Source organism: Serinus canaria, chromosome 1 (assembly GCF_022539315.1).
Source record: "Serinus canaria isolate serCan28SL12 chromosome 1, serCan2020, whole genome shotgun sequence".
Taxonomy (NCBI): domain Eukaryota; kingdom Metazoa; phylum Chordata; class Aves; order Passeriformes; family Fringillidae; genus Serinus; species Serinus canaria.
In genome coordinates, this window is record NC_066313.1 from 86435144 (window position 1) to 86579322 (window position 144179).

Sequence of the window (144179 nt, forward strand, 5' to 3'; positions counted from 1 at the left end):
GACAAAAATAATTTTTGACAGACAGTAAATCTACTCTTCCTTTTTTCCTGTACTTGGGGAGGAACTCAAAACACTTTATATATAGGTCCCATTCATGCAGCCTTTTTGTCCACATACTTAACTGGGCAAATATTTTAAAGTTATGATTCTCTTCCCCTTTTTTTCCCCAGCTTCAAGGGAAGTCGGTGCCTCAGGGCCACATGCAAGCCCTGCCTCTGGTATGATGATTGTGCCATCCAGTGACCTGGTGAATGGCAGCTGCCAGTGCCAGGAATGAGATGATGCAGCCTGTTGGGGAAGCCCTGGGGGTGTCACAGGCAATGCCCTGCTTTGGGCAGGGCTTTTCCCTTGCTTGCCCAGGAGCTACGTGCAGCTCCTTTATTTCAGTTCTCCTTTGTGCTTGCACAGGATCAGTAGCACTGAGGAGGGAGAATAGCCTCATGAAGAGGATTATTCTCCTTTCTGGATCACCTTTTCCCCTGCTAGACTGGCTGCTGTGTACTTTTCCCCAGTACAGCAGAGTTTTACTGGGCTGGAGTGCCATTCACAGCACACTTCCCATCCTGGAGATTGTAGTCAGCACAGATGGCTCTTTGTTGCTGAGTATATGTGAGAGCTAAATTGAATGTGAGCTCTTGTCTAATATTTAACAAAGCACATATTGAGTTAATGACTAATGTGTCATTATTGCAGGAAGCTTTTAGTTCCAAAAGGTTAAGTGGTTCATTTGAATATTGCCCAAGTATCTTTGCCCTGTCAGGGTGTTTTTCCCCCTAAAGTTAATTTGCTATTGTTGTGATCATGTCTGACAAGTGGTGGGTAAAAGCAAAGGCAGGTTATGGGGGTCTGTTACCACGACATTATTGTACTGGCTGGATTTATTTAGCTGAGCATCTCATTTGCATGGGCCCTTATTCAGGGATTAAAAGCTGGTTTTGTTCACAGGGCATCTTCCACTGGGAATTATTTGCATCAGAGGCAAAGGACCTGGGCAGAAGTGATAGGAAAGTGGGCAAATTTAATGGATCCAGACGAGGTTACCAGAGCTACAAGAAGAGACTTGCTGTGTTTTCACTGGTAGAGAAGTAGGCTTAGGAATTATTGTTAAATATAAAATGGTAGTAGTTGAGTATGAGTAAAGCACCATAGAAACAAGTTTCTGCTACACTGATATTAATCATACAATCTGTTTATGACATGTGATCTTGCAAATGGAAAAAAATATTTCTCCATGTAATTTTGCTTGTGTTGAACTTTCTGTTATTTGAATGAATTTTTCAGTGAAGAGCCAGTTCCTCTTAAATTGGTTCAGCACATATTTTTCTATTAATTTGGTGAGAAGGGGAACACACATGCACATCAAATGCACACTGTGCTGCTTCCAGCCCAGGAGCAGTGTGTGAAGCTGTCATCTGAAGCTTGCAGGGAAGCCACAGCTGTTGCAGTTTATCAGCCCTTTTTTGCCATGGTCACTGTAGCAACTTTACCACCCTGCAGCAGAGTGGGACACCAAAGGTTCTCCTTTGGCTTTGTAACACTGGCATTTTTAGCACAGCTGCTTCACAGGTCTGCATGATCCAGCTGCATTTTGAATAAACTATGGATTTTTTTAAATTCTGAATCTTCAATTTAAAATATTTTTTAAATTATTAATTAATCATAACCTCCAATGGTTCCACCTTTCTGGAAAGGAGAACCAGCTTAGGACAGCAATGCTAATACAAAAAACAATCTTACTTTCAAGGTAGTGGGCTTGATTTTATTATTTTTTTTTTTAGTTCATTTGTTAGAGTTTCTACATCAACTCCTTGAATTAGGCAAGCTTCTTTGATCTAAATCGTCTGAACTATTTTTTTTCTAAATCATTTCTCTAATGTCATCTGAATTAAGATGGCTGTTTAATTAAGACTTGCTTGCAACTGAAGGTGAAATGTAGATAAATTGGGGTACCTCCTGGTTACATACTGTTTTTTAATTTGTAAGATAAAACTGAAGATTTTTTTCAGTTTTCAATTCAATAATAAGATTTGCCTTAAGCATTGGTAGGGAGAATATCCAGGAGATAGACTGAGAACAAAGAGGTCCGTGTGCTAGTAGAGGGATCTAAATTAGCAGTCATCAATTAATCTGATACACTTGCAGGCTTCTTAGTCCAAAAAGCTTTGACTTTAAAGCATTTTTTAAAAGCTTCTTTAAAAAAAATTTAAAGATATTTCTGTGGGCCTTTGAGTAGCCTGGTATGTGTTCTTGCAGTGGAGCCTGGAGCTCGTCTGCGCAGTTACAATTACAGGACAACTACTAAATTCTTTCTTCCTCAAGAAACAAACCCATTTCCTCTTTGTTTATTTTATAGTCTAAGCTCAAAATGTTCCTTCAAATGGTTCTCAATGGCTCCCTGTGCACATTTTCAGCCCAATAACTTGCATGAAACTCAGCTTCACATTTTTAATGTTTCAAGAGTCCAGAGAATTTTGATGAAAAACTATTTTATTCTGCATTGCTTGGAGTACTCAAAGGAGCTATTTTCTGCAGGAAAAAAACCCACTTGCCAAAGTGTGCTCTTGTGCCAAAGACCTTTGCTTCCCAAGTCCAGATCTCTACCTTTCTCTGAGAAAAATCTCCATGATGGTTATCAAAGCACTGTAAAATCATATTGCTTTTCCATGTAAGTAAGCTTTGCTAAACCTCTGAGGGTCCTCTGTGCACCTCAGCACTGCAAATCTATGAAAATACCAGCCTTCTTACTGTGAATTTGGACCACAGATGGGCACAAGAAAGCATTTTTTGTAAGTGTGCTCTAATTCATCCAAAGGCATTATTCACCAAGACCTAGCGAGCAAGATCTTGCAGGAATTATCTGATTTCACTCCTTGCTCAATATCAACCTTTTTGGTAACATTTTTTCCTGCCCTACTACATCAGTAGGTCCCTGCTTGTGGTGGTAACTCATCCCTTCTGCCATCCAAAAGTGAAACAAGTGATCTGCAAACCTCCCCAGGGCAGGGTGTGTCACACTTGGTTGGGCTGCCAGGGAAAGCACCCGAGCGCAAAGCAAAATGAGCAGCACAGCAATTCTGTACCTTGGGCCAAGACATGGAATTATTCAAGTGACCAGGGAACAAATGTTCCTTCACAACCTCAGGACTGCTTCAGGAGAGACACCAGGGAAGGGTGACCAAAAGAGACACCCACATTAGAACACCGCCTGCTTCAGAGCAGAATAAGATGAAGTAGCTCTCATTTCAACAGACATCTCACATGTCAATAGAGTGCCTCAAACAGACACATAAGCCCGGAGGTCACCGCTCAGGGATGCAGTAATGTGGGTGCTGGGGCAGCAGCTGTTCCCAGATGTGGGAAGTGAGCCTCATTTTTGTGCCCATCTCTGCCTGTGCTGTGCTCAGGCACGAAGCAGCTTGGAGTCTGTTTTCCTTCAGGGATCTGAAAAGGTTTGTCCACTGTTCTGCGCAAGGTGTCAGGGGTTATTAATGGGTTTTACAGACCTAAACCCCCAATGTGTCTAAAGGAAATGCAGCAAGCTGCCAACCTCAGTGAAAAGACAACACCCTTCTTTTTCCTGCATGTCAGAGACCCGAAATTGTTTCTGCAGGAAGGAGGCTGAAGGAGGTGAGTGGCAGAGTGAAGCTGCCATGTCCATGGTTAAAGGCTGGCTAACGCTCCTTTGCCTACAGCCTTCTCCATTGCGTCACTCGTGATTTTCCACAGGCATCTGCCCATCCGCAGCCTGCTGAGTTTTGCCTCTTACCATATGCTTCTTCCCTGTAAGCACAGCAATTCCCACAGGAGCCGTTCCTGGTGCCTGCTTCTAATGAATGTTTCTCTCCCGCTAGCAGGCGGTGCTCCCGGCTGCCGCAAGGCAGGCACCTCCCGGCGCTGCCGGAGCCGGGCTGGATGCTCTGGGGGAGATGGGGGCGCTGGGGGCGCTGGATGCGCTGGGGGCTCTGGGGGCGCTGGATACACTGGGGGCGCTGGATGCGCTGGATGCTCTGGATGGGCTGGGTGCTCTGGATGCGCTGGGGGCGCTGGATGCGCTGGATGCTCTGGATGGGCTGGGGCCGCTGGGTGCGCTGGGGGCGCTGGATGCGCTGGGTGCGCTGGGTGCTGCCGGGCACCGCCCGCGCTGCTCCTCAGCCCGAGCATCCCGCTCCGCGCTCCTGAATCCTGCTCGCTCAGTCGCTTCGGCAGATGTGCATGATTAATGGATTATTTACCTTTTGCTGCCTAATTATTATTTTTCTGCCTTCTAACCTTTTCACTTTTACAAATACATTTTGACTTTGAAATTCTGGGGATTCTACTTATAACCTTTATGTTTATTGGTGAAGTAGCTATTATTAGACTGTTTTTCCTGTTCTTTCTAATTCTGGAGTTTAATTATATTTTTACTTCTGCCTTTTCATACAGGTGCAGTAATTAAATGGCATTAAATCTGTTTCATGATCATTAAGTAGGCTCGTTATTGTCCTTTTTGTATATATTTTAAAGTTGTAAATAAGTCACCTTACTAGTGAATCTGCTTGGTATAATAACTTTGTCATCTCACTGAGACAGTGATGCTGTGGTTGTGCACAAAAACATCATGAGTCAGGTACAGTCCCTGTCCCTGTCCCTTCCCAGCCCAGCACAGAGAGGTCAGAGTGACAGAAGGACCACTGTGTCTGAGAGTGCAGCCCAAGGCTTGCAGATGGGATAAGCCAAGGGGAAGAGAGGAGACAAAGAGGGGAGAGATTTCACTTGGCTCTTTGGACCACCATTCTCAGTGCCTTGGTGGCATATATGGGTGCCTCCAGCCCTGAAGGTAGTCCCAAAAGCTGAGTGAGCACCGAGGGAACCTTATTTTTCCCCTCTCTTTTCTTTCTCTTCCTCTGTTGTGGCTGTTCTCCTCTATTCTCTTGTAAAAAACATCCTGACTTGTGCTAAACCTTAAATAATAAATGTATCTACTTAAAGCACTGGCAACTGTTCAGGTACAAGTTCATTTTTAAACTCAGGCTTGTAAGCTCAGGGCACTTGGACGAGATCCCTGACATTTTCTGTGGGCATGGTTTTTTTCCCAGAGTTTCTAAAGTACTATTGATGGGAGAATGTAACATGACCTTTTTTAAAACCCCTATTTAAGGGGTGAAACACTATATTGTTGCAGTGTGCATAATTTCAGAAAGGCTGAATTAATCAGCTTTATGTGTTGGCTGTGCAGGAATGGAACTTGCATTATTACAAGACCACACACTTTAAAATATGGTGGTGGAGACAGCAGATGGAATAGAAATGCCCAAAAGGTGTTTAGGGCAAGGAGCAGGGAGCAAGAAGAGGGACTTTTTGCTAGCATAACTCCTCAGTGTTTGAGCTCTTTTCCAGATAAGGCTGGAAACTTATTTTCCATGATTATATGAGAGGGAAAATGTACTCATCTTTTGGGGCACATATTCAGGTTTTAAAATTTTCTGGCATGAATCCACAGAGAGTGACAAGCATGACCTGAATAAACATTGCCTCTGCATGGTGCTTGCCTCCTTATCTTAGAGGAAACTGCCAGTCTTTTTTATTGTGTGGATTTGTTTGGTGACCTTCACTGGTGCCATCAGCACATGTTACTCCTAAGGGCAGGTTGGGTAATTTGATGGAGGAAACAGCTCAAGTGCAAGAGTAGTTGTCTGGGGTATCACCAACACAGCTGAATGCTGAGAGCCAATCTTTCTTTTCTTATAATATTGTTATTTTTCAGCTGTAGGGTGTGTGGCAATAAAGTTGGTCGCTATCTTTGATGCATCGCTTTGCCACTGCACTTTAGGAAGCGCAGTGTGGGTACTGTAGATGTCTCCTTTTGGGTGCCCAGCCTCCCACCTGCTGCAGGGCCTGGCTCAAAAAAAGCCTCCATCAGAAAAGGATGAGTAAAGAACAGCCTTGGAGCCAGCTGGTTTTGCTGCACAGCTTGGCATTCTTGCCTCTGACTTTTGTGCCCACCATGGTGCTGAGCTGCTTCTCTCCCTCCACCTGGAATCTGCTGGGAGCAAAGTTCTGCTGGAGAGGACTGGTTATACTGGCAAGGACTGGTTGTACTGGCAAGGACTGGTTATACTGGTGAGAACTCACACTTGTGCTGCTGCTGCCTGCTTCTTTACATTGTGGTTATATCACCTACTGGAAAGTACAGTCAGTGAGAGCACAGTTTTAGAACCACCACTATCACTTCACAGGTAAGGCATGACAGTATTCAAGGAGAAATGAGGTCCTTTTCTACCTTGGGTACAGTTTTTTCCCCCCTTAAATGTTGCTAAGAACAGGAAGAAACTTTGTTTGTCAGAGCATTCCCAGTGCTCTGACAGCAGGAGGACAGTTGTGTAAAACCATGGCAGGTAGTGATGCATAAAATAAGCATGTCAAAGCTGCTAGGTTTTCCATGATTTTCATTGCTCAGACTACCTGAACAGGGCATTTGATGAGTTTTCTGGGATGGATTGACCTGGTGCTGCAGGTAACACACAACACTTTGGTGCTGGGTCATGCAGCACTCGAGTACCTGAGAAGAGATGAATAAATATGGATAGGGCTCATCTTTTCTTCCACATCCCCCAGGCTACCCCCACAAGAGAGACTTGCTATTTATTGTATGATGCAAGTCCACAGGTATCAGGGCTGTCCCCTTGGCTTCCTCAGACTTCTGCAGAGCTGGACAGAATGTGACAGGACTCTTTTTGTCATTAAAACAGCAAGTCAATGTATTAGACATTGCTTATTTAGTAAAATCATTAAAGACAACATTTCATCATAGAGACTTCATTAAAGTAGTGGGTGCATGAAAACATTTCAGCACAAAAAGATATTGCTACCAAGTTAAGAGACCACAAATTGTTGTCTTAGAGCACAGCTTTGCTTTTATTTCATGCAACATTGTTTAATAAAGTCAGGAATCTCTGTTTAGTTTTCCCTTATTTTTATCTTCTAGCATTTGACTAAAGCCTAATATCAAAGTGCAAGAAGTTCATACAAGACTGGAGGGGAAAAGTTGTTGAACCAAGGCAGAGGGAGCACCCCAGGCAGGGCCCAGCCTGCACAGCCCAGGAGCCACACAGCTCTGCAGCTGGGGAGACATGGAACAACAAGGTGTGGCCAAGCAAGGGAAGGTGGCCAGGGACCCCCAGAAGCCTGGGGACAGAGCAGCCTGGCAGCCCCTGAGAGCTGGAGGAGCATGGCCCATTCCAAGGCAGTGGGAAGGGGCTGGGTGGAGGGAGCTCTGCAATTTAGGAAGTCATTGGTGCTTGCTCTGCTTTGACAGAAGACAAAACCTGACTTGACAAGACATGAGGTGGGGAATTTGCTTGCAAACCTCTAAAACTTTCTCCATGCTCAACTCCTGAGCTTTTTCCATTTTAAAATTGTTCTGGTTCCTGATTTCACGAGGCCTGGCTTTTGCAGTCAGAGCCCACTTGGTGCTTTTAAGGGCACTTGCTTTGAAAAAAGGCTATGTCAGGTCTTCTCTTTGGCTGCCTTCAAATCTTGTCATGGCATGGCTTCAATCACGAAAATCTCCCCCTTTTCCTGTCCACAGGGAGGAAAGTTATCAGCACAAGTGATTATTTGTATGAAACACTGCACACTCTTGTGATTTGATATCAGGCAGATGGGAAAAGCAAAAGTGTAGGGTATTGAGGCATTGACAATTAACAGCAGCTTAACAAGAGACTCCTCCCTCCTCTGGGATTGAGATTTCTTTGGTTTGTAGTTTTTAGTTTTGACCATCTGTGCTGGTTTTGGATGGGATAGAGTTGATTTTCTTCACAGTGGCTGGTTTGGGGCTGTGTTTTGGGTTTGTGTTGAGCACAGGGCTGATAACAGAGAGATGTTTGTGGTACTGGTGAGCAGGGCTGTGTGGGGCTTGGCTGCTGGCTGGGGTTAAACCATGACACCAGCACACTTGTATGGCCATTCACATTGGAGAACCAGCAACTGTGAGGAGCAGTGCTCCTGACACACTGACTGGAGTGTCTGGAGGGAAGGTACTGAGTGGCTGCTACCCAGAACAAGAGATTTCAGGAAGGTTTTGAAGCAGGAACACTAAAACTTCTGCTTGACAAATCAGCATGTCACAAAAGGCCACAGAGATGCTTTGAAATGAGATATGACAAGTTAAAGCCTAAAGATGGATCAAAAAAGGACAGGAATGAAAACCTTCTTTTGCTTTGCAAATACAAATCCCCAGTGAATGACATCTTTTAAAAAAGCAGATACAAATCCATCCTGCACTCCTCCCTCTCCATCTTCAACTGCTTGTGATTCAAGTAGAAAAATCCCTACTTCTGTCACACTCTGGGAGATTTCTGGCATGACACTGCAGAGTAACCTTGTGTGTTAGAGGGACTAAAAGGGTTGAAACATCTTTGCATGCTGTCTGTGACTTTCAAATAGATATAAAGAACTCGCATTTTATTTGAATGTACTTCTCCAGGTTAGAGAGACACAAAGTACATAATCTTGAAGCTGTCACCAGTAAATTGCTAATATTTTAAAATCCCCTGCTTATTTAGTCTTTCTGCAATATTTGCAAAAAACAAATCAAAAACAAAACAAACAAACAAAAAACCCCCCAGAAAACCAACTAACCAAAAAGCCTAAAAAAACCAAACCACAAAACAAACTAAACTATTTATTCAAGACAATTACCTTTTAGCCTTTTACCTTCCTTTAACAGAGAGTATTTTGAACATTTAAACAATACATGCCTCTGGCAAAGACATGCCAAGAAGACACTTGGACCCTTGCCAATCTGGTTTCAAGCTTGTCAACACTGGTTTAAAACAAGACAAGTAGTCTGACACAGGAATATCCTGCCTCAAGTTGGGCTTGGACAACACCATCTCCAAAGAACCCAACCAGCCAAGATTTTTCTAGGATTTAACTTGCATTGGGCTGGTCAGGCCCCAATCAATGCAAATACCATGTTGACAAGGTGGTCACAGGACAATATCTTCAGGGGGTTATTGGCAATTATAGGCATTGGTAATGATGTTCATGACTGCTGTTGGATTTTGAGGCACTGTAATCAGCCTTGTTATTCACTGGAAAGCTGCCATGTGTTCAGCCATCAGCTTTCTTCTGGCAGCCCTGGCCTCTTTGACCCTATGGTGTCCTGCAGCTACAGCTGTGGCAGTGAACTGGACCTTTGGGACTCATTTCTGCCTAAACTCAGCTGTACTCTATTGATTATTTGTCTTGGAAGGAGTTGCCATCTGGATGATTAGCATGGACCATTTTCTAGCCACTGTCTAGAGGCAAAACGAGCTGAAATCCCACAGGGCTGGAGTCAGACTGGGTTTGGGGCTTAATGCTTTCTGTGTTACCTTTCCATGGATGGATGGATGGATGGATGGATGGATGGATGGGGCAATGCAAACCAGGGCTCTCCAGAGTGTATTTCCTGCTGGCTGAGCTAATAAACTCATGTTTGTTGTGTTAGTTTCTCATTCCTTCCAGCATAATGCTACACTCAATACTTGCATCCCAAACACCCTCTGTAAGAGCACCCTGAGCATGCACAGCCTTCACTTCAGCCAAAGGACAACCTTTACCTGATAGGGCTGTAGAAACCTTGCCAAGTGATCACAGATCTGAATTTCAAAACAAGAGAGGGCTCCTTGAAGCTCCAGCTGTGTTGGATTTTAGCCCCTCTGGATCCCCAGTTAAGCTGTGCACACAACCTGCCCTCAGCATCCAGGGGATGCCTGCAGCCTTGCCAGTGCCTGCACTGCCTGGCAGAGTGGGGCTGGTGAGCAGCTGAACTAGGTCACACCTGCATGCCCTAACCACTCCTTTTCTGCACTTCTCCTGTGCATTCCTCCCTCAGTCCCCTTCGAGATCACACCAGCTTCCTTTGCTTACCACACTCTTTCCAGCCCTTACCAGCCATCTTTTCCTGGGGCTTCCTTGTCCTACAGTGCCACTGTGGTGGCACTGGGCAGCAGCTGGTCGTTTGGGCCTGAAGCCAGGGCCATTAGTCCTGAGCAGTGAGGAGGAAGATGAGGAACACCAACACCTCTGCCTTCTGCAGAGTATGTAAGCACCAGCCTCACTTCCACGTGTCAGGGATCCGACCCCTCTGTCAGTCACCCTGATCAATCCTCTATTCATCAATAGACAATCTTTTCTATTCACTTGGGCACTCACATTCCAGGGTTTATGTATCTATGAATCCATGACAAATGTAATTAAAAGATTTTATTTTATTAAAAATTGACATATTTATACATTTGTACATTCCACATACTGCTGTGTATGTTCACCAATATTAGCACTAAGTCCAAAAGCCTTAACGGTACAAACTTCCATCTGAAGAAATTTACTGCAGGGGAACTTCAATTTTGAAATCAATCATACATTTACAGAATGTTATTAACTTTTCTCCTTTTTCCTTAAAAAGTAGCAGCACATTTAACTACCAGTGTTCACAAGGCATAAGCCCCAAAGTGTTGTACAGCAAGAGAAAAACTAATTAGCTAATACAGGCAATAGGAAGAGAGCTCACAATGAAAATGTATTAGTTGCTGCCTGTTATGAACAGCAGGATGTTAATAAAACACTTAGAGTCATGCTGAATAGAGACTGCAGCAAACCAGAAAGAGTTATAAAATAAAAAATTACTTCTTGATAGAACTGTGTAAAACAAAATATTTTTAATATCATTCAGGACAGGAGTCCTGTGAAGAACTGATGTTGTTATAAAGACTCAGCAGTCAGGATAATGCTTGTGTGTTTAAAAATGTAATAAAGTTCTCAGAAAACATACACATCCTCCATCCCTAGAACCACCTTTCCACAGTTCACATTAGTAGGGCTTCATGTGGCTGAGTAATAAAGTGACATTTTACTGAAGACAGATCTGCTCAGGAGTCCCCCCCAAGCCTCTCAAGATTTGTACCCATGTCAGTTAAGTGCTAGAAGAGTGACATTAATCAGGTAACAAAGGGTGGAAAGCTTCTGGAGACTGGGAACAAGGGGAGGAAAGAGAGAAGTTCTCATTGTAACCTGGACTCCTGTGCACACCTGAGCTACCTCGGTATGGGCTGCCTGAACAAGTTCACAGGTATCTCTGGTGTGCTCTGTGTAACAACCCTCAAAGGCTCCTTTTCCCCTGGCTTTGACAATATTACAAGAATACTGATCTCAATGTGACAACTTACCCACTTAAACAAAAGAAATGAAGATGTAGCTGAATTCTTTCTCATTAATATACAGCCATGAATCTTATTTTGAGCAGAGTGCCAGATTCTGAGTAATTTTTTTACTAGGATTTTTTCCTCTTATTGACCAAAAGAGAGAAAAATTGCATATGACGACATACACACATAATAGGTAATTTTTATATGAGGGCTGTGGAGATATGAAAGTGTAGAGGAAAGTTTAACAAGTGCTTTTTGTATGTACCATCATCTGTAGCAGTGAATGGCTGAAAAAGAAGTCAGAGCTGCAATTTTTCAGCAACTGGAGGCTACATGTTAGACAAACATGCCTTAATATCTGCAGAGGCATCAGTGTGAGAGACTAATCTCATTTATTATGTAATGAATCATAGATATAATGTCACATTAAAAAAAAAATCTGTACTACTCTTTCGGTTTTGACACATGAAAAATTGGAGGAGGCTCATTGGAAAAAGTGAGGGAGATGACTTTCAAATAATTTAGCAAAGCTAAATTAAGGATAAATATTCTGGCTGAATCTCCACTCTCCAAGGGCAGGTCTTAGACTCCACATTCCCTAGCTGGAGATAAAAAAAATCATATCAAGCTTTAACTCCCAAAAAACATTTGTTTCCAAACTAGAAGAATGGTCAGAGAAATATTCCTCTTTCCTGCCTCTCCTCCTTCACATACGCAGTCAGCAATTAATACCCAAATGTGGTTCCTTCCCTGTTCACTCTTTCTGTGCTGCTGCAGCCATAACTTACCAGAGTAGCAATGCTGGCCCAGGATTTCAGGTACATAAATCAAGAATCACCAAACTGACAGTGCCAAAACAAAAGAAGGATTGAACTCAGGTTCCCCAGAATGAAGCTGGCTTACCCTAGGGGTGTTCAGTTGTCCCACCTAAGGAAATTTGAATGCAGACCTTTCATAAATTTCCTGGTGACAAAGCCCAGAGCACTACACAGCACTCTGATGTGGGCTGACATCTCCTCTGCTTGGGAATATTTCCAGTTGCTCAGGTACTGGACACACACAGGAAGAGCACTGGCCACCTGCCACCTCCCTGCTGAGCTCTTGCTCTGTCTCAGCCTCACATTGCCTTTCTTTGCTTTTTCCTTTTTCTTACCGTGGGATTTCCGCATTAATTCATTCAAATGAGTTCTAGTATAAAATTTAACCAAGCAACAGGTAACAATATATCAATTCTTCCAGTCCACATTTTTAGGGGACTGGGTTTCAAAGAACTAGATGCCCCCAACTTAAATATCAATCACGTTTTTGATTGCAAAAAGCTGGCTTTCATTATTCTGATTTCTGTATTTGTTCTGTATGTACAATTGCTGGTTTTGCTGCATGTTAGCCAAAGTACATATCTGCAAAAAGATACTGACTATTAATAAAGAATTATTTAATCTTTTATAGACATACTTTTTCTTGCAATAGCAACTGAGAACTTTCCTGAGGTCTGGAATGATATGATTTTTATTCCATTGCAGCAGTAGTTCATCATTTCTAAGTGGGTAAAATTACTCTAAGTCATGGAGAGGGGTCTGTTTTAGTACCCCCTTAGTAAACAGAAAAGAAAGAGCATGCTCAGGATGCTAGCAGCAAAAGAATTTCTTAAGAAATGCATGCTAGTGTACACAAAAGGTTTGCAGGGTCTTTGTAAAAATCACTTCCACTCTTATTAGCAAGTATTTTGAGGACAGGGGACAATGAATTTTCTATACCATTACTGCCACTTGTATACACAATGTTCGAAAGCCATGACTACAAGATAGAGACTCTGCTTATACCAGTGCCACAGCAGAATCACTCATGCCAGAACCGAGTCAGAAATGCCCACACTCGACTTCTTCTGAAGTGCCTCTCACTAAATGTGACTTGCATGTCTTAGTACAAAGCACTACAAAATTCCTTACTCGCGCTTTCAAAAATAAATAAAAGTCAGCACAACAGTTATACTTTCCTAGTTTCAAAATCAGGAAGGAGAATGCTTTAAAGCAAAAAACCTTTGAATCTAAGTACTCCATGCCTCAAGTACAGCTCTAGGACCCACAAAACAAGAAAGATGTTGAACTGCTGGAACGAGTCGAGAGTAAGGCTCAGTGATGACCACAGGGCTGGAACACCTCTCCTATGAACACAGGCTGAGAGCTGGGGCAGTTCAGCCTGGAGAGAGGCTCTTGGAAGACCTTATAGCACCTTCCAGAACCCAAAGGGAGAGAGCAAGGGAGCTGAAGAGGGACTTTGTACAGATGCAGTAGTGATAGGGCAAAGGGGAATGGCCTTAAGCTGAAGGAGGGCAAATTTAGATCAGGTATCAGGAAAAAATTCTTTAATGCGAGGGTGGTGAGGCACAGGCACAGGTTGCTCAGGGAAGTTGTGGACAACCCATCCTTGGAAGTGTGCAAGGCCAGGCTGGATGAGGCTTTGAAGAACCTGTTCTAGTGGAAGGTGGGCTGGATTGGCAGGTGGGTTGGAACAAATTATCTTTAAGATCCCTTTCACCCCAAACCATTGCATGTTTCTGTGAGAAGAGATGGATATCTTCTTCCCCTGGATGAGGTCTGGCTGCCCCTTCTTGGAGGCAGCTTCCTAAGCCAGCGTTTCTGTACAAGGAGGCTGCATCAGGACAGCACTGAGGCCCATGGTGTGACTCTGGGGTGTCCTGTGTGGGGCCAGGACATAGACTCCATGACCCTGATGCATCCCTTCCAACTCAGCTTATTCTGTGATTCTAGAAAGACCAAGCAGATACTCCATTTTGCTGAAAGCCTCCACTGATTTGGAATTCTGAAACAGGGAGCAACCATACTAACTCAACTGCATGCAGGTCAGTAAGCCTGGTATTTATTAGAACTTTACAGAATTCAAAGAAATGCTTTCACTTTGCAGTACTTAAGTTTATTTAAAGTTGTCATTTTTTAACCTCTCTTGGGGGAAGCTACATCTTTTAAATCAACTTTAAAACTGTTAAATAGCAATGTGAATACATATGAGGGCAGTTAAGTAAAGGGTTTGTGTTATTTGAAAAATTTTAGTTCACAGAATATTTAGTAGAATATAAAAAACCCAGTACCCCTGTAGTGCACTTTTGTAGATTTCTTACAATTTTATACCTTCTCTCTGTGGTTTTGATTGCACAAAGTCATCCATAAACACTAAAACCTATTTTTGTGGAGTTCCAACCTGCCTAAGTAATATTATAGCAAACACTTAGCACATCATCTGTACATTTATGTTTCAGCTACACCTTAATCCTCCAAAGAAATGCTAGAATGATAAGATCAATTTATTCAACTGTATGTACAGCATATTTGCATATTAATAAATAAAAGTATTAAAGTCAGGGCCTCTTCCCCCATATAAAAGTGACTACAGTCTGTCCAGACAAACTTTCTTCTTCCAAGCTCACCTGTGTGATTGAGGTTATTGGTTTCCACTCAGTACATTATAGTAACTGCAGGAGCAGAAACCTAACAGAACAGTGCTTACATTTTAATTCCATATAGAAGGTGGATGGGAGGGAGGTACTAAAAAGTGCATCAAAAGCCAACATTTTGTAGAGCAGAAAAACTGAAGTTGATAATATGATCCTGTGGAAGATAATCCAGCCCAAAAGAAGACATGCTGCAGCAAGCACTAAAATCAATGCACATTCTGTCTTCATAGTAAGCTGCATGATGCCAATCTTGTCCCATCACTCTTGAAGAATTCCAACTCCAATAAATACCATCTTCCTCTCCACAAATTTATCAACACCACAGTCAGTGCAAAGTGACAATTCTTAAAATGACTGTTTGCTTTCACTCTGTAACATTCATCCTCACTGTGAAGAAAAGGCTCCTTTTCTCTTAAGAGTTTACTCCTATTCACAGAAGAGCCCATATTTGCATCTCTCCATGTGTGGTAGTGAATTTTCTTTTCTATCTACATTCATTTAGAAATCAAAAAGATAAGTAGCAGTATTTTATATTTACTGGAAGTCTTCCCATTAACCCAAAAACTAGCTGTCCACCTTGATTTATACTTAAAGTAGCTGCACTTTTTTCTTTCCAGCCCACTTTCCATGGGGTGTAAGTCATGGGAACTGTGGGAATATTTCAAGTCTGATTGCTGGAGCTGGGAGAGTGATGAGTCACATTGGAATTGAGATGTCTGTTTGCAGCACAGTGCGTGTGGGCCATACTCCCATTGGGGTACCTTACAAACACAGGCTCGCAGAAAGGATTTTGGCACACCTGACACACCTTTTTGTCTGAAAGAAGAATCGGGGCTCCTTTTTGTTTAACCTAAAAGAGAGGGGGGAAAAATTCCAAATGTGAATCTAACAAGAAAGGAAGGGAAATGATGGAGCATAATTGCAACAATACCAAATGGATAAAACAAAAACAATTTTAAGAATCTGCTGTGAACTCTAAGCAACACTGCCCTAGCTAGGAATAGAAGAAAGCTTTGCAACTCAATTTACCATTAACAAAATCTACTAACAAGCTTCAATTAATACTAAATGTTGGATAATTATTTAAATAAATTTTGATAGGTGGTACTGTAAAAAAAATTGAATTGAAAATTCTGACACTACCTCCTAGTGAAAGAAATGCTAGCTCTGACATTTGTTAAAGTTTCTGCAAGAACTTTGTTAATCTGAAAATCCCAGACTCACTTCATATTCATCTCAGAAGCTCACCAAGGTTATTCCTACTTCAAGGCCCCTACTTTCCCTTGTTCTACAGAGAAAACACACAATTAATTTTGAATCTAGTAGTCATGGCAGAAAAACCCCTAATAAATGCCTAAGACATGAAGACAGCTTTTGTACTAATTCTTCAAACTTCTTTTGATTGCTGTATATCAAAGGACTCGACTATAAAGCTATTTTAAATAAAATGCTTTTATTTAAAAACACTCCAGTGGCCTACCTTCTCGTGCTTGTAGATTAAGTTTTCAGCTTGTGCTAACCCAAGTGCCACCTGAGTCATTCTTTTTGTGTGAATGCTTTGTCTCACTGCTCCAGCCAGGAATGGGGAGAGGAGCTGCACTGACCAGCTGTCAGGCACCACCTGCAAAACCAGACCTGCATCGAATTCTGCAGCATGGTTATTCAGGAGATCCACAGCAGCCATGACGAGCGCACAGTCCGAAGTGCCTGGAGTTAAATACACTGACAGCAGCAGATGGAAAAGCCTCCGCCTGTACTGCGAGTCTCTGTTCTCAGAGTTCCACATACAGTACTCTTCAGCAGCATGGAAGTCCTTCAACTCATGGACAAGGATATGCAAAGCCTTCTCGTGTTCTTCTAGTTTCCCATATAAAATTGCACTCTCCATATGAAGGTCTGTGCCCTGGATTTTGTCTGTTAAATGAGAAGCAAGGCAATATTTGCTCAGTGGAGGAGACAACTGCTCCCTCTCCCAGCCAACGCAAGTGTAGAGAAGGCAGATGCTTGTAAGTACAGGAATGCTCAGATGTATGGAAACAACTCTAACAAAAGAGCACCACAAAATATGGGACAAAGAAATTACTAAATAATAGTAACTAATGGTCACTGACACCTTTTCAATTCTAGCAGACACTGCTACCATGTACAATGAACTGTAAGGTGAAGCTGCTATATTTTTAACCTCTGCTTTTCCCAATATAATACAAGGACACAGAATAAACTCCATAAAAGACAATAAAAATCCGAAGGTACTTCCCATTAAGAAAAGGACACTATAAACCCTTAATCCAGTTTAAAGTTTAAGTGTAGCAGTAGGCAGGAAGAATGGCAAGTTCATCTGGCATTTCAAAACAAAGTAGGAAATAATCTAATTACTGTAGAAGTGATAAAGATTTGATGGTCTATGCACGGAAAATACAATGTGCAAAATGCATGGAAATACAGTGTTTTTCCTCACCAAAATGTTTTGGTTATCAGGGAGGAACACACTAGCTTGCATTGATCTCACTTTCATGTAATGTAAGAATTGTCATGTAAGAAATCCTTTATTTTGGAGCATATGGATTTCAAGAGAATAATCCATTTTGCAACTCTTGCCCTGAATATTTGATTAAAAACTGACTAAAAGATGAAAAAGAACAAGAGTTTCACTGACTGTGCCCTATTTGTACAATATCCATCACATAACATTTTGCTGCCTGAAAATGCAAGGAAACATTAAACTTTGGTAAATTATTTTAGTTGCTACTCAGCAATTTTTATTTCTACTTACACTGGATTTTTTCCTCCTGAATTAAAAAAAAAATCACTTCACATCTTTCAATTCAATAACAAGTCATTTCCCTTTCATCCACTATTCAATCATTCTCCAGCCATAATCCTCCATACAAGAGAATATGTAAACACTTGGCTTGCTTAATTGCACTGTATGTTTACATTCCAGTGGATCAAACATTAAAGATAAACCATTATAAGCACTGACCAAGGAAAATATTTAGCTCAACTGCTGCTTGCCTTATACCAACACTAACATATACGTTGCACTTTTCACCTTAAAGATGCTCATATTTTTATTTAACATGAACCCCAGAGTGAGTTTCAGGGTTATGGGTAACAAGTCCTTGGCAATTAGATTCCTTAAAGTTTCACTTCCATTCACTAGAAGCAAGCTGCTTAAAAAATAAAGTTGCAGGTCTCTCATTTGCAAAAGGATGTCATGTCATGTCATGTCATGTCATGTCATGCAAAAGTTCCATGCTCATCATTAAAAAGAAGGTTACTATCAAGAAAATTGTATGCAGATATTTGCACTGGCCAATTGGTATTTTGTCTCTGGTGCAGTGGCAAACATACCATTGGAGCTATGGTCTCCCAAGGACAGCACCAACACTCATGCTTTCTAAATAAACCTGTGTTTGCTAGAAATACAGCCTATCAAACAAACACACTGAGAAACCTTAGATCTTTTAGTTTTCTATCCTTGAAAGGACTATAATTTTGTGTCCAGCTGGAAATCACATACAGCATTTATAACAGATAACATGCAACCTACCTAAAATAAAGCGAATTCTATAAAGATCAGATTTCTGAAGCAGACTGCGAAGTTTCAACAGCAGTTCAGTTGTTTCTGTACAATTATCTGTGGTCACAGATTTTAGCTGAAGTATTGTCTCCAAGTACAAGACAGCTAGATGAGTATGGTACTTTTCTTTCTACAGATGAATAGAACAATGTTAGCTCAGTTTACAAATCTCTTGGCCCCAGCAATAACAGTGATGAATATTTACTTAATTACATAGAAATGTGTTTTAACTTATTTAATTTGAATTAATCAAAAAGTTTTTTGTCCATACAGATAGGTAACTTAATTCAGAGCAGCCTCACAAACTACATTGTAAATACAGGATTCCTCATAATCAGGTATGTTCTTAGACCTTTTCTATTTTTGCAATGAAATCTGACAAAGCCACCAGAGGTAGAAAAGCACTCTGAAGGCACAGTGCTTTTTTGTTATCCACTATCCAATATTCATCAAAATAAGCTGATGATCTGACTGTTTCAAATATTCTCACTAAATCATTCACAATAATCTAGTAATTTTTAAAGACCAAATTGCTTTATAACCCAGCTTTTGCTAGCAGGTAGATTTAATTGTTAAGTATTTTCACAAATATTTTACAAGGCACTGTGTTTAACTCAAAAAGTTTGCTTGGAAATATCCCTGACATCAGAGACAAGTACATTCATCAGTCCTGGTGTAACACACTGCAACACCAATAAGGGTAAACCATGGATCTGATGTGCATTTGAAGAATGTGAATTAGTGCACTGACCATTAGCTCTGCAGAGTTCTTTCACTGTTCATTTCCTTGCTTTATTTCCAGATTAAAGAACTTCTGTGCTTAAAATGTCTCATATCTAAACACAACATTTGGCTGCTTTTATAGGGTGCTAAAGCCCCCAAAAGTGTAATACACTGTCACTTAGGACTTGTGAATGCATCTTTTGAGCATTCAAAATCAACAGTGGTTTGGAATTCTAGTGAGGGGTGCATGGTTTAATTTGATTGTTAATTGCTCAAATCTCTCTAGAAAGACAGAATAAAACATTCTCCCTTGTAAAACACTGAATCAGCAATTTTAATATATTGCTGCCACAGTGCAGTAGGATCAACCTGTTGCTGATCATTTTTTGTGATCTTACCAGAAGAAGACTTGAGCCTCATCAAATGAGTGAAATAGAAAAGTATGCAATAACCAGATGTAACCCCTTAAGTCTGAGGGAACATAGCAAAAAAATTGCTTATCACAAGCACTGAAAAATTCAAAACAATGAAGGTATCCACTCCTCATCTTCTACTTTAATCTTAAAAACACTCCTAGCCTACTCTGAGTACACCTGAAAGGCTTCATATTAAGCCTATTTCTTCCAAACATTGCCTATTTTCAGCCTTGTTGATCATTAGCTGCATTCTAATCCTATGCCTACTTTTAGCATTCTCACAGAACTCACCTGTATTTTTCTTTCCAGTACTAGATGTTCTAGATATTTGACACGTGCTTTAGGATATTTGTTAAGGCAACTGATGATATCATCTGGATTAATGTTGTTTTTTTCCTGTTCTTCCAAAGGCCTTTTAGTGAAAATCTGTACACCAACCTAGAAAGAGTTTATTGCATTTAGGATCTCAATGGGAACTTTTTTATTAACTAAATATTTAAAATGAAAAAGGAATAGCACTATTGTTAATACATTATTCAGCAAGATAAACACAAAACCTTGCTCAACATCACATGATTACACTGCCCTGTGCTTATCTTGATCTCACTCACTCCTATCTGCATACCTCAATTTGTAGTGAATACACTGTCCAGCCTATAAACCTTGGCTTGGGCACAACTTCCACAAAAAGTACTGAATGGATTTGCACAACAGAACAAGAGACTTCAGCCTTTGCAGCAGGATAGCTCAAATTAGAGACCAGAATGTTCTAATCCTTTTCACATGTGATGATATAGACAGAGCAAGACACTTCTGTAATTACCAAACCAAAAGCTTAGGAATCTGCCACTGCACAAATAGCTGTTCTTAAATTAATATAAATCAGGCAGTGACAAGTTCCAACAGCACAGACTGTCTCATACAGCACCAAACATCACACTTTTTTTTTTTGGTAGATTTAGTTAATTCTTCTAGCAATGAAATCTTGTCTTGAATGGAGGCTATTTATTCCATGTCCTGGTGTACACAGATATGACCCATTCTCTTTAAAATAAGAGGCAGCAGCAACAGCTGATCTGCCAGGTGATTTATTTATTTATTTCAAGATTTGAAAATTGTCTTGCTCAATATAAAAAAGACAAGACATGCTGTATTTTCCATGCCTTAAACTTTGTTTTCACAATAAAAAGAGGCAATTATCACTAGCACTTACTAATAGAGGGACTTGGATGAATTGAGAAACCTGGAAGTTTTCTTCTGATGATCACTATTTAACTGGCATTAAATATTCTGCACAAGGTCCAATCAGCTACCAAGAAAAACCAACACTAAGGAAAACACAAACACCACTGCAGGAAAAAACTGATATTCTGTTAAAAGCATATCAATCACAAACCTCTTCATTTTTTTGTAAAATCCATTCAGAATACTTCCACACTAGCTCTTGGTCCGGGCAGAATGTAAGGAAGTCTACTATGTAGTCATAGAGATCCGAACGTGTAGAATCTTGAATGTCTCCATCAACTATTTTCACCCACAACTGCAATAAAAACACACATAATCAAGTGCTTAAAACATGTACCAGCTGTTCCAGTTCAAAATTTATGTTAGCTATTAAAAGACTTAGTCCAAGACTTGTGGAATTAGAAAGAGTTGACAAGAACATCAATTGCAAGGAACATCTCATCACTCACTTTTGCCATCACACCCTTCTCTTGCATCTGCCATATTCACCCAATTCAGACCCCACATCATGTGGGGTGATACATTATTATTGGAATTAAAATGTGCTACACCTAGCAGACCAGTTTACTAATAAACCTTGTTTTTTGCAGCATCAAAATTCTTCCAAGATTTCTTGCACATGACAGATGTGTTTTTGTTGCCCTTACCTGTTTTCTTTTCAGACCATTCTTACTATTTATATAACTGACCTGAATGCATTTGCTTGGATTACTGTGTTTACTGTGCTCAAAAAAAGCTGCAAAATAGGGGAAACTTAATATACTGGATATGGTCTGAGACACATCAAGAACTTTCTAATTTCTCTAGATGGAGTTTTTCAGACAGGAAGAACAGAATTATTTAATCTGCAGTGCACAGGCCACTGCTAGTATTAGTGACATCAGATGGAAGGTCCCCAAAGGGATTACTAACCATCTGAAACACACAGATCTCACAGAATGTGTTCACTCTTCATCACTAGGTAAGGAAATAAACCCTCAGTTGCTGTCGATGTCTGCCATGAGAATACAATGCTGTTTTGCTATGTATACAGATCAATCAGCACAGGGCATGCTGCTAGAGTCCCATAAACATATTTTAAAGTGATAGCTTGATTATTCTAGCACTTTTGTCCATCTTTTCGGAGTATAAACATATGTTCTGGTATGTACAGTTTTGCTTTAAAAGATCATACAAGTACCTAAGTAGCTGTCAACTTCAGTAAGCTCTTCAGACTTTTCACATCTAACATTTTAATTTATTCAAGGAAGTCTTAGCAGAAGTTTCAAGTTTCTTATAAACACACATCACAACTTTTCAAACAGCTAAATTAAGACGTCAGACTTTTATCTCACAGCTAAAACGGTATTTTGGAATGGTTTTCAGGTGACACTAAAAGCTTTATTCTAACCTGAAGTGCTGCAGCATCCTGACCATTGTAGTGATACAGGAGACCAAGTGCAAAATACCTGTAAAGAAACAGAAGATAACATTAAAATTGCTAGAACTTTCCCTCTAATTTCATTATGGATGATTAGCACAGAGTACAACAAATAATGGCTTACAATGACATGTACATGGCCTTGTCTACACTTCAACAAGTCTCTCTAGGCTGTTTTTATGAATCAAAGAAGAGAAGTTCTGCCCTAAAAGCGTGTCTCCATCATTCCTGTCCCCAAGACATTTTGAAGTTACCAGATCCAACTTACACCAAGTATGTACCCAATGCCATTCTGTCAACTTTATGTACAGACATTACACACACCTCCAAGGAACTAGTCCTCCAATAGTTCATCAGCTGTCATTAAATCATATTTTATTGCATGTTTATTTAAAACTCTGTTTTACTATCAGAAACCTTTTTCTTTACTGTGTCATGGAGTCAGATCAGGCAAAGAAGAGCTTTGTACAGTACAACTACAGAGTGGTTTTTGTGTACTCTAAGAAAAATACAGCCAAGTTCTTTAATGGCTGTCTCACAGAACAACATTCTAACATTAATTCAATTCACACTTGCAAAAGTATGCCATGCAAACCACACTTACCAAAAGGTTTTAACAAAAGCACCTGAAATAAATGAAATCACCCCAAATATAATCACAATAAAGATTCTTCCTCACCACTATAGCTGCTACTATTGCACCAGACAGTTTAAAGCTAAAGAAATTAAAACCAAAATAGACAAACTACATAAGGCTGGAGCTTGTATTTTACACATTTTCTATCTAATGTTTCCTGCTTAATAATTAATTCTCTGCCTGCTGGCATTTCTGGTTTTGAAGTCATTTGCAGTCATCTTAACGAACCTCTTTTTGGTCAATCAGTGGAACATAGAAAGCTTGCAATTCAGAAGTAAGAGCTCTTTCCCTGAACAAGCAACTACAATTTTAAAGCCACTAACTGGTTAAAAGCTTCTACCTAAAGTAGTGCATGCTTTAAAGCATCTTTTCATTCTGTCTGTGTATAACTACTGCAGCCATTCCACTCTTTCATTATCTCAAGGGCAAACATTTAACTTTTTTCTCCCAAACTTGTACCAGTTCTTTATTTTTGTGTTGGATACAGAAACTTTCATGTAGAACTCTGCATTTACCAGGATAAGACAATGCATTTCCTTTAGATTGTCAAGTAATAGCTTTTCACCAATATTTTTAAATGCTAACAATGTCAATTCAGACTGAATTGTCTTTTGGACAAGTGTAAGGACAGGAACTACAAGTACTCAAATATATTGTTTGATAAGCCAAGAGCATCTAAGGCAATTTTCCCTCTGGTCTAGAAGGTGCAATAATAAAAAAATCCACTTACTTTTTGTGTTTTTCCAGCCAGGCAGCACTATCTGTTAAAAGACAGAAGTTCTCTGAAACTAGGAGATCCAGCAGGCTTTCATGATTTGCCTCTGCATAGAGTTTGAGTAAAGCAGTGTCAATATCCTCCTTATAGCCATTTGCAACCTCAGTGCTGCGGACTTCATTCAAGTAACTCATGAGGAATCGTTTGCATTTTGTCATCTTCTCCTGGTCCCCTTGGGTCAGCTGGTTCAGGTCCGCGTACTCGTGCAGAGGGGGATGAGACCGGATAAATGAAGAGGAAGTAGGCAACAGGAAGGGGTACAGAGAGATCAGCTCCCGGACATCAAGCTGGCCGCTTCTGCAATTACAGTGTCAAACTAGATGAAGCAAAAAGAAAGAAAAAGTATACATAGGCACAAAAAAATGTGTGCTCACATATGCTTAGTCAGGACACTAGCACGTAGGCAGTTTCTGAAATCTTTTTTGCTATATCTTTAGGGGAGGGGCAGTGTGAGTTTGCTTTCTGGAGGGGCCCCCTTTGGAGGTTTTCTCCCAAATCTGCCCTAAACCAGGACAAAAATGCCCTAGGGTAACGTTATGAGGCTTGTATCCCCAGTTGTCTGTTCTGTTTATGCTGGATATTATGTTCTGTGCCTTCAAGACTGGCTCTGAAAAGCAAATTTTTGTTTTGTTATCAGCCTGCTTATTCCCCCACAGTCGGGGCAGTACATAGTGCTGCTTTTGCTTTTTGCTCTTGCTTTTGCTCCTTCTTTTGCTTGTTAGTTTAGCTAGGCAGTCTGAATTTTCTTCTTCCTCCTCTAGACATTGAAAGCTCTGAGAATTCAGAGACTGGCCAGCCTTTTGCTTTTAAGCTTCCACAACTGTTCTCTGGCATATACAAAAATCAGCTGAACAGTAGTCCTAGGACTGCCCTAGACTTCATCCATACATTATGGCAGCTAGCCTTCTGTTGGCAACAACAATAAAAATAAAAAAAAAGTAAAAAAAAAAAAAAGTGAACCCTTTCAGGCAAGGCACAAAGACTGTGTCAGTCTAATTCTGGAGACAACAGCAACTTCCTGTAAAAAACTAAAGCTTTCAGAACATGTGTATGCATGATGAAAACATTTTCCCCAACCCTGAAAAGCACCAGATTCCTCACTTGGCTCTCTTCTTACAGAGGTTCTACCACAGATACTAATTATGCATCCATTTAACCAATAAGTCTGTTGTACAGGCAGAGGCCTTGTGTGTACATCTATGGGGGCTCCTCTAGAGTGGCTTTTCCACTTCAGGTGTGAAGGACACCCTACACTTTCATTGAGCAGCGAGTTGTAACATAGATATGCCACAAAACCATTTTTCTTTCAGCCTAGATTGAAATTCTTCAAGCTTTTAAAGAATGCATGTTGTGACAGAAGAATTTTTTTCTCCCCACATGGCAAACAATCCCTAATTTTCACAGCTAGAGTGAACCCTCTTTCCAGGTCTTGCTTTAGAAGAACAGCAAGCAAATATCCTGATGCTTTAAAATAATATATCCTGATATTATAAAATATCAGAATATTTTATAATATTTTATTTCACTGTCATAGTTTTTATTCAGAATTCACTTTTAAATATTAACATTACTGAAGTGCAGGAAATATTGTTGCTGAGGAAAAAAAATCTAAATTAACTTGACAGTTCTCTAAAAGAAGCCCTGTTTAGTTACTTTGTTGCAAAAACTTTTTAAAAACAATTTTTATCTACCTGGTGATCAGCCAACTCAAAGACTTTCTCTTCACAACTTTGATTGGAATGAATTCCAAAAAGAAACAAATGATAACACAGAATTAGAAAAGCAGCAGATTTCTACAGGCAATAAAGTGTGAAAGATCATCATAAACAGGCTCATCCCTTCACTACAGGCATGCCCTGCATCGTTCACTTCTTGCCAGAGACACAATTCCAAAACCATCCAGGAAATATGAACTAGTAGGAGCCATCACCACAACAATCCCCATTTAGAAGTTTCTTTTCAAGTTAATACAGTCCCTTGGCTACAAAAATCTATACCAGAAGAAGGAAATTCTGGGATAAAGCTGCAACAGCAAATTTAACAGCAGCATCCTCTCTTCTAGAACCTAGTGACTGCAAAGCACAGGAGTAGTAACATAGACAATAGAGAAGAACCACAACAGACAAAATTGGGAAGCCTTCCTGTGAAGAGAACAGCAGGTTTTCCCAATTGCTATAGAGAACTCCTATTGCCTAAAGCCCAGCTCCACACTAGAAAGACCCACCTCTAACAGAGGGTAAAAGCATTCAGGTCTACTTCACAGATTTCTGCAGTTGAAATTTCTTTTAATCCTTCTTGTGGGATTTGGCTTTGAAATTCTTAGATCTATGTTATGATAAGAGGCAAAATAACCCAGAAATAGCAAGTTCTGTCAGTAGCATGACCTGATGGTTCCAAGAATATTTGAGTTTTCAGTAGGAACTTATCACAGTAACCTAACTGCAATTTTAGCTACTGCAACTACTCTGAAATTTCAAGTCCTGAGATTAAATATATTATATGAGATGCATTACACTAGAAAATTAATCCTATTTAAAGAAAGAGATTTTTCTTTTCCCCTCCAATCCAAATGAATCTTCCCTGATTTGTTTTAGAACAAAAGTCAACCCATAATTTTAATAACATCCACAGGCTGCTCAAAATTTGTGCAGAAAAAAAGGAGTCTTAATAAATCTGGAGAAATTAAAATATAAACATCAATTCCCTTGCTAGCTATGCTTGCTATGTCAAGTATTTGGAGATGGCCCTAAGCTTGAGTTGGAGACTATGATCATTGAAATAGATGATGTTAAAAAATGTTTTATTTAATATGCCACTTTTAATAAGTTTCAAAACATTTTTCAACTTCTACAGTAGTTTCTGAGTCCTTTCATCTTACCACCCAAGTTTTCCTACATAAGGAAGTAGTCATCTACCTTACCTCTGACTTCACAGATTCTGGCCTCAATGATGATATCTGTTTCCAAAAGGAGAATCCACTTTAAACTTTGGCTAGCCCAGAGCCTGGGTTGTGAATCACCTGTGGTTCTCTCAGCAGGTCTGACTTAAGTTTAGCTGTACAGTTTTGTTCTCCCCACAGCAGTGGCAAGCAGCCTCCTTTAGAGCACTACATTATCCACCAGCTTCTTCAGAAAAATTCCAAATACTACACAATGACCCCACCTGCACAAATGGCTAACATTCAGCTCAAGGCTTATGGCCTCTGGGATTTGTGGATGTCTTGTGGATCTTTCCATCACATCTGGACAAAACTCTTTTAGAGCAGTTACAAAGGATCTCATCTCTTTTTCAAAACACATCTGAGCCTTCAGCTTCTAGCATTTCAGGCTCAGCAAAAACACAGATCACACAGTAGAAAACAAACTCTAGAGACATCAGAGACATCAGTGTTGTGAGGTAACTTCCCTTTGAGCAATTCTGTATTAATTCTCTTTGGGCTTCATATATATATAAACAATGTAACAAGAAGAATCTACAAGTTTTCAGGAAATTTAGACCTTAATTCAGACCCTTATATCTACAGGTATCAGAGATGCCAAAGAAGCCTACAGTGGTAACTGTTTTGCCTAAATCCCACTGGCTGCATTGGAAGCTTATATTCTTGAATCACATTTAAGATGCAAAACCTTCACATCATTCCTACTTTTTATTTCTCCAGGTACAAGTACCAGCAATTTTTTTAACCTTTTCAGTGTAGGAGGACTTATACCTAAATTCTCTCTATAGGCTTTCCAAGGTGAGAAATACTGTGCAAAAAGTGAACATTTTTATTTGTTAAAAAGAGTAAAGTTTAGAAAAATTCCAGTATCCAGTGGGTCAGAAGGCAAGCAATACCTAACCAGTAAACACTGAAGAGAACTGGTTTCCCTATGACAGCTACCAAACCTGGTAGCTGTAAGGCATGGAAAATTCAGCAAATGACCTCCTATAAAGCACTGTTTGGTATAACCCTAATGATAGCAACATGAAATAGCATAACTATAAATCACAACTGCATAACACAATCACAATTCTGTTATTGCTTATAACAGAATTGGTCAGACCAAAGAAGCCCTACTGTTACTTCTCACTCAGTTTTAAGGCTAATGAATCTAGCTGAAGAAAATTAACCTCCTCATGTTTGAACTATGAATTTAAGCACAAGATAGAACTGTTTCTTGACAAGGTTATCCAAGAATAGTAATAATGCAAGAAAAGGAAGACCTTTAATCCTGTATAACTCGCCCTGCTAAGCTGTAACTGTCAGGTATTTTCCAAGTAGCGAGACAATCTCACTTCATATTTAGCCAGAAGCAGGCCCACATATCACACCAAGATCTCTGAGGTACTGCTGCTACCCTGTTTCACTGCTTAACACCCTCTGTTCCTCAGATAGGTACCAAGTTCCCTTTGACATTAAGACTGAAGTGATTTCTAAGACAAGGTTGAAACATCTGCAGAGCAACGCACTGGGATGGGAGGAAGCTTCACAGACTGCCTCTTAGACTCCCACTATCTTTCCCATTTTGCCTGTGAGCATCAGTAAGTTTAAAATGAACAAGATTGATTGAGACTGTATCAGGGCACATGCAGCTGTTACTCTAACTCAGTGTGCCCACCAGGGCTGAAAATCAAGGAACCTGATTACCATAGCAAGCTTTTTCAGAGTCACCAAAATACTCTGCTTAGCTTATGTATGGCTGGACAGAAGAAAAGCACAGAAACTTTTTCTGGCTTTCTTCCCTGAACAGACATCAGCAATTCATTCATCAGCAGAACTGTTGTTCTGCTTTGGAGTTGCAGCTTTTAGAGGAAGAGAACACCCTGGGATGTTGCCTGAGCTGCAAAAGTTGTGGCTGGACAGCACATTTTCTCATGAAGCATGTTTGTTTCTACAGAGGAGCTCCCATAATTCTATTAATTAAAGCTTATTTGTCAGATGGTCTGATAGTTGGATGGAGAATGCTTAAACAATCCTGGCTCCTTCCACAAGGTGGTAGAACCCCTCACAGGAAACATTTCCCTCATTTCACTGCTCTTAAAATATTCTTAATTACGCATCACTTGTACTTCTGCTTCAGATACACAACCCAGAGGTCAGATACACAAGTGTCTGAAAGATAAGGGTGGAGAAAGACTGCAAGTTTCTCACTAAGGACAACAGTTACTAGGTGACACAGGAAGTGGTTGTGGCCAGAACAAATTGTCTCTAAATGCTGTTCAGGCCTTTTCTGTCATTCCCTCATCTTCACTCAGCGTACACTGCTCATCCAAGCTCAGTGTCTCTCACCATACTGGTGAGCAGGAAGCAAAATAGCAAAGTCTCTCACCAATAGCAACATTCCTCAAAGCTTTACTTTCCTCAATGCATTTCCATAAATCCAAGGACAACTTTTTTCCTACACTGTAAATATGCTTACGGTATACTGAAAATTGTCTAACCTTAATCCTATTCCATAGATTCTAAACTGATTTAAAGTGAATTTCAGCAGATAACAAGGAGAGTTATTTTATGTGGTCAGCATGCATTCCACTAACTACAGACACAGAATGAGACATGGCCAGCAGAAATGAAATTATCAGGTAGAATAAAGATAACAAGCAGCATTTTCTGAATGAAAGTGGAATATCAAGGTCAATTTATAAACAAGTGACTGCTGAAATGGCTAAATTGGCAAGGTTAGTACACACTTCAAGAACAAATGTGTCTTCTGGAAAAGGTCTAGCAGAAGAAGTGCTAACGTAAATTCAGTACCAACATCCTCATAAAAAATAGTGCAACTGTGTCAATAATATTTAAATTGCAACTAATGTTTAAGTTATACCTTTTGTTAAAAGAATTAAAAAAAGAAAAGAACAAAGCAATGTTCATGCTGTAAATCACAGCACAGATTCGGTGATAAAGCCTTGACCTTCATGGGCATGAGGTAAAAAAATCTCCATACATACAAATATATATTCAAATGTACTCCATACTCAAATTCTTAGTGTTACTATGTGTTAGCATCCCAAAATAAATCTGTTGCATTAACTCTTCAGCTAAAAAGGTTTTTCAATGTTACTCTGCTCTTAACCCCAACAAAACCATTTTATTACAGTGAACTCACATCTACATCAAAAAACATTCAAGCAACTAAGTTTTTCAAAACAAGAACACTAACTCCTTATTTAAAGAAGGTAAATGATTAAATTTCTTGTCACACAATTACCTGAAGAGTTCTTTTGCTTCAAGGAACTGAAGCTGTGCAAACTGTATAAAACCTGCTTGCTGCAGGATGCGTTTGTACATTACCTATAAAAAAGAAGGAGGGGGGAAAAAAGGTTTATTATATTTGTATTTATGTAGTGCTAGTTACTACTGCAATAGCTACCTGCCAAAAAACACCAAACAAATGATCTTCAGCCACACCTGACAAGTCACAAGCAAAATAAACCTTGATCCTCTATATTTTAAATTATGTACCTGGGCAGCCCCAGACTCATTTCCTACATAAATGTGTGTGAACACAACACTGCTCATGAGTACTTACTAAAAGCAAAGTCAACAAACAGCAAGTTTAAGTTTTCTTGTTCAAATAATGACTTAACTGACATCACACTGACTTGCTTCAAGTTTTTTCTTGAGTTAATTTGAAACATAAAAGCCAATGGTTATCTCTGAAGACCCCCACGATTCAGTAAGAGCAAAAAATAAAGATGGGCCCACTTAACCACACACAGCCACTTTCTTCCTGTCTCATCAATCTGCTGCAAAACTGCTGGCAATTCTTATATTTTCATCCCCAGCTGATGGCCATATTTTTGACTTTCTGCCAGTTTCCCTACTTTGATTTTTTTTTTTAAATAAAAATTCTTCCAAAACAGCACAACCTATCTAATATATACATTACACAATGTACCATAAACATATGTTAAAGACCAAGTAAACCATAATATAGAAAGTTATTTGTCATCAAACTTCACTGTTAAGGTCACACCTAGACAAAAAAGTGTTTAAATGAAGCTCAGTAGAAAGAGAACACAAAAACTACTTTAAATGATAGGTAGTTTTAAATCTGAATGGTCAACCAACTACCAATTACAAGATTAAATTAAATCCTTGTGCTCAGAATATTTCCAACAGCAAAAGAGAAGTACTAAAAGCAAGGAACCTAAACTGTGCTCTGCAGAGCATTCCCATTTGTGACAAAACTGGTACTTTGGCAAATACACCCAGCTACCTTCTCATGTCCTCAGTTTTTCCCTTCAATTTGCTCATGAATACACAGCTTTCTAATGTTTCACACTGTACATGAAGGCTGGTACTAATACCAGACTTAAAAAAACATGTTCAATAAAAATACCCAGAGAAACTACAGTACAATAGGAATGTAGTCCAGGAAGGAATAGCTGAAGAGCACCAAGCCTCAAGTACAGTGGACTGATACTCTGATGATTTTTCACCTTGATTAAAGGTTATGGATTTACCAGCAAAAAAGCTTGGCTTTAGTCCACTTATTTTGTGCATGCTTTACTAATGGTTTGTCTAATGGAAACATTTAATCTCTGTTGTTAGCAAGTCTCTAAAATGCTTTGTAAGGATGTGGGCCTTTTCTTACCTCCCCAGTGTATAGGAGAAAAGGGGAAACAGAGAGTAATGTTATCAGGCACCGTTTTTCAGACAAATATAACAATATAAAATTAAACAAACAATACTTCATGACATCTTTATATTATCTAATGCTTTACACTCGATGTAATGATTAAAATAGAGTTAACTAAAGCTAAAAGAGAATTTAATTAGCTACAAAGTAAAACTTCTTTAGGGAATTGACTCACAAAATATCCAGAATATTTTGGATTTCTGACAGTGTTATTACACCACTACACAGTAATCTGTGAACTGATGAATACCTACCTGGTCACCTTCCTAATGACACTGCTCAAGGATTAAATTCTGCAAATATTTGCAACTCCTGGCAGCACAAAAATGTTAAAATCCAGCCTGACTTTCCAGCAAAAGACTTCTCACCCCACTGACTAGTATCAAAAGTAGATAGGCTGGCATTTTCCGCCCCACAAAGCCTGTTTTCAATTTTTGCAAGAGAGATCACTAAAATGTACATATTTAGTTGATTATGATTTTGTAATAAAGTCTGAAATAATTTCACTGAAAGCACTGCTTTAATTGCAGAGCTTAGTCTGTACAGCATCTTTTTAACAGAAAGTGGAAAAGAGTTCATTGATAGTGTAACTATAGGCTGAAGGAACCAGTTTTAAATTTGAACTGATAAAATGATATTCACTTTCATTTAAATGTTGACATATCTTCAATTCTCAACTAAAGACAGGCAACAAAAATTGTAGAATATCTACAGACACTTTCTGAACTTTTTTAAGATGCAATGATGAGATGGGCAGTATCCAGGTAGATTTTTAACTGACAATATAAACACTAGATATTAAGCTGTCCTGGGATAGAGATTATGGAGAAAAACAGAACAGATTATGGAAAATCCAATATTCCCTTACTCACAGATTTTTAAGAACAGGCTAGACCTACATGTCAAACACACACAGTTAAATTCTGTTTATGACAGGAAAAAAACCTTCAGTTCTTCCAGATCTGTTTGTCAGATCTAGAACTGGCTTCTTTTAAAAAGGTACTAAGCCACACCCAGTCAAAATTCTTCAGAAATTATAAAGGACTAAAAAATGTATTGAACCACCATAGGACTTGCAATTCTTTAGGCAAATTCTGCACTGTTGACTGAAGCTACTTTTGACCACTAGCTACAAAAACATTACATAAGTTTTGTATTCATTCATATCTGAAAAAGCAATAGGAAAAAGAAAGATGACTGCTGAAGCTGTGATTGCTTTAGTGAAGTTTTAATTCCCTCAACTGCTAAAAAATTCCCTTCTAAAATGGTCAGAATGACCAATTACATTGTCCAAAGGAATTTTTCTAGAAAGCCACTTTGTCTTTTGGTCAGATTTGGATGCAGTTAATATGTTTTTTTAAACTAAAAAGAATTAGGAAGGAAAAAAGAAAAAAAAAAAAAAAAAGAGAGAGATACCTATGCAAGATGTGTGTCAATCTAACCAAGGTCTTCACTACCATCAACCATGATTTCTGCAAATGTCAGCTGTCCTGAAAAATTAATAAGTAGTATTCAGTTATTTCATGGTAGCATGGTAGAAAGGCCTTTGTATTCTATCAAAAATTATATCCATCTCCTTGGAGCACTATTGCTTAGCATTTTTTACCTAGTAGGAATTCCTGATGCTCAAAAACAAAGAAATTTTCATGTTACGGCAGAGCTAAATTTGCAGTCTGGGGGAAACACAAGTCAAATAACAGGTTAGAGCTTCTAAGAAGACCTGCAACTTTTCAATAACTAAATACTGACTGTACAAATCATTCTGAGAGTACAGCACTTCACTGCTGGTATTCCAACACCACTCTGTATTACCAGCATATATAGATAAATGTTTATGCTGTTATACAGAGGGAGAGCATGCACCCATGTATGCATGCAGTGACAAAGTACTGAACTGTAGGGAAAAACCCCTATGTCCTCAAAATCTGCCCTGCAGTGCCCTGGTTCAAGGAACACCTAAGAAGGCATCAGCCATTGAAAACTGCATCATGTGACAAAGGGCACACTGTACTTCATGAACCACACAATAATAATCACAATCATGTATGGATAGATTATAGTGGCTGGATCAAATGCCAACCCTATGCACTCCATCCTACTGCTAGTACAAAATGGCAAAACAATGCCTTTGAAGTGTGAGCTGCTCAGGATTCAGTAATGCTTGCAAACAGATACCAGAAGATACCTATTAGAAAATACCAATTTTCTAATAGATATGACAGCTATCTGAGGATAGCTCTCAAAAAGGAGTTAGAAATGAGTGACTATATGGTCAGTTAAAGTATATCAAAGAAATGCTGCAAAAACATATGTAAGGTGTGCAATTTGGTTGAGATCCATCAAACTTACATTACACAAGACTACAGCAAAGAAAGACTGATGTGCCCATAACAAACCTGTAATGACAGTATCAGGTATAGAGTCCCCTTGGAAAGCAAACTCAACATGTTACATTTCCAGCTATAGACAAGCTCTGAAAAACTGAAGTAAGGTCTCAACAATGAGGCCAAGCTGAGTCACTTTAGTAGGAATCAGTGGGAAACTCCATCAATTCAAGAATTTGATAATTGGTTAATATCAATTTGCAAATATACTCCAGAAATAGAACAGCTATTTTGCTTGCAAGAACTGTTTTCTGGTTTTCAGCTGTAGCATTGAGTTAAAATAGTGAATACCCTTAAAAGCACACTAAGTTTGAAAGAACTTACAATATTCTAGGAAACTAATTTCAGGAAGACTAACCCTGCACACTTAAGATATTTGTGAAAAGAAAGTAACATATTTTAAAGGCTGAAAAATTCTTAATGCAAGAAAACTGAAGAGAAATGAGATTCTACATAATGTATTTTAGATAATGAATTGTAGTTCATCCAGTGGCAAAACACAGAAAGTCATTCCCACACTAAACCTACATGAACTGTAAAGAAATAATTGGAAAATCATAGATCATCACACATAGAAGACATTGATTACATTATGTATCCTACCCTCACAGAGAGATTTTTGTTTGCTTCTTTAAACAGATTAGAAGTGAAAAGTAGGAAGTGAAGATGCAAAGCAAAACATGCTGGAAACTGAACTCTGTAGCTGCCTAAATACTATCAAGCTTCAAGTACTTTCAGGTAGTTGGACCTTCACAAAAGGATGGGAATACTTTTCTCGATGAGCTTTTTAGTTCCAGCCGTCTCCCAGCTGCTCATTTAAGAGAGGAGTTAAGGATCAAAATGAAAGCTGATATAAGTTTCATTTAATGATTGCCTTTTGGGCCTTGACTGAAACTGAAAAGGAATTAGAAGCTTCTTGAAATTTAAAAAACAAAAAAGATCCTGACAGCCAGAATAGTTTTGAACCACTGCAATTCTGTATCTTCCAGAGTCATGTACACCTTTCTAAACAAACCAAAAGTAACACAACTGTTTTAATGGCAACAAAATGCTCCAAAGTATATTAAAAAAAGGAAAACCACAGATTTTCTGCAGGTTACAGATCAAATTTTGCTTTTACAATAGGAAAGAAACGAAGTCAAATATTCATTCACCTACTCCATGAGTAGAGATGTCATGCTGCTTTTTACAAGTCTCTAAATAGGAGAAAATACAGTAGAATATGAGTGGCAATATAAATCAGGGGTAGAAGGGAATGAGTACAAATCTTTAATCAACACTGTAATCAAAGAGTTTAACAAACTGTGCCACACAAAAACATTTAAATCTGAGTTACACAGCAGTACAAGTACTACTGGTAAGAGCTTGGAAGTAAGATGCATTTGCTTAAGATTTCTCATCACCTAACTTTGAAGTTAAGTGTTACAGTGGAGTTTAGGATATGGTGAGAATCTTTGATAAAAAAAGTAAAATTTCAAAATTCTAATTTGAAATAAAGAATACATTTTTAAACAGCAATAGCAAATAATAACTGAATCTAGTACCAAGGAAGCATTCATTGGATTTTCTGCCACTAGATTTCTGGTTTTGCTTTGTTTTCAATTCTCTCAAGTTACACAGTTAAAAAAATTCAACAAAACCCCAAAAGAACAACAGCATTCAACCCTGCCAAAGTTACAGCTTCTACAAGTACAAAACAATTTAGCAGAATGCCTGTTTCCTCAGGCTGAAATCATAACAGGTATTACAACTTCTCTACAACATAAATTCCTCCCACATATTCTCCAATCACTTGACCAATGGAATACATGTCCCTACTGTGAAATTTCTGTTTTCAGGAAAATTAAAGGAAGGACAAACCTGAAATTTCTCTTTTGGAATATTCCTTCGAGCTCCTTTTGCTAGAACAAGGGCTTCTTCCACTCTGTGGCTAGCTAAAAGATCCTGAATCTGTTTTTCCAAAGGTAGTGGCACCAAGATATACACACCCTTGTTAGTAGCAACAATCACCTTTCCTGGACAGAACAAACAGATATATTCAATTTGCAGCATCTACAGGAAAAAGCAATTTCAGAAATAACCTTTAAAATACACATAAATAAATATTTAAGTCATAAGAACTTAAACAGGGTTCAAGTCCCAAAAGTGACCTTTGCTGCTACCACATTTACTCAATGGTATGGTTTGCCTATGAATTCCACCTCAGAATTAGAGAGATATTGGTAAATTTACAACAGATGTTGTTCCACTCAAAGTAAGAAAAATTGGCTAGAGTCACTCATGATGAACTAAGCTGATAAGGCCTCTGAAATTATTGTCCAGATTCCAGAGAGTAGGAACTTTTAACTAACAGGTATTTTCCCAGGCTTATATTTGACAATTTTAAGCCATACATCAAATCTAGCAAGAAATATACAGTTCACAGTGCTAGAGTTTGTAGTTTTTCTGGAAAAAAAAATTGTAGCATAGTATATTCCACACTTACATGTTCTCAAATGAAGAACAGATCAATAGAAATTTTTGCACTTTTCTGGTTACCAATGTTATGTGAAAGACCCAATTTTAAACCTCTTACACAGATATTTTAAAAATTATTTTTATTTTGTATTCTTTTCTAATGTGTAAGAATCTTGTCAGGATCGTCAATGGACAAATACCTGTAGATCACAATTACTGAGCTGTAGCATTTAATTAACATGGCTCCTTTGAAAGAAATAATCAAGTCACAAGAAAAAGCTCTAACTCCATAGCCTCCTACCCAAAAATTAACTTGACAATTACAGCACATTTAATGAGCATACATTTTGTTAGAAGCTTAGTATGTTGAATTATTGAAGTCTGCAAGGAATCTAATGAGGAAAGCACTTGCAACAAAAGTTTCAACAGTCAACACACTTGTTATACACTTTGTTTAAAAAACAAACCCAAGAGACTTCAGTGGTTGTTCCAGACTTATTGATGCAACAAAGTGTCCTTTTTAATACCTTCAAAGTCCTGTAGAATGTGACCTTCTTTAAAAGGCAGGGTTTGCTTTTGCTGCTGATCCAGCATGCTGTGCACTGTGATGAACTCATCATCAAGAGCAACCACGTAAGGAAAGCACAAAGCTGCCCCAATCACGTTCTCTGACCAGTGCACTGGGGCGCGCTGTGAAATCCCATCTACAGTAGCAAACATGCCTAAAAAAGGGGAAAACAAAGCTTGAGGCTCATGCTAGTTGAGGATTGAAGACTGTTCTTCCCAACTCAAAGCAGGGTACCAAGGGAAAGCAATGGAAAGTCTCAGAGCAGGTGCAGTATCAAGGCAGCATGACGACAACACATCACACCTCCCTGGACCTGACAGAGATGTTGGTTAATTCAGCTCAATTTTTTTTTTTTTCATTCTTCTTCAGCACAGGAAGACACAATGCCAAAACCAGATAAGAGATGAATACTGACACAAACTAGCAAAAATTATACAAGTTTAGTAAACTTAAGAGCTTTCTTAAAGGAATTATGCCATTTGGTTTGAATTCATACCAGAACAGAAACACTTGTTGAGACCCAGCTTTCAAACAATCTTGCCTTAGTAAGAGCTGCAGACTTGCACCACCTGACCTATCTGGCAATGCAGATATGTTTGTTCTTGTAGTGTCCAATGACTACAGAGCACTTTAGTGGACACAATTGTTTACTTACACTTTTTCACTTTTGCTACAGCCAACCTTTTCAGAGAACAAAGGCCCAGCTCCTTGGGGTGAGTCACTTCCTGTGAAGCACCTGCATTTTCAATCATTTGAAAAAATGCAGAGGCTGTGTATAAAGCAGCACAGAGTAAAGACTTTCTATTATTACAGTGGTAACTCCTTGCTGTCTTCAGAATAACCAGATTAAAGTTTCAGTTAATTTGCAGGGTGTTTTTTAACACTGAAAAGGTCATTACCTTTCCTCATGTCTATTCTGTCCTCCATTCTTCTCCTAGCTAAATAAACTTTCAGATTGCTTTAGGACCACATGCCACTGGTTCTATTCATATAGATATTTCCCAATTCTGAGACATTAATTGAAGAGAAATTTCAGTCACAATTTTCAGGCCTAGTTCCATAAATATTTACCAGCACAGTGTAAACTTCTGTTCTAAATATGAATTCATACCCCTTAAACGGAGAATTCTCAGGCCATTAAAAAGACATGCCCGTGAAAATTGATCTTTGGCAGCAGTGAGCCACTTGACAGCTGGCAGAAAAAGTCTGAGCTCTAAAGAACAGAAGAGATTAAAAGATTATGTTATTCAATTTACAAAATCTCTTCCAAACAGAGGATAATGAGGCAAGGGGAGCTGGGTACAAGGACCTTCTTGGAATGAAAGAAAAAAAAAGTAAAACAGAGAAAACAAAACAGAAGACTGTAGACTTTTACAGAACTACAGTGTAGAGTCCAAGCTTTTGGATGCCTTACAGTGGCTTTCAAATGATCAGCCCTTTCCCCTTGACTAAGGGATCTTTTTCACTATAATGATCAGCTTTTCAACCAGAGCACCTTACAGAAAATTTCTAAGTTGTAATATTTAATTCCTAATTTACTCTATAGACATTGATATTCTTATGACTAGGTAGTAAAATTTTATGTCAGGCAAAATGCACTGTCCAGTTTTAAAGGCTTTCAGTTGTCATTCCATGATATAACCCTGCTTCAAAAGATGTAAGAAAACCTGTACTAAATACATGCTAACAGTAGTAAACTTAGGGCTTATTATATTTGAAAGACTCCTAGGTTTTTCTATTTCTGTGATGTTCTAACACAAATAATTATAAATCCCTGTTTGTTTGGGTTTTGTTTTTTTTTTTTTTTTTTTTTTTTTTAATGAGAAAGCTCTTTTTTAGGTAATTTAAAAAATCCTTTATGGAAGTGAAATGGTATGCATTCCAGTCAATGTCACTCTGCATCCCTCTGCCTTTAATAGCTAGAGCTTCTGTGGCAGAATGATGCATTTTCTGTCTTCATCCAGCTCTCCCCTAAGGATAACAATAAACATAACTACAACCAGGAACCACAGCCTTTTTATAGTACAGGAATTCACCTGATGAAATTTGAGATGAGGCTGGCAATCAATTTCATATTAAAAATTGCATAGGCTACCTACAGATTAGAAGTGTCACCAGAAACAAAGCTACACTGTTTTCAGCACCAAGAGATACAGAAATATTTTGTATCATCTGCAAACTGTTGAAGGTGTGCCCTTCCCTACCAGCCACATTGCAAAAATGATGTTAGTGTTCATCTCACACTGGCCACCTGGGGTACAAGACTAGTGGCTGGCCTCCACCTGCACTCTGCACTGCAGACTACAAATCTTTCAGCCAAGCTTTCAATACACCTCAGCTGTTCCTCCACCTCATTCTTCCTCTGTCTACACAGGATGTCATAGCAGAGAGCATCAAAGTCTCGCTAAACTTCACAGGATTACAGCTCCCCTCATTCGCCAAGCTAGCCTTCAATCACAGAAGACAGTCTGGTTAGGCAATTTCCCCTTTTTAAATCCACATGGATTACTTCAAATCATATTTCTGCCTTTTGTATATTTGGAAACAGCTTCCAGGATTTTCTCAGATCACCTTCCTGAGGGATCAGGGTAGGGTTCCTTTCTCTTGATCACCTAAAGCAGGAGTGAAAATGTTTGTTTTCTTCCAGTTCTGAGGAACATCCTCTGTTCATCATGATCTTTCAAAGATAAAAAATTGGCCTCACAATGACATTGACCATCACCCTCAAGCATTCATGAGAACATCTCATCAGGTCCCATGGATTTGTCCCATAACCTGATCCTTCTCTGCTGAGGGCAGATTTTCCCACTGTTCCTAAGGGTTGATGATTCATGAAAGAAGGTCATACCAGCAGACTTACATAAAGAAGGCATTAAGTACCTCAGTGTTTTTCATGCCCTTTAGCATCAGGCCCTCCACCCCATCTAACAGTGGGCTTCCACTAGCCTTCCTGTGCTGCTAATATGTTTGTAGAAGCTCTTTTTGTTGCCCTTCATGGTGTTCAGCACAGTCAATGCCAGATGGACATTGGCCTCTGCCCTGGTTCTGGACAGAGTTAATTTTCTTCTTAGCAGCTGGTGTTTTGGATTGAGTAGAACAATGCTGATAACACACTGATGTTCAACAGAGCACACCCCTTCATCATCTCTTCAGCCACTATCTGCACTCTGGAAAACTCCTGGCCTCCTTGTCTGCTGCTGTGCTGCCCCTTTAGAAGGTACTGGTTCAAGTGCACCCTAAAAACCAGGGCCTGCAAATACAGATTTCTTCCTGTTACCTGAAGAGGGTCTTACCTACGTTTTTTTCCTGATGAAGTGATCTGCTTTAGGCACTTATCACAATGAGTTTGCTCACTCAGGTTAGTTTGCTCTCTAACCCAAATCCATAAACTCTTATTGGCCACGTCCTTTGTTCCAAGGCCCCCCACCCATCTTTCTACTACTCCCATGTAAAAGGTAACTCCCATCTCAGCCGTTAAAACACGGCTGTGCTGATTTCCCAGAAAAAGTGAGAGAGCTTCCACTACACAATGTTCTGTAAAAACTTCTTTCTCTGCATATGCCTGAAGCAGAACTTCTTCAGCTCTGTTTGCTGCTTATGGAGTCTCTCATCACCCCATCTTGCACTGATTTGTTTGCCAACACAGCCTACCACCATGCCTAACCTAAATCTAACTCACCACAAAGCTCAGTCAAGATGGCAAAACCATCTTGTTTGCCTCACTTGACCTGGTGGATTCCATCTCTTCCTTAAATAAGGATCCATAGTCCTAAAAAATAAAACCCATCACCAAAAACTGTACAATCCATTGGTGATCTGCATTCAAGATACTCCTCCTCAAGATGTTTCTTTACCAGCAGCATTGATGAGAAAACCCCCATTTCTAATATGAGGTAGTTTCCCACTACTATTATTTGCCAGTTCCTTCTGGTGCTACTGCATTGTACAGGCTCAGATGATTTGTTGGACAGAACTTCCTGCTTTTCATCTGCTACTGTAAGCACTGAGCATATTATATAGATGTAGATCAGCAAGTACAGAAGGAGAATTCTTCCCATTATCAGAAGTCATGAGTTTCCTGTGTCAGACATCACAGAACAGCCAAGACCCAGCCTGTCCTTCCCCTCTGTACAGCTGGAGGTTGAAGCCTCATGCCTGGGCTCAATTTCCTTTTTGCCATCTCTAGCACCATGTACTCTGCTGACCTCCCACTACATCTCATTTACTTGGCAACAGAAATTCTCAACCAAGCACACATACAGGAAAGGCCAGTATTTTTCCTTGGTCCAGTCTCAGCACGAGGCAGAAGGCACTCTGTTCAGCCCATGGTGTGAGGAGTTGCACCCTCCACTGGGAGCTCAGTCCGAGTCAATACCTCAGACCTTTTGGGGGAGTTGCTCCAGCTGGTGTTGGGAAGCATATCCTGTGCCAATATCAAGAAGCGTCCACTGTAATTTTAAACACTTAAAGCCTCTGTACAACAGGAAATCTGAATAAACCATGAAACAAAAGAGCTTCACAAACTAAAAAACTGAATTTTGGTAAGCAATTTCATACATATCAGAAAGGACTGATTTTCAATTGTAAATTAACTAATTAGTGAAGCACCAAAAATGAAGTTCCTCCTACTTTTGAAAGAAAGCACTAAATATTAACTGCAAGTAAAGACAACAAAGTGCCAAATGGCTAAGGATCTGCTATGAACAATTCTAACAATCAGTTTAAAATCCAAAGTGCAAATAAAGAAAAAGGTTACATACACAAACTCAGAGATATTTTACATTGATTATAATTTAAAGCACTTGTTTTTTGCCAATCTAAATTCCAGTCTTAACTCAAAAGAAAATTAATACAAATAAGTGTCACCTCAAACACTCTAAAGCCAAATATATTAATGCAGAATATCTCCACCTCTGTAAAAGAGGCTGAACTTAGCATAGATGCTCTACCACATGCCAAACCAGCATGCCCTGATCAATGAGACATATGAAAGCAAACAAAATTAGAACTGAAGATTTACATCAAGCCTTTTCAAGTCCATGCATTTCACAGTAGAGGCCCACCTGAGATACCAAGATACACAACACTTATCTACTATAAAGGTGCCCAACCATCTTCATAACTTCAAAGAGACAAATATTAAATACACTAGGAATTGTACCAAGGAGGAACAGCAAGATGAATAATACTTAGTCAAAACATCACTGGGGAGGAAGTAGAAAAGAGGAGATGAAAAAAAGGTGAATTAAGCAAGGAAAAACTGTACAGTTGATAGCAAATACACTAAAAGGTCTCTGAGGCAGTACAAGAAAGACTTTGCCCATATCATGAGTGGTTTATAGCATGTTTACAGCAGCACAAGTGCACTTGCTTAAGATCTCCCATATCTGACATTCTACTTACACAAGGATGCTGCACTTTATAAGTAACCTTCTCTTCATGTATCTCTCTTACAGTACACCAGACAAAAACAAAAGTGAGACTAAATAAAATTCTGATTCCTAACTAAATACAATTATGCTTTTGAAATTATATTCTTAAAGAAAAAAGTAAAGAGAAATTACTGGAACAGAATCTGGTTTAACATGCCTAAAATTTTTTTAAAATTAAAGTAAGAATGGAATCTTCTCAGAAAATCAGCTGACAAATTTTAACTTCCCCAGCACTACTATAACAGTTAATGTCCAAAAATGCAAGTCCATATTTAAAAGAACTTAGAGTTTTAATAGGAAGTGGGCAGCCAAAATGACTTAAAAAACACTGTATCTGAAAACAAAAAAAAACTCAAGTTCATCTTGGAACATCTTTTACTCACATAAACTCAAATTCTACTGAGAGTCTACTTCTTTAGAGAAAAGGTGGTGAGTTGATGTACATCTTGCAAAGCTTCACAAAGCAAAGCTTCAACATAAACAATGATTTGGAATTTCTTTGGAATTTATATTACACACTTGATTTTCTTTAAAATTTATATTAAAAAACCAAAACCCAAATTAAGAACCTAAATAGCTGTGAACTTTGTGCCATGCTATTCCTAATGTTTCAGGGAAAATTCATAAACAGTGTCTCCTGAAAGCAGAGTCATATGGCAAACAGCATGAAAGCATTCTGCCTGTGGTCTGTCAGCTCTGGGACATTGCAGCTTTTCCAAAAAAAGCTCAAGATTACTGACCTCACAGCATATTGTCCATTTAGATAGATTACACTAGTCCATACAGTCATTTCTTAGACAAGAGCATGACTTCACATGATTTAACTTTGGTTTTTCAATACTTAAACGATAATTTTCTGCTAACACAGAGCTGAAAAATACTAAGAAAATGAGAGTGTAAAAACTGGGTAGTATCTGCTAACACCTACAGTTAGGACAGCATTTACTATTATAGGAGATAGGATGCAACTTACTTCCATTAAAATTTCTTACTAATACTGCAGCACCTTCTTACGAATCTCTTAAAATCTATAAAATGGACTCCATATGAGATGCTCTGAATAGCAACTGAGGAAAAAAAATTAAATCTACTACACTAATTGAACAATTTTGTAGCAACATCCACAAACCCAGTCCCCCTAGTCACTACAGACTGTCTATCAATCTCTGAAATTCCACTTGGTACCCAACAATTTTTTTTGCTAGGGGCTGCAAGATACAAGCTTTGTATCTCATAATACATCATGAGAATAAAAATATTCATAAAATCTTGTGCATTAATAAAAAAACACTTAGTGAGATTTTTTAGTTATAATAGTATTATGGAGTTATAATAGTACTAAGTATCAAAAATTTACCCCCCCACTTTTTATCTCAGCATTCCAATACAGACCTGTGAAAGAAATCATCATTATTACGCATAACACTTAATTTATAAAGCTTTGCTTCAGAAATTCAGAGAAACAAAGAGAAGTTATAAAAATTGCAAAAAATTAAAATCCTTAGTCTCACCTAGGCCTCCAGGGCCAGCCAACAGAAACTCTTGTCTGCCTATTCTTTTCACAATTGGCCGTTTCTCATCACTGCAATAAGGAAATAGGTCCTGGGAGACGCCAGTATTGTAATTCAAAATTATATACTGTGTAGTCAGGGCAAGGCATAGGTAGTAACCATCTACAGCCACAGCACAGGGTTGTTCTGGAGTAAACACTTCCTTTACTATCTGGACTCTGTCTTCAAACACCATGAACATTTGTATGGTCCGACGCTTGACCGAGATAATGCAAACTTCAACGCAGAAAGGATCCCCACTCACAGGGTTTTCATTCAGTGTGAATGTCACAGCTCCTTTGATCCTAGCACCAGTAGGGACAGGTTCCAAGTTGATCATGTTCACTAGTGTTATCGTGTTGTCACAAAGCACGAGCAGTCTCGTGAGGGCAGAGGCTGCTTTCAACTCGCTCACAGGCTTCTTCAAACCCAGGTATTTGTGTAGTTGCTTGGTGGCAGCAAAAGTTATTTTTCCAGCTGTGGATACCTTTTCATCCAACAGGAAGTGATAGATAAAGCAGTCATTGGTTCCAATATAGAGGTTCTTCCCACAACACTCAATACACTCAATGTTGATGTAATTTTTGTCTCCCATTAACATCTCCCGCTCAACAGCAGAAACAAGCTTGAAAGCTTTAACGCTCATTGTGTCTTCTGGGTGATCTAATTAAAGAGAAAAAAACACTACTATTTACCTCTGCACATAGAATCAAATATCAGAGAAAGCAATTTAACATCCACTTATACAAAAACTTAACTAGTACATTTTTAATAGTCTATACTCTATTTCTAACCCAACTACACAAACCAGAGCAAGCACATTAATAACAACAAATTAATCAAATTGTATGCTTCCACTTCTAACCTATTCTGAAACAGATTCACAACAGCACCCAGCTATTCTGAAGTAATGCTTTCTCCACAAGTAACCAGTATGTTACTGGCTCTCTCAGACACTGGCTCTACAAGAGGTTATTGCCAGTACTTAGTTACTTATAAACCTGTCATGCACAGGTTTTTATCACCTGTACATGAAAACAGACAAGCTTCAGGACTTAGATTTCCTGAGAGGCTGCAAGGCATTTAGTGCTACTGGTTAACATGTCATGTTGCTTTACATGCCACTGTAGGCCTAATAATACACAGCCCCTTCACAAAATATCACAGGTATATTCCATTTTAACACATATTTTACATTCCTTCGTCTCCAGCAATCAGAAATACATACTTTCCAAGACAGTTCAATAATAACTTACACAAGATATCATCCAACTCATAACAAAAGCTGTTGGTTTGGGTCTGTAGCTTGTTGGGTTTTCTTAACGTATGCTGTAGCTTGTTGGGTTTTCTTAACGTATGCAGAGTGCATGACCCATAAAGCCTTCATTAAGCTCAAGATGCAGTATCACAGAAATTCAGTGTTTCTGTTCTTCCCTACCACAATAATTCCAAAAGCCTGTCTTCAAGTGCTAACCAGCACTTCTAATACTTATTCTACAAACTAAACCTACCCTTCTCCAATCAAGCACTGTCAAGGGACAGATGCTATTTATGAAGCAGATAATACTGTTTTAAAAACAATCCATGCAATTTTATTATACTCCAGACTTGTGTTATTTTTGTAAGAAACCAGCAGACAACTGTGCTCAACACTCCAAAGAAGAGCAAATGAGCAACTGCTGGCCTTGTTTAATCACTTTTTAATTTGTCATGACTGGTCTGTAATGGTCACTTAGCCAACACAGGCTCAACATTAAACATCTCAAACATACACAATTACTTCTGCTCCACACTGTACAGTGGTGGTACAAAACATCAAATTAAATCTCTGTGGACCAAGAGAGAAACCAACATCAACAACACGCTCAATTTGTAAACAAAATTGAAATTAAAAACAAATTTAGTTTCCAATTACTACATCTAACAAAACCCATTGTTTTTACATGAGAACACTAAAAACTATGTCAAAAATTTCTATAACAGAGTTAGAAAAGATAAGGTACAAAACTTGCAGGTAATCATAAAATAAAATTTTATAAAACTAAGATTATGGCTAGAAGCAAACCATTTTCCCAAGATACAGTAGTAAGCGTTAGTGCCAAATACTTCAGAGTTCATTTTTTGGGTTTTTACCAGAAGTTAAAAAGATTTTAGTTTGGGCTTCCATGACATTTTCAAGTTCCATCCTCACCTGGAGTGTAAATTAGTGTTATGACCTTCAACAAAAAAAACAACCAAACAAACCCAGGAAGCACTAGAGAAATAGCTGAGGGTAAAATGATAATGCAAGTCCAGCAACACAGCCACATTATTCTCCAACATGATCAAAAGAAACACAGCATTTTAAGTTAGAGAGGACTGTCCAAAGGTTGACTGCCAAAACAGCCCCAACAGTTCTTAAGAGCCTGTTTGTAGCCTGAAGTGATAAACTACCGTAGGCAGGGGTCAGGCAGCTTTCATACCTGAAGCTGCCAAGGGCTCAGTTAATGCTCCTGCAGCCTGAAGTAAAAATATTAATATGTGCCACTGAGAGAAACACAGAATTCTACTCCTGACCAAGATGTGTTAAAAAGTCCAAAAGGATTTCCTAAATCAAAGTTGATGGGAATTAAAAGTATGAAAGAAATCTTAACAGATACATGACTCCTGAACAGAAAGAACAAAAAATCCATAGGACTACATAAGTCTGGTAACAATGAAATGAAAACATTCGTTCTAGAATAAAAAAGAGATGCGAGAAAAAGCTTTTAGGAACAAACAGTGCCAACATGCATGACCTGGACATAGCCTCTTTTTTAGTATTTCTCTTGTTCTCAATAATGAAACCTTAGGGGCCAGTGAGCACTGCAAAGGAACAGGTTCTACAGAACATGCTGTTCCTTTGAAGTGCAAGAGGCCACCCCATAGTTAGAGATAGTATTTCTTATACTACATTTAGATGTAAGAAGACCGGAAAACAAGATAATGGGGATGTTTTCCTGTGAGAGAAAAATAAAGCAATAGTAAAGAAAATTATCAGTGTAGTAGACACTGATTTTTAAGCGCAATAATAACCCGCACGCACTCACTTCCTGCAAGAAGTGGGAAGCAGCTCTCCCCCGCTCCAGTTAAGCAATAACCTTGCATTACATTGTGCTCTCCCTGCCTTGGAGAGCAACACCCTGCCTCCCTCACCTCCGCACCGCTCCCTCACCTGCGAGCACCCCTACACCGTGCGCGGGCTCGAATTAACCTGTGTCTGCAACTCTCCCGAGCCGCGGAGCCCCGGGAGGGCGGGCATGCGCTGCCCGTCCCCTCACACACACCGCGCGCAGCCAGGCCCGCCGCCGGCCGGCCCGGTGCGCCCGCCTCCGCCCGCCCGGACACGGAGCCTCTCCCGCCGCCCTCCCGCAGCACCTGCCGGCGCACGGCGGAGCCGGGCCCGCCGCTCCGAGGCCTCGCGGTTCGGTGGCGGCGGCGGGGCCGCCTCGGGGCGCGCTGGGATCCGCCGGCGGCGGGCGGGGGGGACGCACCGCTTCCGGTGCGGCGCCGGCCCCGCCTCCGGCCCTCGTCACCGAGCACGGGCAGCGGCGAGAGGCCGCGTCCGGTCACGTGCGGGAAAGCCCGGCTGCACCGGCCGGGAATGCACCCCCGGTCTGTCTCGGGGAGCTCTCCAACTTTGCAGCCGAGAGAAGAGACTAATGCATTTATTTTTATCTATCTATCTATCTATCTATCTATCTATCTATCTATCTATCTATCTATCTATCTATCTATCTATCTATCTATCTATCTATCTATCTATCTATCTATCTATCTATCTTCTAATATTTATTTGTATATATATTTAAAATGAATACATAAGAGAGTCCAAAGCCTTGGGATACACACACACACACACACACACACACATATATATGTGTGTGTGTGTGTGTGTGTATATATATATATGTGTGTGTGTGTGTGGGAGATGCTTTTTTCAGGTTCCCAGAAAGTGTTCTCACTCAAATTTGACTTTATAATAGTAAAAGTCTCATATCTATTATGAGACAATAACGCTGTTTGTATATAGTATTTTGTATATTATATAATTCTCATATATTATGAGACTTATACTACTACTATTATTTATATAAATGAATAGTTGAGAATTATGTATATTTATCTAACATTAAAAAGATAAATTACTTATTGGTAGAATTGCACTGTTGAGGTTTAGGGCTTGACATGCCTCAGTGACCTAGGAGGAGGTTTACACAGCTTAGTGAGAAGGGTGTGATCCTGATAGTGGACACAAAGAATGCAGAGTTTGTGGGCCACAAATACATTTGGCAAAATTCCCAAGATAAGGAAGAAACTAACAAAGTCTGCTCATCAGCTCTGCTGGAATCAGCTCCAACTGGGTAAAAGGTAATTCCGGGAGGGATCACTGAATCACTGCCCAAGAAACCAACTGGCTCAAGAGAAGAGGAAGACTGTGCAGGCTAATCAGCATAAGAAGTGAGGGAATCATTGACCAATAGAGGACTAATTAATTAAAGAACGATGTAATTTGTAGCCAACGAACATTAATGCCTTTGTCTGCCAAAATATGTAAATGGTAAGTTTTGATGGTCATCATGCTGGCTTTGTGGATTTGCTGCCCAGCACACCTTTCTGCATAGAACTGTAAAGAATTCAAATATCTCAATTCTCTGTGTGGATGGCCTCTTGCTCACTGGGTGGAAGAAACTATTTTGGGACAACAAATCTATGAAAACAATAAATAGCTCATTAAAATTCTATTATTTTTACAGCAATTGGAAAAGAAACGGGTTTTTATCAGACTGTTTGCATTTCGTCTCTTTCAGAACTTTATTGTGAGGGGACATGCTTTGGTTAATCAAAGAGGAACTGTAATTTTGGGTACAAATGCCTAAATGCCTACAAAGTAAATAGTAACATAAGAAAATCACAGGGTAAAAATCTTGATCAGCACAACTAATTCAGTTAGCAAGGATATGTTTCTGTGAGGCAGAACTTACAAGTTCTTTAGGAAGAGGGAGGTGATCCATGTAATTTACAAGAAAGTAATTTCATTCTTTGAAATAAACACCAAAATCCAGGCTGAACATTCACCCTAGAAGCTATATTCATTTACAAGATTACTTGAGTTCAGTTGATTTTGTGTCATAATTGGCTGAAGTGTGATATAATGTTACTACTTCCTTGTACACTTAAATGATTTTTAAATATTGAAAATTTGAAAATTTTATGCCTTTTGAAGTGCTGCTCTAGTGACATACATAGTCATGCATCTTCAACTCCTTCCATGTGGATGTACTTTTATTGTGTTACATTGTTGCCTGTGCCTTGCAATTCTGTAAAATGGATCAAGTACTTCAAATTACCTTGTAATTTTATGCTGTAAAAAACTACATGGTTATTTACACATGTAACCATTTGTAATTCTCTATTCTGCTTTTAAACATGTAAGTGGGGAACAGACTCCAAAGGGAGGCAGCTATTGTACTTTGGAATTACAAAGCAGCTTTTGTCGTTGCCTATCAAGCAGTGTTAACCAGTGGGTGTCACAACTATGGGCAGGACAGAGATCGTGTTTAACTCCATAGCAAAGTTCCGGCATGCAGAAGCACAAAGTATTCATACTCTGGTGTGATGACAGAATGCCAATAAAACAGATGTTCTCCCGGTTCCATGTTCCATGCTATCAGCTGGGGGATGACCTCACCTTATCAGCAACACCTAACTCCCTCAAGGGCAGAGAGGCCTTGCAGAGAAACCCAGACAAATTAGAGCTGTGCAATCACCAGCTGTATGATGTTTAACAAGGGCGAGTGCTGCATTCTGCACCTGGAATGGGAAAACCCTGGATGCATGGAGAGACTGGGGAACAAGAGGCTGGAGAGCAGTGCCATGGAAAGACCCAGGGGTCAATGGCTAATTGAACATGAACCAGCAGTGCTCTGGCAGCCAGGAGGGCCAGCCCTGTCCTGGGGGGCACCAGGGACAGCATCACCAGCCAGGCAAGGGAGGGCATTGTCCCACTCTGCTCTGAGTTGAGGCCTCACCTCGAGTGCAGGGGGCAGTTTTGGGTGCCAGAGTATTCAAAAAGACATAAAGCTATTGGAAAGCATCCAAAGTAGGGCCACGAGGGTGAAGGGCCGTGAGGGGAAACCGTGTCAGGAGCGGCTGAGGACACTTGGTCTGTCCAAGTGGAAACGACTGAGAAAAGACCTTATCATGGTTCTACAGGATCCTCATGAGGGGCAGGCACTGATCCCTTCCCTCTAGTGACCAGTGACAAGACCCAAGGGAATGGCCTGAGGCAGTATAAGTTGGATATCAGAAAAAAGTTCTTCACCAAAGGGTGGTCAGGCACTGAACAGGCTCCCCAAAGAAGTGGTCACAGCACCAAGCCTGACAGGGTTTAAGCATTTGACATGGGGTGCAATACTTGGGGCTGTTCTGTGACGGGCCAGAAGGTGGACTTCGATGATCCTTGTGGGCCTCTTCCAACTCAGGATATTCTGTGATTCTGTGGGATTCTGCGTGTTTTCCCTGACCCGGCTGCCCGGCGGAGCGATGCCTCCCCGGCAAGGCGCACTCTCGGCCCCACTGTCCCGGCTCTTGCCGCCCCTCTCCGCTGCAGCCCGTTCCGGCCCCGCTGCAGCCCGTTCCGGCCCCGCTGCAGCCCGTTCCGGCCCCGCTGCAGCCCGTTCCGGCCCCGCTCCGGGCCGTGACGCCACCGCGGCGCGCGGCTGCTCTGGAGACGCGTTTCCCTCCGCGCGCGGGATTGTGGGAGTCGGGGAAGGGCCGCCGGGGGAAGAAGATGGCGGCTCAGGGAAGAGCCGGGGCTGGCGGCGGCGGTGGAGAGGAGGAGTGCGGGTCTGGACGTTCGGAGTCGGAGGTGCTGTTACTGCATCCGGAGCTGCTCTCGAAGGAATTCCTGCGGCTCACCCTGGAGCAGGTGCGTCCGGGGAGCCGGGCCGGGCGGAGCGGCGGCCCCTGAGGCAGGGCGAAGAGAGTCACGGCTTTCAGGGAAGAGCAGGCACCAAGTCGGTGCTCTGGACACCACGAACTTGCAGAGAGGAGGCTCTGGCGCGGGAGATGTCTCCGTGTTTGCAAAGGGGCTGTGCTTGAACAAAGAGGCTGCTAAAAAGCCGTTTGCCCAAATCGAGACAGTGTCTGCATACAGCAAAATTGGTTGTGGAAGGATGAGCTTTAAACTCTTAAAATTGCCACGTCCATACCCCGTGTATCCTGCTCTAGGAGACCCTGCCTGGGCAGGTCGGTTGGACTAGATCATCTCTGGAGGTCCCCTCCAACCCTGATAGTTCTGTGAGTTAAAGAAATGCAGCCTATGTAATAAGTCAGGCAAATGCTTTAATGCGTAAATATTGATACTTGATAATTGGAAAATAATTGAGTTTGAAAGTGCATTATAAACATCTTAGGACCATAAAAAGCTTTAGTTGATGTTGTTTGGAATACTAGCTACTGCCTTGGCTGAAAATTTCAGGTACATGAAACAACAGTAATTAAAGTTTCAGGGTTTTGTTTAAGCTCAAAGAATTTTCATATACTTTTGTCCATGCAGCCTATATGGCCATATAGGTTTCAGGCCAACATCAGAAGTCATAAAGTGTTGCCAGAATCGTTAGTGACAGAGGCTTGACCTGCTCTCGATGACCTCAATTTGTAGGATGTTAGTGGAGTTTTTCATAAATTTGGCATGACATACCAAGAAATTCAATATTCACAACCCAATACATGATTAGAAATAAAACTGGTGTTCTGACTGGTGGTTCCTAGAATCACTGAATAGTTAGGGTTGGAAGGGACCTCTGGAGATCATTTTGTCCAGCCCCCCTTGCTAAGGGAGAGTCACCTGGAGCAGGTAATGCAGGAACACATCCAGGTGGGTTTTGAATGTCTCCAGAGAGGGGGAGTCCACGACCTCCCTGGGGATCTTGTTCCAGTGCTCTGCCATCTTTAATCTAAGGAACTTATTCCTCATGTTGGAATGAAAGTTATCTCCATTATTCTTTGGGAACTGGGGATGATAACACAGTTCTACATATAATAGTTTGACTTGTTTTACATTCTAGTTGTCTGTTTTCTAGTCATGTGAAAAAGAGCTCTGGTGTTGTAGTTGGATTCAGGGAAGCACGTTTAAGAGTGCATGAAAACATCAGCCATCAACAACAGTATGTCTGTCATAACTTTTCCCTTTTTTGGCTGCTATTTTCCTTAGGAAGACTTGCAGTATTTTGGGTGGAGAGAGGCTACAGGGTTGGCCTGTGTGGGTAAAGGTAAATGACTGCCCAGTACTGGTCACAGCTGGGTCCATGTATCTCACACTGTTGAAGAAAGCAGCCCATCACACCCCTGAATTTGAAGCAGAGTTGCTGACGGCACCTCTGCTCAAATGCACTTAAAGAGCAGCAGACACTGGGGGCAGGAGACTAAAGGACACACAGGAAGAGTCACGTGTGGAGACATTTGAAGAAATGCACTTGCCAGTGGTGGAAAAAGAAACCACTATGCACTGACCAAAACATCTTGTGTTTCCCATTGCCTCACTGAAGGGACAGGCTGAGTGTAATCCACACAGAAAATGAAGGAAGTTGACAGTAGGAAGGTAGGAGACCAGGCTGTTGTTGGCACTGAGCAGTTCATGATCTCTCCAAATTGATCATCCCAGCCACCCCTTTATTTCTGGAACCCTGGCCCAATACAATACTTTACAGTTGATTTTAAAAGAGAAATTATGCCACTCAGATGGTTGAATGTTGAATTTGTCATAAAAATAACATCTCTTTTTCTGTTCCCCACAGAAAAATATATTAGGTGAAAATGATGTAAAGATGGACAAAGATGGGCTCACTGATCTCTATATTCAGCATGCCATTCCCCTGCCTCAGCGTGACTTGCCAAAAAGTAGATGGGGCAGAATGATGGAAAAGAAAAGACAGCAAAATGACTTGAAAAGTGAGAAGAAAAGGTAATTTATCTTTATTGGGCCAGACTTGGACAATTTAGGACAATGCATTTTGTTTCATCTTTGCCTGATTAGTGAAGCTTGTACAGATTCTGGATTTTGTTACAGTTTACAGAGAATGCTGTGTTGGCTTGCCTGTGTCAGAAGTGTTAGATTCTACTACTGCAAAAATAGAAAAAAAGGGAAGATAATTTTTTTTCTTTTGTCATTTAAATGTTATTAGTGCTATCTAGCTTATAGGGCTTCTTTTTACAGAGCTGTCTTTCTTATCCTTCCCTGTTAAGTACTGAAAGGCTGCTATAAGGCTTCCTGGGGCCTTCTCTTCTCCAGGATGAGCAGCCTCCACTCTCTCAAGCCTTTCCTTATGATCATTTTATGACCCTCCTCTGGAGCTGCCCCATGTCCTTCTTGCAGAAACTCCAGATCTGGATGCAGCACTCGCCAGATCAGAATCTGCACCGGGGGGGCAGAATCACTTCTCTTGACCTACTGGCCATGCTGCTTTGGACATGTTTGGCTTTCTGGGCTGCAAGCACATGTTGCTGACTTGTGTCCGGCCTCTCATCCACCTATATCCCCAAGTCCTTCTCAGCAGGGCTACTCTCAATCCCTTCACTCTCGGTCTGTATTGATCCAGAGAATTGGTATTGTTCCTTCATTCCCCAGCATGTGTTGATGGTGAGTTATTGGTAGATTTCAAGGTACCTTATAATGAGGAGAAAGGAAATATTTTTCATTTCACTGTATAATTGCTAATTAATAATCATGTTTGCCGTGTTTAAAGAAAGTGCTAAAAGCATATTTAACTGTGCTTTCTTCAGGGGACAGAGGTGGCCTACTTTATCTAGAGTGAGGGGTGCATGCTGCAGCAATTTTGTGTGTCTGTTTCAAAAATAGCATTTGCTTTCTGAAATAAATATTCTGTCTTGTTTTAAAAATCTTTCTGTTTGTATTTGCTCAGAAAGCAAAATCTTCTTCAAAAGTTTCTTTTACTGAATCTCTTCACTCAACCTTCCACCTGCCCAAGACTTTGACATGTGACATGTATGAGTGGTATTCTGATATGTTCAGCAGTAAATCCTAAGGAAAGATGTATGGAAATTCCTGTAGTTTTTCAGTATTACAGCTTGTTGATCTCTTGAATCTCTTTTAGCTTTGCTGAGGTTTCTAATTGTGAAGAGCTAAACAAATTCTGTCAGGTGATTTGGGGTTTTTTAAATTTTTTTTAGGTTTTAGGTGTTTTTTTAAAATTGTAGCGGTGGCTAAAACACCGAGCTGTCTTTTGTCCAGTTTATTTTCCATGTGCATAAGAGGTTAGAGTGCCTCAGTTGTTTACATCTGTGGACTTGAGGATGGAATCATGAGGTTAGTGTTTGGGTAGGAAACTGTTAGTGTCCTGAAATGGATGCAAAAGAGCTTTTTATCAAAACTGAAAATTGAAGTTTTTAAACAGGAATATTATATCTCTTAATGGTGGTTTGGGTTTTTTGTTTGTTAAGTCTGCACTTTCCAAACACTTTCTCTTTGTCATTCTTGAGCATTGCATTTTTAAACCTCTGAATTAATATAGTGGGAGTTATGTTGACTTTGTACTTTATTTTTTTCTCAGTCAAAGTGTTTTCTGATAATACTGTTTTGATATTAGCTTGATAATATTCCTTTTAATGAATAAGTGGTTACTAAACTGGTCTTCTCTGACTACACATAGGCTTAAAGGCACAAACTATTAAAAAAATGTCATTAAATCCACTTAGTGTTCCTGTTCAAAGAAGACTTATTTTAAATAAGTGTGGGGTTTTTGCTTAGTGTTTTTATTCCTTACCTAACAATCTTTTGGACTTCCTTAACATTATGGTTTTGAATAAGAGTGGAAACAGGAAAATTGAGAAGTATCAGAATATGAGATGCTGTTGTTGCAGGTAAGGCAGCACACCCTTCCTTAAATACTCATCTTTTGAAATACTTCACACTTATCATCTCTGTAGTTACTCTAGAGTAACTGCAGTGGTGGAAGGGTACTGCCTTTGGTTGTACAGCTATAATTGTATGCTTAGACAGTTCCTTACACAACTCTTCTTGCTGAGGAGCACTGGTCCTCACACAGTCCCCTGTGCCTTTATATATTGGAAGTGACTTTTATTGCTTTTTATTTTTATTTGAGTATATGTAAGTGTATATAAGTACATTTATTTTTATTTAAGTTTGGAGCATCTCAGAGTTTAATATTAATATTTTGGGATATATGTTTTCTTCAGGGAGGATAAAAATCATTTTTGCTACTCATGTCATAGATATGCTATGTTTTGATCATCTAACCTACGTTTCTGTGAATTTTATTATTTGTATTTTCAGTGTTACGACAGTGGAAGGTTTAAGGAAACGGCCATTGATTGTATTCGATGGCAATTCGACAAGTACCAGCATAAAGGTGAAAAAGACGGAGAATGGAGCTGCCGATCGCCTGAAGCCTCCTCCAGTTGGAAGCACCACCAACACAGTCAGGAGATTATCAGCTCCTTCCAATGCCTCAACATACCTTTCAGCCTCCAGTTTGTCAGAGGACGCTAAGCTGGGAATAAGGAATAATGAGGCTCAGCAGAACAATGTTTCAAAGACTGACAGCAGTGTGTTGACTGGTCTGAAGGTTTACCCTTTGTCTCCAATAGCAGGAGCTACTGTTGTGAAGTTAAAGAGGTCTGTTCCAAAAGAGGAATCTGATTTGCCGGTACGTTTGTGCAGTATCTTGCTTTGCAGCTTTCTCTTTTTTAAATTGAGATTTACAGGAGCCAGAGTGAGAGCCTTGCAAGAGTTTTCAGGATGATTTTATTTTGGAGTAATGGTAGAGTATTTAGAAACAGTATTAGTAAAGTGTAGCTAGTTTGGGAAATACCAGAATGAAAGAAATTTGTTCTTGTCATAGGAAGCTTCTATGTAGGTAATGGTGTAGTGTAGCTGCCTGATGGGGACAAAGAACAGTGGTTAGTTTTGGCAATGGTGTGATTACAGGGCTTGTCAATGAGCAAGGAGCAATGGCCCATCTCCATAAAACATGCCACAATACAGACATAGGTCTTAACACTTGTGTTGTATTCCTTCATGATACAAATGAAGGAGTTTTACATTTCCAATCTGGCATAAATCTGGGCTTCAAAGGAGGTAATAGAAATAACTGTTCTCAGATATTTCTGAACTGCAGGGGGAGCTTTAGATATACTGTATGCAGTTACATTGATTAGCATTTTCCTAAGACATGACACTGAACTTTGTGTTCTCAATATTGTCTCATGAGATGCAATAAAGCTTTCATATTAATAATAATAAGGAAAAATATTAACATATTTTTAAAAAATCCTTTAATGAAAGAATGCAGGTAATATTCTGCTGTATGGATTGGTATGTTCCATCAGACCTTTATTAAACATGAGTACCAAAACACATGGCTATTGTGAAAGACAGCTTTGGCAGCTTTTAAAAGAATCATGGCTGAGGCTCTGAATGGAATTTATGCTTGAGAGGTGTGTTTTCTACTACCAGTACTTCTTTCAGTATTTAGAACTCTAAGTATTGGTCAGATCTGAACCTACAGAGCTTTTGAAACTTGTTTAGTATACACCTCACAGCTTCTTTGTATTTAATTTAAATGTGCTATTGAATAGAAAGTGAAGCTGTCAGGAGGAATTAGTGTACTTGGCAGATAGCTGTAAAGCCTTATCTATTTTTAGTGTAATGACAGTAAAGACAATTGTGTCTCCAAGCAAGTGACTTTTCCTTGACGTTCAAGAAAAAATTAATAAATAGCACAGAACTATCCCTATTATCTTTGTGTCTAATTCCCTTAAACCTTTCAATAGTTGCAGTCCACAGTATTCCTGTAAATAAACTAACACTGAAAGTGTTAGTTTAAAAATGTTTATTTTATTTACAGGAATTTAAAAAAGAGATATTTACAGTATCTCTTTTAAAGAGAGGAGCAATCTCTAGATTGTGCTCCCTGAACCAGTGTGTTGCAGTATGCTCTTGAAAACTCATATACCTGTATTTTCTCTGCTTATGGGAACCTTTAAACTAAGAATTTCTCACTTTTTTTTTTATTATTACTTAAGATGATGAAAGGGAATTATTTTACCACTTTATCTGCCATTTCTTTGCTTTGGGCTTTCTTGATTTTTACAAGTTTCTTTGGGCAGTGGGGCTTGAAAGATGAGTTCCTCTGAGGCTTTGGCAATTATTTTTCTTTTTTTTATCCTGGTCATCACAAAGGAAGAGCAAATATGCTTTTTCTTTTTTTAACATTTTTTACTATTTGACAAAAATAAATTGGTTTCCTAGTTGTGTATTAGGGAATTTTCCTTATACAATTCCATTTCAACAAGTATTTTAAGAAGACAACCTGAAATAACTTCAGAAATATGTTTTGAAACTCCAGTATGTACCTTTTTCTAAGCTGCATAACTGAAATAAATTTTTGAATATTTAAGAATATTTAATTGTATGTTGCTGAAAACCAAAACACATGTATAATTTATAGGTAGTTAAATTCATTGGCTCTATTTTTATCTTCACCAGAAAAATTCTGTGATATTTAGCTTTATCCACAAGATGGCAATAGAAAGCTGTTGTAGTAGCCTGCAGCTGAACACTGTAATAGTACCAGATTGAAATATGCCAGATTAATGACTGACTCCTATCTTCACAGTATCTCTAAGAATAATTATATATTTTCTTGTATTCCAGAATGACCTAAAGCCTTCAGAAGCAAAGAAGAAAATCCAGCATGTTACATGGCCATGAAGTAGCTAATGGTGCTCGAAACATAAATATTACTTCCATATTTTCAAATAGATAGGTCATATTTAAACAGTTGAAATAAAATATTTTAAAATTTACAGATTTACAGATATTCAGATTGCTGTGAACTTTTAACAAGTTTAACAACTCCCTGTTGTAAAGCTGGAGTTACTATCACCAGTCACCTTAAAAGTGTCCACTCTTGTACACCAAGTAGTTAATTACTTCTTTAAAAGGTGGTGATATTACACTATACTAAACCCTCCACTCTTAGTTTTCAAGATTATTATAGTTCATCTCCTCCATGTCACTGTGATTCACACATTGTTTCACTAAGATTCAGTTTTATTCCACATCTGATTTAATAGTTAAAATAGCAATTGAAATTTAGAGTGATCTCTAGAGCCTTCTTGGCTTTAAAAAGGTAATTAATTTAGTTGAGAAAACTGACCATTCTGCTGATAAGATAGTCTACAGAACTTTTTTTTCCTTTTTATTGCACAGGAGTGTAGAATTTGCAGTGCAAGTTAGGTTGCTAATAAGAGATGAACTATTTTAACAGCATTACTTCAAATTGAAGTTTCTCTTGATATATGAAATAAGGAATGCACAGATGGAAATACATGACTAGACTGATAGGAAACTTCGAGAGGAAGTAGTGAATGGATTAGTGCCATGTTCTCTTAAGTACACAGGCATATTTTTGACATGCATAAGTGTAAAAATGTGCCAGTGTAGGAAATTTGATTGTTTTCCTGGTTACAATCATGCTTATTTATAAAATATGGGGAAAACCAATGGAATGCAGACCAGTGCTTTCTCAGCCTACAGACAGTTGAAGAGAGATGTAGATGGGAAGACAGAAGATCCTTGAGAGCATTAACACATGTGATTGATTGCACTCTAGAAAAAAACCCCTCCAACCTGTTTTCCCTTCCTTTGATAATTTAAGATGGATTTTGGTTTTCAGTGAAATTTGGTGTTTCATCTGGGTTATTGGTATTGCCTCACAGGGCAAAAATCTAATTACGTTAATGAAAATATTTTTATTAAAACTCACTGGCTCAGGGTGAAGCCAGTTTAGATCAGTTTTAGATACAGATGGTAAATAAGAATAATAAGAATGCTCCCAGGTTTGGTAAAACAAAAAGAGAATCAACTTCTGAATCCACTTAGTTAACCCAGTGAAAGAAGTTTGGTAGTGATCAGAAAGCTTGTTTACAGTTTTAACATAGGTTTATATTGAAACCAAAAACTGTAGCTTAGTTCTTTACTTTACAGAAGTCTCCATTCACTGATATGATGTAAAAGGCACTTCTCGAATGCTGTAAAATGGTAAGAATGTGTGTTTTGAAATGGTGTGTTCTCTCCCTTTTACTAAACACTTGTGCAGTTTTTGTACTTGAGTACAGCAAACTTTAATGTAATGTACATTTTTTTATGTAAAGACTTGTCTTTTAAGTAGCCTTATCCTATTTAAATAAATTAAATTAAAAGCAAATGAAACAGTGCTGCCTTGTTTTTGTGATGTAATTAAGCTTATTCATTTTATACAGTTATATTTCAGTGGACTTCATGTAATCAGCATTTTAAGGGTAAAAGTGGCTGCTTTGCAGCTGTAGCAGCAGTTAGTATCACATGAAGTGCTGGTTTTTGCACTTGTGTAACAGTGTGATGGGAATTCTGTTTTGTGGCTGGCTTCCTGTCAGTGGTCTAGAGTCTAGGATGTATTTTGTGCAGTTCCGGTTGCTAGGAGCATGTGTGTGTTGGTATGTGTTAAGGAGGGGTATGCAGAACTACACTGGAATAATAGCATCATGCTGCTCCTGCATGGTAGCAGTCCTGGTTCAAGGCTGGGATGCTTTCCAGCCTTCCATGTTTCACCTACCTTTCCCCAAAGCTGGGACCATTTTGCTATCTGTTGTAGCACTCAGGAGGCAAGGTGCAAGCTGTGCTGCTCCTACTGCCTTCTTGGAATCATCAAGGCTGGGAAAAACTTCCAAGATCATCAAGTCCAACCTTCAATACAAGCACATTAATTGTATCACAAAATACCATGTCTGTGTTTTGAACACTGCCAGGGATGGTGGGTGACTCGACCATTCCCTGGGTGTCTGTTCCACTGCTTTGCCACATCGAGTAAGAAAATTTTCCTAATACGTGGCCTGAACCTCCATTGTCAAAATTGGAGGCTGTTTCCCCTTGCCTTATCACAAGCTGCCGAAGAGAAGAGGCCAATCCCCACCTTGCTATGATCTCCTTTCAGGCAGTTGTAGAGAGGTGTAAGGTCTCACCTCAGCCTTCTTCAGGCTAAGCAACTCCCAGCTTCAGCACCTTCCATTGCCCTTCTCTGGATGCACTCCAGCACCTCTGTCCTGCTTGTAGTGAGGGGCCTAAAACTGAGCACATGACTCAAAATGTGGCTTCTCATCAGTGCCAAGTACAGGGGCACTATCCCTTTAGCTCAAAGGAATCTTTCTTCTCTCAGCAAAGCACTAGAGCAGAGTTGCAGTGTCCTGGGGGATTGGCAGACCCCTGAGGAGAGGGTGAGGTGTTTGCCCTTCTCTCTGAGGTGTGGATAAAGAGGGATTTTTGTGGCTATTGTTGCAGCTTTCAAAATAGAATGAAATCACCAAGGAATAGAATTTAGTCATTCACCGAGTTCTGATTAGCACAGTGTGCACTTCAAAAATGTCAGCCAGCCAAGTTCTTCAAATAGTGTGCAATAAACTAAATCTGATCTGATACATCCATTTAGATGGTTGAATTAATGAGAGGGGAATGACCTGTGAGCACTTTGCGCTTGGTACTAAGAGACAAACTCAAGAGTGGTGGCAGAAACTAGAAGCAAACTATCCCTATCCAGTAGCACACAGAGTAAGTATATTCCTAAATCTTAATTTCACATCTGAAGATTTCTGTTGGAGGTGTGACATATTTCTTTCCTCCTTTTTCTGAACACAAATGAATCCCATCTGGAAGGTGTACTGGGACTGTGCATCACATAACATGGCCATATTTCTCACAGTTTGCTTTGGTAAAAATTTTATCTTCCTTTGTATTATTTCCTTTTGATGTTACTGTCTTGCCAGCATGCTATTACTGACAGGTGCTGCTGCAGCAAACTTAGCAGAAATTATGCTACAAGAAAGAGTATTGTGTATCCCAACAGAGAACAAAATTAAAGGATGCCCTACTATAGAAGTTAAACTTCTGACTTTTACAAAGATAGATGGATGTCTTTAGAGTTGTCTTGACCTCCTTGCTTGCTGAGAAGAAAAATATTTTGGGCTTGAGTTTAGAGCCTATGAATACATTTTTTTCAGCTGCAGTCAGTAGAGTGTGTGGTTTCACACACTTGTTCATTTTTGTTGGTAGTTTTCCCACTGACTTCAATTAGTAAAAGACTATGTTGTATAGCAGGGCCCTTCTAAACGTCACAACCCTCAAAATTAGGCGCAAAAAAGGTTGTGTTTGTATGCATTGTGTTTCTTCAGAATGTGCAAACATTTTTTGTAAATATTACGTAAATACAATTAAGCCACAATCGCAGTTTTCTTTTAAACACTTTTATTTTGAAAAATACAATGTGCTGTGTAATGTCAGCTAACTGTAATACTGACACTGTTGATCAGAACTTGTACTTCACACAATGATCAGCTAGACATGCAATAAGATATGTACCTGTCATGAAGCACTCCCACTTCCACTGTTTCATCATTATCTTTTTATGGCATGTCACAAATCCATGTACATTGAAACACTCTCTACTTTTGCAGTCCTTCTACAGACTTGACAGCACACACTTGTCACATAGCTCAAGAACACAGTGGTCACACCAGCCTTATTGGAACTGAATGGCCTTTACCATTGGTTTCAGTGGGCAGAAGGCTTCACCCTGAATATCCACCTATTAATGTGTGTGGCCATTGTCATCCTTGAACTGTATCACTTGCTCGTAACTGGAATATTTTTAAGGAAAGAAATATCTTAAGAATGGTATGTTATGTCAAAAACAGCCAAATAGTTTTACATCATGGGTTTTGCATTAGTTTTTGTTATTGGTAGAAATCTTAAACACTGACGCTGCTATTAGAGATTCTCAAGCTGTTTTCCCTCCAGATTTGGAGAGTATAAAGTAAAAGGTTAAGAAATGTTAATAGTACAGTGAGACACAGAGTGGCAAAGCTAGCTCTGAACATCCATGTGTTTCAGACTATATATTGCAAGCACGGCTTTCCTCCCTTCTTCCTCACCCCTTAGTTTGAGCTTTAAATATCCTTTCCACATTCAGGACAAAGGATGTCATCCCTTTCTGTGAGGAAGCCACGACCCACCAATGAAAGGGAGCACTTTTTACAGTTAAAGCAATCATTATGCCACTGCCGTTCTTCAAAAGAGATGTACTTGGTTCCTCCGAGTCCTGTTGGAAAGCAAAATTGTTCTGTTACAAAAGAAAACAACAGCAGGTCAGCCATCAGGTCATGCAGACTGACATAGAGATCTGACATACAGCAGTGAAATAATGTCATTGTGACAAATCTGTTTGTTGCTGTGCTAATTTTGCCACCCTTATTCTGTAGTGACAGATATTTTCATCCTCAAATACTTCTGTTGCTTTCAGCAAAGTTAATGAGCAAGGCTGTTATCCCTTGTGATAATGGCAGAAATGAACTTCCAAGGAGTAGCCCTACAACATGCAGCAGAAGAAAAGCGAAGCGCCTGCCTCTGATCAGAATTCCGGTAGTTTTTTACTGAATGTTTTATGGCACCTGAGCACATTAATTTATGCTTTGTAGAGGTGCAATTTAGATAATTAAAAAAGAAGTCTGTATGTGTCATGACTTGATTCATAGATCTGAAGGAAGAATGCCTCAGGAAAAGAAGCAGGTTAGTAAAAAAGCATTCCAGAGTTTGAGGCTATGGCAGTTATCATCAGGTGTATTGAAGATGTACAAACATAAAAAAAGAAAGGGAAAAACATCTCTTAGTAGTAATTGTCTTTTGCTTAACCTTGAAAATGACTAGCTGGAGTTCCATGAAAAGACTTAGTTGGGCATCTCTTGTACCAGGTCAAACTTTTTTAGTTTTGTCTTTAGTAGCAACTCAACACACAAAACAGCCACAAAATGTAAAAGCACCAGCCACGAGAGACCTACCACTGATTGGGTTTGTGCATCCAGCACACTTTTTGGCATAGAGGTTGCAGAAGCAGCTCAAGCAGTATGCAAACTCATCCCTGGAGGTAAAGCGCTGTCCAGACAACTGCTTCTTGCACGCAGTACACACGAAGCACTCCTTATGCCACGGTTGCTCCCGGTAGGTAACGCCTCCTGTGGTGATAGCCTGTTTCAAGGAAAAAAAAAGACAAGAAAGTGTTTTCTAAAGAGTGGCAAGTTTGTATTTTGATTTGGTAAAGAGGAAGATTGATGAGATTTTTGTGGGTGGGAGGAGGGGAAGAAGGCTTAGCAACAGCAAGATTATAATTTTGCTTGGTGTTGACCTTGAGAAAATCATGCAAGGGCTTTATTGTAATTTCCTTATTCATAAGAAGAACTCCCATGCTAAAAGTACTTTATTCTGCATATATTGTAAAATCTCACTCTCAGTTGTACTCTGTTTTTCAAGCTACTCTTTGTATGTTGCTTTTCATAGGCATGTACCAGAGTTTGTCTCATCACTGTTCCTTCACCTGTCCCTTTCTTCATGGTGGAGGAATTACCTGATGTGCTTCAACTTCCTTTCTTTGGGAAAGACTGGTTTATTTCTTATTTTAGATGAAGTATTTACTTTCTGCTTCTCCAAGTTGTTTTTCACTTGTAAGTGGAACTGAAATGATACAATCTCTTAAAACCAGTTAATTCCTAATTTTTTTACACATACAAAAATGAGATATTCTTCCTACTTGGATACAAAATTGGAAGGACTTGAATCCTTTAAGTTTCACATATGCAGAATAAGAGCACTACCTTCTTGCACTGGACACATTGCATGGCAAACTGCTTTTCATAGCAGGGTACACAAAAGTTTTGATTGTCCTTGGGGATGAAGCTCTTTGTCCCAATAGGCTGCTGGCAGCGGCAGCAGATAAAGCAGGTCTCGTGCCAGCTGTTGCCCTTGTATTCCATCTTCCGGGTACCTGTAATGAGAGCAGAGCACCAAGTGAACTTCTGGATGAGAGAGATGCAGTTCGTAGCTCTGTTTTGCCTGGCAGCTGTCTGTCAGTCAGGAAGCATTGCAGCTGTGAGCTAGAGGCTATTTAATGTTCCTACCAGCTTTGCATGACATTTGGTACCATTTTAGGTTTTTGGAGATCTCTTCTCCTGCAAAGAAAAGAAACGCTTATTGCAAATAGCTACAGCCTAGAGCAGCTTTTTGGGTATTATTAGGCAAATAATGAATTCCAATGCACAGGAAGATTCAAGGGAATTGGACAGACACCAACATAAGTTGCTGTTAGTGCTGAATGAAGGTCAGGCCATTCCTCATTAAAGACTGACTTCATTAATTCCACGTCTGTTTTGTATCTTTTTCAAATAGCAGCAAGGTACCTGGTTAATTTCAGACTCTTAGAATGGTTTGGGCTGAAATACACCTTAAAGATCACCTAGTTTTAAACTCCCTGCCATGGACAGGGACACCTCTCACTGGACCTGGTTCTCAGGGCCTGATCCAACCTGGCTTTGAACACTGTCAAGGATGGGGCATGCAATTCCTTGCCTCCCTTTCCCAATGAAATACAGTCTCTGTCTGAGACAAAGGATTATTTCATATTTGCTCAGGAGCCTTTTTCTTGTTCTCATTGAGGTGTATTATAAGTTTGCAATTGTTTCCAGCTCAACAGAACCTATCCTCAATATTTTTCTGTCTCTTGAACCTTCCAGTAAGAAAAAAGCTTTTTCTCTGTTTTCAGTTGAATTGAAAATATGGTTGAAATGTGGAATTTAAACAATCCTTTTATTGGAAAGCAGAAAAGTAGTATGGTAGTTAGGAAATAAATGCACTTCTCTAGAACAAAATTTTAGGGTTCAGATAGTGTTCTTTGGAGATTCAGTCCACTGTGTGGCAGAAAGACTCAGTCCCTCCAGGAAACTGGAGATGCCTGATTAAACAGATAAATTTATTTGCACACAGTATGATTTCTATGTACCAGTTTGAGTCAGAGTATTTGATACTGGCCAGAAGGGTAAACAAACAAATGTTGTACCTACAGTTCTGCATCACTCTTGGATCCTGTAACAGCAAACATGAAGTCAAATACTTGGAAGCCTGACAAGTTGATTGAGTTGGCTAATGATAAAGAACCACACTAATGCCTTTGATGCCAATTCTCTCTGCCTCTATTACTGCAGGGTGAAGTTTAACCATTTTTCCGCTTCTCAAGCATTAATTCATCTTTGTTTACTAGTTGCATATTTTTCTTCTTTTATGATCTCATTAAATTCTGCTGAGAGGCACACTTCAGGATTTATTTGGTGGTTTTTTTTGTTCTTTTAAATTGACTTGCATCAGTACTAAGTGAACTGTAAGCATCTTTCTGATCCTTATATTCTTGAATATTTTTGTTCCATTTTATTAGCAGATACCTTCCAAAAAATATGCCCTCTCTATGCTGGTAACTTCCTATATCATGTCAAGGAGCAAATAAATCAGTCCTTAAAAGAATAATATTCTGGAAAAAAGAAGATGTGGATAATTTTTTTAATAGTCTGGACATTTATTTTTACATTTGCAGCTGTGCTCTCTTTGGGATGGTGTTGTCATTGAAACTCAAAGCTAACCCTGTTTGGTTAGCTACTAGACTGAAGTCAGTGTGAGTTGGGTTTGCAGAAGGACTGAAAGAACAAGCTTGTAATCACTTAAATGGGCACATCATGGTAGAGTTTCCATGGCTTGGGCAGGAGCACTCTTGGCTGCGTTAGGAACTTGCTGGATGGCCAGGCCCAGAGATTGGTGGTGAGTGGGGCTGCATCCAGCTGGGGCCAGTCAGCAGTGGTGTCCTCAGGGGTCTGTGCTGGGACCAGTTCTGTTTAATATTTTTATTGATGAGGGGATTGAGTCTTTCATTAGCAAATTTGCAGATGACACTAAGCTGGGATCACGTGTCAATCTGCTGGAAGGTAGGAGGGCTCTGCAGAGAGACCTGGAATGGTTGGATGGATGGGCAGAGCCCAATGGGATGAAGTTTAATAAGTCCAAGTGCAGAGTCCTGGATTTTGGCCACAATAACCCCCTGCAATGCTACAGGCTGGGGAGGGTGTGGCTGGACAGTGCCCAGGTGGAAAAGGACCTGGGGGTACTGACAGCTGGCTGAACATGAGCCAGCAGTGAGCCCTGATGGCCAAGAAGGCCAAAGGCATCTGGCCTGCATCAGGAATAGTGGGGCCAGCAGGAGCAGGGAGGTCATTCTTCCCCGGTACTGGGCACTGGTGAGGCCACACTTTGAGTGCTGTGTTCAGTTCTGGCCCCTCAGTTTGGGAAGGACATTGAGACACTTGAGTGCATCCAGAGGAGAGCAGCAAGGTTGGTGAGGGGCTTGGAACACAAGCCCTGTGAGGAACACCTGAGGGAGCTGGGGGTGTTTAGCCAGAAGAAAAGGAGACTCAGGGGTGACCTTATCACTCTCTACAACTCCCTGAAAGGTGGCTGTAGTCAGGTGGGGTTGGTCTCTTTCTCCAGACAGCAGCTGACAGAATGAGAGGACACAGCCTTAAGCTGCGCCAAGGGAAATAAAGGTTAGACATTAAGAAAAAGTTTTTTACAGAAAGAGTGATAAAGTACTGGAATTGTCTGCCCAGGAAGGTGGTGGAGTCACCATCCCTGGATGGATTTAAAAAAAGACTGAATGTGGCACTTGGTGCCATGGTTTAATTGAGGTATTATGGACATGGGTTGGACTCAATGATTTTGAAGGTCTCTTCCAACCTAGTGATTCTGTGACTCTGTGATCTACATTTTACATTTAGTGGCTCAAAGCAAAGGGCAAGTTTAGCACTAACAGTCTCCACAAAAGATATCCAATCACTTGCAGGTTCTTTCAAAATATATACTGGTGACCATACTCCTCTGCTGTAGCTCCTGTACTACCACACTGTGCTGTGTAAGCAGAAAAAGCATGGTGAGTGTACTGCTCTTCCAGTGTGGTGACATCTCAGCTATCTTGGGTAAGCAGCTAGAGACCAGTGGGTAGCTGAAAAGCTTACAAAAATTAATTTCTTCTCTTCTGGATTATAAGAGAAGCAGGGATTCTGTGTCCAGCCTCCCTTACTACATATCAATGCATAGCTGGAATAATAGACAAAAAGAGATCCGTTCAGTAAATCACTGATAACAGCAATGAATCTGATGAGCAGTACTAAAAATATATACAGATAACATTATAGAATCATAGATTCACAGAACAGTTTTGGTTGAAAGAAACCTTTAAAGGTCATCTAGTCCAAGGCCTAAGTAAGGAGGGACATCTTCAACTTGATCAGGTTGCTCAGAACCCCATCCAAACTGACCTTCAGTTTTTCCAGGCATGGGGAATCCACCACATCTGTGGGCAACCCATTTCAGTGTTTTACCTTTCCCCCTCATTGCAGAAAACTTATTCTTTATAGTAATGTAAATCAACCCTCTTTTACTTTAAAAAAAGTTACATGTTGTTCTCTTGCAACAGGCCCTGCTGAAAAGTTTGTCTTTGTTACAGGTCCCCTTTCAGTACTGAAAGGCTGCAAACAGGCTTCCCCAGAGCCTTCTCCAGGCTGAACAATCCCAGCTCCCTCAGCTTGTCTTTATAAGCAAAGTATTTCAGCCCTCTTTGTGGCCCTCCTCTGGACCTCCTCCAACATTTCCATGTTCTTCTGATATTGGGGTTCCCAGAGCTGGATGCAGCACTCCAGGTGGGATCTCTCAGCAGCAAAGATAAGGGGCAGAACCACCTCCCTAGACCTGCTGCCCACACTGCTTTGGATGCAGCCCAGGACACAACTGGCTTTCTGGGATGTGAATGGGCTTTCTGTGTCATGGAGTTCCAGATTTAAAACTAGCACTGGCTACTCCCAAGCATGTCAGTTTTTATTTCTGTGTCAGCAAAATGGGTGCACATGGAATAATAGGAGATGTTTAAACTCAGAATAGATAGGGTTGTCTGCTTTTAAATATTGTTGTTCTATTACATCATCAAGCCTTTGTTTTCACACCTGAGGAGCAAAATGTGGTTTCCTCTTTTTATCTGAGATGTTCAATGTCTGAACCAGCTGACAAAGTAACTAGTAATCATTATGGAGTGTGTATGAGTATTCTTCAAATTGCCTTTTAATATTTTATTTCTGCACTGATAGCACTTCAACATTAAAGCCCTCAAATCATCACAGAATGCTATAGCATTGTTGTAAGAAGAACAGGTTTTAGCAATCTAATACTATAACCTCATGGTTCATGTTAAAAAAATAAATCTCTCTTTCCTGTTCCTTCATATCTTTGTGCTCAAGGAAGACCTCACAGGCACTTTGACCAATTTTTCATCTGTCTTAAGAGAAGCTAAATTTTGAGTAATTAGACAAAATTCTCATGGGAATGAAAGTTCTTCCATGACCCATTATGGACATTACATGTTCTGGTCATGGAAGTGGACTAGAATGCACCATCACCAATTTTTTACATAGCTCGGCATGACCTAGTAGAGACAGTCAGGGAGAGACATTTCTCACAAATATTGCTGAGTTTGGGCTTGATATTTAGTCCAAAAAGTGAGCATCCTAACCTGGCATAATAGTCTTCTTGCACTCATTACATTTGGAAGAGTATTCATTGGAGTAGCAGTCAGTACAAAGTAGATGTTCCTCTTTTGCAGCAAAAGGTTTGTCCACCAAGGAATTCTTGCACTGGGAGCAGTGGAAGCAGGTTTCGTGCCAGTGGCGGTCCTTATAAGACAGATCCTGTAGAAATCCAAAACCACAGAGTAAGTGGAATGAATAGTTTGCACAACAGGAAGCTCAGAGAATGCAAACACATCCAAATCTGAACTCCAGCCAGGAGCTGGGGCTGCTTTGAGGAAAACAAAATGTTCTGAAAAAGGTGAAGTTATTTTGCTGCAATAGCCAAGAGCAGCTCATGACAACTATCAACCCTTTTTCAGTTCAAGGTAACCCTTTTTGTTTGTGATGGAGGTGGAGCTAATTTCACCTAGGTATTTCCTTTGGGAATAAAAACCCACTTTTGAGTTGTATTAAAACTTGTTAACCTGACAGGTATGATAGACCTCCCCTATCTGCCTTATCTATTTCTGATTTCTAGCTCATTTCATAGATATTAGCTCCTGAAAAGAAATATTTTTTCCCAATTGCATTCTGATATTTTTTGACAGATTTACACGAAGAGTGGAATGAGCCTGATCTCTTTTGGGTTTTTTCCACTATGACAAATTTTTTCCGACTCTTGTGTTTTGGTTTACCTGTATATCAGATGTGGATTGTACTGAAAGATACAAGACCACAATGTACCTGCATCCCATGATCCAGAGTACTGGCCAAGGATCAGTGTGGGCATGTTAGTATTTAAAATAGTCTTCACAGTGGTTCCTTTTATTATTTTTAAAGAAACAGTCCTTCTCAAAATTGTGTCTTTGGACTTCAAACAAAATAGAGCTTGGATGATTACAAAAAATAGTGTCTACCTCAAAATATAAAGGCTCTGGTATGGGCTGGGAGTGTGAAAGGCTAGAATTGTCATGAATAGGGAGCATAAAAATTCAGCTGAAATAAGTTCTCAGGTTCTAGCTCAAGATCTACTGTGTATTTATTGCAGGCACTAAACTAATCAGATTAACTGAAGGAAAAGAGCAAGTGGTAGAATAATGAGTTCCAATTTTGCAGTTGTGTGAAGCATCACAAAGGGTTCATACCTGATCTGGCATAAGCTGTGCTATGTCAGTCAGAACAGTCACAGGTAACTCCAAACGTGCAGTCTTAGGCCAGAGCAAGATACCACAGATTTAGGTTAACCTAAAATAACAATTTGTCTTTGGGAACCTTGTTCTTATAAACAGATAGCTGGAAACACTGAAAAAGTTTCATCTAGCTCAGCTGATATGTGGTAGCTTGTTAAACTTCAGTAATTTGTGTCAAAATTTGACTATGCAATTAAACATTTCTATTTGGACATCTGTGCCACTCACCTAATTTTTTTGAATCATTGTGAGTAACAATTTTCATCTCTGAGATTGCACTCCATGGTAGAATATCTTAGACTTCCACTTCGCAGCTTTCACTCAGTTGTTTATCCAGCTCATCTACTCATTTCAGCTAAATGCTTTTGAAGCAACAAACATTTCTGACTGTAATATTTTAATCTTTTCTCAAAGCAAATGCAAACCAATCTTCTTCGGAAGTTATTTACATTTTTTTTCGTCTCTTTGGGAGAAGTCTAACAGCCTAAATCTGGTCTCATATTATATTTTCAACAGAAAAATAGAATATACAGTGCTTTCCAAAATAACTGAAATTTGACTTTTAGAAAGTAGAACAACAGATCTGATTTTCTGTCTCTTGTAACATGATGTATTCAATTATTTTTCCTCACTACCTGTCATTTCCTGTTTTTGCAATTTTCAGCAAGCTATTTTTTAATATCCAAAATTCATGTGGCGAGGTATGCATATTTTATTAATGAAATGATACCCTGAAGATGGTGCATGCCTTTTAGTAGAGGAATAATGAAGACAAAGATTAGGTGTCAAAGATGAAAGATTTGATCCCAGAGTCAGCTATGATGGCAAGATTTTATAGGCAGTAGCTGGGTAGATGACAGCAGCAGATATTTAATCATGATGAAGTCATAAAGCAAAACTACAACAAAAAGTACCCAAGATAAAAAGTGGATTGAATTTTCTTTAGCTTCTCTGGATTACTATAACTCTACATTGAATATAGAGAGAGTCTATGATGTCTGACTTTGACAGTAGAATATTAGACTGATGAAATGGATTTGCTTTCTCTCTCTGAATCTGTCCCATCTGAAAGCAAGGAAGCCCAAGGTACTGATGAAACCATTTATGCATCATGAATGGTCTTAGGTCACTGACAAGGAGGCTTGGTATATTTCAGCATGTTGTATATATTGCTGGAGCCTTTGACTTGTTCATAAGCTGTGGACGTATTGATCTGGAGCAAACTCTGGGAAAGGATGTGCAAAACCTGACTTAAAGCTCTCTGAATATCAGGCTGCTCCTCTGTTAAGCTGAAAGAACATCAGATTTAGTCTAGGCATGTGAATTCTAGTCTATGCTAGCTGATTGTAACCCAAATAAATCTGTTCCAGCAGAAGGTACAAGTGATATACTACTAATTCCTGCTGTATTTTCACTTATTTTCATTGTGACACCCACAAAGAAAACTTTGACAAGACAACTGTTAACGATGGCAAGATCAAGTTCTACAGCTTCTCCACAGCTCCGTACAGTTTTGCTCCAGCATGGTTTATTTGGCCTCTAGGGTGGGACTGCATGTGACTTAGAAAAGTGTGCTTTTTAAAAAACAACCCAGAAGACCCCCTCAGACTAGGGTTACCAGGTAACTGGGTTAAGCTTGGGCTCCTCATACCCTGCATTTATATTGTCTTCTCCTCAGGCTTTTTAAGTCTATGCAAACTGAAGCCATTATGCAGCACCATTTCTCTTGAACAACAGGGTTCCAGCTTCTCTGGGTTTCAACAGGGACCCAGTAGGAAGAAGGAGATTAGAGAGTTTATTACCAGAACAATACCTGTACATGTTGTTCAGGGCTTTTTTTACCAAATGGTCTTTTCAGAAGGTTGAATGTAGGAAATGGGCTATGCCAACTAAATGCTGTGCAGGTTTTAGCTACACATACCCTGTAGCAAAACACTTAAGTATGTTAGACTGGCACATACCTATAAAAGTATGTTGAGAAAAGGTAAAAAACAAGTGCTTTTGTGCTGTACTCAGCCCCTTACATGTATGAGAAGATATTAAGTTATCCACCTCTTTTACCATTTCACTTTACAAAAACTAGCCTGAGATTCAATAATGAGCTGAAAAAGTGTTGCATGTTGGGACAGGGTTTAAATATCAAAAATGAGAAAAATAATTATTTTTTCTCTTTCCTGATCCTCATTTCTGGTGGTTTTATTTTTTGTTTAGTTTATGTGTGAGAATGACCCTTTAGAGCCATTTTTGGCCTGTGTGCTGACACAGTAGCTGTATCTCACAATCCACTCATAATTTAATTTGCACATTTCACAGAGAGAGTTTTCACCCCCTTCTGCCTGCCAAGGCCAACTTGTGGACTGCATTAAACATAGGATTACTGAAGGTATTTCCTGTATTTGCAATGTTTTCCATACCATAAGAACTGCAAGGAAAGTATTAAGAAAGCCAAAGTCAACCAAAAGTAACCCTTCAGCAGTTAAGCAAATGGGTGCAAGACATATGGATTTACAGGAACAGGCATGAAACTGTAGGTGTGGTGAGCATTCACCAGGGACTTAGCCATTAAAATGCCAATTTTTTTTCTAGAAAAGTAAATTTCTCCCATAACCTGTTGGCATATGGATAATGTGTAATAAGTGTGAGAGAAATGACCCATGAAATTTCTCCCCTGACTTGAATTCAAGGTAAGTTAGGTAAGTTTCTCTACAGAATTGTTGTCTTCTGGGCTTTCTGCGCTACAGCTAATGCACAATGTGAAAATCCAGCACCACTTTCATCCTCTCAGAGTCCAGTGGTGTCAGAATTTGAGTATTACAAGTGTCCTCTTCTCAGCACCTGTACTTTCACTTTGTTGTAACCCTGTCAGTTATAGGAGGTTTGTTTGTAATTGGGAGGGTGGGAAAGAAGAAAATTAAGAGCATCTGGTTCTCTCTGCAGCTTTTCTTAGTGAAGAGAAATAATGGTGGCCAAGAAGGGACTTGTGAAGGAAAATCTGATGGGAGAACTTTGTGGGACTTTCCAGGTTGTAATGTGGATGTAAGTGTGGACACTGCTTCCATGTGCAGAGGCCTGGATGTGACCTTTTCTCATGACACTGTCGCTCCATTATATTTTTTATTCCAAATTTTACAGGTTTAGGTTATGTCGAGCATACAAACAAATGGGAGTCCATTTCCTACATGCAATAAACACACTGGTTTCATTCCCAAACAGTACAATTTATCTTTTTTGTTCAGGTGAAAAAGCAAATGCTATGTGTAAAAAGATTTATGTAAAATTCATATATATATGTGAGTGTGTGTGTATTTCTTATGTATTTATATACCTACATAATTATACAGTTAAATGAGGAGAAGCCTGATTTTTTTGTGACGGTCTCATGGCTGAATTATGCTCAGACACAGTGCACACACTTCATCTGAAACTTATCTTGTGGCTGAGGCACTTGTAAGGGCTCTCTCAAATGTGTTCTCTAGTGTCTATTGCTGTCATTGAAAAACTAGTTTTTTTCTCAGTAAGAACATTAATAGGATCTCTTTTTCTACCCAAACACTTTTTTTTTTTTTTTCAGAAAACTTGCAGGAATTTAAGTTTCAACTTTTATCCATCTATCAGAATTTGCTAAAATTGCTCAACAGCTTCAAAAGCTACAGCATGAACAGGCACAAACAGCAGTCACAGAAACAAAAAAAGGACATGTTTGTTTCTGGCACAGTTTATAGCTCTTTAAGAAATCTTTATTTACTATCTCTTAGTTGTGTTTTCCACATATAGTTCTGGTTTTTACATAGATAAAATATTATAAAAATTCTTAGACTGCAAACAGTTGGGGCTTTTTCTTTTTTTTTTTCTATCTGTTATTAGAGTGTGCTTCACTTAAAAGTAAAGAGAAGCAGTATATTGGATAACACTCACACTCCCTAAATACATAAATCTGGGTTGAAAAGTTCAGCCCGATTAATTCCTGAATACTTTGACCAAGATTTGTTGAAGCTGGTCCAAGCTTTTAAATTCTTGACTATCAACACATGGAAATATCTTCTCAGGGGATTAGAAAGGGACCTTAAAACAAAAGCACATTCTGGAACAGGGCAGGAATATTTTGCTTTTTCAGGTCAGGCCAGGCCAGCTGTATCTCATCTCTAACCTGAATATTTATGAGCAGTAGGAAAGCTGGCAATTTTATACCTTCTTACAGATTATTGCCAGTTCCCTGTCTTGGTGGTGAAAAATTTTTACCTTTTTAAGGCTTCTGAAAGGGACTTTCCTACTGATTTGCCAATAGGGTGTTGTAGATCAGTTTGGAAGGTATGAGACATTTGTTTTTTCCAATCTGAGTAAGCATACATTTTTATATCTCTGAACTAGGGATTGGGTGATAGTATCACTGATGGGAATTAGTTCATCTTTGTAAAGGTATGGACCAGCAGTGGGAAATCAAACATCAGATCTCCTTGGGTCAGTGAAGAATCCTAGGGCCATGCAAAACAAATTGCAGTTCTACTGCAATATCATTCTGCCAGTGAAAATTTGAACGGGCCAATTTTATGCAAAGAGGATGTATATCAAATGAAGTCTGCTGGTAGCTGTGTTACAGACTCTTCACTGGATGGCTCCTCTGTCCTCATGCAGGCAGGCTGGATCTGGCATGAAGTCCAGTTGTTTTAATTAATTTAAAAGAAATACAACTGTATTTCTTTCAAATTACTAATTTAAAATAACTAATCTGTACCAGGCAGGTGTTTCCATGTGTTGCAGCAGTGCATAATTCAAGCAAGCAAGGCCTCTGCTCTGTCCATCCCATTCTTTAATTAGACTCCACTATCATCATTCTGTATTTAAAAGGCTAATTTTTCTAACTCTATCTGATTTATTGCTTGTGTCAGCAATAAATCAGCTGGATTTCTGTGACCTCCAAGTTAGCACCTTGAGTTTGTGTCTCCTGATGACCACAGAAATGTGGTCACTGCAGAGCCAGCAGTGGCTTAGCTCCCTCTGACTCAAAAGTAGGCACAGTCAGCTTCTGTCACCCTTTCAGATGCCAGCTGGCCCTGAGGAAAGGCTCACCCAATGAATTAAAGAGAATTTCTTACATCAGAGCATCAGATAATTCTGTGCTTTACAGGAGTGCATTTCTATTACCATGCTGGGTAAAGAAGGGTTTGCCAAGTGAAACAATACAGAACAGATGCAGGGGTCCAGAAAACACGCTCTCCCATCACAAGAAACCCCTGTGTAGCTGTCAGGATCCTTCTAGATCTCAGAGCTCTGTATCCAGGCTGCTGTCAAGATTTCTCTAACAAGACACAAAGCCAACATACCTTGCAGTCAGTGCCAATAGGTTTTTTGCATTCCTCGCAGGTGTTGGAATAAAGATTTTCATAGCATTTCACACAGTAGGGGCTGTCCTCCTTCAGGATGTACTTCTTACCAAACAGAGACTCTTTGCAGTAGTGGCAATCAAAGCGTTCAGTCATGTTGGTGTCTGGAGTCTGCCACAAAGAGAGGAACAGGCACACGTCAGACTGAGCTTCACTTGACCCAATCCCCCAAGAAAGGTTTAGCAATTCTTGTTTTTCACATTGTACCTCAGTTTTAATCTGACTTTCAGTCAAATAAATGAACACAATAGGAAAAAACTGGGCTATAAATTTTGCAGTGCTGCCCATCTAAATTAGCCATCTGTTGATCTATCTTTGGCCAGACCTAGTGCTAGAGATGAGAGGAAGGATTAAACTCTGAATGTGAAGAATTCTCATGGGATTTGTAAATTGAATTTGACCTATAGGTCTGCAACAAGAAGGTGTTTCTCTAGGGGATGGAGGGAGTCAAGTCCATTAAGAGGATGAGCAAGCTAATCTTCCTTCAGAAACAACATCTCCTGGATAAGGCAAGAGAAAGGTTTACATTGTTAGTAGACTTCAGTCATGCAAAGACTATCAGGCACCTCAGTTATGTGCTTCTGCAGCTTTCTTCTCTGCATTCTCAGTAGGCCAGTGTCTCTGGCAATCATTCCCCCACAGGCAGACACCAACCCTCCACCTCTGCTTGTGCATGGGACTATGGGGGTGGTAGGTGACTGGGTATCTCATTCTCCTCTGATGCTCCTGGAGAGGTTATCCGTTAGCTGTAGTGTATTGGGACACAAATGGGAGCTGGTTCCCAGGTGTTCTGGCTCAGACAAATGTAAAAAAATTATTATGGAAGGGAAAAATCAAGAAGAAGAAACTGTATATGGTATTTCATCTTGTCTGAATTAGGGGCAATTGATGTTTGCTCCTCAGGTCTCGTTACATCTCTATCATTTTCTGGATGCACACACAAGCAAAGATGGCACAAATGACTTTGATGAATATTTATTATTGCCTGGGACAAGTTATTTTGGATTTCATTACAGTCATCACCTTCTTTCTTAACCTGAGGCTTGAAGCGTGTGTTGCACCTGAAATCTGTTTGGAAGTTACAGCTGGAGCAGGGCTTACCTGCCTGCTCAGGAAAGGGAATTTCCCAAGCAGAAAGTACATGCCAGCTGGACTGCATGATCTTAACTACCTGCCAGGCTGCATCTCCTCTTTAAGGCACATCTGATCTATAAATCCTTAAATGTTTTGAGTACTAATAGCTTAAGTGGCTACCTCTGTCTTTCATGCACAAGTGACATTTGCAGCATCTGCAGTCCTTTTGCCAGCTTCAGCTCTCAGTTTTAAACAAAATGTTACTTGCTTAGAGTTCTTGGCACAGGTTGATGATTTCTGGAGTTTGTCCTCTCCCTCTTGCAGTGGGAGCCACCCACAGGATATTCTGAAATCCTGAGTTCTCCTCCAGGATTTCAGTTTTTACTATTATCATTCATTCTGTCTAGCTGGGATGTGATTAAGGCTTTAGGGCAGTCTGAATCGACAAACTTTATTTTAATGGCTAGAAAATGTTTTGGTTTGTTTTTTTTAATGGCCAATCCATTGCTGAATTTTGTGGTGACTAGCACAGACTGAGGGGTGAATGTGTGAAGTAAGTAAGTGATGTCTCAACTGCTGAAAATCTTATGAATTCCAAGTAACTACTAAAGAAGAGAGACAAACCAGCAAGCCCCAAAATGTGTCTGGAGGAAGCACATATCCTGTCAGCTGGTCATCAGTGCTTCTGACAACCCAGGACCAGCGGGGCAACTTGCTTTGGTCTTCAAAATGATCTAGGAACTAATTAACTTCCTTATCCCAGAGGGGAACTGGGAGTATGTGGGGTGCTCTTTGTCCTTAAGGAGTAGAGAGGACCATAGGTCTGATAAGAAGACAGAAAATAAGAAGATGTGCTGGAGAGAGAAGTGCAATGACCACCCAAAGCTCCCCTGTAGGCCATTTCCAGCAGCAGCTAGCAATGGAAGTATAAGGCAGGAGAATAGGGACAATACATAGGGACATTTCCTTAACAATTACTTCCAGCAAGTTAGTCTTCTCTTGAAGTACACCTGCAGTCTTTACCAGAACATTTAATAGATGATCATGGATTCCTCTCTGTTTTGAGCCTGTTTACACCCCTAACCTACATAACAGGTTTGGACTTTCCCAGGAAAGAACTAGTCAGGACTTAATTTCCTTCTGGAGAATTCTCAGCAAAACGCAGTCAGGCCAATGTACACTGAGTTATATGTGTAGATGTATGACTAAGTCTGAGAGGAGTGATAGCTTTTGTTCAAATAATCTGTATTTAGAACAAAAATATGTACTTTTTACTTGATTATATTAGGTAGTTTTTTTCCAAATGATAGGATTTTGTTGCCCATTTAATGTGCATTATTGCTACATTAAAATGTGAGCAGAACCCATACATGAACTTGCATTTGTCACCCTTCTTCAGAATTATTTCTTTCTAACCCTGATTTAAAAGTAGATGTGTGATACTAAAGAGTGAAAAATTTCTCTGCAGTCTTGATGTGTAAAAGCAAAAACTATAGAGTGTGATTCCTTTACAGGTTTATAGCATTTCATCCAAAGTTGCTAAACATAAAATATAGAAGAGCTTTGTGATTGGGAGAAGGACTGTTCCCTTAGAAGTGGCCATTCCTGTCTCTTGGTCACAGAACTTCCCTCTTGAGTGCTGTATTGACTTCTGGGTGCATTTCACTGGAGCAGAGGCAAGCATCATGTGATAGATGTATTCAATAATTCATATAATAATGTAATAATTCAACAATTCAAAATAATTCAGCAATTGTTAAATAGTTGCTGCCACTATTTCAGAAAATACCTGGGCACAGCCCTGCAATCCTGAAAGAGATTTAGTTTTGTTAACTGTGCTCTAAGACTGTCCCAGGGGATTGTCCCCCTCACCCTGAGCAGGGAGAGGCAGTCCTCATTTCTACATCTCAAACAGATTTAGGGATGAACTCTGGTCTATGAAGACAATGCAGGGACAGCCCTGGATGAGATTTAAGGAACAGATCTAGAGATCTGGGAAACTGAAAGACAAGATCTGCATTTTGGCTTTAGTTATGTGAATCATTTAGTGGATCTGGGACCAATTTTGGATCCAATATATTTTAAAGTTAGGAATTCAGGTTCATGTGGTTTCATTCAGTAAGCTGGAATTAAGGTTGAAGCATCCCAAAATTTCAGGCTGTTAAAATCCAGGTCTTGGACTGAATCTCTTGATCTACTATATGGTATTTTGAGCATATTGTACAAAGTGTTTTCTGCTTCAGAGAGAATTAAGTGTGAGGTAATAATGGGTCCTATCTGCTAAATACTAGAAGGAATTTCAAACAAATAATTTCACTGTTGTCTTACAATCAAGGAATGTAAAAATCATACCGAGCAGTATTTTTGCCTGTCATTTTGTACACATGGTCCTTTACATTGCCAATCCATTAATTCCTGTTATACAAAATCCCCTCCTGTTTAGCTTAGTGCAGGCTTTATGCACTGTTTTAGACTTTAAGGGGGAAAAAAACCAAAACTGTTTTGGACTTTGGGGAAAAAAACTTGCACAGCTGTGGATGGACACAAATTGCAATTCAACCTCCTTGCCATTGATCTATTTCTTTCTCTTGTGTTTGATACTTGTTGACCATAAAGTGTTGTGGGACAGAGGCTCATTATTATAGCTCTTTGTGGTTAAAGATCTTTAGATTTTATTACTGTAGTCATTCTATACTTATGTTTTTTCAGATTGCTCTCAACATGATCATGATGAAGAAATTTTTTTTTTCTGCCATTCTATCTCCCTCCTACAGCATCAGACATAGCAAGTACATCTCCAAAAGGAAAAGAGCTTTCTGTTGCCTGCCCAAAAGAGAAGCTACAGCTTATGCCAAATGTTAGTACTACCCACACTGTGTCTCACAGGAAGAAAGAATTGGCAGGAAAATTAACAAAAAGTTAGACTGACTCAAAATCTATGCTTCTTTCCTTTCTTTCCCTATTGGCTCAGTCTCATTTTACTGGCAGCAATTCCTAAAGTTGTCATATAATTGCATAAATATTAAGGTTCATCATGTCATTAAAAAATTATCCAGTGTTCCCCCATCCCCTGACATTACTGACTGCTGAAAAACCAGACCTTGCCTGCATCTTCAGCTGTCACTATAGGACACAAAAGAACACAAGTGCACACCGCTGCTCTCAAGGTGAAGAGAAAAGGGAAGTTTATTTTCTGACTCCAACATTTATAGTTTTCCAAAAGTGACAGTGGATTGGAGGGTGACAGTGCCACCTCTCCAATGACACTGGACAAACCAACGGTCCATCAAATTTCTCCTCCTCCATAAAAGAATGCAAAACAATGAGTTATTTACAGAAAGTGTGTGAGAAAGTTTTCTACAAGAATGTCAACATCAGAAGGCTTAGAAAATCTTAAAAAATCAGGGTGACATCCAGCTATGTCTGCAAGCCTAACAAATGCTGTCGTGTCCATCTCTTATTTCAACTTTTCATAGGGGGTGTTGAGCACGGAGATGTGCAGATGCACACACACAAGAGAGAGAAAGAGGCCAAGGGAAACTGTCTAAACCATGTAGGAGTTCAGTTTATTCAGTGAAGTTCTGACCTCTTGTTGTAGCAGCACCTGGAGACAGAGGATTAAGCCCCTGTAGATGCCAGAGGGGGCCTTGCTGTTCACTGAATTAGCTGAGGAGTGCTGGGGCTTTCCCCGTGCCCCTGGATCACTGTGTTGTGTTAGCCACCTGCACAGGAAACAAAAAGCCTTCCTTCAAGATGTACAGGCATTTCTCCCACCTGACTATTTTTCCAGAAGAACAGTACACATGGAGAATTTTATATCTGTTTATTTCTCTTCCCCCGAGGAAGGAAGATTTGTGTCTGGCAACTCCAGTGACATGAGCCATGCAGGTCTAGAGCATTTGGAAACAATTCATGTTAATGCTCCAAAGGCTAAAATGAAAAGATTTATTTACAACCATGAACTGACAGCTCAAACTATGCTGGTCTTTTTGGCAAGAGGTGATTTTTTTCCCTGCAACTCAGCTGCTCTTACCACATTCATTATCTATCATTTTGTTGCAGCAACAGGAAAACACTCTTGGAAGACCTAAGAATCTTTCCAAACCATAAGGCCATGCAAGGGCATGCAAGGGGAAAAGAGGGAAACTTAATTTTATTTATTTTTCATTTACTTTAGAAAAATCAGGAATTACCATTTTCTCTTCATCAAAAACCAGGAAAATTGGTTTAATATTTGCAAATAATAGTAATAGCTTTAAAAAAGTTTTTTTTTTTTTAAGAAAAAAAAAATAATAAAGTTACATTGCAATATTCTTCAAAATTACATTTGGATTTTTCCAAGGACTCACCTTTCTTGGAAATGGCTGACTTATTTTGTATATGGTATAGCATTCTGATTTCTTTTTTTAAAATCTCTGTAGTGCAATTTTCTGACCAGACAGACAGCATTAACATATGCAGATAACCAAAGCATACCTGGTTCCTGTCTGGATTGCACAGTCAGCCTGTCATGAACTGGAAAGTGGATAGTGTGCTGGGTAAGATTGTATTCCTTAGCAGAACATAAATAATAATACTAAAAAAAAGAAATAGAAAATGTTTCTTGTGTGGCAAGGTTCCTCATGCATCTGGCTAAAGTAATCCCAGTTATATCAGTGGAGAAGGAACTCTCCACTTGTGGTTTCTGTGTGGTTTATTGTGTTTGGCAGTCAATAAAGATCTCCTACAGTCTAGAGCCACTCCAGGAGAGCAAGGGCCAGTAGTAATATCTACAAATGCCACAGAAGAACTGAGCACTGACACTTTGAAATTGTGCCCCACAGAGGTTTCTCTATGGTTATCTCAGGCTGATACTGTAATGACTGGAGGGTCTATGGTCTTACCCATATTCCTGCACAAAATTCAGTTACAAAAGAAGAGTGTTGAAATAACATGGAACATGACTTAAATCTGCCATAGCAAGGAGGAGCACAGTTCAAGTGGAAAGGCTTGCTTTTATTTTCTGTTTTAAAGCCTTTTGAAATTGCTGTCCTCCTTCTTTCTCTTGCAAAATAACCAAATGCTTGTTCAGAGGAAAGGTCAAGTACTTGATCCTGCTTAAGCATAAAAATTTATATTTCTAATAACAGCATTTAAGCAGCCAACAGAAAATTATAGTGGAGAAAAATAGTATAAGATTAATAAGCCTTTTTATTATTTCTGGCACTATCCTGCAAAAGTAATGTATAAGCTAAATGTCTGCAGACATTAAACTCCAACAAAGGTTTGTTTTTCCAGAAAAGGATTGCTTTCTCTTATTGTCAGGAACACTGCTAATCTCAGAGAAATTAGACAGAACAATGTCCCAAATAGCTTGTTCTTCCCTCTTTAAAGAGAGGATAGAAGAAAAATTGGGATGATTCTGTGGAAGAAGAATGCTTTGTTTTTTTGTTCTGTCCTCTGGCAGCACGGCTCTGGCTCTGCTGGATGAGGTAAGACCACAAAGCCCCCTTGTGTCTAAGGTGGTTGGCACACCTGGTTTGGGGGATCATTTAATGCAGGCCTTACAGCTGCTGGATAAAACTGCTGTGGCACTGAACACCTTAGGGCTGTGAGGCACCCACACTTCCCTGCCCAGCTGCCATGCCCACGGCCCTACAAAATGTGACAAAGGAGGCTACATAAACCTTGGGGACACCCATTCAGCTGGGCACTCTTAGCAAACCAGATTGATTGCACCTGCATGAAACCAGTTAGGCACAGTTTGGGGGGGCTGTGGCTGAAGACTGGACACAGAGAGCAGAGAGAACATCTGCTAAGGTTGAGCCAAAGTACCTGTGGTGTGTGAGGGGTACAGAAAAAAGCACAAAGACATAGAGAGCCTGTTGACCTGAACATAGGCAATCTTTTTGTGGGCAAGATTATTTCCAGCTGAAGAAGGAAGATGTTGAATCCACCATGGAGAAAAGCATGGCACAGTAGGGAAAGCTGGAATTCATCAAAGGCAAGATCCTGGTCTCTGAAGACACTTCTGCTCTAAATCTCAAGGGTGCTTCAGAGCAATCACAAAACACATCTATGTAAATGATTGCAGGTATTTCATGGCTTTATGCAATTTGCTGCTTTTATTATACCAGATAAGTGAAGAAACAGTGGTGGGTTTTGAGCCCTTATGCTTATGCTTGCTGAGAATCTAGAGCTAACATCATCAAAGCAATTCCTTAGACCTTTCTCTGTAGTGGTTGATATATTTGAAACTTTAAATTCAGGAATTTTCTGTGAAAGAGAATGGTGAATAGGGTTATGTCAGTGTTATGCTCACCTGCATTCTTCTTGGGGCATATTATTATATGTACAGTAACCATTCAGCATTCTAGTTGATATAATCCAGCATAATATAGAAGAGTATGTGAAAAGGAACAAAATTAACTTTATCACCTGGCATGAGTATTTTGATGTTCATCCTTAGGAGAAGGCTCTACTGGTTTATAATCAAATTCTGTCTATATATAGCTAATTAATATTGTTGAAATGTTAATGCTTCAGTGGCTGTCAATGTATCCAAGATTTATTTTCATGAAACCTGTCATTACCCTGCCATTTCACACTCTCACTTGTGGTGAATCTGCATCACAAATAACTGTACATATGTAAATTAAATATTAAAACGACACCATTAGAATTAATCAGTCTAAAAATGCAAATTATGAGATTCCCCCAGTCTCTGAAGCAGTACCCAAGTGAGGGAAGATGATTGCCTACAACACTACATCATTCAGAGTTTGTCCAGAGATGCTCAGGACAGATTTACGCATCAGAGAAACATGGATGAGACTCAGATCTGAATGTTCCTGGTCCCTGGGGACCCTGAAAGACTGAGCATGCTGGCCAGCATGCTTGTGGCTGATGGTGTTAACACTTATCTGACCTTCCCTTAACTGAATATCCTGGCCCCTGTGAGATGAGGCAAGGCAGAGAGGTGAGGACATCAGCAAGTAACACATTGCTTGGCTCTGAGGCTCAGAGCTCAGTGCCCTGGAGAACTAAGCCAGGGGTCTCTCATAAATATAGGTCTTTGCAGCCCTCCTTATCCTTTTTTTTTGGAATAAAAGCTTGAATTTGCAGTGCAGTGCAGCAGAAACTGTCATTAACCCTTACAATTATAGGAGTTGTACTTTGTCACCGATGTTTTGAGGTTGTTTTCTTTTTTTGGCTTCTGACATTCAGAGCGTGATGGAATCCTGGCAGACTGTGTTGTGTGTGATCAAAGGAGTTATCTGATCTCTTTTCTAATGCAAGGTGTGCCATCTGGGGGAGCTGATGCCTGTATGGACAGGAAAGATGTGATTTCAGGGAAAGTGCTATCCCTGGACTTCTCTAAGGAGTGGGAAACAGATCATCATTTGTTCCTGAGTTCTTCAGTTGGGAATCACCATTACATGCTCTATGTGGTAGGAACTTCACATGGACAAACAGTATCTGACACAATATTGCCACTGCTGGGAGATAACAGTGATTTCACAAAAACTAGTAGTATTTTCCTGTAAATCCAAACCACCAGGAAGTGACTATTTGGTGCTTGCACATGTAGCACTGCCGCTTTCTGTGGGAGCACGTTCGGCAGAATGGTGAGAACCAAAAATAACTGTATTTTATCCCAGCACTTTTGCCATCTTGGGCTTTTTCAAAAGACCACAAGAACCTCAGGTGTTCTAGCCTCAGGTGTGTTAGTTAGATGGAGATGTCAGGTGGGAACCCCAGGTAACTTCTGTAAATTTGATTCCTCTACAACATCGTTTTATGTCTTTTCAGCTGCTCTGGTCACCTCGACCACATGTTGGTTCACAAGCCAGAGATCATTTTACCCTGTGGCTAGGGTAAAAGACAGTTTTATTGGTGCTCTGATCAGATTTTGATAGCAATGCTATGCTGTGTCAGGAACTGAGTTTTCAATACAGCAACTCATATCCTTTAAAAAAAAAAATTTCTCCATATGTCCCCAAGAATTGGTCAGGTTTTATTGAAAAAGCAACATTTACAATCCATCCTTTCCCAGTTATGTCTACAGGTGCAGAAAACAGACCTAAATTTTTGTAAAATAAACAAACACATGAATTTTTGGGGTTTTTTTTGTTTTGTTTTTTTTTCTTTTTGGCCTTCCATATCCAAATGCCTGAAGCAATCATGTTCAGAGTTTACCATCTGGCTTATAAAAGGCACAGAAGATTTTGGCCAGAAAGCTGGAAGTCCCATAAATTGATGTACTGATGAAAATAGGGTTCACAGCAGAAACCCAGAGACAACCTGAATTGTAGCATTCTTTCACATTTGGATGAATTGGTGTATCTAATAACATAGATGAGACCAGCAAATAGATGTTGGTCCCTTTTAGAACAATTCCTTTTCAAGACAACATATAAATAAACATAATCATCAATAAATGTTGCAGCTACTGACCCTGACAATCTCAATGTCAATTAGCAATCTTAGTTAATATACCTCCAGACTGGAGTCAGGGGAGTGGCAATCACAGACTGACTTGCTGGTACCTATATTTTTATGACATTTGCTGTATTCAGCAAAGCTGTGTGTGTCTCCAGACAGAGTGAAGCTGAAATATGCAGGTATTTGGTCAACTAAATAAAAGCCATATCCCCTGGGGGGAGTAAAAAGTTTGGAACAGCCATGAATGCAGACAGAGTTAGTATTTTCTTTATTACATACACAGACAAATCCACGTTAGCATAGAGTAAGGACTGGGTTATTGTGGCTGCACACACATGCACACGGAGGGAAGCACAAAAAGAAGGAATGCAGAGCTAATAATTGGGATTTGTATTCTAATTTATTCTCTCCACATAAAGAAAAGGAATACAACGCTGATGACTCCCCGTTTTTCCCATACACAATCTATCCCTGCTCTTTGCCTGCAAAGAGGAGAGGCTACCTTTGTTTTATGTGCATCTGCTCTTGCTACAGTACCAAAATGCTCCTTTGTTGAGCTCGGCAGCAGGAGTGCACGGAGGTGTAAGGAATCTAAGACCCCATCTTCTACTTTTTATCACCTTCCCGGTGGATTACACACGCAGCACAATGCAGTCATTAAAAATAGTTACACATGAAAAGAGCCAGTGCCTCATCAGCTGGCTGATGTGTCACTTTACTGACGGACATGCAGCAGTAATTGCTGAGATAAGAAATTTGTCTTTTTGTCCTCTTCGCACCCCTGCCCGTGCACTCAGGAGAAAGGGGGACCGGCAATCTCTCTCCTCGCATCCTTCCCCAGCACCCCCCAGGATATTAAAGAACCCTCTCCTCCTCTCTGCACCCTTTGTTTAAAGCGACGCTTCCAAAGATGTGTTCTGTGGGTAGTGGGGGGGGAAGGGGAAAAAAGGGATATTTACTTACAGAGCAGTAGCGGGCAGTTAATGGCACCTCCCGGACCGGGGACAGGGGGTCACATCCATTAACAAGAGTGCAAAGAGCGCACTGGCCTGCCTGCAGCCGAGAGCTGCGCTGCCACTGGGGCTTTCCACTGCCGGCAAAGAGCGGCTCCGCCGAGTGCAGCTCGGCAGGCAGCGTGTGTGGAAAGAGCTGCTGCCTTCCCCAGCCTAGTGAAACCCCTCGCTATCATTTTACCATATAAGGAGACAAAAGCATCGGAGACTCTCATTCTTTGAGGCGCTCTGCAGCTGGCATTCGACACTTTCTCTATTCCAAGGGTGTCAATACTTCCCCCTCCTAAACATCTTGTCTTTCTTGGCCCTCTTCCTAAAATAAGGCTCCCTCTCCCCTCCTCCAGCCTTTGTTTCTCTAAACCCCTGATGCTTATTAATAACATGGTTTTCTAAATCTGGGAGCTCGCTCTTTGCAGAAGGAGAGGTTTTACAGCAACTCAAGCCCAAACATTTGTAAGGTTCTTCACCTGGCTGAGAGCATAAAGTCCTTGGTTAAAATCAGTATGAGGCTTTATGCACTTTGGTCATTTTGCCTGCTGAGTGCCTTGCCAAAGAAGAGTGAAACAACCTGTCTCTCTTCTTCTTTGTGGAGAGGTGCATATTTTTGCAAAGACCACATGTGCAGGCATTTCTTTATGAACATCCAGACCCCAGTCCAGTTTCTCTCCACCCTTCTTTCTTGCCAAGCTTCCCCATAATCAGGAGGAAAACGAACAAAAGCAGGGGAAATCAATGAAACCAAAACCAACCATCTTTTTCTAAGAGAAAGCCAAAGGAACAGATTGTCTCAGCACATGCTCAGTACCCAGTCGAGAGCCTTGCCAGTGTGCACATGGTAAGAAGAGGGGAAACTATTAATCCTACTATATCAGGAACTACTTTTTCTGCTACAAAACCCAATTTCATTTATCAGCCATTCTAGCAGAGACACATTCTGCCAATCAAAACAATGAGGGTCCTGAGAAACCTCCCAGAGGGAAGAATTTGGATCAGAAGCACATGGGAGAGCTGCTGTCTGCAGCTTGAGGGGTAGGCTGGAGGAGGCATTTCAGGGTAATTCTTCAGTAGTGACTGGTGCTTGCCAAAGGGAGGTGCTTTAATTTGGATGCTTTCAACCTTAAGGGAAAGCAGAAGGATGAATATGTAAAGCCCATTGTCCCGAGAGAGCCTTGCTGCTGTTTTGCATCCAGAAGATGCCAGGCAGTGCAGTTTTGGGTACTGGGTTCTGGCATGTGCCTGAGCAGTGGTGCAGATGTGCACATGGATTAGATCACAGTTTCTCCTGCAAGACAAAGTTGTGCCAGAACCATGCCCTGTACTTGCTGTCCTCTTATGCACCCAGATGTGGTCAGATTTGGAATGGGGGTGAAATAGGCTAGTTGGCCTCAGTGTTACTCCAAATCTAGAAAAGCAATGGTTTTAAAATAGTGGGAAAGGGCCATTCCTATTTCTTCTATCAGAAGCCAACTCTCCTTTACAGATGTGAGTTATTTGGATGACCAGCAATGATCTGTTTGTCAGCTGATCCAGCCTTTGCTGTTGAGATTTCAAAACAGGCATCGTGCCCTGGAGGGCTGACAATGAGCATACAAGATCAAGGATGCCATGGCAATTAAATCTCATTTAAATCAAAGCTGTTGCACTCCTCAGCCACATGGGGAGTCCCTGACTCCTCCCTTGAATTTGCAGTGGCACTGTAAAATTAATTAAACCAGGGAGTGAAAAATTTTCATTGAACCAATGAGCTACCTTGGATCTGCACCTTATCTTGGGAGAGCTACTGGTTGGGTTTCCAGTCCCATCAATGACTTCCTGGATGCCCTTGGACAGGAGATTTCATCTCTCTGTTTGTTAGCTTCATTGCCTGTAAATACAAAGCTCAGGACAGCCAAACTCATGTGTAACTTGCTAGGAAATTTTCCAAGGACTAGCTAGAGCATAAATATAATAGGAGTAATAGTTCCTCTCTTTTAGGTTAAACTATTGCACAGTGACAACAATAATAATTAATTACTGTCTCAGTTACTGTTCTTACCTCAGCTCTAATTTAGTAGTGTACATAAAAAAGGAAAAAGGCCTTCAAGGTAATTAGAATTGGTCTATTTGGCTCCAAACTTTTCTAAACAAACTAAATATTCTGAATGTGTTGATTTTTTTCAATTTCCATGATATTTTTATTTCCCCATCTGTCCATTGACAGCTACTGCAGCAAGTCTGACAGAGATTTTTTTGGTGATCCCTGTGGTCACACAAGACAAGTGTTTCTCACAATTATGAGTTTAAATATATACTGGCTACAGCTGAAATGATTTGGTTTATCTGTTGCAGGTCAGGGTTGACTTAAGGAAGATAAGGGAAATTTTGCATATTTTAATACAACACCTCTGACTCCTTGAAGGCAGAAGAGCCTCTGCTGATTTAAAACCCATTGATTTGTGGGCTCACTGTGGGGCTGGACACTCAGCAGCCACATCAAGACTGTGTGGGGCTGTGAAAGGGATGAGGAAGATGACCAGGCAGCACCTTCCCTCATCCCATGATGAGGGGTATGCACTCCATCAAACACTACTAGGGAAGGTACAGGGAATTCAGACCCCTTACCCCACCCCCCACCCCCACATCCACCCCCCTTCAGGACCACTCATTCCACATTTATCTGGCAAATAAATATTCATCACTGACTGGCATCCCTCCCCAGCCTCTTTCCCACCAGACTCAATTCCAACAGGTGTGGGTGGGTGGGAGATCCACAAATTTCATTACTTTTCAGAGAGATGGGGAGGAAAGGGCAGAGGCCCTTTCACTAACAAATATAACCCACTTCTTTTTCAATAGGTATATTTTATATTTTATTTTTAGTTCGTTGGTTCTCTGAAGACCCCAGCAGAGATCAGGCATCTTCAAGACTTCAGAGGAGTCATGGCAATGAAAACAGGGGCAGTGCTTCCATTAGGGGGCCTAAACCAAGAGTGGAAATGCAATTTCCATACAGTGATTTGGAGATTATCCTATGGTTTATATTTGCCTCATGTGTATAGCATTTACATAGCATTTGCTGCTTGTTCTTCAGTGGTCTGTGTGTTTAACAGGTTAATTCTATGTGTAGAATGCTGTACATCCATATGGGTAAAAAAGGTGGAGAAAGTACCCTTCTCATAGCAGGATTTCTCAATGATTTTACTAAGCCTTCATAAGTCTCACTTCAGCTACTGGGCTGATGCTGGAATAACTATAATTTCAGCACTTATCTCCTTTCCTGGCTGAAATGAATGAACAAAGAAAAGTAGTGGAAAGAGACAGCTGGAAGTGGAATATTTTTACTTCCCCCAGTTTGAGACATGAGAAATAAAACGTCTCTGAGAGAGCAGGGGAGGGGAAACTATACACTTTTAGGTTTGAAAATGGCTAAGCTACTGGCTGATTCCTTACTCCATCAATTTATCCTGGAAACTGTTAAGTTCCTTTATCAGAATTCAACTAATCCCCTTTTTGATGCTGGAATCTGTGTAACACAAGCTTCAATTGAATATTAGAGGGTGCCTTTAGGAGAGCTGCTATTTTTGGCACTACAACTTAGGAAGGAGTGTAGACTAATGCAGAGGTTGCACTTTAGTTCATTAAACCTAAAATAACAGCTAGGCAATGTTAAATCTTCCTGAAATTTCATACTCATAAAATGTTCACAGATATGTATTTTCCCTAAGATTATGAGGAATTTGCAAAGGTTTAAAAGATATTTTCAGCATGTATTTTCTTTCCCAATTCAGTTTCCAAGTCACAAGATTTTGTGCAATATTCTGATCTTCCTTTCTTTCCCTAGGAGACTCAAACCTCAAGTAGAAAGACACATCAGGTAAGAAATATCAGAATTTCACAGATTCTGATGAGGGAACTACAGACATCTTTGGACAACCCATTAAAACCATCCCAGCCAAGGCAGATAGAGAAAGTCTGTCTGCTTTTGGATGATGTAAGACTTCGATTATTGATGTTTAGCCTAAATCAGTGAGGAAACTTTAGTGACTTAGAAACTCCAATCTAATCTGTAAAAAAAAAAAAATTACTTCCATGTTTATTTTCTTAATATGTTATAGTTTTCACATGCAGTGTTAAACAATTTTCTTCAGTAATTTAGAGAAAGGTATCACAGTTTAGTAGCATCAAAGAACTCCTGTTTTTCATTGGAGAAGTTATCTTCAGAAGGATAATATGATGCTATGTGATAAGACAGATGACTGAGACTCAAATACAAGTGTGTCTCTGTGATAGCACAGTCTGGGATAGAGATGAAAGCATTTTAGACCATTATGGTCAGTTTGGACAAAGATTTCATTAGTTTTTTGAGTTAGTCAGGACTTTTGATCGAGTTAACCCCAGTTTCATTCAGGAAAATCTATCTCCTGAAAGAGGTGTCCCAAAGTGAATATGGCAGTGAGACACCTGTGGTCTGTCCCTTTCTGTGTAATTGTTCCCATACCCTTCTCTCTGTGAACAGCTGAGGTGTAGGAGAGGGCTTGCAATGGATGACCCAAGCAGAATGACAGCTGTGTCCCTTTTTCTGCTGCTTTCCTCTCTCCCAGCTGAGTAGACAAAGAGCTTTTATCACTGGTGTGCAGAGGAACACAATTTGGTCACAGAGGAGAAGTGCAGTGGTGCTTGAAGAAGCAGACAGAATACCAGGGGAAGCTTCAAGGATCAGCCCAGGGCTGAAAGGAATGGTATCTGCTAAGGAAAATCCCTCTTGTTGCTGGATGAGTTTCCAAAAGCTTGGAAAGCTCAGGCACTGTTACAGGACTGACAGGTCATTCACTGGACAAGCATTGTCAGAAAATCTATCCCAGGACCTCATGGATTAAAAAAAAGCCATACAGGCCATGGCAGGATAAGGGCAGCCCATCAAACCACTCCCCAAGCAGCAGCTGCCTGTACCATGTGGGGCAGCCACCCTGAACAGCCCTCACCAGGCTGTGAACTGCCTGAAGAAATAATGAAGATTTACAACAAAGAGAGTGGAAGACAACAATTCTTATGGAATACAGTCTTCTCCCTACTTTTCCTAGCATTCTTTCTCATTCTTTCCCCTGACTAAGGAGGGCCTTTCCTTTTAAGGAAACTATAGTGAAACATTTTGGTCTTTGCCATCTTCACACTTCTTTGTCTTTTAAGTGTTCACTAAACCCCTCAGCTCCACAGTTTGTTCATCTGTAACCAAGGGTAGAGACCTTGGTGGCATGTCTGCAGAAGTGCTTTGGATAGAGAGATAACCTCAACAGCAGGTGAGGGGTCTCCATATGACTCTAAATGATAATAGTGCAGGGACCTACGCAGAGGAGCTCTTGCTTCTTTCCTTTCCTCTGGATTCAACTTGGCTGCCATATGGGGCCGGAATATGACTGATAGGAAGAGCCTTTTGGGTTTCCTACCCCTGCAGATGGAATCTGGGATGTCAAATTAGTACAGAGGTTGCAGTAACTGCTGGTCTTCTGAGCTGGCAAATACTACCCCTTAATTTAGGATTTATTAATTTTCATATAATCATGATTTATCTTTCCCTATTCTAGATGTGTGAAACAAACACACTGTGATTGTTCCAAGAAATTAATGACTCTGTGTTTCTGAAAGCACCAGAGACCTGCTGTTCTGTAAAAAATAGCTCCCATTACCTGTGGTGTTCCTAACAGCACACTCCTGCATTTTTAGGCAAAATCCCCTTTCCATAGTCTTTCTCCCTCCCACTGCTCCACTGCTCATGGCTTCTTCTCCAAAACCTTACTTCTGGGTGTATAATTTGCTTCTGCTCCCCTTAGCACTTTTTCTGCCTGCACTCCTGATCACCCTGCACTGTTACCACCCTCTGGAAATAACCAGCAGCAACTTTTGAGTACCATTTCCCTTTATCAGACAGCCAGAGGCCTCAGGAACTCCTGAGCAAAGACAGGTTTGAAAAACTGAGCAGTTGGCAGGCACCTTAAGAACTTACCTAACTAATTTCAAAGGCAGAAGTGACAATGTCCAATGTCATTCCTGGCAATCTCTGTCTAATTTGCCCTAAAGGAGTAACAGTAGGACTGTACAACCTCCGAAGAGGGAGGGAAGGAAGGAAGGAAGGAAGTGGCGGAAGGAAGTGGCGGAAGGAAGGAAGTGGCGGAAGGAAGTGGCGGAAGGAAGTGGCGGAAGGAAGTGGCGGAAGAAGGAATTGGCGGAAGGACGGATGGGCGGAAGGAAGAAGTGGCGAAGGAGAGTGGCGAAGGAAGTGGCGGAAGTAAAGTGCGTAAGAAGTGCGAAGGAAGGACGAAGGAAGGATGAAGGAATGAAGGAGAAGGAAGAAGGAAGGAAGTAAGGAAGAGGAAGTAAGGAAGGAATGAATGAAGGAAGGAAGGAATAATGAAGGCATTGGCGCCCTGTCCTTCCTGCTTCTTCCTGGCCGCTTTTCCTTCCCTTTCCCTTCCTTCCTTCATTCCTTTCTTACTGCCCGTCCTTCCTTCCTTCCTTCCTTCCCTTCCGTCGCGGGTCTTTTTTGTCTTCCTTCCTTCCGCGTCCCTGACTATTCGCGAGTCTTCTTCCTTCCTTCCTTCCTCTCCTTCCTTCCTTTCCTGTCCTTCCTTTCCTTTCCTCCTTCCGTTCCTTCCTTCCCTTCCGTTCCTTCTCCCTTGGCTTCCCTTTTCTTTCTTTCTTTCCGTGATCTCATCTTTCTTTCTTGTCCTATTTCCCTTGGTTCTTTGTTCATTTTTCTCTGTCTTTCTCTCCTTCCCCCTTCCTCCCTCATCCTCTCGTCCTTCCCTTCCTCCTCCGTTCCGTTTGCCCTTCATCCTCCTGCCTTCCTTCCCCGTCCTTCCTGTCTTCCTTCCCGTCCTTCCCTCCTTCCTTTCCTTCCTCTTTTTCTTCCTTCCTCGTCCTTCCTGCCGGCCGTCCTGGCCGTCCGTCCGGCCGGCCTGCATGCCTGCCCTTCCGTCCTTCGGCTCCGTCCTTCCTTCTCGTCCTTCCTGCCTTTCCTTCCTTGCCTTCCTTCCCTGACCTTCCTTCCTCCGTTTTCCGGGGATTTCTTACCGGCGCCATGGCTGCAGCACTTTTTCCTTGCCCTTTCTTTTTATTGTGTCAATTTCGCTTCCGTTCACTTATATTATAAGGAGCAGGTGGTGCGCTTCGACTTCCAGGCTGTTCCCCTTCCTGTTTCTGTGTTTCCTTTTCTTTTCTTTTCTTTGTTTTGTTGCAAATGCCTCGCTGTGCCCTTCCTTTTGTCGTCTTCCTTCCGGTCTTCACATCGCCGTCCCGTCCTTATTCTTCCTTCCTGCGCCTTTTTTGTTTTCCTGCCCATGAGTAGTCTCCCTTCCTTCCCTTATTCTTACGCTTTGGTTTTGATTTTGGTCCTGTTTTCGTTGTTTGGTGCCGTGCGCGTGGCTTGGGGTTGCCGCCCGCGGGGCTGCCCGTCGGCCCTTCCATGAGGTCTGGCCTGTGCCGAGGCCTTCCCCTTCCCGGACGGTCCCTTCCGTGCGCCGTCCGGCCTTCCTTCCCGTCCGGAGCCCGTCCGTCCTTCCGGCCGGCCTTCCGGCCGGCATGCCGGCCGGTCCTTCTTCGCGTCCTAGGGTACGTCCTTCCGTCCTTCCTTCCGTCCTATCCTTCCGGCCGGCAGACGGCCGTGGCGGAAGGCCTTGGCGGACCGGCCTTGGCGCGAAGGCCGTGTGGTGGTAGACGTCCTGCCTCTTCCTTGTAGATGATAAAGCACGAGTAGCGGTGCTAAGGAAAGTGGCTGAAGTGGTCGGCAGTGTCGGAAGGGCGGATGGGCGGAATGGGTCTGCGATGGCGGAGTGGCGCGAATGGGCGGAAGCAGAGTAAGTAAGGAAGGAAGGAAGGAACGGAAGGAAAGGAACGGAAGGAAGGAAAGGCCAGGAATGTAAGGACCTTTAAAAAGAACTGAAGTAAGTGTCGGAAGTCCAGTTTCTGTACTCACGGAAATATCCAGAGGAGCAAAAAGAAGAGTTGACGGCGAAAGTAGGGGGTCGAGGATAAAGATATGATGAAGATGACCGTTTCATGGCGACTTGGCCAACTGCAGTCCGTTGTTGCTTCCTGCCTCTTCCTTTCTACTGCCTGCACTCCTGCTTTCTTGCTGTTCTGTGATGTAAGTGAGTTCCGTTGCTTAGCTTCATTCATTACCTTTCCCTCCTTCCGTTCCCCCTCTTCCTCTCCGTCCTCCTTCCTTCTCCCTGCCTGCCCTCTTCCTGTCACTTCCCTTCCTTCCTTCCTTCCTTCCCCTTCCTTCCCCGTCCAGTACGTCCACCGGCGCTTTCCCTGCTTCTTCTGCCGTTTCCTGCCTGTCCCCCCTCCTGTCCCTTCCTTCCTTGTCTGCCGCCGTGTCTTGCCGCCCCCGTGGCTGCCGGACACCCCCTTTTCGCGGCCTTCCGTTGGTCTGCCTTGCCCGTTTTCGTGTCCGGCCGTCCGTTTTCTGCCTTGGCCTTCTTTGGCCATTCCCTTCGACCTTCCTTCAGTCCACTTCCTTCCTTCCTTCCCCTTCCTTCCTTCCTCCCTTCCTTCCCGACCCCCCCTTCCTCCCTTCCTGCCTTCCTGCCCGTCCCTTCCTTCCTTCACGTCCTTCCGTCCCCGTACCCTGCCCCCTTGCCTTCCTTTTCCTTCCGCCTTGCCTGCCGGCGGGTCACGGCCGCCAGGACACCTGGCATCCGGACGGAAAGTATGAAGGAAGGCAGTCGGACGGAAGTGCTTCAGGACGGCCGGTCCTCTTTCGGCCCACCCAGTTCCCGGAACGTCCGTAAGTTGGCGTAAGAATTGGCGTAAGGAAGGAAGTGGCAGGAAGTGGCGGAAGTGGCGGAAGTGGCGGAAGTGGCGGCAAGTGGCGGGAAGTTGGCGGAAGTGGCGGAGAAGTGGCTGAAGTGGCCGGCAATCGGAATTGAAGGAAGTAACTGGAGTGAAGGACGGTAAGGCCGTCCTTCCTTCCTGCCTTCCTTCCGTCCTTCCCTTCCTTTTAAAAGGAAGGACGGAGGATTCATACGAAGTTGGATTCAGTCTCACATTCATGCCGAAAGGATGAATAATTGTCAGGAGAAACTTCATTTTGTATTTTCAGATCACACCATAGCAATTGAGATCAACTGAAAGCAGGGCCTCCTCCAAGTTTTGTTATGCTGCTCTTGGAAATATCTTGGGAAAAGAAAGTGAGGAGAGAATTTAATGATATCTCGTCATAATACTCTGCCTCTGGCCACCCTCCAGCCACTTTTGGCTGGGATTTCTGAACCTGGGGGTAATATTCTACTGAACTATCACTTTCATGAACCGTTGCAGCTCCCCCTGGACTTCTGGTCCAGGTTGCCTTTAAGCCATTTCACAGTTTCCAGCAGCTAATTTCAAAGCTGATTGAGAAGGTAGGCTCTACTGTTTGTAGCTGGAGAACCACCTTCCTTGTTTTAATTTTTCAACAGATTACCTACAATTTTCATTTCATCATGAGGTCTACTACGGTCTTACCTTTGGGAGATATAACCGAAACTTTTCTTTATTCATGGCTGCAGGCCTGTTCATTTCTGTGTCAATCTTGTATCATATCTCTGCTCAGCCAACCTCTCCCTCCTAGGCCGGAGTCCCCAGTCTGTCCTGTTTAGTCTGTATGGCAAGCTGCTTCTCATGTTTTAAAATCATTTCCTTCATTCAAACTTTTTCAATATGAACAATTTAGTTTTTCCAGGTGATGTGCCCAAAACGTTTAATATTCCATGTCTGTTTGGCTGCATGTTGTCTAATGTTTTTGGGGTTTTTTGTCAACTTATATAACCTTAATTTCACACCCAGCTAAACATCTCAGTAATTAAAAACACTACTTTCTTTATCGGCTACAAAGTTCGCTCCCCACCATTCCCCCCACCCTGTTCAAACGTTTTATACATTCTTTATTCATGCTCATCTACAGTTAGGTATGAGATGCTGTTCTAGTGCCACCATTTTTTCTTAAGATCCTCCTTTCTGCGCTCATTCTATTTTCTCAGGGCTTAGAAGAAATTCCCCTAATAATTCCTATTAATCTCTTACTGTAAAACCTAGTTCTTTCAATTGGTTTTATGCCATACCTGCAAATACTTCCCTCTTATTCCTATGACTACTTTCTGGTGTTTTTAGGTTGTGTTTGAGAGCCCTTATGAAGACCTGGAAAGGACAAATAGGCACCCTGCTGTCAACACAATATCTCCCCTTCCTTCTCCATGCTGTTTATCATCTTTACCATGCGTGAATGGATTTTGGGTTTAAACATGATTTCTCCTTCCAGGTATGTTGAATTTCTCCCCAAAGTAATCATATTACCCATTTTCCTCTACCCTGCATTGTGATTCTGCTAAATTTGTTCAGTCTTAAACCCAACCCCAATGCTCTATTTCTCCCTTCTCTCTTCTCTTGGGAAGCATTTAAAAAGGCTGATGGCTGGTGTTGGATACATTTCAGGGTGCTCAGTTCTAATTCTGTTTTAAATAAGAGGCCACACATGGACTGTTAGTAGTATTTCGCTAATTCATCCTTCAGTTCCTTTTACATTCTTTTGGATTTAACACCATCTGGTTCTAAACTCTTTCCTAATTCCATTTTTTTTTTTACATTTTCTCCATACCTCTTCTACAGGACACCTTCAGCTTGGAATAGACCGCTTGGAATCCCCATAAGAAGGCACTCTCTTTCTGCACAAAGGATGCTCTGCTCAATTCCTCCCAATGAATGCGCCCGATGGAAGTCAACACAAAGGGATCATTTTGCCTCTTCTGTTCCAAGAGCCTCTTCATTGCTCACGAGCTCGGGCGCATGAGTTCATCTTCTTTCGTTTGTCCACACTCCTTCCCTCCCGCCCTTCGACAACTGCCTAATATTTCAAAAGAATCAACATTTTACAAATCACATTCCCAAAATGAACTTTCAGACCCAGAATATTTTGAATGTGAGTATAAACAGTCACCCTCTCAATTTGACCCTGACTGGGGGATGTCTTTTTTGGAAAAAGATCCTCTGTATTGCAACAATTCTTTTTTCTTCTCAACTACTGTTTTGTATAATCTACAGATATACTGAGAGGGTCCGAGATGTAGGCCTCGTCTAACATTCATGCCTGTAAAGGATGAATAGTGTCAGGAGAACTTGTCATTTGTAGTTATTCAGATCACACCATAGCAATATGAGAATCACTGAAAGCAGGGCTCCTCCAATTTGTTATGCTGCTCTTGGGAAATATCTTGGGAAGAAAGTGAGGAGAGAATGTAATGATATCTCTTCATAATACTCTGCCAGCCTCCAGCAACTTTTGGCTGGGGGATTTCTTAACCTGGGGGTAATATTCATACTGAATATCACTTTCATGAACTTGCAGCTCCCTCCTGGTTGCCTGGAAGGAAATTCACAGTTTCCAGCAGGCTAAGATCAAAGCTGATGAGAAGGTAGCTCTACTGTGTGTAGCTGGAGAACCACCTTCCTTGTGTTAATTTTGAACATATTACCTACAAGTTTCATCAGAGGGCTCCTAGGTCTTACCTTTGGAGATATAACGAGAAACTTTATCTTTATTCATATGCTGCAGGCTGTTCATGTCTTTGTCAATCTTTATCATATCTCTGCTCAGCCACCTCTCCTAGGCCAGGGAGTCCCAGTCTGCCTGTTTAGTCTGTATGAAAGCTGCTTCTCATGTTTTATCATTCCTCATCAAACTTTTTCAATATGACAATTTAGTTTTTCAGGTGATGTGCCCAAAACTTTTAATATTCAGCATGCATTTTGGCTGCATGTGTTCTATTGTTTTTGGGGTTTTTTTGTCAACTTATATAACCTCTAAATTTCACACCCAGCTAAACATCTCAGAATCACTACTTTATAGCTAAAGTTCCATTCCCCCCACCATGTTCACTGTTTTATGCTCATCTACATTTAGTATGAGATGCTGTTCTAGTGCCCACTCATCTTTTTGCTTAAGATCCTTTTCTCTCATCTATTTTCTCAGTCTTAGAAGAATTCCCACTAATAATGTCCTATTAATCTCTTTACTGTAAAACCTATCTTTCAATTGGTTTTATGCCATACATGCAAATATCTTCCCTCTTATCCTATTACTGCTTGGGTGTTTTTAAGGTTGTGTGGTGAGAGCCCTTATTGAATACATGGAAAAGGACAAATAGGCACCTGCTGTCAACCAAAGATCTCCTGCATCTCCATGCTGTTTATCATCTTACAGGAACTTGATGGATTTGTAGAACATGATTTCTCCTTACCAAGGTATATTGAATTTCTCCCAAAGTATCATATTTACCCATTTTCTCTACCCTGCATTGTGATTTCTGCTAAATTTGTCAGTCTTACCAGGCTCTATTTCTCCCATTCTCTCTTGGAAGCATTTGAAAAGGCTGATGCTGTGTTGGATACATTCAGGTGCTCAGTTCTAAGTCTGTTTTAAATAAGAGGCCATGGACTGTTATTATTATTTCAGCTAATTCATCCTTCAGTCCCTTTAAATCTGTTGGATGAACACCATCTGGTTCTAAAATTTCTTTCCTATTCATTTTGTTTATTTGCTCCATACCTCTTCTACAGACACTTCAGCTTGAAATAGATCCTCTGGAAATACCCATAAGGAAGCACTCTGCTGCAGGAAGCTCTCCAAGTTCCTCCCAATGAACGCAGGAGCAAAAAAAAGGGATCATTTTGCCTCTTCTGTTACAGCCATCTCTTGCTCAAGGACTGGTTATCTTTTGGCCCAATCATTCCCCAAGCCCTTCAACTTGCCTAATATTCAAAAGAAGCATACAGTTACAAATCACTTCCCAAATTACTTCAGACCCATAATATTTTGATGTGAGTAGAAACAGTCACCCTCTCAATCTGACCATGACTGGGGATGTCCTGTTTTGTAGAAAGATCCTTCTGTATGGCAACAATTATTTTTCTTCTCAACTACTGTTTGTATATGCTACAGATAATCTGAGAGGGTCTGAGATGTAGGCTCAGACATGTATTATGATTGAGTACATGAGCTTAGATTGTGCACTTTGAAGTAGAGTCCTTGCTATTGATCTTCTTAGGCCCGTGCTTACTTTGAGCACTATAAATGCTCAGGCCCTTTAAATAATAGGATTAAAGTAAACCTTTGGTTGCTGATGTGAATTTTATGTCTACCACTTCACACAGAGCTGAAAAAATATACCATCCATTGTCAGCCTGATAGCAATAAGGATTGTGTTTGCTCCTGCCAAGTTCATATTCCCATGGCTGTCTAGTGGAGTTGCTGTCTTGATGTGAATGAAATTCAAATGTTGTGAGTAAAACGAAAGAAAAACTTGTACCAATGGCTTGTTTTGAAGATGAGTACTTATCTGGAAGATAAGTAACTTTTATGAATCATTAGAGAGGAGTCAGAACTCACATTATGAAGCAGTGATTATCCCTAATGCTTATCCTTTTGCTTATCCATCATGTCTAACCATAAAGTCCAGTGAGTCCTGGCTGGGTTGCTGCAATGTAAATGCCTGGCGTGACTGAGCACTGCCCATCTGTGTGTCCCTGAAGAGCCTGTCCACAAGGATGCTGACTCTTCCTTGCATCCAGAAGGATTTCCAGGAACCCAGACTCCTTATTTGCAAGGAGGAGTTTCTAACACTTGAACATCCAGCAAAAAATGTGGGGAAGGGGCTGGCTTGTCTGGCAGCAAACACAGCACTGGCAGGCAGTGGGAACTTCACTTGCAGGAGAGGGCACAAGACCTGTGAGGAAGGCAGACTGCTCTGCCTGAGTGCCTGCATCCCTTCCACAGCCATGCCCCCCTGCCTCTCCTGCCAGCTTTCTCTGTGAGCATGCTCTGGACCCAGCTCTCTTTGCTTTTTCCTTCAGTCAGCTGCAGATCCACCCTACATTTGCTCTAGCAAACACAGGGCAAAAAGGCAGAAAGGAAGCATGGCTGCCCTCAGATCTGGTTCTTAGAAGACCCTTACTTCTTTTTTTTTCTGAATTAGGAAAAAAATGTTATTTCTCTCCCCTGAAAGGATGTTGAGAGAAGAAATACTCACCAGTGAATTGCAGACCATGCGAGCGCATGACACACAACGTGTTCAACCTGTGCTCACACAAATTCCTGACTGGGGCTTTTGTGCTGGAGCTGAAAAGTACAACAGAGCTTGTTCTGAGAACTTCCTCTGTTGTTGTTCTGTACCAAAAGTGCCATGCTGTATCTCTCTCTGTATTATATTCAGTGCTCTAAGCCCCTGAGTGCCCTGCTGCCTTCTAGACCCAAGGCTGGAGGCAGGGAGATGTGTGGCAATGGAAACCATGCATAGGGAATTAGGATACCAAGCATTTAAAAAAATGGGATAAATAACAGAATAATGGGCTTCTGTGTGATGGCATCTATGGCTTGCAGGTATTTCTGTGTTCATATGGTAATCTCTAGGCATGTTGGGCTTTGCTTCCCTAGCCACAGACTACCAAAAAGGAGCACTAGTCAATGCTGTCAATGCTTCCCTCCTACAGAAAGCATGCTAATTTCTAGGAAGACCTTGGTGAAAATCTGTTCAGTTTGCCAGGAAATTCGCTGATCTGAAAGCCCACTAGCTTTGTTTATGGAGTGTGTGAGACAGCTTCTGTCCCCACTTATGTGCCCATTTTGTTCTCATGATGAAGCACTTATTTTCCTTTTTAAAGGAGGGTTTTACTCTAATTTGTAGTGATATGGGAGTTACACAGACACTGCAGGAAAAAGAAAGCATATTATAAAAGAAAACTTGCATAAATGGCTTCATAAAAAATATTACTGAAAATATGAAATGAAATTGAGGGAAAATATTTTTTCTTCTAGCTCTTTCAGTGTCACTAATTCTTGGTAAGCGTGTTTTAACAGTAGCCAGGAAATCAACCTGCAGCAGAAAATTTTTGAGTTTTCTGAAGTTGATGGATCTCTTTGAAATATCTGTGGTAGTCCTCCTCCTATGTTGGTCAGAGGGAGTTGAGCAAAACCAGGCAAAATTACTCCAGCTGCTTTTGGAAAAACTAGGACTGTGCAATATGACCTATGCTTCTCAAAGCTGATCAGTGTTAGATGATGAATATTGTTGAAACAGCCTGAGATTTATTAGTATGAAACTGTACTCACTGTGATATAAAGCCAAAGATAAAATATTGCAGTCAGTAATAATTCATCTCACTGAAAAACAACTGTGTCAGAGTGTCTGTGGTTTGGTTAGACAACAGACAAAGAAGGAAAAATGGTAAGGAAAAATATGTAAATGCAATTTTTTGGTACAAATCTACACGAGTTTGGTACTATTAAAATTAGGAGGAAAAGAAAGAGATCTGGGTTTTGTTAAAATAATCTATGGATGCCTCTGAGAGAACTCCCATTGATATCTATGGGTCAGGATTACACTCCCAAGTCAGTATTCACATCCACTTCCTCCTCTGTTTTTTTTTCTTTGTAAAATAGCCTTTTACATTTTCTGTATTAAAGAAGTGTTTGAATGAGGCTGCCCCCTCACAGCCTTTTGCCAGCTGCAGTCAAAGGTCTGCCTTGTTCTGATGGCTTGCTGTTTGCAAGGGAAAAAGTAAAGTTATTCATCCATTAATCATATTTTTAAATGCTAGGTAAGAACAAAGTCTTATTGTTGGAGATTGCCTTTAGAATGGCTTCACTTTGGAAACAGGCTTTGGATCTTTTTGTTTAATTTCACTTTTAAATTCAAATCCTGTAAAAAATCACAACATTAGTATGTATGTTCCTGTATTTTGTTCCAGCTAAAGACTTTTGGCCAACACAGTTTTTTTTTCAAAGCTAATGCTTTGCTGTACATGATTGGAATGCTGCTTCTGCTTCTTGTTTTTAAAGAGAACACTGTCAATACACCAGTGGCTTCAATATTTTAACACTAATTGCCCAAACAGGGTGATTTTCTCATTTTTATTGTTTTAGCCCGAGGCTTGGAAGATAGGCAGAGAATTTGAGGCCATGAGAAAATTTCTAGCATGCGAGAAGTGAGACTACTCTATTAAAAAATATTTAATAATTAAAAAATAGTTCTGTACACTATTTCTTTACTGCACAATTTACATTGGAAGCCCACCCATTTAGCTTAATAGCAAGATCTTGAAATAACCAGATGACTGAAGGCAGCTGCCATGTCCCACTGGTGTCCCTCTAAAACACTGCAATCTCTGGTGGGACATGCTGCCTTTGGGCTCCAGGTAACAGGAAACTCATCTCATCAGTGCTGGGGAGCAGAAGGTGGAGCTCTGTGCAGATCTGACCAGACCAAGGTGCAGTGGCCAGATGGTTATGTCTGGGAACAGGGAAATGTGTGAAGTGCTGGCTGCAATGTCTGGATCCTTCTGAGGCACCCACAAAGCTCCAAGATAAGTGCATGTGCAGATAATTTGGTATTTTACATTACTTTATTCTTCCACTTAGGCTATGTGCTGTTCTTGACATGAAGGTTTGAGCGAACATGTCCCTGTGCGTGTTGTCTCAGCACCTTCTACACTGCCTGTCACAGCCCACACCACCACAACCCTGGAAAGCTAAGCCAGACATGACATATTACCTGAGGACATCAGCCCTGGCAGTGAGTGCCTGTCACAGGTGAGGTTGGGGACAACCCCAGAGGCCATGTCTTCACTCATAAAACAAATAGGACACCAGGGTTCTCCCAGGCACTGAGATTCACTCACCCATGCTGGTCTGCTGACCAGACGTGTAGGGCTCTCCCTCCTGGGCATGGCCTAAGAGCAAATCCTATCCCTAGAATGTGTTTTGGATGTGATCACTTGATTTCAGAGACCATGGGTTGTAATGGCCTGGGCACAGCCCCGGGGCTGCATTCTCTACAGGAACTCTGCCAGGCACATGTTGCCATGGCAGAGCCCAAGAGACAGCCCTGGGACCAGACCAAAGTGCTGCACCAATTGCACCAATGTGAACTCCACCTCTCTTCTTCAGTCAGTGCATCTCCAGCAGCTTTAGACCAAGTAATCATCTGGCCTCCTGCCTTTGAAATCCTCACCTAAGATCTGACCTCAATCCCAAGCACTTTGAAGTGGGCTGTCCTTTCCTGCAAGCACTGGCTTTGGGTCACGTCCAAGGAGTCCTGGTCCTCAGGGTACCAGGGACCTGAAATCCTGCCAAAGCCCTTGAAGGACTCAGAATCTGAAAAAAACCCTTTCTTTCATTTAACTTCTTGAATAATGGAATAGTAAACAAACTCTAGTGCAGTGTGTGATAGCTTTAGCTTTTAGGCTAAAAGTAAATTAATATTTCTTACCTTTGTTCATACTTTGTGATCCTTGGATTTAAAAGCTTTTGGTTATAAAATTATTTATAATAAAAATGTATCTGTAAATGCATCCAAACAACTGTATGCATGTGAACAAATAATCTTATTTTTCCTAAGAGGTGTTCTTTTATTGGTTTCATTTGAAAATTATTGCTCTCATGAGATGAGGTTAAAAGTAATTTAATGTAACAATATCCTGATAATTGGCATTTGGCAGTTATTGCTACTGCTATTTTACAGGCTAGTTTTGATAAATTCCTGCTTTGACACATAGTTATGATTCAGTGCTTTGCTTTCTTTTTCCTTTTCTCTCAGCTGCTGTAATCCATAGCAAGTAATTGTTTAAAACATGAAATCAGCATCACCTCCAATTTTCCTTTTTTTCTTTCATTGCCTCTAGAAAATGGTCTAAAAGAGGAGAAAAAAGGAAAATGTTCCTTCTGCCTGTCCACTTTTTTTTTTCCACTGTCTATTAATTTTCCAAACATTCAACATAAAGAAGAAGATGCTGATAGAGGGGGAAAAGCCTCCAAAAGCTAATGAAAAGCTTTCTGCCTGAAGTAATTCAGTTTGCTATTCAAACCGGGGAAGTGTCTATACTATAGTTAGATATGGTTGTGTTCCTTGAGAACATGAAAACATGACAGTGTATCATTAGTGAAGAAACTAAAGAGCAGCTGTTAGTTAGCACCTGGTTCCCAACAGCAGACTGGGAATTCAAAGAGAGACTCTCTGCGTGTGCCCTGGCAGCAAGAGAGGAACAAACATCCTAAAGCCCACTCTTCCCCTGAGAAAGCAGCACTCCCCTCAGGGGGTCAACACAGAGCTCTGAGAAGTGATGGCTAATTGCAAGTGGAAAGGAGAAAAGGGCTCAAAAGACAGTGAAAACCAAAACAAGGCACTATCTTACCTGGCTGCAGCCCAGTGCTGCCTCTGCTGATGAGTCTGTGAACGAGAGAGGACAGGACAGCCTTGCCTCTTTATTGGATTGCCCAAACTTTATGTTTCGTAATTAGACAGTTGGGCATCTGTGCTGTGGGTGATCTATAAATACAATATCTCCAAAGCAGCAGCCATGGGCAGGAGATAAGGACTGCAGCATCTCTGAGCTCACCAGCCTTTTAAGGCATCACAGCCAGAGCTGCCTGAGGGCCCCCATGGAAAGGGCTGTTGTGCTCTTGAGCAGTGCCAGCCCATCCCTTTGCTGCATTTGGGAGCGCCTTCAGGAGGTGCTGCAAGGCACCCCGAGGAGATGGCGATATTTCAGGGCTCAGTATTTTGTCTGAGATATGAGCAACCCTAATTTATCAATTGGATTATTTGTCAGGCCTTTGGATTGACAGAAACACCTTAAGAAATGCTGACTGCTCTGTGGATGTCACAACTCCAACACTCCTTCATCTGTCCATCTGTCCACCCCACGTGTGCAGCCCTGTTGCAGGTTAGTTTGTGTCTTGTGTCCTGCCTTGGTTTTGCCCTGCACCTCCTCCTGTAATACCACCTCACTACAAAAGACAGCAGCTTTAGAGATTAGCCTGAGATCACAAAGTAAGTCTGTGCTGGCAGCAGGACTGCAGCTCAGGGGTGAACTTTCTGCTTAGGGCTTGTCATACCCTTCCTAGTGGGGTTAAAACCTGCCTACCTCCTTGGCAATATTGGATCCATCTCTGCATTTCAATGTACTTCTGCAGAGAAAGGAGTAGCAGAGACATGGTCCTTGGTACAAAGTTGAGCTATTTTAAGGGGAGGAAAAGGAAAACCTCTCTGTAAGATGGTGTGGTGAAGAAATAACATCAGGCAGACTCTCTGTGCAGGCAAAAGGCTCTCTTCAGCAACATACTTATCTGGAGAAGCTGTTGAAGTGAGGTTGTGGGTTGTTTCTCCCCCTGGCTGAAACAGCAGTACTTGATGAGGGATTCAGCTCCTTTGCTGATTTATTTATTACTTCCACCGTCCTTCATTCCCATCATCTCCTGTTTCTCTCTCTTTTCTTCAGAACTCTGATTGAGCAATAGTCCTTAGGAGAGAGCATCAGCTCCCAGCTTGTCTCTGAGCAGTTTGAACAACAAGTGTAGGTCAAGCTGCAGAGGCTGGATACTAACACAAACTGTGTGCCAGGCTTTTTGGCATGACAAACTGACTTATGGCTTGACATGGAGCCCAGTCAAGTTTTATGGTTTTAACTCCAAACCAATGAGAAGTGGGCATCTGAGGCATTCATCCTACCATTAAAAAGCTCACAACAGCATGTCCTCAGCCTTTGCCAAGCAACATGATTTGACAGCCTGATTCAAGCCTCTGGCAGAAAATGACTTTCACACATCTCCTTTTATCCCTGCAGAAATGCCGAGCTTCCAAGCACCATGGGTGAGGAGCATGGCCTAGAGACTTGGGTTAGAGAGATAAGAGAAATATACCACAGAATTCCTGGGGAAAGTATTGTTCATCCTAGAACTAGTGGCCTTTTGCCTCATATTTCTTTAGCTACCTTGTAAACAGCCCTTTCCCATTTCCCAGAACAATAAAAAGTTCTGAAAAGCTATTTAAGCAGCAAAAAGGGGGAAGTTAAGACATATGTTTTGACAGCTCTGGAAAGCCTCAACTTTTTCACGTTAGCCAATTCTTTTGTTTGCATGACTCAAAGGTGTGGTTGATGTTGTAGAGACAACAATGATGCTTGTCCCCTGCCCCAGTCCAGAATGTTCTTGGCACTAATGACATCTCTAATCCCCAGGTGTCAGTCTGACTGCAGAACATTTTTGCATCTGGTGTGCACATCCAGCAACCAGGGACCAGCTTGGGGTAAACGGTGCCTTCCAGAACACCTAATCTAAAAAACTTGAGAAGGTGGATTACAGATCTGCTAGTGCAAACTTTACTGCTTTTCTCTCTGATAAGAGCAAATGCTCTCTAAAGCTGGTTACCCCACATTGTCCTGCTGGTTAAACTGTCCCAGTTTCATTGTGGGTGTTGCTTAACTCTAAGAGGACCCTCAGCAGGGAAAGGACTCCTTGAAAAAGGATGCTGCCAGAGAGCTAAATCATCAGCAATGTGTCAGGCCATGATCCTGTGCTCCTGGCAGCAGGTAACAGCTGAGCCACTTCCTCGAGACAGGCAGGGGAATGCCCCCACACTGAGGGACCAGCACTTCCAAGGCACAGAAGGACAGCAGGCTAACAGGAGGGGTGTTCATGTGGACGTTGTCAGAAGCAGAGACACAACCTTTATGAAAAAGAATGGGGGCTGAGACTCTCTATCCCACAGCAAGAAGCAAAGAAAGAATTTCAACCAGTTCCCTATTCCAAGGCAATGGGATGTGTATGTACAATAACAGCTGCTTTATAATCAAGGAATCATTTAGATTGGAAAAGATCTTTAAGATCATTGAGTCCAAATGTGCATTAGAAATGGAAAGGAAATGCTGCAAGCTGTAAAGCACAGCTCCCTTGGAAAGCACACCAAGGTGCCATTAGCCATCCATTGTAGTGAGGTTAGAGGTTTTACCACTAATCCCTCACAATCAGGATTTGCCCTGCCATTCTCTGCAAGTCACAGAAGATGCCAGAAATGTGGGTATCCAAGAAGAACATAAATGTTCAGTATAGGTTTAACAAACCAAAATCTAACCAGCTTGAAATGGCAGTGTGTTTACTAACAGAAGAGCTCTACTAACAGATATTTATGGGAATCTGCCCTTGCTGTACTGACATTTGTGTTCATGGTAGGTAGCACAGTGATTAAAACTTGTGTTATGATGTTTTTGAGCCTTTAATCTAATTTGGGGTATTTAGACCTGTGTTCTGTACATATGATATTGACTGCCAGAAACTTAGCAGCAGAGCCAGAGGGAAAGAGGGCACCTGTGGAGATTCTGCTGGTAGTCAATATTTTGCCAACCCTTCAAAGTCAGGTTCTCACAGTGAGAAAGATGGGATTAGCATTTGCTGGTATGAGCAGGGGATTTGGCTGTGCTAGCAAGACGTCAGCCTGCTGGCTTCTTCTGACCCTTCACAGCCACAGGTCACACCAGAGCCTTCCAAATTAGACACCTTGTCCTAGGGTGACGTTGTGATGCTTGTATCCCCATTCGTGTGTGCTGTTTATGCTGGATATCATGTTCTGTGCCTTCAAGACTGGCTCTGAAGAGTGAAAGTTTTTTTTGGTTTCTTATCAGCCGCTCCCCCACGGCTGGCAGGACACAGAGATGGGACAGTACATAGTGCTGCTTTTGCTTTTTACCTGGCTTTTTGCTTTGCTCTCACTCTTGCTTCTGCTTTGCTCCTGCTTTGCTCTTGCTTTTTGCTTCTGCTCATTAGTTAGTTTAGCTAAACAGTCCAAATTTCTTCCTGGACTGTTTCTCCTTTCCTTTTTTGGACCTACCTGAACCTGCTCTGGACTGGGACCTGGAAAACACCAAGAGAGGTTACACCTTGTGGCTGCAGCAGCTGCCCCAGCGCCGGAGGGACTGATCACAGAGCGACCCCCCAGGAGAGACTTTCTGAATTTGTCGTCTTTTTCAGAGAGGTGAAAGAGTGGTGTCATCCAGTATTGTTCATTTTGTGTGCTCGGGAGTGCTGTGCCTGTTACATAAACATGTTCTTTCCACTTCTCTCCAAGGAATTCTTCCCAAACCGGTGGCGGGGAGGGGCCGTGTGAGTTTGCTTTCTGGAGGGTCCCTTTTGAAGGTTTTCTCCCAAATTTGCCCGAAACCAGGACACACCTGCACATAAAACTCCACACTCAGCCCTCCCCACACCTGGGGAATACCTGGAGGATCCCAACCACACCTCCCTCCTGGTGGGCAGCTGTCCTCATTGCCACCATTGTGCCCAGACTGTGGGGCACAGGTGAGATGTAGGTGCTTTCATATGAGGCAGCAAAGCAGGGTGATTTCCAAGGCCCTCATCTCTGCCTGATTTCCCCTTCTGCTCTGTGCTTGGAGCTGAAGCTCCAAGAAGATGTCATTGCTACAAAGATATGCTCAGGCTTGAGAGCAGGTTGAAGCACTCAGAGCCCTGTGACATGTGTGTTTTCCATGGATGCTCTCATCAGCAGCTCACCTCTCACAGGTTTTGCCATCAAAAGCTGACATCTGGTGTGAGCCAGTTATCTGTGTGCTTTCTGTGGGGCTGGAGGTGCCTATCTCTTGCTGCTGACTACCTGGTGAGAGAAGATGGCTCACACCAGACTTTCCTTCAAATAAATTTTGTCACCAGCTAATTTCTGGTCACTGAATTTATGTGAACTGTGCCTCACTCAGCATGAGATGCCCTTGCTTTGAGTAGTGTGCCACAAAAATGCCTCTGTTGGGTGAGATGTAAGTTGACCTAGCCTATTTTCTTGCCCCTAGCCAGTAGTTTGTGCTTGTGAATATATATATATCCCAGAACAGTTTTCTGAATTCCCACAGGTTTTGGGTTGGGAACTCTCTGAGACAGTAGCAAATTATATTTAATGACCTCGATGCATTTATTTCTCTTTTCTTCCTGTGAATTTCCTGCTGTTTCTTATCCCAAGTGCTTGAGGTGTGTGCTCTGTCCCATGCCCAGTCTCCACAGCTTGCACCCCTTGGGCGTGGTGGCTGTCAGAGCTCAGAGCACAGGCTCTGAGCTTCTGCCAGTTCTTCCTCTAGCAAACAATGCCACATTTGGGTAAATCATGCAGGTGAGCCTGAGTTCGAAAATTCAGACACCCAACTCTCTCCAAAACCTCTAAAACCAAACTTTGCATGGAAAACCTGGGACGATTTTCCATTTCTCCCCCTCTTCATCCTGTGTCCCACTCACACTGAGGGAGATGTAGCCAGTCCCCAGGCTGCCTTTCTGTGCCTGCTAAATGGTCCCATGTCTTAGGGTTCACTTTGCAGACCTGATGACACAGCACTGACAAATGAAGTGCCCTGAGTGAAGAGAAACCAAGTGGTGACTCTTAAGCCAGAGGGAGTGCTGGATGTATTTTCAGAGTACAAACAAAGCTGGAAAAGCAGAAATCATTTCTTCTTCACTCCTCCACTTATATGCCAAGCAAATATCACAGCTCACAAAAGGCCACTGCTCTTAGCAGCTGTTTCATGGCCCCGTCTCTGCCCTTTCCCATTTTGGCTGAAATACTCGTTCAGTATGCTTTAGCTGCTGGTTTTGGATCGTGCTAAGGCTTCTTCAGTCCAAAACTAAATCTACCCTCATAATCTACCAGAATAAGTCCTTACAAAGCTAAGCAGGCTTCACTTAACAACAATAAAACCTTTTGTGGCTTGTAGTGACAAAAGGATCCAAGTGAGCTGCCTGAGTTCGAAGCAGACGAGATACACAGTCCTGGTAACACTGAATTTTGGTGCCCTGTTTGCCCACTTACCTGCCTGTTTGAACTAATGCCTTTGCTCCACTCTACCTAACTCCACCAGTGAGTATATGTGCAAAAAATTCTTTCAGCACTCCTTTTAGAAGAGAGGAATTTTCTCCTGAGGTAACTCTTATCTCGGAGAAGTACAGTGCTGTGACCCCAGCAGCAGGAGTCAGGAGTTGCCACTAGCAAAATGAAGAAATCAGGAACCCAGACTGCTTCGCCTGCCTCCAAGTATGAGGCTGCTTGTGTGGATCAGGAATTTTACACTAAGCAGTTTTATTTTGGCAAGGACAAACACAAAAGCAGACTTTTGTAATAGAAACTGTAGATTGCCTTAAGCATAGGTGTACTCACCAGACTATAATAAGTAATAATAATCCCAGCTCTGACATTAATTCATGGTGTGACCTTGGACATGACATCCACATCCATGTTACCCAACCTGGCAAGTAAATGCAAGTCCCAGTGACAGACAGAGATGGTGCAAGTGCCAAGCACTTTGAAAAAAAAAATCAAAATAATATCCCAAGGGCTCAGGTTTCCCGCTGGTAAGGGAAACTATGAGAGAAATCTTGCTCAAGAGCAAGATCTGAAAATACACTGAGATGATAAAAAAAATCCAGCCCCCAGCAGACTTAGAGGTTTCCACACCTCCACAGCCAGTAAAAGGATCTTTCTGTCAGGAGCCCATTTCCCAACCAAATCTCCCAAGACCAGCTGTGATAACTCTTTCCTCACCTTTGACTCAAGTTTCATGCTGAGCGAGGGGTACACAAATAGAGGTGCTTTAGCACCTCAAAATCATCCTGTCTGCACCCATTGCTACATTGCAATCAATAGATGTTCTTAGGCTATATAAAGTAGGAGTTCAAATGTAAAATTCCATGACATTCTGGTACCTTCAAAGGCACTTCCCAAAACAACATGCAAATAAAAACTAGAATAATGCAGCTGGAAATGATGATAAATCTAAAATCTTGCACAAAAGTTTTTAAGCCTTGTATTGTGCCTGCACATTGTGGAGTCGGGCAGTAATCCCTTTTTTTGACAATGCCCTAATGCAAGCCTGGTGGCTCAGGTCAGCCTGCTGAAGGCCATCATGTGCAATTTGAAACAAGCCCAGCGATATTAAAAAGTTGTGTTTACAAAGAGCAGCTGTTGCTGTTACAGAATATATCCTTCCCCTGGCCACATAATCAACAGGTAACTCAATCTTTGCTAGAGCTTTGCTGACAGAAGTGCAGCCTAGGGCTACTGTGTACCTCTTAGGCTATTTAGCACAATGAGAAGAATTTCACTGTAGAGCCCAGATTGGCCTGGATGCCAGTGCTCAGATTAATGTCCAACCTGTCACCTACCACTGCCGCTTACCCTGATCCTGCACGTGACTACAGTAAAGCTCAAATGCTTCTTTCCTCTTTATGTTGGGTCACCCATCTTCTCCTCCATGACATAAAAACCTCTGAAGATGAGTGAATTAATACTTCATCTGTTTCAGTGATGCCTTTTGTGAGAGCTCATAGTGATTTCACTGGTGGATTGAAAAAGTTACATATGTTATAACTGCCATTAATTTTATGGTCGAGTTTAACAGAGAACATGACATTTACCAGGAGGACAGCTCTTTACAGCACCTGAGTTAAACAATAGCTACTTCTGACATCATTGGGGCTGCTCAGACTTTTCGAAAACAATTCAAAGATGAATTATCAGCACTATGGACATGCATTAATTTCAAAGACTTGACAGACCTGTTCAGCTATCAAGTTGTTGCAGCACAGAAATCAAAACCAAAGCATGCTGAGCAAAGACATGACATGTCTCTGCTATATAGGCCTTCTCAGCCAAGACTAGCTACATTTTTACATACTGATCAAAATGCACAAATAGCTCTCTGATATTAAATTTTTTGGGAAAAAAAAAAACCGTGTCTTTTTTTTATGCTTTAAAAAGATGCATTTACATTCAGTATGACTGAAAGACAGTGACATTAGAGTCTTTATCATGCAAAATCTGCATTCTGTTTTTGCAGATATCCTGACTCTGAATTTGCTGACCCTTTTCTGATGCTGCCTCTATGCATACCTCAGAAAACCATCATCCAATGTAATACTAGACCACCTTAGTATTGCCATTATTTTCTGTGCATTTCATTCCATGTTCGACCACCTCTTTTCCTCTTACATGTTATGGCTGGCACACCACATGTCTCCCCTGCTTCCTTTCTGCCCCAGACATCTGCAGTATCAGCAGTGTGGCCTTCCAACCTCCCTCTCCACTCAAGCCATGAAAACTGCAAGGTAATCCTTTGAATTTATGCCTCCTTAGCATTCTTGCCACCACTTCTTTCTCCTCAAGGATTAACAGATGTTCCCTCAAAACATCTGCCGTTTCTCACCTTCCCCTCACCTCCCCATTTAACCTTATTTCCCTAGAGCACTTTATTACTTTCTGTTTGCCATTGACAAATGTCCTTGTGTCATTCCTCACCTATCCAGCGCTGCACAAGCGTCACGTCTGGCCCCGTTTTGGCAGGGTGTGCCAAACCAGGGCAGGAGCTGTGGCCATCCAAACCAGGGCAGGAGCTGTGGCCATCCATCTGTGGCAGCTGTTGTTTCATGGCTCCTTGCCGTGCTGGAGCAGCCCCAGTCTCTCAGGTAGGGGGGCTGCAGAGAGCAGTTGAAATCCATAAATCACCCAGACACGCCAGGTATGCCCAGCCACAGCAGCAAGGGCAGCTGCTGAGCGCAACCCAAGCGCCTCTTGGAAAACTCTTCTGTAAACAAATCTGCCATGGAATTTTTGGGCACAAATACTAAAACATTCTGGACAGCACCCTGCAGAGATAGAGATGAGAAGTTCACAGCTCTCTTTGATCTGTGATCACACTAAACTTGGCTCCTGCTCATCAGACAGCAATGCTTCTTTCTGTGTTTTAGGAAGAATCTGCTCTTTTGCTAGAGTGTATTGAGAAGGTGTCTTTCTGAGCCTCTGCATGAGCCATGGGCATCTCTCATTTGAAATTGAACTTGGGCCTGAACATATTCAATAGTTGCCAAACCTAAATAAATATAAAAAGAAAGACCTCCTGGCATTGAAAAGTCTAGAACTAAGAGAGATTAACAAGTAGAAAGAAAGAGAAGTTCTTTTCTATGCCTTGCATGCTGAAATGCATTTAGAACATTCAGTTCTGCAAATCATTTCAACAAATCCTAAAGTAAGACTGGATCTTAGACCTGAGGACTCTGACTCTGATCCTGCTCTGGTCTTGATCTCTTGTGTCAGGAAGGGTTCTGGAGACAACTTTGCTTTCCGGAAATTGAATTTTAAGAAAACCAGATATTGACTATTGACAGATATTGATGATAATATTGATTATGATGAGCAGGAGAAGGAGGGTGAAGAGTAAGAGGGAAAGAAGGAGAAAGTGTGGTAGAGAAAGGCCAGGGTATCCCAGAAGCACAGCTCTCAAAGTACCATTTCTGGCACAGTTGTGTTAGAGGACTGAATTGAGAAACCTTTCCCATGTGGGACCTTTGGTGCCATGATGAAAAATGACTTGCATCATCTCTCAATATGACTGGAGCAATTCTGCTCCTTTTTAAACATGTCAGCAACTCAAATCACCCAGCTTTTTCTTGGTAGCTCTGTAAATAGGAATGCCAGGATCTTATTGAGGACAACCATTCTGTATAACACTGTCCAGCCAGCATTATTTGTGCACAAAAAAAAAAAAAAAAAAAAAAAAAAAAAAAAAAAAAAAAAAAAAAAAAAAAAAACCCACCAAGTTATTTTCTAAGTCAAAACCATTTTTCAGAGATGTGATCACGTTCATGTCAAGCAATCCAAGATTATTCCGCTTCTTCGTATGACCATTGCAAGGGTATTTACAGTACTCATAAAAGAAGTAAAAACTTTTGCCATCAGAGACCAGTTTTGAAACTTTGCAAATGAGGATTTTCACCATTGTCCCATATGAAAATGAAACGCCGCTTGATGCATTGGCCAATGTGACTCCAGGATTTTGGAGATCAGATGAAAAATAAATATGTATTAATAAAATATGGAGTATAAGGAATATAAATTACTTTTGGTTTTAATGTTTTCCAGAAGTCTCTCATCCAGTACATCAATGCCTTTGAAAGAAGAGGATGCCATCTTGGGGTTCTGCATGGGCATAGTTCATGCCAAGCATGTTCATGTCATTTTCACCCTGAAATAATTAGATTGCCATTAATTCTTGTTTCAATACAGTCAAGATCTAATTATCTACATGTTTATACCTATGATTTTTAGCTGATTCATATGTACTAGCTGGTGTTTTCACTATATAAAAAATTAATACAAGGAGGCCTGAATCTTGCTCTGCCTTTCAGGAGAAGCTCTCCTACACAATCTGCATGCATGAAGGTAAGCACCAAGATATTTTGTCTGGGCTGAAGAACCCACCTATCCAGCAGGAACAAATGCTTCCCAGCCCAGGCAATGCCATGTGTAGGAGTGAAACAGCCCAGAGGAGAAAAGATGTGTGCAAGGGCATGCATACCCCTTAATAAACATCCCTTCAATTAAATACATGCTGTGGACCAGGTCTTGCTTAAAGACAAGTTTCAAGCTGAAAGGTATGTAAGCGTGCTGAGAGCATTTCAACAGCATAAAACAGATAACAGAATAATCTGTCTGCAGCTCTAAGTTTTTTTTTCTTTATGCACAGCTGTCTCTAAATAAGGAAATTGTAATGCTGATCTTTGGATTCCTGAATAAATTCATTCCTTACTTTATCTTCAAGCCTGTCTGGTGGTAGGGGTGATTTAAGTGTAACTGGCAAGCCACTGTCATTCCATTCCCATATAAGCCACAATTCAGTAAAGGGGTGGACTGTTCTCCTACAAAACACACAAAGCCAGAGAGCCAGATGATTCTTCACAAGTTGCATGAGACATTGTGAAATTTGATAATGAGGCTTGTAAAGGAAGTCTTCTTGGGACACAGTCTTTATCTCTGGAAAGCTGGAGAAGTGTCTCAGCAGGGCTCTCCATCACGGTTAGGGTGCTAGAGTTGGCTGAAGTACACGACCTTTAGGTTGCAGGTGAGGCTGCTGCAGCTCTGTGTGCATGGATCCAGCCTGTGGTGAGGCTGAGCATGTTCCTGATGGGCAAACACACACATGCACACCAAATGCACGTGGCTGGTTACATGGAGCAGCACAAAAGGAGCCATGGCTGTCTTGGCACTGCTGGCTCCACAGGGGACACCTAAACACAATAAAATTACTTCAGCACAGAGAAATAGCTGGATCTCCAATTCTGCTTGCGTGTGTAAGATCAGGTTTCCACAAGTAATCTTGATGCATTCCATCTTGGAATATCCAACTTGAAATACACAAAAGAAGCATGATTTCTAGAGAATTCAAATGCTGATGAAATTCAATCCTCTGAAAGCTTCATATTCCCACAGAACAGAATCTCTCCACTCCCTGGGAAGCACAAGTGCTGTCTTTATCCTCAGCATCTCTGCCTCACATACTCCTGGAACTGAAATAACCCTAATTGCCATAATTTAATTAAACTATCAGTTTGAAAGGTCTGAGTCTTGTATTGAGACTGCATGGAAAATATGAGCACAGATAATTGTGTTAGCTAGAAATAATCAAACAGCTTGCAGAGTAAGAAGGGGCTGACATTAAATGTTATCCAAGCTGACCAGTCCTGAGGCTACGGCTTTAGGCTGGTCCTGTTGTGGACTGCTGAAGAGCTGAGGCTGTAAATGTTTATTTTAAAATGGGCATCCAAGGATGTGTTCCACAGGATTTGTTACTCCTTACTGAGGTTGTGTGTATTCCCTCAATAACCATTATAGATATCAGCCCAGGCAGTGCTTGATGCTGCATGAGCAAAGCCATTTGTAAGGGGGAAGGCACAAGACCTGGGCTTACTGTTGGCAACAGCTGGATCATGGAGATGCTCAGAGACTCACAACAGCTAGGGAGGCTTTGGCCCCTTTAATTTATACTCAGATGGCTTTTTTCTTTACTGGCATTATTGAGAAAGAAGGGACATGGTGGCAGTTGCACAACACTCTCCACCTCTGAGAAAGGTTTATCAATCCCCTGTATCCTGTGTGGCTTTCACTGAGCTTTCCACTGTGCTTTAGCAGCAGAGGATTCTGTGACAGGGCTGTAGCAATAACCTTCTGCTCCATCTTCCAGGCCACTTCAGCCCTACCAAGTGCTCTCCTCACCCTCAGTGCCTCCTGGCAGCTCCTGCCCAGGCAGGTGGGTGACAGAGCAGATCTGATATTTGAAGTGGCACAGCTGGAGGTGGCTGTTAGTGGGGAGAAAGCAGAACCACTATGTTTGCTCATGCCTTATCAAAACACTTTGAATAAAAGACCGTAATCCTTGTTGATTATATTGACATGCATTAAAAAGAGCCTCTACCAAGAGATTGGGAAGTCATGATAGCTAATTAGTAGAAAAGCCATTAAAAGGCATTTTATCTTAAAAGTAGCAAGGTGTGAAAACTCATTTTTGTTTTTAAGGCTGATCAGTTGTGTGTTAGTTCTAAGGCAAGATCATAAGGCAGGCTGCTAGAGGCAATCATTAAAAAGGAAAAATCTTGATTTTCCTACTCTTCTGAGGATTTTATTTTTAGAGTGTGTGTTAAGTGCATCTGTGTGCTTCTAAACTAAAAGATGTGAAAGGAAACAAATGTGAGACTTGTTTCACATCAGCAGCTTGGCTCATAGGGCTTTCACAGCGGGAGGCTGCTCTTTGGGCTTTCTCAAAAATGGAAAAGCAAAGCTCAGCTCACTCTGAACACAACCCAGATTATAAAAGACTGACTTTGGACCAGGCCCAGACTAAAACAAATCACAGCTCTCATTAGCCCAAATCAAACCTCTGCCTTTCCTGGGACTTGCTCACCAGCTCCTGGGACAGTCACAAGGGCTGCCATGGGTTTGTAACTCCCCCATTGTGAGTCTGTGGGCTCAGGGGTCACCCCACTGCCTCGTGCTGCTGCTCACCTTCTGCCCAGTGTGCACTGGAAAGGGGACATCTGAGACAGCTCTGCAACCTCATCCTGCCCCAGTGCTTCCTGCTTGCCCTGGCCCTTCAGCAGCCCTGGCTGACAGCTGAGTCATGGAGCTCATTTCTCTGCAGGAGCTCCTGCTGCTCCATTCCAGCTGCCTGATGGGCCCTGCAGCCAAAGGCCCTGAGGGCTGTCCTCCTTACAAATCAAAACAGGAAGAGAAATGTAACATTAAAAATAATCCAGGCATTAGACTATGGGTTGCTATGGGGAATCAAAATCCAACCAAACAACAACTACAACAAAAACCCCAAAATTCCCTCAATGCCACAATATCCTAATTATCTCTGTTGAACTCTTTTCCTGGACCTCTCCAGCAGAAAGAGTCAGTTTATCTTTTTGCCCTTCCAGGCTGTTGGGTTGCTTTTGGACATGATCCAAAGTCCCCTGAAGTCAGTGAAAAGTTTCCAAGGTCTCTGAATCAAGCTCCAAAGGCAAGGTGGTAAAAAGTGTGAGTATCCTGCCTTGTACTCCAGGTGAAAATACACACATTCTACAAGTGCAAAACATCAGAGCTCAGTAAATAATTCTTTCCCTTTCCCTGTTCCTCCAGTGCATGAGCAAATGTCTCTGATACAGTAGATGAACTTCTTCTCAGGAAGGAGGACAGGACTGGCTCCCTTCTAGCAGTGAAGTTGCTGTTGGCAGTGGAGCTGCACATCACAGGAGTGGTCCTTCTCCTGGTCCTTGATTGCATCATTTCACACAAAGCCCTGTTTCAGTCATTTTGTGTCCATATGAGACACTTTACCTGGTAACACTGTAGGTCTCTGAATAGTAACCCCCTGCTTCTGTCAGGCTGAAGAATTGTGCAGGATCTCTGAACAGTCACCAAACTGTCCTCATGGCCCAGGCCATCTCTGCTCCAAACAGCCAGCCTTTAGGTTACATTCTCCAATCAGCAAACAACCCCAGATAGCACAACTTCAGTGGCAGCCTAAGAGATGTGACACCGACTGATGCCACAAGCAGATAAACTTCTGCAGACCTGAGTGCCCACCAGTCTGACCCCTTGCATCAAGGTTTTTAAAGAGGACAGGTAAGGATCTAACCATCAAAATAGTTCCACAGGCAGAGAGACAGGGCAGTAGAGGATAAGAGGATGGGAAACATTTTAAATCCTCTAATTCATCCAAATTGCTGTGTGTTAGATCAGCTCTGCTTGCAAATAGCTGAGGTGAATGTAAAAAAACTTACCTGTGACTTCATAAGCTCTGTTCAGCACAGTTTGTGCCAAGCACAAGGTTTGCCAAAGCATCTCATGAGGGTCTATCATAAAGACATTGAATTTTGTAGCAAAGAATCCACACTCCCCTCCTCACTTAGCACCATCTTCTAGTGAAAATGAACATCACAGAGAGGTAAGGATAACCCCACATCAAGTCACTACTTGCTGTATCAGCTCAGTTTTTCCAGAAGTGATGCCTCAGGCAAGTTTCAAAATTCAAATTTCTGCTACTCTTCATTTTCCCAAAGCTATCTTTTTTTTCCTAAGCTGTTACAACTCCCTGAGAAATTCAAGTTCTGTGTGATTTCCTCCAGCTTTCCTCCTCCTGACCATGGGACTCACTGAACACCACAGATTCACGGAAAAACAAAGTTGGATCTTCTGCCCCTGGGCAAGATCAGCTGCAGACACACAATTTCTGACACATGTCCTGACAAAATGTTTTCTTGTTCTTATTCAACAGCCTTTCTGAACTGAGTCAGCCTTTTCTGCTCATGCCTGACTCAGATCTTTAGCTCAATCCATAAATAAAACTTCATGAGTCCTTCTGCAGTCAGTGGAGGCCTCCAGAAGGTGGGCCAGAGGCAGCTCAAGGGGGGGCAGAGGTGCCCTGGGCAGGTTAGACAGCATGAACACCCTGCTATGTGCATTTCCACAGTGTGCCAGGCTGATTTGGAATAAAACACTTGCAAGGTTTTCCTCTCAACCCCTGTGTAGCGGTAAAGGCCAAAGGGGTGAAGAACATCTGGCCAGCTGTGTTGTAGGCTCTCAGAGAGAAGAACCAGTGGTGGCACCATAGGTGGAGACATGCAAAGATAAGAAAGATTTTTTTTTTTTCATGAAAGCTGGCAGCCATTGTCAAAATTCCTCTTCTTTGGTACCAGCTACTTTGAAAGTTTCACATACACACACACACCAGAGACAATGAGAGTGGCCTGGGGCTCATCCTCAATCCTTACATCTTCACTACCCTGCTATGGGCAGCCATCCCACACTGATTAATTATTGCTATTATTATTGTTATGATTATTGGTATTATTATCAAAACTGCTAACAGTGGTAATAAATATAGCACCTGGTTTAGATTGGCTTCTATCAGCATCTCCCTTTTGAGTGGAGTAAGGTCTTTCCTGAAATTTCTTCCTGCCTACAAAATATTATTCTGAACCCCTTCTTCCATCATGCTCACAACAGACACTTTCCAAATATTTTAGTTCACCAGTCACTCCTTGGAAATGTCAGATGTGTCTTTTGTGAAGAGCTTCTTTTTTAACAATAGATTCCTATTTCAAGCAAATACTTGGTGAGTCTCCAGGTTTTGCCAGTGGGTCCTGGCATCTTTGGAAAGAAAAAAAGGGCATTTATGAGCAGTGCTGGTGGGTGGAGGGGTGTACATCAGGCATGTAAAAAGCATACCTTGTGGTTTTAGTGCTGCATGAATTGTAATCACTGAAGGTAGTGAGGTGCATTCCAGTCACTGTGACAAAGATAAAAGGCAAAGATTTGCTTTCCTAATTATTTATGGAAGCCTGGTGTTCAACTATGCAATGCTGTCATGGATAGATTTCCTTTCAGAAATGCACTGCAACATTAGCTGCCCCTCAACACAGCACTCAGTCATTTCTGCAGAGATAAATGGTGACATGACAGGAGTGCTATTTGCTGTGCAGGTGTGAGTGGAGTTTAGGGCACTTGGGAGTGGCTCCCTGCGCTCCCCAGGTACATCATGTCATACCTCAGAGACTCCATAAAGCAGGAGCATGTATAGCAGACCAAAAATGAGTGTCTCAGCCATCCTGGCTGAAACTCCAGATGGGTAGAAGTATTCTTCCTCCTGCTCTTCTTTTTGGTTTTTCTCTCCTCTTTCTCTCTTCACTCCAGATTATACTCTGGTCAGTTTTAACATGACATCTGCCAGGCATCTTTTATCTAACTACTATCAGATGGCTTAGATAAATACTGCCTTGTCCTGGTCTTGGCTGCTCATAGTCACCGACATGTTTTATGAAAAATCCTTTCCTTAGGATTTTTCCCCTCCTGAGAAGCTGAGAGGCCTCAGGAACAAACTGTAAACAATTCTTATCTGCTGCTGTGGAATGCAACAAGGGGAATCTGTGATTGGCCTCATCAGGATATTTCCAATTAAGGGCCAATCACAGATCACCTGGCCAGCCGGTCTTGGTCTGAGACAAGCCTTGTTTTTCATTCCTTTTCTATTCTTAGCTTAGCCTTCTAGTGAAATCCTTCCCTCTATTCTTTCAGTATAGTTTTAATATATTATCTCCCATAAAATAATAAATCAAGCCTTCTGATACATGGAGTCAACTTTCTCGTCTCTTCCCTCATCCTGGAACCCTTGTAGACAATACCACAGCTCATTCTTACCCACAAACTACCTCTCTTGCTAGGCTGAAATAATTTTTTTTTCAAAAATGTGTCTGATTTTTGGCTGAGTGAACCACCTTAGGCCCATGGAGCCCAAAGCACCATTCAGCTTACCCAAAAGTGTAGGGACATCCTCACTTTTTAAATAGCCTGCTAATAGTGAGCACTGCTAAAGAAAACAAGACAAAACCTCCCAGATATAAACCATAAAGACTGCTTCAGAAAGTGTTGTTCCAAGTCAGCCTTCAAGTGGAAATCATTCCTGGTGGAGCTGGATTCAGAAAGGGAAAAGGGCAAGAGAGCCTATGATCCACAAATAACTTATAGTTTTCCCCTTTTGCCACTCAGGGCTTTTCAACCTGCTGTGGCAGCACAACACTAAAGAAACTACAACTCTGCCTGCTAAAGCAAAGCTAATCCATGCACCTGCTGCTCTGAGCTGACATGGGATTGCAGCAGGAGGCTTTAAAGGAGATCTGCTTAAAGCCTGCTAGCGGCTGGCAGGTCATTTGCATGTCAGAGAACACTCCCGATGAAAACAAGCAAGCATAAACACCTACCCTTTACAAGCCTGCCTCCATGCTCAAAGAAACCTGATGCTCAGCCATGTGGAGAAATCATTTCTTTCCTCTCCACAGCATAAAGTTCACTGAAATGGGAAACAGCTCTTACAGCTGAGTGCTCCAACTGGAATTATTAAGTATTTTTAATAGCTAGCAAAATAAATGATGCATTCACTTTATCTGTTACCATGTAAATACTCTGTACTGAATACAGAGTATTCAGTAATTTTTTTGCAGGATTAGTTTGGCTTAGACACATACTATAATAATTTTAATGAAAATGTTTAGGTCTGAAAGAGGATTTAAATATTATTTCCTATCACTTTAGTGCCTTTGTATAAAGGTGAATGTGATCCTCTATGTTTAAATGGTTTAAAGCACCCAGCTTAAACTGCATTATGCAGGAAGTTCTGTGTTGCCATTAATAGCCCATGCTTAGTTTGAGGTACAGAGGAAAAATAATAATCAAAACCTGAATTTCCAAGCATTATCTAGTTTGAACAAATCTCAATCTCACTTATATTAAAAAATGTAATTTATTTGTTAGGTTAGGAGAATCTTAAAAAAAAGACACTGAAAGCAGAGTTTATAAAGCATACAGCTTACCTGAGCTGTCTCGAGGAATCTCTCTACAACACATGCTTGCCTAGGCTCATCCTTTAAAACAGAGTTAATAGGGATTTAATGGGAAAACAATGCCACACACTTACCAGACTGGCAGCCATGGCTCTCTGCAAGGATGCCCTCCTTCTGCATCCTTTTCACTGCTGTCCCTGCAGACAGTGGTGGCCTCTTTCCCCACATAAGGCTCACCCAGCACCAAAGCAGTTTCAAGTGAGTGGGAGGAAATGTTTTCTGTCTGCAGGTCAAGGAGACCACTTTATTTTTAGTACCTGGATCCTTGCCTATCCCACTGCCCCTCTGGGATCAACTCCCTACCTTGGGTTTTGAGCCCATGATCCACCAGTCCCAGGGAGAGACAAAAACCTGTTCTCAGCTCTAAGAATTGTGCATGCTTATGGCTTGTTTCAGCCCATGGACATTTACACACATTTAAATATTTTTCTGGCCCGGGGTCTTAGGCCCTTGCTAAGACTTTAGGGAATTGCTTCCAGGGAAATCAGTTTCATAATTTGGAAGCCGCTGCCCTGCAGAACTCAGACATTTGTTGTCCTTGAGCTATTGACTCTTAGCCTGAGGACTCTCAAGTAAAAGTTTAGGGTGGTCTGAAAGGTGAATCTGGGAGGGAGCCACTGAGTTGTTCACATTTGGTCACAACCCTTTTCCTTTCAGGCCAGAGGCAGGGGCTCTCCACAGTGAAGTTATGACCCCAGCGGAGCTCTAGCACCCCCTCACCTGTGGGGTGACAGGATTTAACAACCCTCAGTCCTCTGCTGGAGGTTTTAGTGTTTTACTGGGGATTCTTGTCACCCTTCAGTACATTTTATTCTGAAGTAAATTAAACCACTCCTATCTATATGCTTCAATGATTTTAAAATATGATTTTACATTATCTGAATGGTCGGTTAATACTGTGCAAGACTTCATATCCTGAAAAAAAGTCTGCATTCTTCACCAGCTATCAGCCCTGCAATGACTGACTCCCCAGAGCTGTTGAGACCATTTTATAGCCACCCAGCAAGGTGATAGGTGTGGCTCTTGAAGCGGGAGCCACATGCATCCCTCTCTCCTGTAACCCTGGTAAGGCATGGCCAGCAGGGCTCAAGTGTTATGGCTGGGCCATCCCTGCTGGCTCTGCCAAGGACTGAGTCTGCCCTCACAATTCCTTCTCCTGTATGATAAACAGCCCTCTGTTTGCAGATCTCCTCTACTGGAGAAGGTGATTCTTGTTCCATCACCTTCAGTCTTCTATTAAGGGGTGGTACAGGAGAGCAGAAAACCTAAACTGTGTGAGTTGAGCATGGGTAGCAAGGGCCACAAGCGTGATGGAGGAGTGCCTGCTTCAGAAAAAGGAGCCAAGCATGTCTAAAATAAGAATAAAAATAAACAACTTTGGGGCCCAGGCTTTCAGACACTTGTATATGTCACAGAAATGCCTGCTACAGCTCTTCAGCACTTCAGAACTGAAGTTAATAGCTACAGGCACATGATGGGGAGACAGAGTGTAGAAGACCCAAGATGTACAGTAGGCCACATATGACATTTGAAAATTATGATAGAGCAACTTCGCCCACACAGACAAATGGAAGAACTAGCAGGAAGTTACCTGTGTCCCATGTCTAAACTGTCAGGCTACAGCTGTCTTATTTTGGGCCCACAGCTACTGCCTCTTCAGGTGGTAGCTGTAACCTAGGCTACAGAAATCTGTCATACTCTAGCTGCCTCAGTTTCCCTGCTGTCTGCATGCAGAATGCAGCCCTGAACACTCCCAGTGACCACCACATTCCTGAGGGATCAGTCACTTTCCACAACTATCAGATAAAGAAAAAGAGATGGGTTAAATTGTCACTAAAAATGCAGCAAAGGTGTGATTTTGTCATTTGTCAGCTCAGCCTCATGTGTAGAGACAAGCCTGAAGGTTAGATGGACTGCCAGTGCTAATTTCTCCAAGGGTGTGCTCGAGATGAAGCTGTACTCTACATCACAATCTCCCTTGCCAATGTGTGAAAAGATGTCTGGGTTAAGCCAGCACAGGTATGCAGGCTCAGGTAAACCTCACACCTTCCCCTTGCATGAAGATGTACTACTAGAGAGTGCTGCCTGAAAGCTTGTATATCTGACTTGTTGGAGCTTAGACAGAATCACAGAATGACAGAATCATCAAGGCTGGAAGGGATCTCCAAGATCAACCAGTGCAACCATCAACCTAACATCACTATAATCACCCCTAAACCATATTGCCAAGTGCCACACCTTCTATTTGGTGTATCCTGATTTCAAAGAAAAGGGAAAGCTTTGCAAATTTTTTTCTGAAGCAATTAATTTGCCTTTTCCCAGTCTCCTAAAGCCATTCCTGTGCTCATTGACAGATTCATTTCCCTTCACAAAGCAGCATTCATAGGTAGCAAATCTAGCTGGTCTTTTCAGTGTGGTGCATATGTCCATGGATAACTCTCCCCATGGCTACACCACTGTCAGCAAAACCCACTCCACCTCTCCAAAACTCTCCTCCTGTGTGGGCTCCCAGATGCCCACCTCTGCTACCACAACACAGGACAGAGCTGGCTCAGCTGAGTGAGTACAGCCCTGCCTGGGTCTGCACTGAGACAACCAAGCCACCTTAAAATACTCTTTAAAAAATCATTATAAACCCAGCTTGTTCCCCTGCTTGGTTCAGCATGTGCTTCCCCCGCAAAAAATGTAGCAGCACAAGTAAAGTGGGAACGTGGCGTTGGAAACTACTAGGAAAAGGGGGAAGGTTGGCAGAGGATCTTCTAGCTGGAGTCACCATAGAAAGAAAATCTGTGGTATCACAGAAAGCTTCCTCCACCACTGGAAGCTGTCATGGTCAGAAGGTTTCAGGCTAAGTCTCTGTGTTTCCAACCATCTACTTCCAATATATTGTGAGAAAAATCAGTACGGGCGTTAAGAGAGGTGGCCAGAGAGCATGGTGCATATCTGTGGGTTTTTCCACAAAAAGATCTTGTCCAACACCACAGAGAGACCACAACTTTCACTGTAGAGCAGCATTATTTGGTGTAGGAAGGTGGAGAAATCACTCAAATAAACAGGACAGCTCAACAGAAACCTTCTGCTACATTTGGGGCATAAAATGATCTTTACTTTGTGGTTTTTTTCTTGACAAGAGGGCATAAAATCTGCCTGAGAGACTCAAGTAACAAGAAGAGTTCAGTCTCATGATTAAGGGAAATAAAGTATTGGGACCAGTTTGTTCATGGGGAGTAGTACTATTTTGAGCACAGTTTGGGAGAGAGCTTGTTCAGTGCCATGGTTTAGGAATGGTACTCCCCAAATCAGTACCCCTGCCAAGACTTTCTCAAAAAACTGCTCTTTCTTGGTCCCACTTCCCCTCCTGCTTCCCACTGTTGTGGGATGGAATTGAGAATTGGAGGCACAAAAGTTGAAGACAACAGCTTGAGGTAAGAACAATTTTCTGGAAACATCAATGAGATAAGAAAAATAAACAGTAACACTATTAATAACAAACTTACACAGAGACAACAATTCACATGCAAAAATGTTCACCATGAAGACTGTGACGATAAATACCAAGGAAAAAAAAATACAGTCTTTCCTCTTTCCCTCATCATTTTAACAGGGGCATATAACAGGAGACATTTTTTAAACAAATGCAAACACAGTTACTACAGAGTCGTATAATCTCAATAATCAGTTATGATCTGATTATCGAGAGATGTTTCTACCTCTATAAATGAACATTGGTTATCACTTTAAAAATTTCCTTGTTAGCCAATTAATGAATTCCAGTACTCCTCATTTATTCCTTCAATATCTCATGTTTTTATGCATTAACAATGGAGAGGGCTGCATTAAGCTGTGAAGCAGCTTTGTGCCTTTCAGGACTTCTGGCATCAGTGGATTGCTATCCCCTTCACATCCTGACAAGGTCAGTTTAGGGAAGTGTACCATTTTGGATCCAGACTATTATTCTGCTTGCCATCATGGTCTCTGAACAGCTGGCTATCCCTTCTTCTTGTGGTCGAGTCCTTAGAAGCCCTACAAAGGGTCAAAAAGTCAAGACCTCTGGTTGCTAAATGTGAAAAAAAAAGATGAGTCCAGAACAGTGAAGGTCCTCCCAAAGTGCCTGCAGTCCCATTCAGAAGAACAGGAGAGTAAAGTGGTGCCTTTTCACCGTGTTCTTCCTGGAGACAGGCTCTGCTGTGCCATAGCCCTGTATCTTACAGCAGCCCCCTCAGCAGGAGAGCAGGGACTGTGGCCCCTGAAATGCCTCCTGACTGCTGCTGCAGAGCTTGGGGCTGCTCCTGCAGAGACAACTTTTGCCATCCCATCCCAGGAGCTGAGTTTCTGAGAACACTCTCTGCTGCCTATCAGCCCCACTTCAGAGGTGATGAATTGTTGTTGATAGCCCTCTTCAAGAGAGCCAAACACACCAGGAGGAGCTGTGTGAAGCCTGACTTAGATTAAGGCAGGTAGTGGTTATCCATCATCATGTGTCTATCATTAGCTATTAATTAAACTAAGTAAAAAATAAACATTGTCTTTAGGAACCATTTCCAGTTACTTAAGGTTTGCCCTCACTGTATATCCATACCCTAGCACCTGCCAAAGGCAAGTTAAGTAGCTCTTAAACTCTTTGGGTATATGTTTCAAAGTATTTACTCTTAATTTTAGAAATGCTATCCTGCTTTTGGAATGGCTGAAACTTTATGTAATGTTCAATTTTTAGCAACCTGCCTGTCAGTCTACACCAATGACAGCAGCTAAATCTGTCTGGGAACCTGAGAAGGATTTCCAGGAAAATCCTTGATAAGATGATACAGTGCATTATTCAAATTGGTGCTGGCCTATCTTCTAGGCTCCAAAGCCAAATGAATATTTTGGCTGATATGGGGCTTCCCCCATAGTCACTGCTTCTCATCCCTTCTGCAGCTCATATGATGGCTCCTAGCTGTCCCTAGGCTGTGGCAACCTATTGGGAACAGGCTGGACACGTGCACACCCCATGAGAACCTTCCAGCCCAGCTGCCTAGTACTCTGATCCTCACATCCTCTGATCCATGCAGTCCCCAAACACAGGTATGCCCATGGCAGCAGAGGTTCAGCCAGGATATGTGGGTGGCAGTGCTAGCACCACATGGACTTGCCTAGCTGCCTCAGATCTCCCTCAGCCCTCAGTTAGTGTGCCTCTGTTCATCCATCCCAGGAGCTGGAAGGTGGCTGGGGAGTTCTTGCAGGTGAACCATCACCACATGATCCATCTGCTTGCATCCAGCCACAGAGGTGTATTCCTAGTCAGAACTTAGCCAAGGGCCTGGCTTTCTGCTGCTATGTCAGTGGGCTCTGGCTCCCTTCTGGTAACACAGGCCGTTATTCCAAAGTCTAAAAATCAAACATCTCTTTCTGTGCTATGTGGTTTTTTTTTCACTGAGACATCAATATCAAAGTCAGATAGGGAGGAGACAGACCTTGGCCCAAAAAGCAGGAATATCTCCTGTTGTCTGCTATTTAGACAGCAGTCTCAGGCAGTGTAAGCTTAGTCTGTATTTTTGATACAGAAATTCTTGGAAAATTCCAAAATTGCAAAATCTGAAGAAAGCTTTCTATGGAAAGGAAATAGTTGCTGATTAAAAATTATGGTGTGTATTCAAATAAGGGCTGCACTTTCAGGAGTCAACAGAGGATAATGCCATTGCCTCAAACCTGAGTGAACCTAAAAGAGGATACAAAGATACGCTTTAATTGGTGATGTTTGTCATCATAAAAATCATCCTAGTGATGCCTCAAAGGAAAAATTCTTCTGTGTTTTCCTTATTCTCTACTTTCATGTTCTTTCCCTACTAATTACTAAGTGTTCCTACAAGTCTGAAGAGAAGAATGCAAAGAATAATTTTATTCTTTAGACACTGCTCTCTTTATTCCTTTGCAATGCCCATGCCTTTTTTCAGTGCATACAGTCAATTGTTTAATATGTTTACAGTCAGTTGTTTAATGTTTAGCAAATAGAAAAAAAATATTTATAAAATTGAACCTAAAGGACATCTTCATTTCTACTATCTTGTCAGAGTCAAGATACCATATTTTTTAAGATACTAGATTTTGAAACATCTGTGATCTCAATATCCTTGAGTCCTGGGTGTGAAAGAAGTGAAGCTATAGATTTCATCTCAAAGGGATTTAGCAAAAATTATGTTCAGAGTTTTTTCTCAGCATCTCACCTCATAGAGTTTTTTCCTATATTCATCCACCATGAAAAAAATTTAGGTGGCCACCTAAACTAGCTTTATATTTTTGTGGATCTCCTGGCTAAGGCTCACCAGATGAAGCAGTGCTTGCTCAAGTCTAGCAAAGTCTCAGCAGTAGCCATGAACCATTTTGCAGTGCAGGTTCTGCCTCAGAAGTGAAGGAAAGAACTTTCAGCTTTGGGGTTTCGTTACTGCCAAGGCTTGTGCATCTTCTCTGCCACTTTGCTAGTGGTGCCCAGGAAAGCAATACAGCCAGAAGGATTTTGTAAAAAAGAAGTAGCATTTATTGTTTTGCTTGGTAAGTACATGAGCCTCTGATCAAATGTATGTGTGCCTGTCTCAACGCATGGTATCTGCCCACCACTGTTTTCCTAGCTGTGCCTAGACACTCCCTTCCGAAACAATTCCTTTTTAGAGCGTCTCCTTGCTTTGTGCCAGGCACTTCGCTATCCACTGAGCAGATGGAAATATGCATGCCTCTAACAAATGTGACCTTGTTAAGCTGCTCATCCTTCATGTCTGAGCGAGAGAGAGCAGAAAAATGTTACACCCACCACCTTCCAGAGGGCAAAAAGCCTCCAACGACGCGGCTTGCCGTGCTGTGAGGTGTCTCCTGGTAACGCTGCCTTGATATGATCAACATTGCAGCTACTGCTTCTCAGCATCTCAGCATTGCTATAAAGCATATGCTTGCCTGCACAACAACGCCTGCTCCCTCTTCAGCTCCTGGAAAACTCACCTGGGGGCTAAACGTGTGCTCCGGGAAGGAGCCGTGGCACAGCAGTAGCTGTCATTTTGGCAGCCCTTGAAAAGGTAACGTGAGAGATAAGCACAAAAATAGAAAGGTAAAGTGTGTATGGAAAAAGAGGATAAATGGAGGTTTGTAAATAGCTTTGCTCTCTGACTTGATCTTAAAAGAAAGTTCTAAAAAATGACTGCAACTGCTGCAGCATAAATGGGGTTTGTCTCACTTCATACAAGATACAAGAAAGTTGTAAGTCTAAAGTCTGTGAGCGTGACCAAAGAAGTAGAACATGAATTTCCAGGGAGTAATTCATCTGACCTCTCTTAGGTTGCTTGTCCTCTGGAGCAGCCTATTTATTCTAGAAGAAGAAATTATATTATTCTTAGCCCTTGAGGGCTCCAGTCAGTTGCTCACAGGAGCTGTTTCAAGCTACTGAATATACCCTGGGGTCTCTGGGGTCTGCACGGGGCAGGAGGGAGGACACAGGAGCTGGAGGGGGCCTGTGTGGCTGTGGCTGCATGAAGGAGCCCAGGGCACCACACAGGGCATGAGCCAAGGTGTGGGCAGTGGAATGAACTCCCTAACCTTCAGGTTCTTACATCAGGGCTGATGAATCTTCACAAAAATACAACACCACCACTCAGCCCATTGTCTTAATAAGGATAAAAAGTGTGCCTGTTATAACTCCATGAACTTCAGGCAACCAAGCCCCACCCCTGTTCCTCTGCCAAAGTGCTCTGTAGAATGTGAGGTCCAAGGGCTTCTCCCAGTGTGAGTCACAGCTGAGGGCCACATTTCAGAGCCTTACAAGTTACCTTCTCACCTTAAGCATCATCCTAGTAGAGACAGATTCTTGAAGAGTGGCAGGGGAATCCAAGGTAATGGCTGCAGATATGTGAGGTTGGAAAGAGGGGAGGGTTGACAGTGAGCAAGGAAGAGGTTGCAATGACCTTTGGTCCATCCTAAGCATTCTCTCCCCTCCTCCATGCCTCTTTATAGCTTTCATACCCTCTTCATCTACTACTGGCATTTCTTTCCAAGTTTTGTAGCAAAGGAAGGAAGAATACACAAATAGAATATACTAATAGAATATATCATTAGGGACACATAGGAATTTTTGTCTCTGCATTCACATACGATGCATCTGGCACTACAATCATTTGAAATTGAATAAATCCAGGCCCTTCCAACATATTTAAGACTGTTGAAGCCTGACAACTGGCAACAGAATTACTTGGCTTTCATCATTCACCCTTTGTCTTTGGAGGCAGGATCCCACTGATTCAATGAGGTAAGGAGTGAGCTACCAAAACCTCATGTCTGTTTTTCAGGCAGGGCAGTGTGGGTGAATGATAGCAGCTCTTAAAAAGTATTGGCTCACTGAGCAGTTGCTAGCAATACACAAGAAAGTCTTAGCAGACAGACAGCCTAAAAATCAGAAACAAGTTCACCCTTGGGACAACTTAAAAGCAGCTGCAGATACCCAAAATCTCTCCTTTGTTGGGGTAGTGAGGTGGCTGCCAGCCAAGTGTGTGCTCTCTCCTTTTAGGGTCTAGGTCCCTGCTATCAGCAAATTGTTTTCATGTTTGGTAAACTAGCCAACTTGTGACCTATTAGCTGCTGAGAAGTGAAGAGGGTGCTCTTCTCTCCCTGGTATAATAACCAAAAATTAACAGGCCAGATTATCAAATCTGATCTGGTGCTTCTGTGGTGTTCATGAGATGAAAAGGAGCTGACAAACATCCATCTGCAAATGACCAGCTAAAAACGCCTCTCCTGGTCACCCCAAATCACAAGAAGAGCAAAAATTGAGAAGAAGCAAGTAGAGATGTTCCCCATGCAAGGCTAAGCTTAACCCAAGTCCCTGCATCAGTGTTAAGTGAGGCGTCTTACCCCACAGGTACAGACTGTTGAGAAAACACAACTGGACTTCTCCTGGCAGCTCTCACTTTCTGAACCAGCCAGGTTAGACTGTAGGTCAGACAAGCAACTCGCCAGAGCTTTTTGCCAAGCAGTATTTCTTGGGGTAATCCTTGGTGGTACAGTGCTGTGTCTGAAGAGGGGCAGAGAGAAGCTATCAGCAACTTCTGAGTAATGTTTCAGAAGTGAAAAGGAGAAGACAGAAGAAAACAGAAGACTGCCCTACATCCACAAAAATTTATAAACTGCGATTTTTCCTTCCTTTCCTCTTGAAAACACCTCTCTTTAAAAGGGGCATGAGATTTCTGTCCTTCTTAGCTGCTCTCTCCATAGACAAGGGAGGAAAGGCAGCCTCAGAGTGGGAGGTATCTCCAGGCTCCACTGGAAAAAAACAAAAAAAACCCCTTCTTTTCTGGCAAGGAAAACGTTGGCAGTGTTAATCATTGCCAGTGCCAAGTGTTAAGAAAAAGACAAACAATGTGGCAGATTTCAACAAACATAAGATTAAAAGCAGTGCCTCTGGCTTATGTTAATGGCCCCCTGATACTCAAGCTTGTGGTGTTAAGGAGAGGTTGCATATGTGTGGGATGGGAAAGATTAGATGTTACCCTTACAAGTTTGCTTTATCTATCACGTCTTGAAGGTGTCTTTTTAAAAAATGAAATCTGGGATTCTTACTCAGCCCGCTGGTTTCAGAATGTGAGGCTTGAAGTAAAAGATTCACTCATTGAACAAAATTATAATGGTCATCAGGTGCAACATGTTGTGGCCTTTTTCTCTTTCTAGGTATTTCTGCTTAAAGTATCATAAAGTAATCCTCTACCACAAGACCTAGACAAGGTTCTCTGCCTAAGACCTGGGACAAGCATGCAGTAATCGTCTCAATTTTAGACCTTGTGGCTGTGTAGACTCTTGTTTCACCACAAACTCTACTTTTATAGAGACCAATACTCTACTTTTTGTTTAAATTAGTCTCCTGGCTCCATCAGGACAGGTTCAATTTTTGCAGTAGCTGGGATGGGCCATGGTCAGTAGCTGGAGGTTGTTCTATGCCACCTCTTCATTGCCAGGCCTGGGGAGAAGAGACTTTCTCTTCCAGGGAGAAGAGCTTCGTTCTGGTGAAGGCAGCATGGCAAAGGAGCAGTGGGGTCACACTGGCTCTGAGCCAGAGGGGCAGTGGGGGTGGCATGGAGGGGGGGGCAGTTGGGTATTGTCTACTGTGGGGAGCAATAATGTCTGTTTTCTTCTACCCTCTGTCATCAGTATGGCTGCTCTTACTGTTTGTTTTCTTATCTCATTGCTGTTTCCAGTAAATTCTTCTTATCTTAACCCATGATCTTTATTTTTTGTGCTTCCAATTTTCCTCTCCAGCCCATCCCAGGGGAAGGGGGAGAAGGACAAGGAGGAGGGTACCAAGCAAGTAGCAGTGTGGTTTGGAAAGTCTCAGTGGGAACACTAAACTGGGGAGTACCTTTCTTAAACCACAACAATTGTCCAGAATGTAACATTTATTTTCCTAAGTGCTTGCTTTCCAAGATGAATATTTAATTTATTGAGAAAATAAATTTAATTAATTGAAACCTTGACCCTAGGACCTTGGCTGCGGTTCAGTGGTTCCTCTGCATCAGCTTGATTCCTACTGTGTTCCACTGCTTTCCCAGGGAACACAACTCTCTAGCAGCAGAGTTGCAAGGTCACAGGCATCACTTGCCCAGCAAGCCTGCTCTGTGTGGAAAGGACGTGGATGTGAGAGCTAATAAACAGATCTCAATAGTCACTGCAGAGATATTTCTAAAATACCTTGGTTCTTGGTGGAGAGATTTTTGAAAATATAAAAAAAAATAGCATAGATGTTTCTGGTTTTTTTTTCACACAATCAGATTTTGCTTGCAAAGTGAGGAGGAAGCATTTGTTTTCTGTCAGCTGGTACAAACTATTTTTGCACCTGTGTAACTTGGCACTCGATGCATTAATTGTGTTTCTGTATTGCCATAGTGCCTAAGAGCCCTGACAGAGACCAGAACGTCAGAGAAACCAAAACATTTCTTTCTTGAAGCTGAGGTAGCAGATGTCTAGCTGACAAATAGCAAATCCTTAAATTTGTTTGTAAAAAATTCTTAGTATCTTTCAGACCACAATGAGAATTTAAAATACAGACAAACTAAACTGTGTTGAGATTTCTGTCTATAAGATGACAAATTTTAAAAATTGCCAGTTTAGGTGCAACACCAGACACAACTAGAAGCAGAGACTTTTTAGCAATTAAATACAAGAGCAGAGTCCTACTGTTCTATGGAAATAAAAATTGAAAAGTAGTTGTTTATGAATTTGTGTTAGATTCAGCATTATCAAACAATATCTAAGCTCAGCCCAAAATTTCTTCTTTGTTTGGCGTCAACTCTGCGATGTCTAATGAGGAGATAACCTCAACCCTACATCCCTCTAGGGTTTTGTTCCTTTAGTTAATTGCTTATTTGCATGACTCCTGTGAGGGGAAAAAAAAAATTAAAAAGAAAAAAGAAAAAAGAAGACTTTTATTTGAGAGCACCACCCTTCTAACAATGTGTATGGAAATTATCAGAGTCTTCAATGGTTGTTGGGTGATACACACACACAGTGTGACTGGACAGAAAGACATCTGCAACAATGTGCCCAACAGGATGTTTTCCCTCTTTCAGCAGCCTAAAAACCTTTCCTGTCAGGTTCCTCTCTATCAGTTTAAGTAGGAAAAGCACTTGAAAGCTAAGTTCCTATTTTTGCCTTTATGATGGCATATCAAAACTTTCCCCAGAATCATCTCTCATATGTTAAAGAAACTCCTATGTGGGAGGAGAGAAATAGTGCTGAGCAAGTCCATGAACAGCATGGGGAGGCTGTCTGCCAGATTTTGCCTCATCATCCTCAAATTCAGTTCTGAGGGAGTCCTGAGTCACTTTCATGGATATAAAAGTAGAATATTTGCACAGACCTAAGTAAAGATATGGGATTTTACTTCCACTTTTCTGTGGCTTCTCAGCTCTATATTTTTCTTGCCCTCTTTTCTGTTTCATCCTTGGATTTTCTCAGCCTTCATTTGCTCAGTAATTCTCTGGTTTATGTCCACAGCCTTGTTAGTGCTGTCACTCAGATGCTGCAGGAAAAGACAGCATGCTGATGTCCAGAGGAAAAAGAGGAGAGTGGGTAGGTCAGATCACATCTCTGCCACATTCATACCTGTGCTGTGGCTGACCTGTTATATTGTCTGGGGGTGTCTCCCTGCTGGGTACCCCAGAGACTCCCAGCCACAGCACAGGAAAGGCTTTCATCTCTCTGACAGTGTGCAGGAGAGAGGGGAGGAGAAAAAGGAGGGAAGTCTTCAGGCAGAAGAGAAAATGAAATGGGAGATGTCCCTGTCTCTGGCAAAGAGAGGAAAGTAACCTGGTAAAGGTTAAGGCAAGTCCAGACAGGGACAGGAATCTCATTCAATTGTTGAGAGAAAGAGAGATAAGAAAAAGAGTAATACCTAATCTGATATGGTTGTTTGTGGTCCTTGAGTAAGGAAGGCTCAGCAGTTCCCAGTACAGGTATAGATGGGCTAGGCAGAAGCATGGGCAGTGTTGGTCAAAAACTCTTCAGTCATCAACAGACCCCAAGACTCTTCCATGGCCAGGAAGAAGGGCAGTTCTCTCCCACCAGTGCCATTCCCAGCCTGTCTGACTTTAAAAAAAGGATGGCTTGACCCTTACTCATTGCCCTTTTAGATAATAACATAAAGGTCACCTCTGGTTTTGACAGCCTTTTAAAATAAAAAAGTTAAAAGGTCACATGGACTCCAATATATGGTTAAACTCTGATCATTCTGCAGAGCTTTGCTGTGTCATGGGACAAAAGGAGGAAATGGCTGTTGGCCTTTTCTCTTTAAATTCATAAGGGAGGAGATGGAAGCTTTTCCTTCATCTACAGAAGAAACTTAAATGGTATATCAGGAAAAAATCCTGTATAGAGATCATTTCACTGTACTACTGGATCATATGAATAATCTCCTCCTGCTTTTAACAGGTTTTATTTCAGGTTACAAAGCATGGTAACCAAGTCTTTTTTTGTTGTTCTAGTTTTACTGATTTACCTTTTCTTTCTTGTTTCTTCCTCAAAGTTTACATAGCAGTCAGTCATCTGCACCACCTCACCTAATTATATGAGAATGTCCAAGTCTTCTGAAGAGGATTAAAAAGCATTATTAGGGCATTCTTCTTATTTATTACTGATACCCATTTTAATACCTTAATTAACAAAGAAGAGGGAATACACTCAAAGGTCAACATAAAATTCAGAACTAAAGCAATAAGTCAATAACACATTTAAGGTTTTCAGGTGGTCTGTAGGACTGAATTTTAGACAGTAATTTCATTTAAGGAATGGTAGCTGATTGAAGATTATAAGCTGAGTGGAGGTCATAAAAGTTCCTGCCATACCATGATTGGTCATTGTGAAATAAAACCTTTTTGATCCACACATACCACTATTTCAGGATATCCACCTGGGAAATGTGGAATAAGGCTTACATGTTACTGAAGTAAAACTACAGCTGCTTTAGAGAAGAATGTTCCACAACTACTCTTAATCAGGATCTGTCCATCATTGCCATTATTTAGAAAACAGCATTCTTTTGGGGGGAGGAAACTACAATGACATAATCTGCCTCCTAAGGTGTCCGAAAAGAGATATATAAATGTGAGTACAAGAACAGCAATCCTCCCCCACAGTATCCTTCCAGTATCCATAAATGACTACAAATTATAATTACATTGATCTTAAAAAAACCCAGTATAATATGTCTAAACAATATTTAAAAAAAAAAAAAGATGCTGCAGTTAGTTAAGTTTAGAAATGTTGCACTGTAGGAGTAGCAGCAAGAATGACAATTTAGCAAGAAATACCCCTGTGAGTTGCAATTTTGTGTATTTCTGACTACAGATGATGACAAGAAAAAAAAATGTCTGTTGGAAGAAACCTGATTGGGATTAGATATATAAAACATTCCAAAAGGCACATCTCCCCTATCTCCCTCTCATCCTACAGCTCATTTCAACAATCAGATGGCCATTCCCAAGCTCCTGCTGGACTGTCAACAGTGAGCATCATCCCCCTGGGCCTGCAGAGAGGCCGATTCCAAGTCAGCAAGCACATGTCCAGGAAAAACATCTTTATTTTTTCAGTGTGGCCACTGTCCCTTGGCCTCATTTTTGAAGTTCACTGCTTTCAGGAGCTGTGAGCATCCAGATGTCTCTCATCTCAACTGAGAGAGCTTCCTGAGCAGTTTTCCTTCCCTGCCTTTCTGCGGTTCATAATTCTGACATGAGCCATCTTTTCATGGAATAGAAAGTCACTTCATGAAATCAATAGGACAACATTTCATGGATCATTAGGCACCCCAGCACAGGAGGATTGTTTGGAGGAACAAGGAAAAATGGACAGTACAGTGACAGACAATTTTACTCTGTCATATCCTAAAGCCTGAATGCTTGAATAATTTATGCTTGTGCACACATTCCTTAGTGAGAAGACAAAACAAAATCTGATAATGTTTCTTTTAAGCAAGTCTCAACAAAATCAAAGATCTTGCTTGCCAGATAATGAGGTTGCTGTTTTCTCCTTCTCTTTTTTGAAGGCATTGTATGAATTTTTGTAGTCTTGGGTTAATGCCCTGGAGAATGGCCCATAATTTGAGTTACTGAACATACTGTCTTTGTTATGACTTTGAATGGGGTTGGTTCTAAATAAATCATGAATAACAAGAAAAAAACACAGCAAACAAATACAGAAGCATCCATGTGACCAGACCAGAAAGACTAACCTTTTGTATCCAAGTAAATAATGTGGTGGGAAGTGGATCTGCTCACACTGAAAATGACAATTAAAAGTCCTGGTAATGGCTGCAAACTTTGCATGCCCATCACAGTGATGGTTCGTGTTCTCCCTTACACTTTTCATGGTGGGCTTTCTCAGGCACCAGAGACACCCCTGCCTCAGTGGGAAGGTCACACAAGTTGAGAAGAGGAAGCCACACGATTCCTTCAGCATGAGAGCAGGGTGCTCATGAAGGTTTGTAGGGCATTCAGGCATATTCCCCACCTGGAGCAGTGAGATGAAGGTGGTCCAGGTCTAAGGACAAATTCCTTTGGAAAAGTATCAACAACAGACTATCTGGCAGTTGTGTAGGTGCAGCATCATCCATGTAATGAGACAGATTCACTTTTCCCATCTGGCATATCCAACATCCAAAGATAATTTGTGGGTTGCTATCATTTCATGTCTGTCAGTCAGACTGTACTGGTCTAAGCATTGCTCATTGCTCAGCTGGTCATGTGTCATCTGCACAGAGACGTGCTTCTCTTGACCACTACAGACCATGCTTCTTGCCACCACTGCATGTGTGCCCAAAAATATGGCATGCTGGTCCTCCAGGAAAGGACAAAGACATGGCTCTGTATATGTTCTGGCTAGCTGGAGGGACTGCTTCCCAGCTTTCCTCCTCCAGTTTTTGGACCAGGCTGGCAGCTGCAGAAGGAGAAGCTCCAGTGGTCTCCCAACTGGAGATACTTCTGGAACCAATGTCTGGTATGAAAAAACATTCAAGGGATTACAAAAAACTTACTGTAATACAGAAAGAAATATTTCTTCATTAACTTTGGTAAAGGCCTACAGACTTCAAATTAATAAGAGCTTTATCCCTGTTTTCTGCTTTAGAACTGATCCAATTAGGGTTCAGACCTTTCCTGGTTTAAACAAACCCTGTGCTACAAATCCTAACGTGTAGGTGATGTTCTGATATGTGGGAAGGAAGGGATATGCTAAAAATATAAATACACTTACAGAAATAAAATACTAGGGGAGAAATACAGGATGAAATGATCACTTAAATGCTAAAAAAGTAAGCAATGATTTGGTTCATATAAAGTAGGAACAGAAAATAGTTCAAGTGTAATTTTTATCTTTGTTATATTTCTTTGAAAACTGTGAAAGTGTTTGTAGCTGGCTGAAGATCCTCTGGGAAAACATGTACATTCTAGCAGCATTATCTTCTCAGTCTGTTCCTATGACTGTTGTGTACTGCTGTTGTAGCAACAGATTAGCTGCAGCTATTCCAGTTTGCAATTGAATTTGGATTAATGGGTCATTTTAAGGTCTTCTCTAAATCTATTGCATACTCTACATAAATTATATGAGAGCTGGGGTATTTTGGAAGTAAAGAAAATGTTTTCAAAACCCCATAAATTGCTACAGTTTGGGTTTTTTTTAACCTCATGCCTTTGTCATTTTTCCAAGGGAAAATGGAGAAAAATGTAGTCCAGGACAATGTACAAACTTTCTCTGTTTAGCTGTATGGTGTTATTATTTAATTCTAGTCCTTCACAGTGTATAAACTTGAAGCTCAGTGAAATACATGGGGTAGCTGGAATTCACAAACATAGCTGCAAATCCTATTAGCAGTTAAACAAAACAGGTCTGAAATGCACCCTAGTGTGCATGAAATCTACTGTGCAAACACAAAATAATCACTTTGGGTTGAGTGACATTTGCAACTTATAGGTAAAAATATCAGAGAAATTAGTGTATTTAGCAAGTCTGCCCTTTCCTGAAAGCGTCTACTAAGTCACTTGAAACTTAACATTTAATAGAGGGGAGAGAAAACCAGCCAAGGAGATGTCCTGGTCTAGTACAAGGTTGGATTGTGACAATAGAAGGGCCTGTTACATGGCAACTAAAGAAAAGCAGGAGGGTGTTTAGCTTCCAGCAGCACTAAAGTAAACAGGTTAGCGTGGGAGGCTGGATGGGGATGTGCCTCTGTTACGCACTGGAAACTGCTATCCAGGATATCTAAACACATTCCTGGTGCTCTTCCAGCCAGCACCTGTCTCTTACATCCCTGCCCAGGTCTAACACACTCGTGTAAGCAACCTTGTTCCAGCTGCTCTAACTGTCGCCACGCAGGAAGAAATCCAGTCCATTTTTAAAGTTATCCATCAGTCCCAGAGGCTCAGCAGGAGACACTGCAGTGGCATCAACTGCATGGCCATGAGCTGCTCAGTCTTTGTAGGACCAGATCTTCCATTCCATCCTAATGTGAGGAGGGCAGGGCAGGAGAAAGGAGAAAGGAAAGGAAAAAAAAAGTGTTCCCACTAAAACCCTTGCCCCAACTCAGAGGCAGCTAATGATGGCAAATGCAGCATTTACTTTTGTAACTCATTCCAACAATGAACAGCCTCACAGACAAAAACATCAATTCCTGTTTCTGGTTTGAATGCACTTGGATTTAACTTTCAGGAATTAAAGCATTCTCCCCTGCCCCTCACAGGAAATTATACCCAGGCACTCAACACCCCTTCAGTCTATTTTGAAGAATTGACAGAGTCTTCCTGCATCAGAGCACATGGCAGTTTTTCCAACCTTTAATTCATTTTGGTGGCTCTTTGCTGCAGTCTCAGTAGCCTTTCAAGTCCCTTTAAAAAGGGGCACACCAGAATTATGTGCTGGTATCTGAGTTGACAACAGAGCTAAATTTATCTCACTGCTCCTCTGATTTTATACCCAGGATCTCAGATGCCCTGGGTGACTGTGCTGGTCCTTCTATGCTGTCACCTCTCAGATTGCTGTTGGAGGCTGATGTTTCTGAGGATGCAGTTCCCCAGTCTGAAAGGATGGCCTGGCTCTTTTCCAGATCTGGTTCTTCCAGGTCTGATGCCCACTTGGCACTGACATCAAAGCATGTTTTGGCTGTGACACCTCACCTGAGGGAAGGTACATCCACAAGTGCTCATGGATGCCCTAGGCTGGAGGTAGATGTTGGAGCCCAGCTTCCTTGAGTGATCGAGGTCACTCAGTACCACCATCCTTCCCTCACCATTGTGTCCTGCTTCATAACCTACCCTGAAGATATTATTATTATTATTATTATTATTATTATTATTATTATTATTATTATTATTATTATCATCATCATCATCATCATTATCAATTATTGTTGTTGTTGTTGCAGCTGCTGCTGCTGTTGTTATATCTTCTAGAAATAATCTTATGTATGCTTCTCAATTTGAAGTGATGAACAGAATCAAATTCTAATACAAATGTCTGTGGGACTTGACTAGAAATGACCATTTTTGAGTACCCATGGGCAAACAATTTTTTGGTGTCTGTGGTACAGACAGTTTAGGGCATTTAGTGTATTATATTCATTGCACTAGCACATGTGTCAGGTAGGACATTTTTGAGGAGAATCTAAGTACACTTATGCTGTCAAGCTCCTTTATGTCACAAACTTGCAATTTCATCAAAAAAGGAAATCAGACTTTCTTTACAAACAGATTGATTTTCCATAAGGCCGTGTTTATCAGCATTAATTTAATTCTCTACCTTTTTTTCTTTTTTAATTTTCAAGGCCTTTAATTATTTTGAATTTGCTAATGACTACTATCAGGCTTAACAGCCAGAGCAAGTCTGCTGCTGGCACGGAATCAGCATGTTCTAACACTTTTGGGATTTGCTTGGGGCTTCAAGACATCTACAAAATTAGTGTCAAAATAGGCCATCTTGCTTTTTTTGCTAGCATTAATAGAAATTCTCAGTAAATTATCATCTTAAATAGTTTGCCATCTCTCTGTAGCAATTGGCTGATATCACAGCAAATATTTTGCTCCTGGTAGAATTAAAATTCCTCTAACAATCTGTGACTCAGGTAGGAGATAGGCTATGCCCCTGATCAGAGAGGCAGCTAGCACAGCACTAGCTGCACACAAAAGCAGATGCTGAGGAGAGATAATAAGAACAGGTAAATAGCCCTAGGTACTCTTCCAGAAGCCAGCCAGTGTACTTGTGTTTTCTCTTGTTTGTCTACACTGTATATATTCTCATTTGTATTAGTTGTCTCTACACTCCCTATGTTCACCTCTCTATATATGCACAGGTATGTATGCTCTCACATATATATGGTGCCACCTTCAATACTAACAAGTGACACTTTGACCAAAACTGTCTTGATTTCAAAAGAAATATTTTTAGCCTAGTCTAAAAATCCTCTGGATATGCAAGTACTTTATCTGTTGTTGGATCTTCCCTGTACTGACCTACCTAGCTAGGTATTGCAAACCAGAGTTTAACCTAAATTATGAATTGTCTCCTGTTGCTGGCTTCTTTAGGGGTCACATTCACATGATCAGTCCCCCTTTTTCCTTTGCCGTTTAATGGGTGAGAGTCCTTAGAACAACTTTGTCACAGCACTGTGGAATATATGGGTAAAGTACCCCCATTAATGTCTTGATTGTGCAGAGGTCTCTTAAAAGGAACAAGATGACTAATAGGTGATAAGTATGGTACTTATTTTATGCACTACAATAATCTAATTAAAGCATAAATTATTATATACTTGCAGACTAAACATGCATACCAAAGAGAGCATGTAAGAGGGTCTGAAATGGGCTTGCCATTTGGTGAGCACACTGTGCAAGAGCATGTGTCACTCATTTAATTTAATGTATGATTAACAACTCCTGAACATGATTAGCACTTCTCTAATTGTGATTGATGTGAGATATTCTGCAACAGCCTCTCCACAAGTGAAAATTCATAGATTGCTAAAATGGAAAAGCAAATATATTTTATCTTCAGCCACCCAACATCTTGGAAAGTTCCAGAGTCTCTTCCAGCAATGTCCCAGTAAGTCTCTAATTATGTCTGACACGAGTGGCTTTAACTATATCCCTGTTTTTTTCAGAGCTGACATTCAGCTCCAAGATGTTCTCCAACAGGTGGCCTTTAGCTGCATGGTTTCCAAGTGACACTGGTGACAACAATATTCTGCCTCATACATAAAATACAAGGGATGTGACAGCGTCAGGAGATATCATAAAGCACAAGAGGAAAGCTTCCAGATAAACTGTGGCCAGTTCTCTTTTCTCCCCCCTCATTTGCCTGTTTAAAGATGAGCTTTCCTGACCTTTGCTCTTTAAAAAAGCCTGGGTTTGCTAGCTCATTTGCTTGCTTCCACCTTTCTCCAAGGGCATTTGGAAGGTAAACACTGCATTCTTTTCTGCCCTCCCCTAAAGACTCTAGGTGCTGAAAGAAAAATGTTTGAAAGAGTCTTTTCTCTTTTAAAAATTAAGTCTTTTGGTGCTCTTCAGAATTTCTAAGTTCCTTTTGGGTTTGGTCCACTTGATGCACACAGTGCGTGTCTTCATGTCATTGTATAAACTCATGCTTTTTTGTTTCATTAAGCTATCTAAACTTTATGGGAGAAGAGCATAATTCCTTCACCTTGGCTGAGTTGCTTACATTCCTCAGGAGAGTTTTGAAGAAATTGCCTGGACTCCTCTGGCTGTGTGGTGAGCAGAGAAGCCAGCAGTGGTTTATGAGCCAAAGGGAAGGGGTGCAGTCTGTCCCTAGGGAATTAACAGGCAGCAGCCAGCTCTCCTGGGAAGCAGAGTGCTGGCCATGGATTAATTATGGGAATTTAGGGAAATCCCTTGTCTTCCATGGAGTTTGAAAACTTCTCTGTGAATGAAACCTACACTCTGGGTCTCCTGGGGTGGCTGCTCCCCATTTTGGTGCCCAGGGCAAGCCTGGGCTGGGAATAGCAAACACTCTGGGTTCAGACAGACTTCCCTTTCTCCTCAGGGAGGTTAAATTCGGGGGATTAAACCACAATCAATCTTGCCAGCATCAGGTGATATTCCAAGGGAGCAGAGCAGAGGGGACAGCAAGCCACCCATGGTGGGGGTTCTGTCCCATGTCATGCAACATGACAGAGCCACACAGCCCCAGCCTGCCTTCAGGTCAGGGATATTTCCTCCCTGTCAAAAAGCTTTTGAATGAAATCATCATAGTCAGTCAGCAGAGAGGGGTGGAAGCTGGTACCTGAGCTTCCAACATTGTGCAGGGGAAAATGGAGTAAAGGTGTGATGGACAGGGTAAGAAAGCCACCTGTGAACTCTCCCCCTTCAGGCTTGAAAGTCAATTGCAAAAAGTTAGGTTCAGTGACCACGGTGACCATCTTTTAAAGTAACATTGGTAGCTGTGTACTTGTCACCCCCACAGACATTGCTCTAACAGTGTAAAAGGCCTTTAGACCATCCCCGGATGGTATTGTCTATTGAGAGTGAAAGCTTCCCTTGAAGGCATGCTGTTCCCCCGACTTGCAGCCTCAGATACCCAGCTGAAAGCAGAAGTACAAGGGACTGCCGATGGTGAAAGGAGAAGCAGATCTGCCCTCTGGTGTACATGGCATCTACTGCAACTTTTTCTAAATTAATATGAAGTTAATTTATTCCTTGTAGTAATAAATACAGAAAAGATATTAATGCTTTGAGTGTTTTAACCTCACTATAAAAATAGTGAAAATAAAGGATGAATGATTGGGTTATTTCTTCTCAGGCATTGGTTTGTGGACCTGAAGGTAACCAGTGTGTGTAGCATGATCAGGAGAAGCTGCTCTGAACACTTAGGCTATCAAACTAGAGACTATGAAAATACAAGTAGTACAAAACCCCTACAATAAATCTGATTGCTAGGGAAACTCAACCATCTGCAAAATTATTACCCATTAAAACTAAGTTGTTTAGTTGTTGTTTTGTTTTGTTTTTTGTTTTTATTGAGGATGCAAAGTAGCTTGAGTGTTTTGAGTGCATTCATCACAGCAGGAAGGACCAAGAGAGAAGATTTCAGCTGAGGCAAGCATATTTGGCCAGTCTTAATTAAACTAGAGAGGGGCAGAGGGCAGCCAGTTTCATAGGGCTGGGGAGGTCAGACCTTCCATGTCCTCCTCCTTTCAGCTGTTTTCCTTTGAAGCTTCATAGCCAGTTCCTTTAGTCCCTAATACACCCAAATCTCATGCATTAGACATGACACTTGTAAGAAATTATAACCTGGACAGCTTATCTGGACACACAGATCAAAAGTTCAGACTCTCAACAAAGAGAAAATGTAGCACAGGTTGTTTTGAGTGCAAAGCTCAGGCTTGTCTTGCCATGGCATTGGCAGATCAATTGCCAGTTTATAACCAGCTGCTCATTTCTATTTGCAAACAACTTAGTAATGTCTAGGGGTAAAGAGTAGAATTTATCCTGGACTGGACTTCTGCAAACAGGGTCCTTTTCCTTTTCCTTTTCCTTTTCCTTTTCCTTTTCCTTTTCCTTTTCCTTTTCCTTTTCCTGACAATAAGGGGAAAAAATCAATCAAAGAAAAAAGAAAAAGAAGCCAGGGCACTACTACAGAAGAACCCATCAGTAGACAATGAATTTACAGCTGAACAGGCCAGCTGTAAATGGAGTAAAATCCGGATGCAGCTTTAAAACACAGGCTACAGCAAAAGGTGCATTTTCAATTTGTCATCACTGTTCTGATATGCTAAGCCAAATGGCAACAGTTTTTCACTTTACAAGGAAAAAGCAATTCTATTCTAGGCCTGAGGATATAGTAATATATACCAAAATAAACAAATTCTTCAGCATATAAGAAATCCATCTTCCATAGAAGCGGCAAATGCCGTTTAGGTGCATTTCCCCACAATTTTCCTGATTCTCTTTAGAGCGTTTTTTTTTTTAAGAGTTCCAGTGAGATCAGCAATAAAGCAATCTCATGTGAATTAGCCTGGTTTTTTCTGAAGCAAAATTACACCAGCAATAAATGTGACTTGGTGGATCCTATCTAATATAACTTCATTATAAAACAACACCAATTTCCCTCCTTACCACAGGACAAACAAGAACAAAAAGTAAAATAAATAATTTCTGCTATTGAGATAAAACCAATAATTATTACGGTTCCTTCTTCTCACTCTACCCTTTACCTATTTTGGACTCATTGTTGAAGATCTGGGGGATTTGTGGTCTTTTATGCTTGTTTATACTAAAAAGTTGTGTCTTACATCTGGGCTTGCAGTTTGCAATGGTACTGGGGGCAAAACCATTTAATTGCATCATAAAGCAGGCTGCAAAAGATTGAAAGACAGGAAGATCAGGTGTTTTCTGTTAATTGTTTCTCACTCAAAGAAAGGCCAAAATAAATATACCTTGTAAGTCCTCTTTACCAAAAAAATATTTAAAGACCTTGTTTTTTGGTATCAGATCCATTCTTTCATTTTTTTTTGTGTGTGTGTATGTGTGTGTGTGTGTGTGTGTGTGTGTGTATACACACATATATACAAACCTCCCAAGTATCTTCCATTCTTCTACTATTTCTTTCTTCCTTTCCTAGAGGGCTGAAACTCATGCACAAGTAAAGGAAAACACACAATATTCCCCTCCTTGTTTCTTCTTAGGACACAGCATGCTGGTGGGTGTGAATAATCAGTTCCCAGAGAAGAGATGCCCTTGAATCCAGGAGAACTGGAAGAATGTGGAAGTGCCCCTTCTCACCTTCTTTAATTGGCCATCCAGACTCAAACAGAAGCCAAGGCATCCTCAAGAGGTCTTTGGGCAATCACAGCACTGACCTTATTTTTTGCCATTTTTGCAGAGATGTCTGTTTCAATTACAGTCATTACACTGTGGATGTTTTAGTATAAATTTTAAGGTCTATATTATAAAAATGGAAGGAATCTGCAATAGAGTCAGCAGTTGGCAATATCTGAGTGACTATTAGCCAGCAGAGGTTAATGTCCCTTAACTTCCTCACAGGCCATCAACCCTGAGAGCTGATCATTAATTGCCTGCAGTAGCCTATGCCA

General features: G+C 41.1%; 3 protein-coding genes across 9 annotated transcripts; 1 reads left to right on the forward strand and 2 right to left on the reverse strand.

The window, feature by feature from the left end:
• Nucleotides 1-10218: 10218 nt before the first annotated feature.
• On the reverse strand, nt 10219-46983 carry TGFBRAP1 (transforming growth factor beta receptor associated protein 1). Of its 3 annotated transcripts, none has more exons than XM_050972023.1 (12): nt 46855-46983; nt 43420-44121; nt 36436-36630; nt 35312-35466; nt 29634-29716; nt 23401-23742; nt 22004-22061; nt 20765-20908; nt 19660-19806; nt 18200-18359; nt 16127-16560; nt 10219-15496 (listed from the first exon to the last, which is right to left on the reverse strand). In XM_050972023.1, exons 2-12 carry the CDS (start codon nt 44102-44104, stop codon nt 15308-15310), a joined length of 2592 nt encoding a protein of 863 aa, XP_050827980.1. In that variant the 5' UTR covers nt 44105-44121; nt 46855-46983; the 3' UTR covers nt 10219-15307. The 3 variants fall into 3 exon arrangements, with proteins under 3 accessions (XP_050827980.1, XP_009083675.1, XP_050827985.1); XM_009085427.3 differs by having other exon boundaries at nt 46652-46979; XM_050972028.1 differs by lacking the exon at nt 46855-46983 and adding an exon at nt 44715-46627.
• Nucleotides 46984-50212: 3229 nt separating this feature from the next.
• On the forward strand, nt 50213-58739 carry C1H2orf49 (chromosome 1 C2orf49 homolog). The gene is made up of 4 exons (XM_009085428.4): nt 50213-50407; nt 52278-52444; nt 54794-55166; nt 57176-58739. The coding sequence occupies exons 1-4, from the start codon at nt 50270-50272 to the stop codon at nt 57230-57232; spliced, it is 735 nt and encodes a 244-aa protein (XP_009083676.3). The 5' UTR covers nt 50213-50269; the 3' UTR covers nt 57233-58739.
• A 2043-nt stretch (nt 58740-60782) lies between these two features.
• Nucleotides 60783-104199, reverse strand: FHL2 (four and a half LIM domains 2). Of its 5 annotated transcripts, none has more exons than XM_050978055.1 (6): nt 104182-104199; nt 74486-74656; nt 67980-68154; nt 63199-63368; nt 62389-62575; nt 60783-61652 (listed from the first exon to the last, which is right to left on the reverse strand). In XM_050978055.1, exons 2-6 carry the CDS (start codon nt 74639-74641, stop codon nt 61501-61503), a joined length of 840 nt encoding a protein of 279 aa, XP_050834012.1. In that variant the 5' UTR covers nt 74642-74656; nt 104182-104199; the 3' UTR covers nt 60783-61500. The 5 variants fall into 5 exon arrangements, with proteins under 5 accessions (XP_050834012.1, XP_018764477.2, XP_050833996.1 ...); XM_018908932.3 differs by lacking the exon at nt 104182-104199 and adding an exon at nt 103252-103389; XM_050978039.1 differs by lacking the exon at nt 104182-104199 and adding an exon at nt 85238-85303.
• Nucleotides 104200-144179: the final 39980 nt, after the last annotated feature.

Bases quoted from the DNA above. Each gene is read 5' to 3' on its own strand.
- C1H2orf49 (XM_009085428.4), top strand. From the start codon at position 50,270: ATGGCGGCTCAGGGAAGAGCCGGGGCTGGCGGCGGCGGTGGAGAGGAG. The intron at 50,408-52,277 runs GTGCGTCCGGGG...TGTTCCCCACAG, and splicing joins TGCGGCTCACCCTGGAGCAG to AAAAATATATTAGGTGAAAA. The intron at 55,167-57,175 runs GTACGTTTGTGC...CTTGTATTCCAG, and splicing joins AAGAGGAATCTGATTTGCCG to AATGACCTAAAGCCTTCAGA.
- TGFBRAP1 (XM_050972023.1), bottom strand. From the start codon at position 44,104: ATGAGCGTTAAAGCTTTCAAGCTTGTTTCTGCTGTTGAGCGGGAGATG. The intron at 23,743-29,633 runs GTAATTGTGTGA...CTGTAATTGCAG, and splicing joins GAAGCAAAAGAACTCTTCAG to AAGCGGCCAGCTTGATGTCC. The intron at 22,062-23,400 runs GTAAGTGGATTT...GTTTCTTTACAG, and splicing joins TGGCTGGAAAAACACAAAAA to GTATTTTGCACTTGGTCTCC.
- FHL2 (XM_050978039.1), bottom strand. From the start codon at position 85,258: ATGCTTTTGTCTCCTTATATG. The intron at 62,576-63,198 runs GTAGTGCTCTTA...TCCTTGAAACAG, and splicing joins AATGTGTCCAGTGCAAGAAG to GCTATCACCACAGGAGGCGT. The intron at 61,653-62,388 runs GTAGGTCTCTCG...GCTTTCCAACAG, and splicing joins ATGCACAAACCCAATCAGTG to GACTCGGAGGAACCAAGTAC.